General features: G+C 44.0%; 1 protein-coding gene across 1 annotated transcript; it reads left to right on the top strand.

Annotated features, from left to right (window-relative positions):
- Positions 1–10811: 10811 nt before the first annotated feature.
- On the top strand, positions 10812–100586 carry LOC133084985 (protein FAM169B-like). The gene is given in 9 exon segments (XM_061181807.1): positions 10812–10848; positions 30870–30974; positions 30976–31000; positions 60449–60534; positions 65428–65605; positions 90390–90572; positions 94358–94489; positions 98670–98764; positions 100006–100586. Coding segments are annotated over 8 exon segments (957 nt in total). The 5' UTR covers positions 10812–10848; positions 30870–30896; the 3' UTR covers positions 100186–100586.
- Positions 100587–132453: the final 31867 nt, after the last annotated feature.

Genomic DNA, 132453 nt, shown 5'->3' with positions numbered 1-132453 from the left:
TTTAAGCTTTGTGGGCCATGTGGATTTTCCAGCAGCCATAGATAATATGCAAGTAAGCAGGTGTGGCAGTGTACCAATAATTATCTATGGATGCTGAAATTTGAATGTCCATGTGTCATAAACTATTATTCTTCTTCTAATTTTTTTTCAACTATCTACAAATGTGAAAATTATTCTAGTCCACAGGCTGCACAAAAATAGGCAGTGGGCTGGGTTGGGGCTGTGGGTTGTAGTTTGCCAAACCCTGCCCTAGAATATAATTTTTCTCTGGTATGGAACATGATAGAGCTGGTGATAAAGTGACCTTGTGGTATACATGAACATATTTTCAATTAAATGAGTAGATTTTAATTAAAATAAAAACAAGGATTAAGTAATTCAGAATGTTCCATCAAAAACCTCATTGCTTTCCTTTTTTTCGTTAGGTTCACCCGGTGTTAAATTAGAAGAGCATTCTGAATAAATGTGGTAGACAGTTTTGTGTTCAAAATGATAGTATTTATGTTTTTTACCACTGTGGAATTAGCTCACTGAAGCAGTTATCAATTAATATTTTTTCTCACCCATCTATGTGTAATTGCTAGTTATCCTAGGCGAGATTAGGCTTCAACACCCAGGTAAGGAAGGATCCTGAAGCTGTACTTCATTTTTTTTGTAGGTTTCAGGTGCCATATATTCATGCCTTACTCATGCCATATATTCATCTTCCTACTAAAGCCTCGCTCTCAAATGCTTATGACATTTACTTATTTAAATATAAAAAATTTGAGACTTTTATAACATTCTGAAACAACCATTTAAAACTGGTTTAAAACAATGAGGGAATTGGTATGTGAGAGACCATATAATAATGCTGGGATTATCTTTAGCATTCCATGGGAAACCAGTATAGAAGATACAAGTGTTTATAACTTCACTTACACAGTATCAATTAATAGCTTGAAAAATTAGTGTTTTAAAATTTCTGGCAGTCTGCTGTGATACATCATAGGTAATAGTTTCCTTACATTTTATAGGAGAAAGTTTTGCCTATATTTTTCTTCTGTCTTGTATTTTTCCCTTTGACTTTTGCTGTCTTGATTTTTTTTTTTTTTTTTTTTTTTTGAGGACTACATTTCCCCCCTGACTGAAAAGTAACAACTGCAGCTACAGGAATTGGTTTATTTATTAAAATCCAGTAGCTTGCTAGCCCTATTGTTTAAATACTGGATTCTTCTTTCGAATTTCACAAATATCTTGGGAATGGCTAGAACAGTTGTGTTCTCAACACTGAGGAAATTCCTGTGTAGATAAATGAGGCCAGATGGAGGATGCATCAGAGCGCTTAACAACCTCCTGGAATGAAGGGAGGACCATACTGAAAACATGCTCCAAGCCCCTATTTTCCGGTTTATATATATAAACAATATTTTTCATTTTTTCTTTGTTAGAGTTCAGGGCAATTTTGGTGTCAAAAATGAGTGCCATGTGCCTGAGTAAGTTTGAGCAAGATTTAGAAATCCAACAACTGATTTACAGACCATCAGATAGTCTACCTAGAAATTCTGTGATAATTGACTTTAGAAATCACTGGACCTCATAAAAGTGGCTGAATGTAAGACTGGCATTGACCCAAGCTAACAGTTTTCTTATATACCAGCAATAACTGATTGGTAAATGTAATTGAAGAAAAGAAAGAGCCATTCAAAATAGCCAACAAATATCAGAAATATATAGTAATAAACCTAGCAAGGAATATATGAGATCCATTTGTAAGAACTGTAGAACTTTGGCAAAAAAAAAAAAAAAAAGAAAAAAGAAAAAAAGATAACAGTAACTCACATATCTGCTGACCTGAGGTGCCAGGTGCAGCCATTTCGCACTAGGAACTCTGGTCTGAAGCGCCAGGTAAGAGGCCTCTATGTTACACCCTATGAAACTAGACAAAGCAGGAAGGAAAAGTGAAAAAAAAGCTGCACTGATGAGACCGTAAGGGAAGACTACCTACTATCAAAGAAAGACTCCAATTCATCTCTACTTAAAAGGGGTTCTTGGTGCTCTGGCTGGCTGTCAGGCCTGAGCCTCCAAGGTGGGAGAGCTGAGTCCAGGACATTGGACACCAGAGACCTCCCATCCCCACATAATATCAATCAGCGAGAGCACTCCCAGAGATCTCTGTCTCAACACTAAGACCCAGCTCCACCCAACAGCCAGCAAGCACCAGTGCTGGACACCCCCTACCAAACAACTAGCAAGACAAGAACACAACCACACCCATTAGCAGAGAGGCTGCCTAAAGTCATATTAAGTTCACAGACACCACAAAACACACCACCGGACGTGGCCCTGCCCACCAGAAGGACAAGATCCAGCCCCACCCACCAGAACACAGGCACCAATCCCCACTACCAGGAAGCCTACACAAGCCACTGAACAAACCTCACCCACTGGGGGCAGACACCAAAAACAACAAGAACTACGAACTTGAAGCCTGCGAAAAGGAGACCCCAAACACAGTAAGTAAGTTAAAATGAGAAGATAGAGAAAGATGCAGCAGATGAAGGAGCAAGGTAAAAACCCACCAGACCAAACAAATGAAGAGGAAATAGGCAGTCTACCTGAAAAAGAATTCAGAGTAATTATAGTAAAGATGATCCAAAATCTTGGAAATAAAATGGAAAAAATACAAGAAACATTTAACAAGGACCTAGAGGAACTAAAGAGCAAACAAACAATGATGAACAACACAATAAATGAATTTAAAAATTCTCTAGAAGGAATCAATAGCAGAATAACAGAGGCAGAAGAACAGATAAGTGACCTGGAAGATAAAATACTGGAAATAACTACTGCAGAACAGAATAAAGAAAAAAGAATGAAAAGAATTGAGGACAGTCTCAGAGACCTCTAGGACAACATTAAACACACCAACATTCGAATTATAGGGGTCCCAGAAGAAGAAGAGAAAAAGAAAGGGTCTGAGAAAATATTTGAAGAGATTATAGTCAAAAACTTCCCTAACATGGGAAAGGAAATAGTCAATCGAGTCCAGGAAGCACAGAGAGTCCCATACAGGATAAATCCAAGGAGAAACACGCCACGACACACATTAATCAAACTATAAAAAATTAAATACGAAGAAAAAAGTATTAAAAGCAGCAAGGGAAAAGAAACAAATAACAAAGAATGAAATCCCCATAAGGTTAACAGCTGATCTTTCAGCAGAAACTCTACAAGCCAGAGGGAGTGGCAGGACATATTTAAAGTGATGAAAGGATAGCTGATTCACTTTGTTATAAAGCAGAAACTAACACACCATTGTAAAGCAATTATACTCCAATAAAGATGTTAAATAAATAAATAAATAAAGTGATGAAAGGGAAAAACCTAAAACCAAGATTACTCTACCCAGCAAGGATCTCATTCAGATTTGATGGAGAAATTAAAAGCTTTACAGACAAGCAAAAGCTGAGAGAGTTCAGCACCACCAAACCAGCTTTACAACAAATGCTAAAGGAACTTCTCTAGGCAGGAAACACAAGAGAAGGAAAAGACCTACAATAACAAACCCAAAACAATTAAGAAAATGGTCATAGGAACATATCGATAATCACCTTGAATGTAAATGGATTAAATGCTCTAACAAAAAGACACAGACTGGCTGAATGGATACAAAAACAAGACCCATATATATGCTGTCTACAAGAGACCCACTTCAGACCTAGGGACACATACAGACTGAAAGTGAGGGGATGGAAAAAGATATTCCATGCAAATGGAAATCAAGAGAAAGCTGGAGTAGCAATTCTCATATCAGACAAAATAGACTTTAAAATAAAGACTATTACAAGAGACAAAGAAGGACACTACATAATGATCAAGGGATCGATCCAAGAAGAAGATATAACAATTGTAAATATTTATGCACCCAACATAGGAGCACCTCAATACATAAGGCAAATACCAACAGCCATAAAAGGGGAAATCGACAGTAACACAATCATAGTAGGGGACTTTAACACCCCACTTTCACCAATGGACAGATGATCCAAAATGAAAATAAATAAGGAAACAAAACCTTTAAATGATACATTAAGCAAGATGGACTTAATTGATATTTATAGGACATTCCATCCAAAAACAACAGAATACACATTCTTCTCAAGTGCTCATGGAACATTCTCCAGGATAGATCATATCTTGGGTCACAAATCAAGCCTTGGTAAATTTAAGAAAATTGAAATCATATCAAGTATCTTTTCTGACCACAATGCTATGAGACTAGATATCAATTACAGGAAAAGATCTGTAAAAAATAAAAACACATGGAGGCTAAACAATACACTACTTAATAACCAAGTGATCACTGAAAAAATCAAAGGGGAAATCAAAAAATACCTAGAAACAAATGACAATGGAGACACGACGACCCAAAACCTATGGGATGCAGCAAAAGCAGTTCTAAGAGGGAAGTTTATAGCAATACAATCCTACCTTAAGAAACAGGAAACATCTCAAATAAACAACCTAACCTTGCACCTAAAGCAATTAGAGAAAGAAGAACAAAAAAACCCCAAAGTTAGCAGAAGGAAAGAAATCATAAAGATCAGATCAGCAGTAAATGAAAAAGAAATGAAGGAAACCATAGCAAAGATCAATAGAACTAAAAGCTTGTTCTTTGAGAAGATAAACAAAATTGATAAACCATTAGCCAGACTCATCAAGAAAAAAAGGGAGAAGACTCAAATCAATAGAATTAGAAATGAAAAAGGAGAAGTAACCACTGACACTGCAGAAATACAAACGATCATGAGAGATTACTACAAGCAACTCTTTGCCCATAAAATGGACAACCTGGAAGAAATGGACAAATTCTTAGAAATGCACAACCTGCCGAGACTGAACCAGGAAGAAATAGAAAATATGAACAGACCAATCACAAGCACTGAAATTGAAACTGTGATTAAAAATCTTCCAACAAACAAAAGACCAGGACCAGATGGCTTCACAGGCGAATTCTATCAAACATTTAGAGAAGAGCTAACACCTATCCTTCTCAAACTCTTCCAAAATATAGCAGAGGGAGGAACACTCCCCAACTCATTCTACGAGGCCACCATCACCCTGATACCAAAACCAGACAAAGATGTCACAAAGAAAGAAAACTACAGGCCAATATCACTGATGAACATAGATGCAAAAATCCTCAACAAAATACTAGCAAACAGAATCCAACAGCACAGTAAAAGGATCATACACCATGATCAAGTGGGGTTTATTCCAGGAATGCAAGGATTCTTCAATATATGCAAATCAATCAATGTGATACACCATATTAACAAATTGAAGGATAAAAACCATATGATCATCTCAATAGATGCAGAGAAAGCTTTCAACAAAATTCAACACCTATTTATGACAAAAACCCTCCAGAAAGTAGGCATAGAGGGAACTTACCTCAACAGAATAAAGGCCATACATGACAAACCCACAGCCAACATCGTCCTCAATGATGAAAAACTGAAACCATTTCCACTAAGATCAGGAAGAAGACAAGGTTGCCCACTCTCACCACTATTATTCAACATAGTTTTGGAAGTTTTAGCCACAGCAATCAGAGAAGAAAAAGAAATAAAAGGAATCCAAATCGGAAAAGAAGAAGTAAAGCTGTCACTGTTTGCAGATGACATGTCACTATACTATAGGGAATCCTAAAGATGCTACCAGAAAACTACTAGAGCTAATCAATGAATTTGGAAAGTAGCAGGATACAAAGTTAATGCACAGAAATCTCTTGCATTCCTATACACTAATGATGAAGAATCTGAAAGTGAAATTAAGAAAACACTCTCATTTACCATTGCAACAAAAAGAATAAAATATCTAGGAATAAACCTACCTAAGGAGACAAAAGACATGTATGCAGAAAATTATAAGACACTGATGAAAGGAATTAAAGATGATACAGATAGATGGAGAGATATACCATGTTCTTGGATTGGAAGAATCAACATTGTGAAAATGACTATACTACCCAAAGCAATCTACAGATTCAGTGCAATCCCTATCAAACTACCATTGGCATTTTTCACAGAACTAGAACAAAAAATTTCACAATTTGTATGGAAACACAAAAGACTCTGAATAGCCAAAGCAATCTTGAGAAAGAAAAACGGAGCTGGAGGAATCAGGCTCCCTGACTTCAGACTATATTACAAAGCTACAGTAATGAAGACAGTATGGTACTGGCACAAAAACAGAAATATAGATCAATGGAACAGGATAGAAAGCCCAGAGATAAACCCACACACATATGGTCACCTTATCTTTGATAAAGGAGGCAAGAATATACAGTGGAGAAAAGACAGCCTCTTCAATAAGTGGTGCTGGGAAAACTGGACAGCTACATGTAAAAGAATGAAATTAGAACACTCCCTAACAGCATACACAAAAATAAACTCAAAATGGAGTAAAGACCTAAATGTAAGGCCAGACACTATAAAACTCTTAGAGGAAACCATAGGCAGAACACTCTATGACATAAATCACAGCAAGATCCTTTTTGACCCACCTCCTAGAGAAATGGAAATAAAAACAAAAATAAAGAAATGGGACCTAATGAAACTTAAAAGCTTTTGCACAGCAAAGGAAACCATAAAGCAGATGAAAAGACAACCCTCAGAGTGGGAGAAAATATTTGCAAATGAAGCAACTGACAAAGGATTAATCTCCAAAATTTACAAGCAGCTCATGCAGCTCAACATCAAAAAAACAAACAACCCAATCCAAAAATGGACAGAAGACCTAAACAGACATTTCTCCAAAGAAGATATACAGATTGCCAACAAACACATGAAAGAATGTTCAACATCATTAATCATTAGAGAAATGCAAATCAAAACTACAATGAGGTATCACCTCACACCAGTCAGAATGGCCATCATCAAAAAATCTACAAACAATAAATGCTGGAGAGGGTGTGGAGAAAAGGGAACCCTCTTACACTGTGGTGGGAATGTAAACTGATACAGCCACTATGGAGAACAGTATGGAGGTTCCTTATAAAACTAAAAATAGAACTACCATATGACCCAGCAATCCCACTACTGTGCATATACCCTGAAAAAACCATAATTCAAAAAGAGACATGTACCACAATGTTCACTGCAGCTCTATTTACAATAGCCAGGACGTGGACACAACCTAAGTGTCCATCGACAGATGAATGGATAAAGAAGAGATGGCACATATATGCAATGGAATATTACTCAGCCATAAAAAGAAATGAAATTGAGTTCTTTGTAGTGAGGTGAATGGACCTAGAGTCTGTCATACAGAGTGAAGTAATTCAGAAAGAGAAAAACAAATACTGTATGCTAACACATATATATGGAATCTGAAAAAAATGGTTCTGATGAACCTAGGGTTAGGACAGGAATAAAGATGCAGATGTAGAAAATGGAATTGAGGACATGGTGGCAGGGGGAAGGGTAAGCTGGGACGAAGTGAGAGAGTAGCATTGACAAATATACACTACCAAATGTAAAATAGATAGCTAGTGGGAGGCAGCTGAATAGCACAAGGAGATCAGCTCGGTGCTTTGTGACCACCTAGAAGGGTGGGATAGGGAGGGTGGGAGGGTGGTGCAAGAGGGAGGGGATATGGGGATATATGTATACATATAGCTGATTCACTTTGTTATACAGCAGAAACTAACACAACATTGTAAAGCAATTATACTCCAATAAAGATGTTTAAAAAAAAAGAAAAAAGAAAAAAAGAAAAAAGAAAAGACCTGACTAAACCAAGGTGTGCTATGTTCTTTGATGGCAGGACTCAAAACTTTAAAGATGTTAATATTCTGCAAATTAATGTTTAAAACTAGACAGAATCTCAGTGAAACCTCAATATCCTTAATTAGTTGGTTCCAATATTTGATGAGGGTGGTTTGTCCTCCTATATTTCCATATATATGATAAAGCTGTGGTAACTCAAATAGTGTGGTATTGTAGGAATAGGGCAATAAAACAAGAGTCATAATGTATATAAGGATTTAAACTATGGTTAAGGAAGTAACTCAGATTAGTGGAGGAAAGAATGGACCATTTGATGGTGTGGGGATAATTGGCTATAGTGAGATCTATTCCCTATGCAGTATACATAAATAAATTCTATTTGGATTTATTTTTATTTGTTGGCCACGCCATGTGGCATGTGGGATTTTTGTTCCCCGGCCAGGGATCAAGCCCGCACCCCATGCAATGGAAGCGCAGAGTCTTAACCACTGGACCCCCAGGGAAGCCCATCTAGTTGGATTTCAATTCAAATCTAAATACCAAAACAGTACAAACACTGAAAGCAAAAGTAGAGGGGTTTAGTTCTAATTTGGGGGTGGTTTCAGACTACCCAAGCAAGACAGAAAACCCAGAAACTATAAAGGAAAAGAGGAAGTATTTGACTAAGTTCTGACTTTGGGACAGGAGTTGAATAAGCAGCTGAGAAGCAAGGAACTTTTCAATCTATTGCTGTTTCTTTCTTTTTTTTAAAAGGAACATGTATTCAGGTACCATGTGAGTAATTAAAAAAAAATGTATCAAGGTCTTTGAACAATTATGTTTTGCAGCAGAGATTAATAGATCTTTAGCCCTATGTGCCAACAGCTTAAGTAGCACCCTCGATTATCAGGGGCTCCACAAAGGCACAGGGGCCAAAAAAGAGATTTCCTCCCACCTCAGGACCTTTGTACTTGCTGTAGCCTTGGCCATTTTCCCTTCCCACATGTTTAGCTCCTTCATTTTCTTCATGTTTTTCCTCAAATGTCATCCTTTCAACAAGGCTTACAATTAGCACTTTATTTAAAATTATAAAAGCCTCCTCCCATCCCGTTTCTCTGTTTTATTTTTTTCCTTAGCTGTTATTTAACATACTATTATGTTCTCTTTATCTCCTGCCCACTCCTGCCCAGAAAGTAACCTCCATGAAGGCAAGGTTTTGTCCATTTTGTTCACTGCTGAATCCCTAGAATCTAGAACATATAGGGCACATAGTAGGAAGCTAACAAATATGTGTTGAATGAAAATAAGGTGTTTGGAGGAGTTAAGTGTCTGGAATGCTATCACCCAAGGAGCTCTGTGTTTTTATCACTGTAGAAAATGAAATCTCACACTTCCCAGAGATGACTCAGGGTGGCTCTGAAAACGTGCACCTCAGATTGGAACTTGAACCCACGTGGCCGGGACTCAAACCCGGCCGAAACCTATGGTCTTCCAACTGATTTCACACCCCTGGTTTCAGGACTTAATGAAGCTCAGGTTCTTAACGTCTCATCGTGGAAAGAATTCAGTGAGAGACAAAGTGATAGGTAAGGAGTGGACTTATTTAGAGAGAAACACACTCCACAGGCAGAGTGTGGGCCATCTCAGAAGGTGAGAAAGGCACCAGGGTATGGGGTTGTCAGTTTTTATAGGAGTGGTAATTTCATAGACTGAGTGGGAGGAGTATTCCAGCTATCTCAGGAAGGGGTGGGGATTTCCAGGAATTGAGCCACAGCCCACATTTTGATCCTTATGGTAGGCCTTGGAACTGTCATGGCACCTGTGGGTGTGTCATTTAGCTTGCAGATGTGTTACAGTGAGCGTATACTGAGCCTCAAGTTCTAGTGGAAGTGGACCTGTCTGCCATCTTGGGCCCATTTGGTTCTAATCAGTTTATGACATGTCCTCGGGCTATGTCATTCTTTCAAATGCTTTGCCCTGCCCCCTTCCCTCCTGGTTCAGCTCTAAGGGGAGCCTCCAGCTCCGGACACAGTAAATACTGCAGCAATGCGCCATGGAAGTGAAACTGGGACCATTCTTCTTCCTCTGCTTGGGGGTGCCCTGGTCTTCCTCAGGTGGGTTGCTTCAAAGGTGAGGTTGCATGATGGGGAGTAGCTGAGAGGCTCCCCTGAGCCACTGTTTGCTGGGGTGCAGGGAGAAAGCAGGCAAATGAATTCTACACCCATCCTGGGGGCAGAGGATCAGAAGGGCTGAGGATGCAGCTCTGAGGGAGCCGGTCCAGAAGGGCAAACTTCAGAGCTGCCAACCAAAGAGGGTAGGTGCCAGCTGACAGGCCTTTGGGTTCCAAGGCCACTGGCATTTTAAAACTACCCCTGCTCCCTCTCTCCCCTGTAAAAAACACCTTGAAACAGGCCAAAAAGAAATAGTAGAGAAACAATTGCTTCTCATTGAATTTTGCTACTTCAAGTGAGTAAAAGCTTGAACATTTAATAAAAAAAAGGTATTAGTTATGAGAAAAAGCACTTTACAGTTGTTAGGAAAAAACTGAGAAGACTGAAAAAATGGGCAGAAAAGATTACTGGGGGCCCTGCGTTATGGGGGCCATTCGTTGTCTTTGAGCTAGTTTTCAACTGTATACGTTTTCGAAAAGGGATAATACAAGCGATTCTTGCCCATAGAAACAGAAATAATAGAAGGAAGTGGGAAGGGGTGTAGAGAGTGGGGCGCCAGGCCGAGGGGCGCTGGCGAGGGCGTGGGGCTGCGAATAGCTTCTCTTCCAACAGGAGTAGTAAGAGAAATACTAACTACTCACTAACTACTCATCGGAAGTGGTAAGCTCGCTTTCGAAACTGTCTACAGGGAGCAGGGGTCGCTAGCGACGACCGCAGGGCGGTGGCCCCGGCGCTCAGGGCAGGGGAGGCGGGGCAGGGAAAACACCGGGGCGCGGGGTGGGCAGCCGCGGTGCTGGTGCGGGGCCATTCCTGGAGGAGGGGGCCGGGGCGGGGCGGGGCAAAGGGCGGGGCAGAGGGGCGGGGCGGGGCTGGGCGCCCAGAAAGCGGGAGCATGGAGGCTGAGGCCGCGGGCAGGACTGCAGGTAAGGGGAGCTGGGGCCAGGCCGGCCCGGAGCCTGCCCGCTTCCCTCGCGGTCTGCCGCGCGGGCCCCACCCCACGTGTCGGGTTTCAATGGCTGGGCTGGCCTGAACGGTCCGGGCCCCCGCGCTGCAAAACGAGACTGTAAACAGCGCGCCGCGGCCAGGGAAACTCTCCCCGGAATCGGCGCCAGGGCGCCGCGAGCCGCGCACCTGTTGCCGCCAGGGAACGAGATAGTGGGCGGCCCGGGATGTCAGGGGCGAGACCACCCCCGGGAGGGGCAACCCCCGAGGGGTCTCGGTCACCGCCCTCCCGGCCGTCCCTAGGGCCCCCGGCAGCCGGGACTCGCTGGCCTGGCCTGGCGAACTCCCTGCCTTCCCTTAGCCTTGGTGGTCTTGTCTGTGAAATGGGAAGCGCACGGTGGGGAGGGTTCAGTAAGGCAGCTCGGGGGACGGCGGGTGCCCCTGTTGCCCCTGTTCGGGGACTGTCAGTTCTGGCCCCCGGCCCGGTGCGCGGCGGGCGTGCCGCCCCGGGTCCTGCAGGCCAGCAGGGGAGCCTGGGTTTGCGGGCGCGCCCGGGAGCCCGCCACCTCCCTCGCGTCCCTTGCCTGCCCCCTCTCCGGAGAACCGGGCGAAACCGTGAGACTTCTGAATTTGAAAGCACGTGGGACAAATCCCCGAAAGAGTTTCCAGCAGTCCTGCAAAGGAAGGAGTATTTGGATGGGAGCAGGCATAGGGGCGTTTGATGCCGAGAAAGTGCCTCTTTCCCTCCTGCATCTTTCCTTTGTTCCCCCGGAGACCCGCGGCACGTAGGGCCCCTTGGCTGGGTGCTCACGTCCAGTACGGCCCTCGCTAGAGCCCTGCGCCCACGTGCGGTCAAACCGCAGATTGGCCACTTTCTCCCACCACTCATCTCTAAGGAAAAACTCAATCTTACAGAGGCTCCTCTGCCTTTTATTAGAAGCCAGCGATGGCGGATTACTTGTTATTGTGACCTGCATTCAAAAACTGTGACTTTGAGTTGTTTTTCCCGATTTCAAGTGAGGGAGTTAAGGAGAGAAGGTGGCCACTGCCACTTGTATGAATTAGTTACATTCCTCGTCAAAGTTTTCATTGGTCTAGAGATTGAGAAAGGGTTTTGTCTCTAGTTTTAGAGGGAGAAGTACTATTTCGTTTTTTATTTTTCTGTGGTCGTTTCTGGAAAGTTGGTTAATAGTGAGTGCTGTTGCCAGTTTATTGTTTGAGAACTGGGGCAAGAAGAAAAAGTGACTTGCTCTTTTGCTATCACCTTTCTCACCTGCAAAACGGAGAAGACTTTGCCCACTTCGGGACTTACTGTACAGAAATATCTCATATATTTTAAACACTTAGCTGGTCTGCACACAAAGCTGCTCAGTTTAGCTTTCTCCCTTCCCCTCCCCCTCAGAGTGGTACCATGAGTCAGAAACTTCCTCCCAACTACTGCCTTAGAGCTGTGCTTATTCTACCCAGCTTTACTCTGTTTTAATGGGAAAAGTAATGGTATTTTCATCTTCTGGAAAAGTGTAGTTGGCCTAAACGGTTTCAGGATTTTCCTGTATTTATGTCGGCGTTTGCTGTGGCTTTCATGGTTGCTGATGGCCCAGATGACACACAGCAGTTGCACATTAATCATTTCCACATGTGCTAGATCCTAATGGATGGGAGTTTTACATAGCTGAATCGATGCCTGAGCTTTGATAGCCCATTTCCAAAAAGGGCTTCAGCCAACCATGCCTACGTGGGAATCCTTTTTCTTTTAGCAAGGAAGCATGAAACTGAGAATTGTGCTTTCAGGTAAGGCTGTGTCCCGGTCCCCACTTAGTTCTAGCACTAAAAGGTAGGGAAAGGGCACATGACATTCCCGTGGGAGTTGCCTCTGTATCTAGATGAGGTTCCTCAATATTGGTGTGTCTGGGTGGGGGTACCCTCAATAATTCAAAACATACCCCAGGGCCACACACACATTCTCTCTCTCTCTCTCTCTCTGGGTCTGTATGTATTTTTAATTTTCCTGATACTGAAGACCGTCTTAGGTTCCACCAGACCATCAGTTGCTGACATTTCAGCTTGGAGTATAGTAGAAAGGAAGAAGAAAGTCAGACATGACCCAGTTCTGTTACTCCTCTCATCCTTTACCTTGAAGTTCCCTCATCTATAAAATAAGGTCTTGACCTGCCTCATAAGGATTAGATGAGACCTTGTGTTCATCAGAGTGGACTACTGGGCCCCTTGTGAAATTTTGAGTAGACTCAGAGAAGGCCCTTTATTTTGCCCCCCCCTTCTGTTTACACAGCAAATGGAAGCATCTGTGAGAATTACCTGTTTTATGATCTCCATTTAGGAAGTCAGTTTAGTGTTCCAATTTTGAAAAGTTAGGTGCCAGACAGTTTGCAGTGGTAATACAAGCAGAGCTTTATAGACAGGAAAGCTAGCAAGCAAGGAGGAAAATCCAGATGACTCCAAAGCTTGGGTTGGGACAGTGGTGATGCCACTAAAGAAACTGACTCTGGGAGGGGGAAAACATGATGCAGTCTAAACACAGTGACTTCAAAATGTTTCAGTAGCTTCCCGTTGGAGACACTGAAGAGTTAGTCAGAAACACTGATGCTGGAGCAGAGGAGGAATCTAGAAAGGCCAGTGCTGGCCCTTTTGGGGCTCTATTGGGGACCCTTTTTACTGAGTGGAAGGAGCAGAGCAGATGGAGGCATGGTGAGGGCATCTCCTGGGAGATGGGAGGTGGGGAGGAGCTGAGGGCACAGCCCAAAGGCTCAGGGAGGGAGAAGCTCTGAGAACCTGATGTTGAGACCCAAGGAGGAGAGACTGAAAAGAAAAGAAGCCCATGGGGGCAGGGCCTGGGGCTGAGGGAGGCCTAGGCAGGTGCTGACTGCATGGGCTCAGAAAGAGGGTCAGGGAGAGGGAGAGGCCAGAAGGGAAGGGGGTCGGCATGTCACATGACCCTGAAGGGGGTCAAGCATAGCTGATGTTTCAGGGACAAGAAGAGGGAGAAGGCTGAGCTTAAGGTGGTGGCATGAGTGTGGGGAGGTGGATTTTCCCTTGCGTTTTTGGTGGTGGAGACTTGAAGACACTTTTAGTAAACTAACCCTTAGGAGCACTTTTCTGCCTGCCAAGTATTGCTCTAAACCCTTTCTAAGTGTTACCTTAATTGATCCTCATAGTAAATAGTAAAGGTAGATACTATTATTATCCCATTTTACTGGTGAGGCACAGAGATATAGTCACTTGCCTAAGGTCACCTGGCTAGTAAGTGGTAGTGCTGGGATTTCAATTGGGGGGTGATTGGCGGTGGTGGTCTGACTCCCCAGAGAAAGGGACTTATAATGAGGGTGATGTCCGCCCCCCTTCCCCCTGCCCCAAACCGAAGTGGAGGCTCAGGAAGGTGATAATCCATGAGCTAGCTCCTCAGAGATGACCTCATGTTAACATAACACTTCAAAAAAAAAAAAAATCAAATATTCATCAGCGATTTTGGATCTTCTCTAGTTCAAAGTGTAGAAGTGTCCTCTTAGAGGAACAGGGACCTGGCAACTTGGGGGAGTCTCAGTTCCTGAGGGGCAGGGCCTCACTGGGGTTATGACAGAGGGCTGGGCTGGGCACTGGGACTCCTGTCACTAAGTGCTTTTGTGCCCCACGTGAGTCTCCATTCCTTCATCAGGTGGGAGGGGAAAGGATAAGATGGTCTCTAAAACTCCACTTGGCCATGAAGTTTGTCAGCTACTTCCTGTCACTGTAACCAGACTGTAATCCTACTGAGGGCAGGACCCTTACTGATCTTTCTGTCCTAGTGCCCTGCTTGCTGCTGGCACATGGTCGGAGCCCTGTGAGCTTTGGATGGAGGAATCATTTCCTTTCAGGTGCCGGTGAAGACCTTTGTTGGTTCCCTGGCTACAGGAAGGGTTGCTGGGAAGATTTTGCAGATTGTGTGTTTTAGGATGTGGGGTGATTCAAGCTGGCCTGCCACCCTTGGGATGAGTGCCACTGGTCAGCCCATCCCCTGGGGAATGTCTTTCTAGGGGTCCCACTCTTCTTGGGAAGGCCTGGTCCTCAGTGGGTCCTCCTAATGGCCTGGGCATTTTGTATGTCCCCTGTCTGTTGGTTGTGATTCTTTGCCATATAATGGAATCCATCCTATAGATGGTCGTCGTTCACCCCCATCTCTAGACATCAAGGGGTGTATTATGTCTGTATTAAACAGGGATCTCTGCTATTCTAGGCCAGGCCAGAGATGGCTGGTGTCCTGACCTCCGGCTCCTGCTGTGGCCTGGCAGGATGGAGTGAATGACCAGGCGTCCAGGACTCGGGCTGGGCAGTGGGAAGGGAGTGGGCACTGAGGTGTTGTCTTTCTGACCTTTGAAACCCTAGTCTGGTGACCGGCTGACTGGCCTTAGCTGGGTTCCTGACAGCAGCTGGCTCCTGGCTCCTCTGATGACATTCTTATTTGTAGCTCAGCTCTGGGAAATTCCAAACAGAGGATTATAGAAAAGGGCTGTGTTTTCTGCTGTGTTGTGTGGTATAGAAAGCAATTTTAGGGCAAAATTCAAGCACACTTGTTGGTCAGATGCCCCTGGTGTCACGTGACTTTTAAAGTCAGGGTTATTGTGGGGGTTAAGTGACTGTCAGTAGCAACTGAAGGTCCAGGGCCTTTGAATAACGTTTGTTAGGATGTAACAGCTGTGGTTTACAAATTCCATGCCTTTTAGTGCACCCATCCTCTGTTGTGGGTGTTTCCTTTTCCAAGGCCGATGATCAGCAAGCTTCAGTGGGGGTGGGACGCACAGCATGTGTATCCAAAGGCCACTGTCTGTCGAAATCCAGGCATGTCTCTCTCCTTGCTTCTTTGGACCACTGGGAACCCTTTCGCAGCAGACCCTTTGCATTCCCTGTGCCCAGGCAGTGGCTTCGCTTCCTGCTTAAACCAGTGCCTATTATCTGTCGAGGCACAGAATCATTTCGATGCTTCTTTGCTCCTCCGAATCTGGGCAGCCATGGGGGCCACTGGGAATGGCCTGAGGCTGAGGGCTGGGGGCTCCTGGGGAGGGCAGGACACATTCTGTCCATGTGTGTGTTGGGGGCTCCCAAGGCCCAAACCCTCCTAGACTGCTTGGTTTCCTTGTCTTGCAGAAATTAAGACAAATGTGTTTTTCTTGGAAACCGAGTCTCTAACCACTACTCGCAAGTTCCACTGACAGAGAGAAAGCTGTATTCATTTACTCAGTGCATTTTGCTGAAATAACCCCTAATTGGAGTCCCTGAGTGTTTCATTCAGTGGTAAGTGCTTGAGAAGTCAAAGTTGTGGGGATGCCATCATTGCAGAGACTTCTGCTCACGGTGCTGTCTCCCCGCCCACTGTGCTCTGTGAAATGCTGCTTAGTGGACCAGGGTTGGTGAGTGTATGTATGTGGGGAGAGGCATATAGGCTCAAACAGTGAATTATACTTGGTTGTTCATTTTGACCTTTATGTTTTCCAGCAAGTGATTTCTTTAATGCATGTGTGTTGCCCATGTTTGGGCTATTAGAACGTCCTGGAAAAACATTTTTGTAAGCTATGCAGAAGGAAAAGAATTGCTCTGTGTTTCTTCAGAATACATGATAATTGAGTAAAAATATTATTAAGATATTCAAAAATGCTTGGTCAAAACACTAATAAAAATCTGTCCTTGTGCAAAAGCATAGTCTAGTTACTTGTTGGCAAATATATATATATATTTTTAACATCTTTACTGGAGTATAATTGCTTTACAATGGTGTGTTAGTTTCTGCGTATAATAAAGTGAATCAGCTATATATATACATATATCTCCATATCTCCTCCCTCTTGCATCTCCCTCCCTCCCACCCTCCCTATCCCACCCCTCTAGGTGGACACAAAGCACTGAGCTGATCTCCCTGTGCTATGCGGCTGCTTCCCACTAGCTAGCTATTTTACATTTGGTAGTGTATGTATGTCCATGCCTCTCTCTCACTTCGTCCCAGTTTACCCTTCCGCCTCCCCCTGTCCTCAAGCCCATTCTCTATGTCTGCATTTTTATTCCTGTCCTGCCCTTAGGTTCTTCAGAGCCATGTTTTTTTTTTTTTTTTTTAGATTCCATATATATGTGTTAGCATACGGTATTTGTTTTTCTTTTTCTGACTTACTTCACTCTGTATGACAGACTCTAGGTCCATCCACCTCACTACAAATAACTCAATTTCGTTTCTTTTTATGGCTGAGTAATATTCTATTGTGTATATGTGCCACATCTTCTTTATCCATTCATCTGTTGATGGACACTTAGGTTGCTTCCATGTCCTGGCTATTGTAAGTAGAGCTGCAATGAACATTGTGATACATGACTCTTTTTGAATTATGGTTTTCTCAGGGTATATGCCCAGTAGTGGGATTGCTAAGTCATACGGTAGTTCTATTTTTATGTTTTTAAAGAATTTCCATACTGTTCTCCATAGTGGCTGTATCAATTTGCATTCCCACCAACAGTGCAAGAGTGTTCCCTTTTCTCCACACCTTCTCCAGCATTTATTGTTTGTAGATTTTTTGATGATGGCCATTCTGACTGGTGTGAGGTGATACCTCATTGTACTTTTGATTTGCATTTCTCTAATGATTAGTGATGTTGAGCATCCTTTCATGTGTTTGTTGGCAATCTGTATATCTTCTTTGGAGAAATGTCTATTTAGGTCTTCCACCCATTTTTGGATTGGGTTGTTTATTTTTTTGATATTGAGCTGCATGAGCTGCTTGTATATTTTGGAGATTAATCCTTTGTCCGTTGCTTCTTTGGCAAATATTTTCTCACATTCTGAGGTTTCTCCCATTCTTTTCATCTTGTTTATGGTTTCCTTTGCTGTGCAAAAGCTTTTAAGTTTCATTAGGTCCCATTTGTTTATTTTTGTTTTTATTTCCATTTCTCTAGGAGGTGGGTCAAAAAGGATTTTACTGTGATTTATGTCATGGAGTGTTCTGCCTATGTTTTCCTCTAAGAGTTTTATAGTGTCTGGACTTACATTTAGGTCTTTAATCCATTTTGAGTTTATTTTTGTGTATGGTGTTAGCAGGTGTTCTAATTTCATTCTTTTACATGTAGCTGTCCAGTTTTCCCAGCAGCACTTATTGAAGAGGCTGTCTTTTGTCCATTTTATATTCTTGTCTCCTTCATCAAAGATAAGGTGACCATATGTGCGTGGGTTTATCTCTGGGCTTTCTATCCTGTTCCATTGATCTATATTTCTGTTTTTGTGCCAGTACCATACTGTCTTGATTACTGTAGCTTTGTAGTATAGTCTGAAGTCAGGGAGCCTGATTCCTCCTGCTCTGTTTTTGTGTCTCAAGATTGGTTTGGCTATTCGAGGTCTTTTGTGGTTCCATACAAATTGTGAAATTTGACGAATATGTTTTTAATCATAAGAATTAAATATGAATACTGACAGATCATCTTGTTTTCATTTCTTGCCTTTTTTTAAATTGAGATTTCCCACACCCTGGCCCTAATTCCATTTTTTTCTCTCTCCTATTTTGAAATTTAATATCTATATTTCTATTCTTTTAGGGGCTAACTTAGACATTTTAATGTGCATGTTAATTCTAATTAATTCTGAAATTAATCAGTTTAAAACTTTCTCTGGAATCATATAAGGGCCTTGAAATGCCGTCACTCAAATTACTTCCTTCCCAATTTCTGTGCTATGTGTTATGTAGCACCTTAGTTCTATTATGATTTTTTTTTTTTAAATCTCCTTAAATTAGAAGTTTTTGTTTTGTATGGTCAGCATTGGCTTGGGTTTTATCCACATGTTTCTCATTTTCTTTGCTCCCATTCCTTCTTCTCCTTTTTTTTTTAAATAAATTTATTTATTTAATTTTTGGCTATGTTGGGTCTTCATTGCTGTGCATGGGCTTTCTTTAGTTGCGGCGAGCGGGGGCTACTCTTTGTTGCGGTGTGTGGGCCTCTCATTTACGGTGGCTTCTCTTTGTTGTGGAGCACAGGCTCTAAGTACGTGGGCTGCAGTAGTTGTGGCACGCGGGCTCAGTAGTTGTGGCTCATGGGCTCTAGAGCACAGGCTCAGTAGTTGTGGCTCACGGTCCTAGTTGATCCGCGGCATGTGGGATCTTCCCGGACCAGGGCTCGAACCCATGTCCCCTGCATTTGCAGGCAGATTCTTAACCACTGAGCCATGAGGGAAGTCCCTCCCATTCCTTCTTGACTGATTTCCTTTTGAGGTCAATTTCCTTTCCCTTGATAATAGGCATCCTTTAGAAATAACATTAGGGAGGATCTGCTGGTAGTAAACTCAGGTTTTGTTTTTCTAAAATGTTTTTTATTTCACTCACATTGTTGGAAGTTACTTCTGCTGATGGAGGGTGAAAGTTATTTTCCTTTCCCACTTTAAAAATGTTCTTCCATTGTCTCCTGGCTTCCATAGTTGCTGTTGAGAAGGCAGCTGTCAATGAAGCTGTCCTTCTATTGGGAGGATGTGTCTTTCCCTTCTGGCTGCTTTCATGGTCATCTTTTTGTATTGGATTGGTGAAAAGGTTCATTCAGTTTTTTCCATAAGATGGCTCTAGTAGCACTTAGTTGGCTTTAACTTCATTTGAAACAACTTTGTTAGATTGTATTGTGACAGCTGTGGTACCAGCATGCATTTAAAAAAACTTATCAAAATTGGTGAATTTTTGTGTAGACATTTTCATATTGAAGATGGAAGAAAAAAAGCAACGTTTTCAGCATATTATGCTTTATTATTTCAAGAAAGGTAAAAAAGCAACTGAAACACAAAAAAAGATTTGTGCAGTGTATGGAGAAGGTGCTGTGACTGATTGAACGTGTCAAAAGTGGTTGGTGAAGTTTCGTGCTGGAAATTTCTCACTGGACAATGCTCCACAGTCGGGTAAATCAATTGAAGTCGATAGTGATCAAACCGAGACATTAATTGAGAACAATCAACATTATACCATGCGGGAGATAGCTGACATACTCAAAATATCCAAATCAAGCATTGAAAATCATTTGCACCAGCCTGGTTATGTTAATGGCTTTGATGTTTGGGTTCCACATAAGTTAAGCGGAAAAAAACCTTCTTGACAGTACTTCCACATGTGATTCTCTACTTAAATGTAACGAAAGCATTCCGGTTTTTAAAACAAATTGTGACGGGCGATGAAAAGTGGATACTGTACAATAACCGTGGAATGGAAGAGACTGTGGGGCAAGCGAAATGAACCACCATCAACCACACCAAAGGTCGGTCTTCATCCAAAGAAGATGATGTTGTGTATATGGTGGGATTGGAAGGGAGTCCTCTATTATGAGCTCCTTCTGGAAAACCAAATGATTGATTCCAACAAGTACTGCTCCCAAGTAGACCAACTGAAATCAGCACTCGATGAAAAGCATCTGGAATTAGTCAAAAGAAAATGCATAATCTTCCATCAGGATAACGCAAGACCACATGTTTCTTTGATGACCAGGCAAAAACTGTTACAGCTTGGCTGGGAAGTTCTGATTCATCCGCTGTATTCACCAGACACTGCACCTTTAGATTTCCATTTATTTCGGTTTTTACAAAATTCTCTTAATGGAAAAAGTTTCAATTCCCTGGAAGACTGTAAAAGGCACCTGGAACAGTTCTTTGCTCAAAAAGATAAAAAATTTTGGGAAGATGGAATTATGAAGTTGCCTGAAAAATGGCAGAAGGTAGTGGAACAAAATGGTGTATAGGTTGTTCAATACATTTCTTGGTGAAAATGAAAAATGTGTCTTTTATTTTTACTTAAAAACTGAAGGAACTTTTTGGCCAACCCAATATTTGTTGTTTTGCAGCTTGACCACAGTGTGTTTAGGAGGGGAGTTTTCTTTATTTTTCCTCCTTTGGGGTTGGTTGGGATCCCAATGTCAGAGGACAGGTGTCTTTCATTAATTCTGGAAAAATTTCAAACAAATTTCATCAAATCTTGACTCTTCCTTACTATTTTTTCTGCTTCTGGAACTTCAATTGCATTGTTGGTAGACCTTATCATTCTACTCTCCATCTCTCTTAACCTGCCTTTCATGTTTTCCACTTGTTCTGTCTTTCTGTGCTGCATTTCTGGGTAATTTCTTCAGATCTATTTTTCTGTTCATTGGCTATTTCAGACATAAATTTCTAGAAGCTCTACTTTCTTTCTCCCTAGAATGTTATTGGGCAATTTAAAAAATCTTGGCCCTTTATATTCCCTATTTAAAGTTCTTTAAACATATTTCATATCTCTATCTTCTGTATTAGATAATTTCAATATCTGCAGTCTTTATGGGTCTGAGTCTATAGTTTGTGCTCTTTTGTGGCAGTTTATTTCATCATATGTTAGAGATTTTTGAAATCAGGTCTGAATGACCCCAAAGCTCTTGCCCTCGTGCCCAAACCTCACTCTCTATGTGGCCTGATGTTGGGGAGGTCTGATGAGGTGGCATCATTTTGTGGGTGCTTCATCTATGTTTTTATTCTGGTTCAGTTTGTAATACCTCAAGGAAAATAGTATTTTTGAATAATGTGCATCTTATTCTTCTGTTGGCAGGTTCATCAATTTCCCCCTTTGGAAAGAGCTGGGATCTTAACAGAAATTAGACTGTTTCCAATGTTAGTTTATAAATGTCACAATATGAAAGCTACTAGTTGAATTTCATTGACTTATATGAAGTGGAGGGGTTAAAGTAGAAAGTCAGCTTGGCCCCTCACCCCACACATCCATCTAGCAGCAGGTTCTGCCGTGTCCACTGCTAACATCTAGCTGAAGCCTGCCATCTCCTTCTCATCATCTAAACTGCCATCATTAGTCTAAGCCATCATCATCACTTGACTCAACTTGCACTGCCCCTGGTTCGGATTCCTGTTGCAGTGTGATCTGGAGGAGGCAGTAAACACACACTCCAGTTATCATGCCCCACTGGGGACCCTTCAGCATCCTCCTACTGCATTCTTCTTGAAACCTGAAGTCGGAACTTGGCCAGCGTCCTATTACTCCAGCCCCTGTCTGCCTGCTTCCTGTGACCTTGCCCTTCTCCCCTTGGCCAGCCATGCTGCAGGCACACTGGCCACCCTTGAGCGCTTGGACTCCCTCCGCTCCTTTCTTCCTCCAGCAGGGGCTGTTCCTTCAGTCTGGGTGGCTCTTGATCTTGCTCTGCATGAGGCGAACATTTTATTCTTCAGTCCTTCTGCTTAAAGGTTACCTCCTTAGAGAGACCTTCGCTGGTCATCCTGTCCTGTCTCCCACCTCCCTTGTCACTCGCCTCCCTCCATGCCATGGGGGTATTAACTGTTTTTATGTCTCCCGCCCAGGCGGTAAGTTCTATAAGAGCAGAGGCCACTTCTGCTTTTTCACCACTGTATCGACTAGCACTTAGCACAGTGTCTGGCAATAGTAGGAAAATTCCTAAATGATGACCATGATTGTTTTATATTATACATTTATAAAATAGCTTTATAGCAGAAAGTTTTTTCAAACCTTTGCTGTGGTGTTGGTATTGAATGTGATCAGGGTCTGATTAGACCTCTTTCCAGGACCATAGGGTATCAGGAAGACCTTGGTCTAAGCTGAGGTCACCCTTGGGCAGGGACCCTGGGAGCAGGTATCATAGAAGCCTCAGGGTATTATTATTACTACTACTACTACTACTACTACTACTACTACTACTACCACCACCACCACTACTACAGTACTATTACTACTATTATTATATTTTACTATTACTACTATTATTATATTTTAAAAAATATATATATATTATATTTTTAAAAAAGTAGTTTTTTTCCTCCAAGCCTTAAAGTACAAATGACAATGCACACTCAGTCTGTCCTCTTTTCACTGCTGCCACCTCCCAGCTTCTGCCTCTTTCTTGGGAGTGTGGCTCAGATGGACAGTGGGCAGAGGTGGCATCATTGCCCTGTGATGCAGGTGCTGTGATGAATCCTGTGTAGGTAGCCCATTTAGACCACATCAGCCTTGCCACTTATCTCTGTGTGAATTCATGTCATTCTAATTCTTACAAGCTTTTAAAGTAGTTGTTAAAAGTTATGAATATGTGGGCAAAAGAGTTAATAGACATTTCTCCAAAGACACACAAATGGCCAGTAAGCACGTGAAAAGATGCTCAACATCACTAACCATTAGGGAAATACAAATCAAAACCACAGTGAGATACCACTTCACATCCATTTGGATGGCTGTTATCAGAAAAAGCAGAAAATGACAAGTGTTGGGTGAGAATGTGGAGAAATTGGAACCTTTGTGCATTGCTGGTGTAAAATGGTGCAGCCACTGTAAGGTATGGCAATTCTTCAAAAAATTAAACATAGAACTACCGTATGACCCAGCAATTCCACTTCTGGGTATATCCCCAAAAGACGTGAAAGCAGGGACTAGAAGAGATATTTCTAGATCTATATTCATGGCAGCATTATTCACAATAGCCAAAAGGTGGAAGCAATCCAAGTGAACATCAACAGATGAATGGATAAGCAAAATGGCGTGTATGTATATATATAACGGAGTATTATTCAGCCTTAAAAAGGCAGGTATTTTAAACAGTACTATACTGAGCACTAGCTGCCTTTTGGTGCTGGTACACAATGTGTGGTCCTTGACACAATATAAATTAGTAAGTACACAAATTGGTGAAAGTACTTCTGGAAATCTCAAGATCTGGGTTTGAATCTCAGCCCCATTACTAACTTTCCATTTTTGAGAATGTTTCCACTTCTGAAAAATGGGGTCAGTTCTTTGTTCTTTCTTGACTTCAAAGGGTTGATGTAAGCTTCAAACAAACGAAGTGTGACAGCCCTTTTGTTATCTGGAAAATACTGTACAAATGTAAGGTATAAAAGGGTACATTTTAATGTGAGAACATATCACTATTTTTCTAATGCTTTCTCTCCCAACTAGTACTTGAGAAACTTTGTTTATCCACAGAAGGCAGAATGTTAACTTTCTTTTATATGTCTTCAATTTAAAACTGGGCTGGTACTAACGTGGATGCAAATATTTCTATTCGGCAGGTACTTCTTCATCTACTTTTCAGTTTTACCCAGAAGAGACCAGTGCCCTTATAAAATGTAGCTTTCTCAACACATTTCCAGATATTGGGAAGTGACTACACTTTCCCTAAGCGACTCATTGTCTAGGTTTAAGGTAATCCCATTCTTCTCCATTCATTCTCCATGTGGGGTAGTCCGGGTGATGAGGCTGAGTGCTTAAACAGGGGGCACCAGCTTAATCTAGAATTGGGTCATGGAGACTGAGGACTAGTCTACTTTCAGCTCTCCTTGTTGCTTTGCACAGGGCTGAGCATGCCAGATAGAGACCTAATTTTTGTCCTCTTTAGAAATATTATTGTTAGCAGTGTAATAGATGGACATATAGGGATGTGATTTCTGGATGAAAGTTTATAAAGTCTATTAACAACCACAGTTTTTGGGTAAGTTCTGAGAAATGTTATTCTGTGACTAATGGGTAAAACATTATGGTGATGAGTTATTTTTCTTCCTCTCGTGTGCTGTGTGGTTTAGGGCTCTGCTTCCTTGCTGGCCAACTGCCCCGCCCAGCCTTTTCCCACCAGCTTAAGGACCACCACATCTTGTGGTGGTGTTACTGACACTGGGATTTGATAGTTTTACAAGTTCCTGGTCAGTTAAATTCGGGATACAAAGAGTCAGGCTCTCCATGTTCTTCTGAGTATGTGCCAAAGCTCTCTTCCTTCTGGTAAAGGTTAGACAAATAGGGCACCATAATGATGACCACATGGGGTGGAGGAGCTCAAGTTCAGGGGCAAGGCAGGCCAGAGCTTCCTGCAGCTGTATCAGATGAGGACCCCTCTTCTGTTACCATTCATGAGGAAGCAGACATTTGAGATGCTGTTTCCTCCTCTCTGCCCCAAATAGGGCTCCACATTTGTCCCCAAATGTGACACCTCTTTGAATGCAAAAGGAACAGTATGTTTCAGACCCACTTCACATCTTTTTGAATGATTCAGGGGGAAAAATAATTTAATCTTTGTATCATTTGCCTAAGGGTAAGATGCACCAATGCTCAGATTATGAGACCTTCATATTAAAAGCAATTAGGATTACATAAATCTTTGTGTGGGTGGCACACAAAGTCATCTGCATATTTTACCATCTTAGATTTGGGACAAGTGATTTATTCTCAGCCAAGGCAATGACAAGTTGCAAGTTGGCCAGTACTAAATCTGTGATAACAGAGCAACAGGCTCCCTGTCAGTTACCAGTAATGAAACCTACCCTGCCACCACCTGCAGACCTCTCCCAGCGCTTCCTCCGTTCCCTGACAACTTTGCTCATCTGCTCAGAAATTCTAACATTTTCTACATTCTGTCTTCCAACATTTTTTTTCAATTCTTTGCTAAGAATATTTTGGCAATCAGATGCTCTTCAAAAACCAACAAAAATATCCAAGTGTGTATTTGCTTCACCTTCTGTTCTCTCCTCCTCTATGTGGAGGATTGTTCTGCTGACACCACGGCCCCCTTGCCTGTGGTCCTTGAGCTCCAGGTATTTGCATATTTGCTATCTGTCTGATAATGATGGGTCCTCTTGCCCTGACATTATGTCAAAGCACTCTTCTCTAAGATATTGTTTGTCATCTGTCCATCAGTGTTCTGGGATGGGGGTCCCTAGTTAAATAAGTTTGGGAAATAAATGCTGGATTAATCAAATCTCATTGCTGCAGGGTTTCTAAATGTCCAGATTGCTGATAGGCACATAGAACCCCCAGCAGTGAGCTCTGAGCGTCACAGCAGGTCCCCTTTTCCAAACTTGCTGACCTCAGAAACCTCCTTCTACAGCATATCTTGTGAAGCTAGTGTTCCACAGAATATGTGTGTGAAAATGCATGATACAAGGGAAGTCAGGAACCTTGGATTCTTTGGCGCTCTTAAAAAAAAAAAAATTAAATGTAATCATACTTTAAGATAGTTCTCAGTTTTAAGGCATCCTGTGGTGAATGCTTTGGAGGGTCAGGATGAAGTTTGCATTTGTGAATACTGAATTTTCTTAAAGCAGGCAGCTTTGAAGTGCATGCCTCACTGGAAATCAGGGACCCTGATGAATTCCTGGTGCTGAATTCTGAGCCATTGAGGTGGCATTTGGAAATCTCCCTTTAGGCACTACCCTACCACCGTGGGTGTGCAAAACACCTGGGTTCAGACACTTCTTATCTGATGCCCTCTCTCCGGTTAGAAACTAGGCTCCAAGCTCTCTGCTAAGCTCAGAATTAGGCGCTTAACCCTCCTCAGCATATTTCTTCTATGATAAGGATTCCTTCTTCTAATAATTTCCTTTTAGAAGCAAATTACTTTGTGAAGAAAACAACCAGATAGCTTATGTGAAAAAGAAAAGCAAAAATAAAAAAATTCTGTACCCTGGAAACTCAAGATTTGGTACAAAGGTCCTGAATGATTTCAGCATTTTCCCTGGAAGAATGCTTTAAGATAGACCTCTGCTTTTGTTTTTCGGGTGACCACAACCAACTTATCCTTAAAGTGAATTCTTAAAATCGGGGTTCGTTGGGGGATTTCAATTTCTTTACTGTCTGCAATGAATTATTTCAACTGTGTGCCGTTTTTCATAAAAGCATTTTGCATTGTACTGAAAAGATTACATTCTTTTGGCTTTGGAAAAATATTTCCTGTTGGGTTCAAACCATTAAAGCCTGTTAGCATTTCACATCTGGAAGCTCCTGCCCGAGTCTGCCTTCCATCAGCAGCTCGGCGGCCAGGCTGGCCTCTGGCGCGTGCAGAAGACGCCCCAGACTTGTTTACTTCCCGAGGGCCCCTCTGCAAGGCCCAAATGTGCCCTTGTGGTTGGCGGGGGGGCGGGGCTTCCTTCCTCCCTGCAATGGAGGCGGGGTCTCGTTCGTGTGTGTGTGTGTGTGTGTGTGTGTGTGTGTGTGTGTGTCCGTGTCCCCGTCCTGGGTTGGGGGGGGTCTCCCTTGCCAGCCAGCATTGGATGCCCCCTCCCCTCTCCTGCCTTAAGCAGCTCCCTTTTTTTTTTTTCACTCCCACCCAGTTTTCCAGAACGCTAACGCAAACATTTTCCGTGTAAGGAGTTGGCCCGAACTTTTCTGATGGGGCAGTTTCCCCAGAGAGAAGAGAAGGAATTAAAACCCCAAAGGCTGGAGCATACTCCTCCTGTCCCCGGCCAGCTTGGGGGGCCCTTTCCCTGGGGTGCAGGGGTCTGGCCCAGCTTAAAGGTTTTAAAAGGGAACCTTTAAGAGATCTTTGGAAATTCCTTTTCGTGGAGGGTTAATTTATCCCCAGAGGCAGGCCCAATGCAGCCCCCATGCTCACGCTATCGGGCTGATGGATTCTGCTGGGCTTCTGTTGAGAAGACCCCCAGGGACCCGCCCCTGGGCTGCAAGGCAGGAGAGCCCTGAGGGGCCAGGGTGCCCTGGGGATACTGTCCGTCAGGTTCTTTGAGGGGCTCTCACAGCTCCAGCAGCATACCCGGCCAGGGAAATGATTTCATGGTGTACAAGGAGCAAAATACATTCACTGCATTTCTTCTGACCACACTCGGCCAGAGCCAATGCCAGGCAAGCTGTGGCAGCCTCTGGGGGAACCAGGCAGAGACCCCTAGGCCCAGTGGTCTTGGGTGAGGTACCCCGCCCTGTGCCCCTCCGCAAAACGTGGACGATTACACTGTCCTCCCAGCCCCCTGTCACCAGAGGTCTCAGCTTGTGTGTGTGTGTGTGTGTGTGTGTGTGTGTGTGTGTGTGTGTGTGGTGGGGGGTGATTGACAAGGCTTGTCAGTCAGCCCTCAACCTCACTGGAGAGGACTGAAGGCTTGCCTCTGACAAACATCTCTCCCAAGACACAGGGCCAGCGCCAGAGAGTAAAAGTCCAGGTGGGATTTTTACTTGCTCCTTAAGACGGCATTCCTGGGGGCGTCTGGAGAAAGATAGCTATTGAAGTTGCTTTCATGGGAGAATCATGCAGCATGAGTCAGGTGCCTTAGGGCCGAAGCAGCCCACTTCCCAGTATGTTTTTCTTAATTTATTTGAACGTGCACTGAATCTTTTTTCATACCTGTGGGAAGCCACTAGACCAACTGGATGAATAGCAGTTTGAACAGAGAGCTCAGCTAAACAACCACCCACATTTCCGAAGTGCTCAGGATGAGAAAGGCATAGGGAGAGGCCTTTGTTGGCGAGGGGTGTTGGGGACAGGAGAGGAGAGAACAAGCACTCAGTGTGCCTGGAAGGAGTCTTCACGTTCCTGGTGGGGTGAGGCTGCCTCACCTGCTGACCAGTGTGAAAGGCCGAGTTCGGGTGTGTAAGGCCCTGCAGCACAAGGGAAGTGGCCAAGGTGTATCAATTCCCATCCTAAGCCAAGCTGGATTCGAACACATGACTCAATAACCCACAGAGCCCTTGCCTTTTGGGGCTCCAGGAAGGCCCCTGGGTGTGCTAGAGTTTGAGATGGGCCTTGAAGATGGCAAGGCAGAAGGAGCTGGGGAGTAGGGGTGCTGCAGAGGAAGGGGGCATGGGATTGTAAAGGGCCTTCGAGGCTTGGTAGAGGAGACTGTCTGGATGGGGTCACTAACATCATCTGAGTGTTTTACACATTCTGAAATCAGACGGACCTTCATGCCCTGGTGTTGCCACTGACTAGCCAAATGGTCTCCTCTTCAGGCCTCAGTTTTCTCATCTGTAAATTGGAGTTAGGCTGGACTCAGTGAAATAAGAGGTGTGGAGCACTCAGCAACCTGCTGGCACCTGGGGCCAGGGAATAGCTACAATATTTTTATTGGTGGCAGATGGAGGAAGGATGGGTGGAAAGGGGTGAGGCCAGAGGTTATTGTGAGATGCTGAGGCCTTGAACTGAGAGCATCAGGACAATTGGAGAGAGGTGATGCAGGCTGAGGGTTTGGTGGCAGGTTTGAAGTGGTTCCTGAGCAAGGAACCATCTGGCTTGGCTTGGATCCATCGGCTTTGAGCTGTATGCCTGGAGGGCCCAGTAAGGAGTAGGGAGGGCGTAGAGGTTCAGCTTGAGGGCTGTGTCTGATCAGTTGCTGGGGGCTTCCTGGCCCATCACAGTGAGAAGGAGCCTGGGCTTCCTTGAATGTGTGTGTATAGAGAGAAAACACACATGCACACACACACCATAAGTGTGTGCCTTGAACAGCAGAATATCCCTGCTACCTAGAGGCACAACCTTGTTTAGAAAGAGACCCCCGAGTTCATCATTGACTGTTCATTGTCACCGAATGGACTGTTAATTTTTCATGTCTTTATTTGAAACATTTTAATCAGTGCATTTATAGTTGTAATTTTTTGGTATGCATTTCACACTCAAATAAATACTTAGAAAATTGAATAGCGGGAGAGTGTATTTACTCATCTCTTTGCCACTCTGTGTGCTGACGTTTTCACCATGAAAAGTCAGGGGCAGGGGGAGGGGCTCATGCAGGACTGAGGCCTAGTCCACCCCTGCTCTTGACATCCTCTATTTTCTATGAGCACTGCCCCCGATCAACAGCAGTAAAATTCATCATAGGCAAGCTTGGTGAACTGGAGACATGAAACTTTTTGCTGCTAGAAGCAGTCTCTGTTCCCTGAAAAGTGACTGCAGAAGGAATGGAGATTCTGAGAGAAAGTAGGAAGCTGATATTTCAGTGGGTGTTTATGCGTAGGCTTATCTTCCTTGACGAGGCAGAGGAGGAGGGGGGGGGACGAGGAGGAGGAGGAGGAGAGGGAGGGAGGGGGGAGGGGGAGGGGAAGAGGGGGAGGGGGAGAAGACAGCTGCTTTGGCACCCTTCCCACCATAGGAGGCCCAGAAATGCATCAGAGGAGAGGACCACGGAAGGGCAGAAGCTACAGAGCCCCCTCCCACTTAGGGATGTGCCAGCCAGAGATGAGCCAGCATCTCAAGGGAAAACCAACTGCCATTTCCAAGCTGAATTGGATGCTCTCAATTTGTATGATTATTCGAGGATATAATTTTCCTCTAAAAGTGCGGTGTTAAGAAAGAGATGCTGAGTAGAGCTGGGAGATAACTTGCAAATTAATCTGTGCAATAGTCTATCTGTGGGGCTTCCCTGGTGGCGCAGTGGTTGAGAGTCTGCCTGCCAATGCAGGGGACATGGGTTCGAGCGCTGGTCGGGGAAGATCCCACATGCCGCCGAGCAGCTGGGCCCGTGAGCCACAATTACTGAGCCTGCGCGTCTGGAGCCTGTGCTCCGCAACAAGAGAGGCCGCGATAGTGAGAGGCCCACGCACCGCGATGAAGAGTGGCCCCCTGCTTGCCACAACTAGAGAAAGCCCTCGCACAGAAACGAAGACCCAACACAGCCATAAATAAAATAAATAAATAAAAGAAAAAAGAAAATGCTCCCTATTTCACTTACAAAATTAATTAAAAAAAAAAAAAGTCTATCTGTGAATGGCCATGTCGGTTTACACATGTAGTTTTATAGTTCATACTAACTAGTACGTTTAAACTCTCTTACAATAAAGCAGTCCAATTAAAGGAGAAGAATTGACAAATCTTAACTTCGTGGCAAATGTAAGCTGGCAAACTAAAAACTCAGGCTGGATTTTGTCAAAGTTAGCAAGGTTCTAAGCAGCTGGGGTCAGCTCTCAGGGTACCTGTTTGTACATGTGGCCGCTGTGGCGGACACTACTAGAAAATACTTGGGAAACCATTTGATAGTTAGGGGGTATGAAAAGAAGTTTCTGCAGTGGTCTAAGAGGGTTCACATTGAACCTCATGTCTCCTTAGGGTTGGTGCCAACCCCGCCATCAGGAATGTCTTCTGTTTTCTTTTGGTTCCTGCTGCTACACTGCTCTTTTCTTTTTCACTTAAAAAAAAATAGGTGAACATAATTTTTAAAGCAAGTTTCAATTGGCTGCTTTTTTCTTTCCATATTCAAGAAATAAGTGACGTTTATTTCAATGAGAGAGTAAAGCTCATGTCATTTCTTGCCTTCTTTTTCCCCTAGCAGGCATTTACCCAGTGGATATTTTGGAAGATGACCCTGCTGGGCATCGGGAAGCGGCTCTGGCTTACTGTGCTACTCTTGGGGAAGGAGCATGGCCCTCACCAGAGGTTATCTCTCTTCCCACTGGGGAGCAGGTATGTGTGATCTTCCTCATTGGTGGATAGTTCTGTAAAATCTAAATTATTAAAAAGGAGAATGTTAGTGAAAGAGCATTACAGATTAAAAAAAAATCCTTCTGGAGTGAATACTAGAATAATTCCACTTTGAGAAGCAAAAGGAATCCTGGATTGGGATTCTGAGGTCTTGAGGATAAGTCCAGTTCTATAAAGCAGTCAGCCAAATAGCCTGCTGTGAATCCCATGCCTACCACTTAATAGCTGTGTGACCTTGAGCAAGCGTCTTTACCTCTCTGCTCTTGCTATTCTCATCTCAGAAGTTGGGACAATAACAGTGCTTACTTCATATTGTTGTTATGAGGATTAAATGAGATGCTGTGTGTATTGCCTGACTGACCTCAGTTTTCCCATTTGTAAGTGAGGGGATTGACTGACCTTTAGTCTCTAAGGTTTGATTTAGTCCTAAAAGTTTCTGACTGGGAATGAAGTTATATCAATTACTATTTTTAGCAATGATAAGATTGAATTTTGAATATGGACTGGAAGAAAACAGAAATGAAAACTATTTGTTAGGACAGTGGGATTGTGGGTGAAATTTAATAATTGTGTTATTTTTAAGGCCTTCCTCCCTCCCCTGAAGTAAATACAAAGAATATGTGAATCTTGGGCTGTACCTAAATTGGTTACCTTTTTTTTCAGATTTGAGGCTGATCTGTTGAAAGAGGCAAGATTTTCTTCTTTTATACGAACAAGATTTCACTCATAACAGAAATCATTGCTCTCTGGCAGGCAAAGTTGGTTGAGGAAGACAGGGTTTTATTTTGCTGTATTGAAGTTGTTCCAGAGCTAATTAAAACAATGGCTTGTACAGTTTATATAGTGTGGCTTCCTTGAGATTTTGGAGATGCTAGTTTGTAATCAACTCCTGGAAGAATCCAGCTCCCATGGGTGATTACTTATTGTTGATCTGCCGAGGGAGGTGGCTGTACTCACACGCTTTCAGCGCCCCCTAGTGGCAGCTAAACCAGAAAGCAAGCAAGCTCTCAGTCAAGGCTAGGGGCTTACTCTTGGGGGACTGCGGGGCTGGTGGGCTGCATGGTTGTTGGACGGAGTCGGGGGGAATGCTAGGTAATCTGAGAAGTGTGGCGAAATACAAGAGTTAGCGCTGAAGTACTTTAGGGTGCAGTTTCAGTCATCTATCTGATTTTATTTCACATTTATTTATGGATTACGTCACTTAACAACAACAAAACCCCCCAATATATAGTATGCTCACAGAGTGAATAATTTTAGTGTTATTAGCAAAAACATAATAAAATAAGACAGTTACTAAAATTAAGTTGTTTTAATGTGATAGAAATGCTGAAATGTCTTTCTATCTATTTGCTTCTCCCCCTTCTAAAAAAAGAGTCCTGAAAATAATCATTTGGTTTCCTACCATTTTAGCAATTAATTAAGAAATGGTAGCAGTTTCCTACCATTTAGCAGGTTTTGAAATAGTCTGATTTGCGGTGATGATGGACCTCCTCATTGCTTTTAGCAAATTTAACTTTTCTTTTTGAAACCAGAGAAATTTTTTTAAACAAACAAAAAAGACAAGGATGTGCCACACCACATCACTCTGGTCCTCCTCAAAGTCTTGTCTTTTCATAATTAACTCTGTTTTCAGTCTTGAAATTGTCTTATCATATTTAAAATACAATAATACTTACTGATTTTTCTTGGTTATAGAACAGTATATGCTCAGTGTATACTATTTGGGAACTGTAGACAAGGACAGAGAAAATAAAATCACCCATGTTAATTGCTATGGACATTTTGATGTGTTTCCATTGGAATTTATTTCTGGGCATGCTTTTTTAACATTCAGATCACACTTGGAGTACAATATTGTCTATAATAAGCATATTTCTATGTTGATACAATGCTTTTTACATATTGTTTTTAATGGCCTTGTAGTGGCCGTCTGATGGGTGAATTGTGCTTCATATAGCCACCACGGGGAGCCAGCTGGGGACTCTTCGTTAAGGTGACTTGAAGACTGGGAGCCACCAAGATGTTTATGGGTCTCAGGATTTGTTAAGAAACAATTCTCTGAAACCACGGAGGCCTGCTGTAAACTTTTACAAGCAGCCTGCCTGCCTCACTCAGCCGACAGGTCCTTTTCTCATTTTCTTACGCTCTCCTCGGTTTTCAAAACAGACTTCGGAGTGGAGCATGTTGTCCTTTTGCTTTGGGAGCTGAGACCAGTGGGTTCGATGGCCAGGAACAGAACTTGGCAAGTGGGTGCTTGAGAGAAGGCTCTGGGGCAGCCCAGCATCAGAGACCCCACATGTGCTGCTTGGTATTCCTTGTGGTCATGAGCAAACAGGTGCTGGGCACTGAGGATCTTCACCCCGGGGCAGCCTCAGAGCCAGAGCTGAGACTACAGGGCCCAGAGAGGGTGTGGGTTTCTTGAGGCTACTTGCAGGGATCCGAGCCAGGGCAGCAGGCAGCCTGAGTGGCATTGCGGGTGGACGCAGGCTTGTCTAGGCTGTTTGCGTAGAGTGGCTGCAGGGGGACAGTTGAGGTTGGCTTGGCAGGTGCAGCCTGAGGTTGGGATGTGGCCTTCTGCTTTGGCAGGCGGAGGCCCGACGGGGATTCGGGTGGGGAAGGCTGCTGGGGCAGGAAGTGAATGGAAGGAGAGACCGCAAGGGGGTCAGCTGAGGAAATGTTCAGTCATTACTTGGATAGACAGACAGGTGAGCAAGGGGAAGAGCAGGTTTGCTGGGTGGGAGATAGAGGAAGGGCCGTTGTCAGATTGCCCTTGTGTTTAGCTCAGAGTGGGTAAGGTTTCCATTTTCATGTTGCCTCCATCCTGTCAATTTTTAAAAAAAAAATATTTATTTTTATTTATTTTTGGCTGTGTTGGGTCTCCATTGTGGTGCTTGGGCTTCTCATCGCGGTGGCTTCTCTTGTTGCGGAGCACGGGCTCTAGGCACGCGAGCTTTTGTAGTTGTGGCTCGTGGGCTCTAGAGCGCAGGCTCAGTAGTTGTGGTGCATGGGCTTAGTTGCTCTGCGGCACGTGGGATCTTCCTGGACCAGGGCTTGAACCCGTGTTCCCTGCATTGGCAGGCAGATTCTTAACCACTGTGCCACCAGGGAGGCCCCGTCCTGTCAAATTAACTTCTGTGCAACAGTGTTCTTTCAGTGAATATTGTGCTAATTTAATTGTTAAGCAATTTCTTGTGCCCTTACTGTGGTAACAGAACAAAATGGTGATTTTACTATTTTTTCAGGTTAAACTTGAAGCTTCGTCTGTTTGCTTTTGCACTGTGCACTGTGATGAACCTCAACATAAAATCTTGGTCTTGGTTAATCCCCAGGACACAAAGACAGGTTGGTAGTTATTAATCAATTTAATAAACAAGGATTCTGATTTGTTTACAACAAATGGAATCAAACACCTCAGAAATGATGGTTGTACTCTTCGGCTGGACTTAGAAGGACATCAAGGCAGAACTGATTTATTTTCAGCTTTTAGAGATCTGGTAAGGCATTATGATTTCTGTTTATTGACACATATATTGATTTTTGTATTGAAGACACCAGACACCTTCTTGCCCATAGTGACAGTATTCAGAGCTGCTTTTAAGGGTAACACTTACTGTTCTTATTAATGACATTGTGTGCACAGGGTGGAGCCCTTTTGTTGCAGTGTCACCGCAGCCCTGCGAAGCACAGGGACCATTCTTATCCCTGCCGGACAGGTGAGGAAATGAGGCCTCTGATGGTCAGCTGGTGTAGGGTAGGGGATTTTTGCAAGGTGATTATCCGGTGGGGTTTTGTTTCTGGTGGTGAAATTTATGTAATCTGTAACTCATTTATTCTCCCTCTGCATTTTGAAGAGCCTGCTTTTGACCAATTTCAGCTTCTGGGAGTGAGTGCTCTGAGCGCACGTGGATGGCCGTGCTCAGTTGCATATAGGGCAGGGGTCTGGGGCTGTTGGCAGTGAGCAGTGTGAGGTTGGAGAGGGTTCCAGCCTATCAGTCCACCTGGAGCCCAGGCCACCAGTGAGCTGGAAGCAAACTCCTCATCTCTGACCTCAAGGGAGTCCCAATTCAAATTCAACCCTATTTAGAAATTTAGTCCTTTATTATACTTTAATGTGTTTTACAGATTTCCTACAATTCCCATATATTGCTTTCCTAATAAGAAATTAAAGAAACAAACCCTTAGTGGGTTAGCCCTCTTTCAATGTTGTGGTGTCTGGTGAAAGTTTGGGGTTATGGGTCTTTAACTACAATTTGCAAAGGGGCCTCCTTCAGCTCTCCAGCTCCCCTGGAGATGGACTTTTGCCTTAAACACCGCATGTCCATCTGGGGTTTGTAGTCAGAGGATGCCCTGTTCGATGGGTGTCACAAAGCCCAAGGTGACCTCCTTGACTGGGGAACGTTATTCACCATGTAGACTGTTGTTAACGCTTCTCTTGTTACTAATCCTGAGACACGAATGTGCTTAGCTAGCTGTCTGGGAGTTTTGGGCATGTTGGCGAAGCCGCCTCCTTGCTCCAGGGCTGGGGGTGGCTGAGCTGCGTGTGAGAGCTTTCTGATCAAGGTTCAGGACATCTCCTATTCCTGTCAGGTCAAGCCCTGGTTGAACAAAGAGACTATGATAACCCCAGGCCTTTGACATTGCCTTGAATTTGCGACTCCAGCTGGCACCAGGTTAGTGAAAGTAACAGGATGTGCACTCCTTGGGAAACAGATTGTCAAAAAACTCTGAAAATATCATTTGCCAGTTTTAAGAAAATGTCCAAATATCAGCAGCCCTCTCCTCTGCCTTTTTTTGGCATTTAACAATATTCTGGTTATAGGTCTTTAACTGCAATTTGCATAATGTAAATATATGACTGACTCTTATAAATCTGTTTCCTATTTCTATTGTACTTAATTTTTTGATTGTTTTCAAGGATGTATTATAATAAATTTCATAAGCTCCAAGAAATCTCACTCTGGACCTTTCTTTATATTTCATAGAGCTTTAAATAAAGTTTCCAAATGTTTTCCTGCTGCTGGGGCTCTATGATGGTTGCTGCAATTTTGCGTGATTTCCAAAAAGCGCTCAGGTGTTATCCACACCTCATGCTCTTTAGTCTGGTATTTTGAAGCAGGCACGATACGTAAATGCACCTCTTGTGGCTTGAAACATGTGGACTCCAAAGCAGCTGGTGGTACCATAGAGCCTCTTCACAGCTTTGACACATGTGCCACTTCAGTCATGTGCTTAGCTGTGACCATTGAGAAGGCTGTCCCTGGTTCCTTTATAATTTTCCAATTATATTTGTGAAGGCCTTGTGTTTGTGTGTATGTGTGGTTAGATGGAAGCTAAAGGGATCAGAGCTGTTTGATAAGCCCGTGTATGAGTTAATTATTGGTAAGCTGATTGAATCCATCATAGTAACTTCCAATAACCCTGCGAGCAAATGAAAAACATCCTGGAGTTGTGAATTCCCCGGCGGCAAGTAGTTAATATTCCCGGCGGGCTACCGTGAGGATGTGAGTTCAGGCAGACCTCAGAGACATTGCGCAGGTTCCAGACCACTGCAGTAAAACGAATATCGCGATAAAGAGAGTCACACGAATTCTGTGGTTTCTCAGTGCATAGAAAAGTTATATTTACCCTATACTGTAGTCTGTTAAATGTGCAGTAGCATTATGTCTAAAAAAACAATGTACACACCTTAATTAAAAATACTTTATTGCTAAAAAAGCTGAGCATCATCTGAGCCTTCAGCAAGTCATAGTAATCTTTTTGTAATAGTGACATCAAAAATCACTGATCACAGATCATCATAACAAATGTAATAATAACAAAAGAGTTTGAAATATTGCGAGAATGACCAAAATGTGACACAAAGACGTAAAGTGAGCAATTGCTGTTGGGAAAATGACGCCGACATAGGGTTGCCACAAACCTTCGATTTGTAAAAAAATGCAATAAAGTGAAGCACAGTAAAGTGAAGCACAGTAAAATGAGGTCTGCCTGCAATGCAGCTGTCCAGCTTTCCCCTGTAAGAAACTGGGGATGTGCGTTCCGTGAAGGTGGTTTGTGAAGTACGTGCCCTCGTTCTGTCTGGCTGTTCCCTGCGGGGCTCATGCTTGACTGTTTCTCTAATCAGTGGCTGGTTTCTGTCACCGAGGGGACACAGCCGAAGGCACACAGCCGAAGCCTGCCAAGAACCTCCTTTCCTAAGTTGTTTTGTACCTCCCCATGGCCCTATCTTTCATTTATTTCCCCTTGTTTTACTATTCCTCTTATTTTTAAATTATTAACTGAACTCAAGTGTTTACAAAGATTAAAAAAATAACTCCCCTCATCAAAAAAGTAGTCTTTTCTTACCTCCTGTATTAAATCAAAACTGCTTATCCTGGCATTCCAGATTCCCATCAACTGATGGCCTTTTGCTTCTCTCATTTCTTCCTGGGACCTGCAGAATAGAATAGATGAACCTGGACTTTGGCATCAGATTCAACAGACTTGGCATCCTGGCTCTGACAACTGACTGAGTGACCAGGATAAGTGATTTGGCCTCTCCGAGTCTCAGTTTGGTCATTTGCAAAATGGGGGCATCTTAGCTGCTTCACAAGGTAGTTGTGAGGATGAAATGATTTGTGGCAGAAAATCTGATGCTTTAGACCATCTAGGGCAGAGAGTAGGCATGAAATTAGAAGTATTCTTCCATCATGGTGCACATTTGCATGTTCTCTGTCTCTGAGTGCTGTGTTATAGAAGCACAGGGTTTTAGAATGGGAGGCCTTCTTGTCAACTGCTGGCCAAACTTTGGCAGCTGAATTACCTCCCTGATAGATTCTGCTTGCAAACCTCTTGGAGAGGAAGGTAACACCACACTAGGGCAATCTAGTCTGTTTTTGAACCACTCTAATGGTAAGACCATTGTTCTTTCTACTAATCCAAAACTGCCTTGTTGGATAATGTCATGCAGTCCATCCAAAAGCAGCCAGAGATCATGGATGGGCCGGGGAGGATGTACCTCTACACCACCTGGATAAAAAGAAACAGGTGGCAGTTCTCATCCTTGGAAGCACAGTGAGCCTGGACATTGCAGTGGGCTGCTGGAAAGCACATGGAACCTGGGGCTGCCTTAATGGAAGGATAATGTTCCAGCTCAATTACGGCCCCATTCGCTTTGGTTGCTGCTCAGGATGCAGCTGAAACAAACTGGTGCTTATCCGTGGAGAGCAACCATGGGGGTTGAGAGGGCTTGAAACCATTTGAACAAGGCTCGAGGAAACTAGGGCTATTTAGCTTTAGAGAAGGGAGACAAGGGTCCAGAAGCTCACAGTTGAAAGGGTGTTTAGATCATTAGGTCCAGTGCTTTCCAAGATGATTTTAGGTGGTACAGCTGAATTTCAGAAGGAGAAAAAGGATGATCTTTTGAATTTTATTTCAATTTTAAATATATCAAGGAAAGAGATTCTGTTTCCTACTAATATGGCTTTAACACTTAGCTAACACTTGTTAATCTCCTTTAAAAAAAAAAAAAGAAAGAAAATAGGTCTCCCAGCTGAGCACCCTTAGCTAGACTTTAAAGATTTATCATAGTAAGATTTATTTTTATAATCATAGCAAATGATGCCTCTTTTATGGTAGGGCTAAGAAGGTAGTATAGAGATATATCAGAATCACGAAGGTGTTGTCTGGGGCACCGGCTTCTAGACTGGGAGAGCCTGGTCTGTTCCGGGACAGCTCTATTAGAACGTTCTTCTTAAGGAGCCCAAACTGATATGCTCGTGTGTCTCCTCATTGGCCTAGTGCCCCCACAGGGGCCATCCAGGTAGGTGGGCATGGCTGCCCCACAGGGCAGATCTTCCTAGGCTTGAGGCCAGCTGCCATGTTTCCTGAGTCTTCTTTTAAGATCACTCACACGTTTCTCATTCTCTAGCTGTTCCTCCTTTGTTGTGGGCTCCAGAGCCCATCACATCCCGGATCCTTCTTTCAGATCTGGCTTCTCTTGGAACATGGCGTGCAGACACCACGTCATGGATGGTCTGGTGAAAAGAAGCTGGGTTTTGGAGTCAAGTAGACCTGAGTTCAGATCTTCTGCCCTTTATGAGTGGGTGGCCTGGGTTAAGTTATTTAGCACCTCTGAGCTTCAGTTTCCTGTCTTCCTACTCAGGGGTGTGGCCCGTGGGCCAGCAGCGAGACGGCACCAGCACCGGGAAGCTTGTTAGAAATGCAGGCGCTTGCGCCCCACCCAGACCCACTAAGTCAGAATCTGTCCTTTAACAAGATCTCCAGAAGCCATCTGAGAAATGCGCTCTAGAGAACCGTGAGAGGACAGTGGTGGCTAGTGAGAGCATTCCTCACTTTTCTTGGACATTCTGTTTCCACAAAGTTAGCCTCAGTTTACCTTGGCATTTCCTTAGAACCAGCCCAAGGCTGACTCACCTCTAGCTGACAGCTCATTACCATGCATGCCCGGCCCCTGGGCTTTTATCACAAACTTGTTATCAAGACATGGCTCTGTCCTCCAATGTTTTGAACCCATAGGAAGGACAACTATTATTCCCATTATATATATATAAACAAACAGTTTTATGGAGCTGTAATTCACATATCATACAATTACCCATTTAAAGCATACAATTCAGTGATTTTTAGTATATTCACAGAGTTGTGCGTTTGTCACCACACCTAATTTTCATTACCCCTAGAGGAAACTAACCCCACTTCCCTATCCTCCTCAGCCTTAGGCAGTCTCTTCCATTTCTATAGATTTGCCTGTTCTGGACATTTCCTATGAATGGAATCATGGAGTATGTGGACTTGTGTGTCTGGCTTCCTTCATTGCATAATGCCTTCAGGAATCATCCATTCTGAAGCATGTTTCAGTACTTCATTTATTTTTATGGCTGAATACTATTCCATTGTATGGATTTGCCACATTTTGTTTATCGATTTACCGATTGATGGACATTTGGGTTGTTTCCACCTTTTGGCTATTATGAGTAATGCTGCTGTGAAAATTCTTGTACAGGTTTTTGTGTAGATATATATGCACATATCTTTTTAAGTCAGTGTTTTCGTTTCTTCAGATAAATACCCAGAAGTGGGATTGCTGAATCATGGGGTAGGGGTAGTTCTGTTTAAAAAAATTTAAGGGACCTCCATACTGTTTTTCATAATGGTTGCACCAACTTACATTTCCACCAATAGTGCATAAAGGTTCCCTTTTCTCTACATCCTCACCAACACTTGCTATCTCTTGTCTTTTTGATAATAACCATTCTAACAGATGTGAAATGATATTTCATTGTGGTTTTGGTTTCCATTTCCCTGATGATTAGTGATGTTGAACACTTTTTTATGTAGCTGTTGGCCATCTGTATGTCTTTGGAAAATGTCTATTCAGAGTAAATGTATTCTGAGATTCAATTTCCAATGTGTGGAAGTGGGTGGTTTCCCATAGCACCAAGTAGTTCTCTAGATACCAGCTGGATGTCCTTCCATTCACCTCAATTCTGACACTACCTGGAGATACCATCAGATTCTACAGGTTAGGGGTTCAGTCCTACCAGACTCCCTTGCCCCCCACTTCAGACGCCAGTCTCAAGCCCACGCTTTACCTGTACGTCTGACCAACTGGCTATAAATCAGAGGTTCCCATGACTCTGTGCCCCCTTCAGGCTCACCACTCTCCCAGTACCTCCACATGTTCACTAGCCCAGAAGTTCTCTGAACCCAGTCCTTTTGGATTTTTATGGAGGCTTCATTACAAAGGCATGATTGATTAAATCACTGACCATTGGCAGCTGATGCAACCTCCAGGCTCTTGCCCCTCCCCAGAGGTCAGGGGGATGGGACTGAAAATTCCAACCCTCTAATCACGTGGTTGGTTCTCCTGGCAGCCAGCCCCCATCCTTAGGTGGGTCTAAAAATCACCTCAGTAACATAACAAGAGACACCTTCCCTGCTCTCATCACTTAAGAAATTCCAAGGGTTTTAGGAGTACTATGCCAGAAATGGGAAGAAGACCAAATATATATATTTCTTAATGTAAATCACAGTATCACACAGATCCTCTGCCCATTTTTTAACCACATTGTTTGTTTTTTTTGCTGTTGAGTTGTATGAGTTTTTATATGTTTTGGACCTTTTATCAAATATATGATTTGCAAACATTTTCTCCTATTCAGTAGGTTACCTTTTCATTTTGTTGACAGTTTCCTTTGCTGTATAGAAGTTTTTTAGTTTGATGTAGTCCCACTTGTTTATATTTGCTTTTGTTGCCTTTGCTTTTGGTGTCAAGTCCAATAAAATCATCGCCAAGACCAATGTCAAGGGGTCCTTGTGGTTTTGATTTGCATATCCCTGGTGACTAATGATGTTGAACATCCTTTCAAGTGTCTATTGGTCATTTTAATATCTTCTTTGGAGAACTATCTATTGAGATCCTTTACCCATTTTTGCATTGGGTTATTTGTCTTCTTGAGTTGTAAGAATTCTTTATATATTCTAGATACTATCCCTTATCAGATTTATAAAAATTTTCTCCTGTGGGTTATCTTTTTACTTTCTTGATGGTGTCCTTAGAAACACAAAAGTTTAAAATTTTTATCATGTCCTGTTTATCTGTTTTTTGTTGTTGTTTTGTTGCTTGTGCTTTTGGTGTTAAATCTAAGAAAACTTTGCCTGTTTGAAGAGTAAGTCCTTTCATCCAGTTATATTAACTCTTCCTTCTGGCTGTGTAGTTAATATCATTTGAAGTTCTGAAGGTGTGCATTCTTTATTTTTAATACAAGTATTTAAAAATGCTTATTAAAAAAATTCATGCAATTATTATACCACAAAACACACACCTAACCCATTATTTAGCATACATTTCTGGAGATTTCAAGAGACTTTCATAAAATGCAAGTCAAGAGACTTTCATAAAATGCAAGTCAAGAGACTTTATGAAATGCATGCCTACAGTTAAGAATGGAGGGAAATCTGGCTGCTGAAATTAAGATGACTTATGTTTAATTATTCTCCTAACACTAGCTAGAACACTCGTCAGAAAAGGGAGTGAGGCCAATTTGTCTCTTCTGGTCTTGGTGAATTCATGCTGATTTTAAGTCCAGTCTTTCTTTTCTAGGGTACTTACAGATCATCTTTCATAATTCACTCTAGACCACCATTAGGAAGGGATGTTCAGGGAACCAGGCATTAGTTCCAAGACCTGCACCTTCCCCACACACACCAGGATGGCACTGGCTCATGTGTCTTTTTGGCCCCTTCCGGCATCTCATGCTCTCAGTGACTAAAGGTTACAACTTCAGGATCACATTTGCAGGTCTTCTGGCCTCTGGGATGTACATTCACTGAGGCTTATGCCTCTCTAAAAGTAGCTAATGCACTCCTTTGCTTTTCCGCTGTTTCCAGCTGCTTGCTCCTAATTTGGAGGCCCTTTGCCTTCTCTGTGGCCAGTAGAGCCTCTGGCTAAGTTGTATTTCTTCCTCGGGCTCTCCCCTCCGAGTCCCACCAGCCTACCCAGGCAGCTGTCCTGTTTCCTTGAACGTCTTCCCAGCCTGCCTGAACTTCCTCAGTGCCCGGCTTTTCCTACTTTGGTCTTACGGGATGGTGCTGGGCCTGGGGACCTTGGCTGTGGGGAGGCCTCTTCCACCCTTTGCACTCGTCCTTTTAACATCTGACCCTTTCTGATGGAAGCCCTCTCGGCAAGCTCCTAGGCCACGTGGATACTTTTCCTAGATGATCTCTTCCTGCTTTCCTTGTCAGGAAACTTGTCAGGGTTTTTTCAGCTCTCCTTATGACAATATCTGTTTGATCTTTTTTTTTTTTCTTCCATAAAACCTAGTGGTTGATGATCAGAGGGCAGAGCAATGAGTGTCCAGAGGCTGATTAAAAATGTCTATTTATAATTGAATCAAATGTAAGAGACCTAATGCCACAGTGCTGTGGAAGTTTCCAGAATAAGGGGACTCTTGGGTATTGCTGGGTGTAGGAGGAGCACGAGTTCTTGGCAGGGAAGTGCCCGTCTGGCTAGCATATGGGGTAGGAGGCCTGAGAAGTTCTCCACTGCCCACTCACCTGGACCTCTAGTCTCCTCTCCCACTGTCCAGGCTGACTGGTGGTCACACAGTGGTCACACAGCTGCTCCTCTGCCCTGCAGGGCTGGGTGCTCTGGACATGAAGCAGTACCCGTGGAGGCACAGGGAACCTGGCAAGTAGGCCCCCTCATCCCAGGCAGTGCCCCACCTTACAGACTCTGGCCCTGAGTCTTACTGACCCCTTCTCTGAACGTTTTGAAGTTTCCTTTCATAAAGCCTTCTCTACGCTCCTGGCCCCTGCCTGGTGGGGAGGCCATGCTGAGGGGAGCTGGCCAGATGCCTGGTGACGTTATGGAGGATGGGTGGGGACTGGGGCTGGAGAGGGGTCCGCCTTTGGATCTCAGCCCTTCGAAGAATGCCTTAGTCGTGATCGGAAAGAAGGATGGAGAGAAGGGAGGACAAGTGTTGAGTGTCCAGGAGCCTGGGAGCGCCCACAGGAGAGATGCTGAGGCCTCGCCCGGTGGGGAGAACTTGGGTTGGTGAAATAGTGGAAACAATAGGATTTGGGATGAATTGGAGGGGCCAGGGAGGGAGGCCTGGGAATGACTGGGGTTCTGGCTGGACCAACAGTGCTGGGTGATCTGGAAGGAAAAGCTTGGGGCGAGGGCAACCTGAGCTCCTCTGCAGGGTCTGTGGGCTGTCAAATTGCAGGAGGGGTCCGGGCAGGGACCTGGACCCCAGGTGTACATCACTTTGCAGCCATTCCTGGCTCTTTCTTCCTGGAGGGTGTGTTGTGAATTCCCTGTGCAGGGGAGGTGGCGAGGCTGAGAAACAGAAAGCAGCGTCCTTGCGGAGAGAGAGGACAGGGGGACGGCTGCTTGTGTTTGTTACCACACGCTGGCTTCCCTGATTGGAACATCTATCCCCCCAGCTTGCTTCCAGGACGTTTTGTGACCAAGCATAACACTCATCCTTCAAATTGCTGCTAATTTATTTATGGCTTTTGGTGATTGCGTGTCATGTGCACCCTGAGAAAAACAAGCAGGGAATCAAAAAATGATGATTTTTTCCTGGAAAAGCGTGCCCATTCTAGGCCTGCAGTGACAGCAAGAGCCAAGGCAAACATTCAGTTGAAACCAGAGCCGCTGTGTAGCCGCCTTCCTGGTGGCTGTCGTGGGCTGAGGGGTGATTGTGACACAGCGGGCCCGGGGCCAGGCCTTCTCTGGGCTGCGTTTGGGGCAGGTGGGTGGTGGTTCAGGAGGGGTGGGTGGGTGGAAAGTGAGATGCCCTGAGAGGCCCAGAGAACTTCTGCAGAACTGAAAGGCCCTTTCTGGGACGTTCCTCACCCCTGAGAAGGCTGCCCAGATTTGGGGGAGGGGTTGGGGGAAAGGCCAGAAGATGGGGTAGGGGGAGGCGCTGTGAATTTTTGACCTTCAGGAAGGGGGCACCCAGCTAGAGCAGCTCCTGGTCCCCTGTTTGCCTTGAAGGGAGAGGTCAGGCCTCCCGGTGCGTGGGATGGATGGGGCTAAACCCAGCTCTGTTTAGCAGGATGAACCTGTGGACCTGAGTCAGTGAAGTGGTTTTTGTATCTCTGGTAAAAACCAAGCTAATATGGCAGGAGTGGAGGAGAGGCTTGTTGCCCTGGTGAAGTCTGAGTTTCAGCATGTGGAGAAGTAATTACAGTTTTCCTGGCTTTGAAGTGTGATGACCCCCGTGGACTCATGAACCCCAAGGGCTCAGGGACCACCTGATTAGCAGCCTCGTTGGTGCAGCCTCCCGTGATCCCATGGACGTTGAATCTTTACGTTTAAGTCTGTGCTTGTGTTTTGAATAAAAGAGAGGTAGACATTAGCCTGAAATGGGTCCCATCCTCCCACCTTCTACATGGGGGAGTCCCGCTTAAGTGGGTTTGACAGTTTAGGGGAAAAGAGTTCTGGCCAGAAATTCAGCCTCGATTTAAATACCTGCTTCTCCTGGTGGCTAAGGTGCCCGTGTGGCTGTACAAGCTCAGCTGGTGTCAGGTGGCCCCCAGGTTGAGTAGGACCCGACTTCACAGCTAAGAGAGCTCCATGCTAGAAACCAAGAGAGTTCTGTTTTCCGTGGGCCGTGACGGATGCAGATTGAAGAGCTATTTGCAGTGACAGCACTGTGTGTTTGGGAGCACATGTTGGCTATTGTTTGTGATTTCCTTCTTTATTCCCTATTAATTTATGACACTTACTGTGAGTTGGATGTCAATGTAGGGGAAAACAGCATCCCACAAACAAAGACATGTCATTCTTACCAAGGGACTAATGGTATTGGGAAAACAGAGAAGCTCCAAGGAAAATATTCCGAGTGTCATGGATGTGTGGGGATGGGGGTGCTTCTTTGAGGCATCCTAGGGTTTTACCACTGCAGCTTGGGCTGTCTGCACCTCTCTCTGCTTCCCCCAACCCTGAGAAACTTGCTGTACTTGCCTTGGTGCGGCCTGTGATTTTAAGATGCCTTTCCTAGATAGACTAGCTCTGGTGTGGGTTTCTTTCTGCCTCCAACACCTTGCCGTCCAGCTGTGCCTCAGGATCCAGGCACCTCATCTCACCTGATCTTCCTGGAGTTAAAATCTCCACTCACGGAAACAAAGTTGCCGAAGGCAAGAAGGTCCTAAGAACCACAGGGAAGTTGATGCAGATATACTACAAACCAGATGTTTCCTTCTCCCCGGCAAAGAGGTGCCCAAGTTCACAGGGCATCTGGGGAAGCATTTTCCTCTAAGGAAGACATCTGTATGGAAATGGTAGCCCGAGTAATGCGATATGACAGTTGCTATGTCAACTTGCGTATTTTTCCCCTCCCCTTAAATTATTGACCGGCTCAGTCAATGTTGCATAAAAGTCATGCAATGCCTTGGAATGTGTTTATGTGCTGTCCTCTGCCAGAACTTTTCAGCATTTTTTTCCTACGTGTATTTTGCTTTTGGGAAGATGGCCTGTCACTTTGGTTTAACTGTGCTCTTTTTTGGGGGAAGTACATATTTCTTAGATTTGTAACAGGGCAGTGGTGGCTTAGACTCCAGGGGAGCAATTGGGGGAGGCTGGTGGGGGGTAACAGGCAGACCTGAAGCTCCTTCGGTTGTGATTGAAGAAGTGTGTAAACCATGGGCCAGTATGTGAACAGCTTGCAGTTATTGTGGGGAGGTAGGGGGTGTGTGTGTGTGGGGGGGGTGGTGTGCACGCACGCGCGTGCGCATGAGAGCTCCTCCCTCCTTGGTTGCTGTGATGGTGTGGGGAATGGGCCTTCTCTGTCTCTGCTCACCTCGGGCTGTGTATCCAGCCACCTGCTGGCCACCCTGACCTTGCTATCTCTAACAGGCATTTCAAAACTGAAACCCTCACACCTCTTCCTCGTCCTCACTTCTTCCTGGTGAAGACACCTGCGTCCTTCTTCTCAAGCTTGGGAGCTGGCTGCTCTCCTGCCTTCCCTCTCTCTTCTGCCTTAGGACCAGTTTGATACCCAGGTGGTCTTTTCTGCCCCCCGAGTATCTCCCTCCCTGCCAGCATGACTGCTTCACTCAGCCCCTCCTCACTTCTTGGCTGGATGACCCTGTCTCCAGCCTCACCCGCACCCGAATCCAGTGTGATCCTTCTCAAATAACCTTTTTCTTTTTTTTCTTGTTAATTTCAAAAGGACTAATTCTTCCCACCTGGGCATAACCCAACTGTTCTCTTTCTAAACCACCACTCTGATCATGTCTCGCATTGATTGGACTCCTCCAGAGACTGACAAAGCCAGTACCTCAACCTGGTCCCCAGAGACCCCAGCACCGGAGCCCAGTCTGGCTCAGGCCCATTCTTGGAACTCTGCCTAGCCCTTCCAGACAGCTTGCTATCGTCTGAATGTTTGTGTCACCCACCAAATTTATATGTTGAAATCCTAAGCCCATGTAATGGGGTTGGGATGTGGGGCCTTTGGGAGGTGCTTAGGTCATGAGGGTGGAGTCCCCTCGAATAAGGACACCGTGAGAAGTCAGCTGTCTGCAACCCAGAAGGGCTCTCATCAGAACCTGACCATTGCTGGCACCCTGATCTTAGACTTCCAGCGTCCAGAAATGTGAGAAGTAAATTTGTGTTGTTATAAGCCACCCAGACTATGGTATTTTGTCACAGCATCATGAATGGATGAAGACACAGCCCTTGAGTAGGTGCCTGATGCTGCTCACGTCTTGGGCGCTGGTCATGGTCTGTGTGGTCCTGGCCTGGTGGCCTGTCTCACTTCTGCTGGGCAGTGTCTTCTGCCCTAGATCCCTGGTGCCAAGTACAGTGCCTGAATTTGTCAGTGTTTGCTGAATAAATGGCAGCCCTCCTCCCTGTCTTGATGCACAAAACGAGGTCCACTCTGTTCAGGTCTTTCCGTGCCGGCCTCTTCTTTCTCATCGGTGTCTTGGCTTGTCGCCTCCTCGTCTCTCCTCTCATCTTTGTCTTCCCTACTCTGTCGGCCTTCATGGAGTCTGGGCCCAGCTCTGTCCCCTTGTCTCTTTGTCCATTCTTCACCTGGAGTATAGAGGTTAGAGCAGGGGCTCTGGAGTCAGTGAGAGCCGGTTCACATCCAGTCCCAACACTGCTGTTTACAGGCACTTGATCTTGAGTTTCTTAACCCTTCTGAGCCTCACCTGAAAAAAGTCAGCCAGACGCTTGGTGGATGCTTGGACATGTGGTTCTGGTGAATATTATTACTTTAAAACAGTAATCGGGTCATGTCCCTCTCCTCTGAAGCATGGTGGCCGCTGGTGGTCTGCAGGGTACGGCCCCCAACCCCTCCCTGGCCAGAGGTGCTTCGCATCCCAGGCACTGTCTCCTCCTCCAAGCTGTAAGTGTCTTAAGCCAGAGTCTAAATTTAATTCCTCCAGTGGATTTATTTTGTGCTCTGTACATAGTAGCTGCTCAGCATGTGGGTTGGATGAGCACCATGTGCTTCAGAATTGTGACCTCTGCAGGGTCCTGAGCCACTTTGCTGCCTCCTGCATCCTTGGTGCTGGGCAGATGAGGAGGGACGGCAAGCACGGCCACACGAGCCACTGTCCCCGCTGGGCGTGGGTCCTTGCAGTGCTCCTCCTTGCTGAGCTGGACGGTGGCCTCCAAGTCCTTCTCAGGACAGCTCCCCGCTGCCACAGCCCACCCATCCAAGGTGACGGGTGACAATCAGCTCTCCCTGACCTGTACTCTGGAAAAATCACACTAACTTTTTTTTTTTTTTTTTCACACACACACACTGTATTTTATTTTTACAAGAGATAAATAGGCTGACACCAAGCATTGTACATGGATGACCACAACAAAAGCAACAATGATTGCAATTACCAAACATGAAACACACTCATACTATGTCATAATATTGACATTCAGTCCAGTAATCCTCCACTGTAACAGCTCCTTTACTTTGCAGTGAAAATTGATTTGTATATTCTTTGCCTCTGAGTCCTTGTGGGATTTTTTTTTTTTAAATTCAAACAGAAAGTCACAAAAATTATACTCATCCTCATCAGTTCACTCAGTCCCATGTAATTAATTTTTTTTTTCATCTTGATCTTTTGTTAGCACTTTTATGAGTTCATCAGTTTTTCATTAGAGTTCTGAAAATGCTTATTCATTCAGTTCAGCAGTACAGTCAGTTACCAGAAACCTGTACTTGTCAGAGTCTTTTCCATGAATTTCTTGAAGATGAAACCCTTTTATAGGAACATATTTGCAAAAGCATCAGAGTACACCCAGAACTGTCTGTAAATGACAAAAGACTTAAAAATGACCACGGTTAAAGATTTGATGAAAGTTCATAATAATGCAGTTGACAAGAAAATTAGTTATTTCTGAGATATACATTTTAAAGTAATAACTAGGATTATAACTTATAACATTATACCAGAACATATAAGATTTTTAGAAATTTCATGTAATGTCTGAAACATTTATATTAACATATTTCCATACAAATAACCCAATGAAAGTTTAATATTAGTTGTTTTATTTGTTTGTTTTTTTATACTGCAGGTTCTTATTAGTCATCAATTTTATACACATCAGTGTATACATGTCAATCCCAATCGCCCAATTCAGCACACCACCATCCCCACCCCACCGCAGTTTTCCCCCCTTGGTGTCCATATGTCTGTTCTCTACATTTGTGTCTCAACTTCTGCCCTGCAAACCAGCTCATCTGTACCATTTTTCTAGGTTCCACATACATGCATTAATATACGACATTTGTTTTTCTCTTTCTGACTTACTTCACTCTGTATGACAGTCTCTAGATCCATCCACGTCTCAACAAATGACTCAATTTCGTTCCTTCTTATGGCTGAGTAATATTCCATTGTATATATGTACCACAACTTCTTTATCCATTCGTCTGTTGATGGGCATTTAGGTTGCTTCCATGACCTGGCTATTGTAAATAGTGCTGCAATGTACATTCAGGTGCATGTGTCTTTTTGAATTACGGTTTTCTCTGGGTATATGCCCAGTAGTGGGATTGCTGGGTCATATGGTAATTCTATTTTTAGTTTTTTAAGGAACCTCCATATTGTTCTCCATAGTGGCTGTATCAATTTACATTCCCACCAAAAGTGCAAGAGGGTTCCCTTTTCTCCACACCCTCTCCAGCATTTGTTGTTTGTAGATTTTCTGATGATGCCCATTCTAACTGGTGTGAGGTGATAACCTCATTGTAGTTTTGATTTGCATTTCTCTAATAATTAGTGATGTTGAGCATCTTTTCATGTGCTTCGTGGCCGTCTGTATGTCTTCTTTGGAGAAATGTCTATTTAGGTCTTCTGCCCATTTTTGGATTGGGGTGTTTGTTTCTTTAATATTGAGCTGAATGAGCTGTTTATATATTTTGGAGATTAATCCTTTGTCCGTTGATTCATTTGCAAATATTTTCTCCCATTCTGAGGGTTGTCTTTTCATCTTGTTTATGGTTTCTTTTGCTGTGCAAAAGCTTTGAAGTTTCATTAGGTCCCATTTGTTTATTTTTGTTTTTATTTCCATTACTCTAGGAGGTGGATCAATAAAGATCTTGCTGTGATTTATGTCAAAGAGTGTTCTTCCTATGTTTTCCTCTAAGAGTTTTATAGTGTCCAGTCTTACATTTAGGTCTCTAATCCATTTTGAGTTTATTTTTGTGTATGGTGTTAGGGAGTATTCTAATTTCATTCTTTTACATGTAGCTGTCCAGTTTTCCCAGCACAATTTATTGAAGAGACTGTCTTTTCTCCATTGTATATCTTTGCCTCCTTTGTCATAGATTAGTCGACCGTAGGTGCGTGGGTTTATCTCTGGGCTTTCTATCTTGTTCCATTGATCTATGTTTCTGTTTTTGTGCCAGTACCATATTGTCTTGATTACTGTAGCTTTGTAGTATAGTCTGAAGTCAGGGAGTCTGATTCCTCCAGCTCCGTTTTTTTCCCTCAAGACTGCTTTGGCTATTCGGGGTCTTTTGTGTCTCCATACAAATTTTAAGATGATTTGTTCTAGCTCCGTAAAAAATGCCATTGGTAATTTGATAGGGATTGCATTGAATCTGTAGATTGCTTTGGGTAGTATAGTCATTTTCACAATGTTGATTCTTCCAATCCAAGAACATGGTATATCTCTCCATCTGTTGGTATCATCTTTAATTTCTTTCATCAGTGTCTTATAGTTTTCTGCATACAGGTCTTTTGTCTCCCTAGGCAGGTTTATTCCTAGGTATTTTATTCTTTTTGTTGCAATGGTAAATGGGAGTGTTTCCATAATTTCTCTTTCAGATTTTTCATCATTAGTGTATAGGAATGCAAGAGATTTCTGTGCATTAATTTTGTATCCTGCAACTTTACCATATTCATTAATTAGCTGTAGCAGTTTTCTGGTGGCAGTTTTAGGATTCTCTATGTATAGTATCATGTCATCTGCAAACAGTGACAGTTTTACTTCTTCTTTTCCAATTTGTATTCCTTTTATTTCTTTTTCTTCTCTGATTGCCGTGGCTAGGACTTCCAGAACTATGTTGAATAATAGTGGTGAGAGTGGACATCCTTGTCTCGCTCCTGATCTTAGAGGAAATGCTTTCAGTTTTTCACCATTGAGAATGATGTTTGCTGTGGGTTTGTCATATATGGCCTTTATTATGTTGAGGTAGGTTCCCTCTATGCCCACTTTCTGGAGAGTTTTTATCATAAATGGGTGTTGAATTTTGTCAAAAGCTTTTTCTGCATCTATGGAGAAGATCATATGGTTTTTATTCTTCAATTTGTTAATATGGTGTATCACATTGATTGATTTGCGTATATTGAAGAATCCTTGCATCCCTGGGATAAATCCCACTTGATCGTGGTGTATGATCCTTTTAATGTGTTGTTGGATTCTGTTTGCTAGTATTTTGTTGAGGATTTTTGCATCTATATTCATCAGTGATATTGGTCTGTAATTTTCTTTTTTTGTAGTGTCTTTGTCTGGTTTTGGTATCAGGGTGATGGTGGCCTCATAGAATGAGTTTGGGAGTGTTCCTTCCTCTGCAATTTTTTGGAAGAGTTTGAGAAGGATGGGTGTTAGCTCTTCTCTAAATGTTTGATAGAATTCACCTGTGAAGCCATCTGGTCCTGGACTTTTGTTTGTTGGAAGATTTTTAATCACAGTTTCAATTTCATTACTTGTGATTGGTCTGTTCGTATTTTCTGCTTCTTCCTGGTTCAGTCTTGGAAGGTTATACCTTTCTAAGAATTTGTCCATTTCTTCCAGGTTGTCCATTTTATTGGCGTAAAGTTGCTTGTAGTAGTCTCTTAGGATGCTTTGTATTTCTGTGGTGTCTGTTGTAACTTCTCCTTTTTCATTTCTGATTTTATTGATTTGAGTCCTCTCCCTCTTTTTCTTGATGAGTCTGGCTAATGGCTTATCAATTTTGTTTATCTTCTCAAAGAACCAGCTTTTAGTTTTATTGATCTTTGCTATTGTTTTCTTTGTTTCTATTTCATTTATTTCCGCTCTGATCTTTATGATTTCTTTCCTTCTGCTAACTTTGGGTTTTGTTTGTTCTTCTTTCTCTAGTTTCTTTAGGTGTAAGGTTAGATTGTTTACTTGAGATTTTTCTTGTTTCTTTAGGTAGGCTTGTATAGCTATAAACTTCCCTCTTAGAACTGCTTTTGCTGCGTCCCATAGGTTTTGGGTCGTTGTGTTTTCATTGTCATTTGTCTCTAGGTATTTTTTGATTTCCTCTTTGATTTCTTCAGTGATCTCTTGGTTATTTAGTAACGTATTGTTTAGCCTCCATGTGTTTGTGTTTTTTACGTTTTTTTCCCCTGTAATTCATTTCTAATCTCATAGCGTTGTGGTCAGAAAAGATGCTTGATATGATTTCAATTTTCTTAAATTTACTGAGGCTTGATTTGTGACCCAAGATGTGCTCTATCCTGGAGAATGTTCCGTGTGCACTTGAGAAGAACGTGTAATCTGCTGTTTTTGGATGGAATGTCCTATACGTATCAATTAAATCTATCTGGTCTATTGTGTCATTTAAAGCTTCTGTTTCCTTATTTATTTTCATTTTGGATGATCTGTCCATTGGTGTAAGTGAGGTGTTAAAGTCCCCCACTATTATTGTGTTACTGTCAATTTCCTCTTTTATAGCTGTTAGCAGTTGCCTTATGTATTGAGGTGCTCCTATGTTGGGTGCATATATATTTATAATTGTTATATCTTCTTCTTGGATTGATCCCTTGATCATTATGTAGTGTCCTTCCTTGTCTCTTGTAACATTCTTTATTTTAAAGTCTATTTTATCTGATATGAGTATAGCTACTCCAGCTTTCTTTTGATTTCCATTTGCATGGAATATCTTTTTCCATCCCCTCACTTTCAGTCTGTATGTGTCCCTAGGTCTAAAGTGGGTCTCTTGGAGACAGCATATATATGGGTCTTGTTTTTGTATCCATTCAGCAAGCCTGTGTCTTTTGGTTGGAGCATTTAATCCATTCACGTTTAAGGTAATTATCGATATGTATGTTCCTATGACCATTTTCTTAATTGTTTTGGGTTTGTTTTTGTAGGTCCTTTTCTTCTCTTGTGTTTCCCACTTAGAGAAGTTCCTTTAGCATTTGTTGTAGAGCTGGTTTGGTGGTGCTGAATTCTCTTAGCTTTTGCTTGTCTGTAAAGCTTTTGATTTCTCCATCAAATCTAAATGAGATCCTTGCCAGGTAGAGTAATCTTGGTTGTAGGTTCTTCCCTTTCATCACTTTAAGTATATCATGCCACTGCCTTCTGGCTTGTAGAGTTTCTGCTGAGAAATCAGCTGTTAACCTTATGGGAGTTCCCTTGTATGTTATTTGTCATTTTTCCCTTGCTGCTTTCAATACTTTTTCTTTGTCTTTAATTTTTGCCACTTTGATTACTATGTGTCTCGGCGTGTTTCTCCTTGGGTTTATCCTCTATGGGACTCTCTTTGCTTCCTGGACTTGGGTGGCTATTTCCTTTCCCATGTTAGGGAAGTTTTCGACTATAATCTCTTCAAATATTTTCTCTGGTCCTTTCTCTCTCTCTTCTCCTTCTGGGACCCCTATAATGCGAATGTTGTTGCGTTTAATGTTGTCCCAGAGGTCTCTTAGGCTGTCTTCATTTCTTTTCATTCTTTTTTCTTTAGTCTGTTCTGCAGCAGTGAATTCCACCATTCTGTCTTCCAGGTCACTTATCCGTTCTTCTGCCTCAGTTATTCTGCTATTGATTCCTTCTAGTGTAGTTTTCATTTCAGTTATTGTATTGGTCATCTCTGTTTGTTTGTTCTTTAATTCTTCTAGGTCTTTTTTAATCATTTCTTGCATCTTCTCCACCTTTGCCTCCATTCTTATTCTGAGGTCCTGGATCATCTTCACTATCATTATTCTGAATTCTTTTTCTGGAAGGTTGCCTATCTCCACTTCATTTAGTTGTTTTTCTGGGGTTTTTTCTTGTTCCTTCATCTGGTATATAGCCCTCTGCCTTTTCATCTTGTTTATCTTTCTGTAAATGTGGTTTTTGTTCCACAGGCTGCAAGATTGTAGTTTTTCTTGCTTCTGCTGTCTGCCCTCTGGTGGTTGAGGCTATCTAAGAGGCTTGATGGGAGGCTCTGGTGGTGGGTAGAGCTGACTGTTGCTGTGGCGGTCAGAGCTCCGTAAAACTTTAATCCACTTGACTGTTGATGGTTGGGGCTGGGTTCCCTCCCTGTTGGTTGTTTTGCCTGAGGCAACCCAACACTGGAGCCTACCTGGGCTCTTTGGTGGGGCTAATGGCAGACTCTGGGAGGGCTCACGCCAAGGAGTACTTCCCAGAACTTCTGCTGCCAGTGTCCTTGTCCCCACGGTGAAACAGAGTCAGCCCCCGCCTCTGCAGGAAACCCTCCAACACCAGCAGGTAGGTCTGGTTCAGTCTCCCCCAGGGTCACTGCTCCTTCCCCCGGGTCCCGATGTGCACACTATTCCGTGTGCACCCTCCAAGAGTGGGGTCTCTGTTTCCCCCAGTCCTGTCGAAGTCCTGCAATCAATTCCCACTAGGCTGCAAAGTCTGATTCTCTATGAATTCCTCCTCCCGTTGCCGGACCCCCAGGTTGGGAAGCCTGACGTGGGGCTCAGAACCTTCACTCCAGTGGGTGGACTTCTGTGGTATAAGTGTTCGCCAGTCTGTGAGTCACCCACCCAGCAGTTAAGGGATTTGATTTTACTCTGATTGCGCCCCTCCTACTGTCTCACTGTGGCTTCTCCTCTGTCCTTGGACGTGGGGTATCCTCCTTGGTGAAGTCCAGTGTCTTCCTGTCGATGATTGTCCAGCAGCCAGTTGTGATTCTGGTGATCTCGCAAGAGGGAGTGAGAGCACGTCCTTCTACTCCGCCATCTTGGTTAATCCTCCCCACACTAACTTTTAAAAAATGTTTGTTGTATTGATTGATTTAAAAATATTTAAATAAAAAAGGACTTAGCTCCATTAAGAAATCTTAGGCAAGATGAAAGCTTTAAAAATCTTGTTGGGAGGTTCTGGGCAGGTGAAAGTGTGTGCCTTGATCAGGCGTGATGCGTCCCCACAGCCCTGGAAGGAGGAAGTGAGGAACATGATGGTTGGCTTAATGCACCCTGATGGAAAAGGACCAGTCGTGAGCAAACGTGGTGAGTAGGAATGTGTCCCCACTCACGTTGGGAGGCAGCAGATAGGATGGCAGCAATCAAGCTGGGGAAGAAAGACGGACATTTCCTTGCGAACTGGAGCAGAAAGTTTGGAGAGGGAGCTCCCAGGAAGAAACCCAGTGTTAGCAAGCAGCTTCCATTGTGTCACTGACAAAAGCCAGCAAATAACAAAGGGCTTTTCATACTATTTTAGAATCCCAGAGCAACACTTGAAGCAGGTGAAGGAAGCTTTTGGACACCACTGAAAAGCTCCCCTTTGGGCAAAGCAGTTTGGTGAAATGAGCTCTTTCACCAAATCTGCATAACGGCCAGGTGAGAGGATGTCGTGGGCTCCATGTGACAGGTGGGGGACTCGAGGTGGGGGAAGGGTGAAGGTCACGCTTTGAAGAAGCTGGAATCTGAACCTCACCTGGCTCTGAAGTCTGTGTTCTCCCTATACCAGGTCCATAGGGACGTATCCAAAATGCCTTATGTTGTCTTGCTCTCCGTCAGCACTGGTTTATGTTTGTTGAGATGGCTGTGAAGAGTGAAAGGTCTGTGTTGAGATTTATTTTTATGTGTGTGGATGTCCGGTTGTTCCAGCACCATTTGTTGGAAAGACTATCTTTGTTCCATTGTGTTGCCTTTGCTTCTCTGTCAAAGTTGACCAAATAGAAGTTGACTACATTTACATGGGTCTATTTCTGGGCTCTACATTCTGTTCCATTGATCTGTCTGTTCTTCCACTGATACCACACTGTCTGGGTTACTATAGCTTTATAGTAAGTCTTGAAGTTGGGTAGCGTCAGTCCTCCAAGTTTGTTCTCCTTCAGTGTTGTCTTTTGCCTCTCTATGTAAACTTTAGAATCATTTTGGTGAAATCCACAAAAGAACTTCTTGGGATTTTGATTGGGATTGCATTGAACCTATAGGTCAAGTTGGGAAGAACTGGCATCTTGATAATATCGAGGCTTCCTATTCGAGAACATAGAATATCTCTTTAGTTTTTATTTGATTTTGTTAATCAGAGTTTTGTAATTTTCCTTGTATAGCTCTTACACATATTTTTGTTAGATTGTATAAATCTAAGTATTTCATTTTGTATAAGCCTAAGTATCTCATTTTTGAGGGGTGCTGATGTAAATGGTATTGTTTTTAATTTCAAATTCTACTTGTTCGTTGCTGGCGTACAGGGAAGTGGTGGGCTCTTGCATATTAGCTGTGTATCCTGCAACCTTGCTATAAGCGATGTTTGCAGCTCTGCCTCTCCCTTGTTTAAGCCTTGCCCAGCTACCCCCTATGCTTGGGGTGCCCTGAGTGTGGCCTTGGACTTGTAGGGCTCTGTGCCTCTGCTCATGGGTTACTCTGTACTCGCATGTCATCTCTGCCTGTTTTGAAGCCTTACACAGTGATCCAGAGCCCAAGCTGGCAAATTCCCCAGGGATGCTTTCCCAAACCCCTCAGCAGAACTGACCCCCTCCTCTGGGTCCTCTGGACTCTGGCTCCCAGCTCGATTCTAGCACCTATCATGTCCTGCCCTATATCACATCAGCTTGTTTAGCTCTCTCTTCTCTACAGGCTACCAACTCCCAGGGGCAAGGATGGAGACTTACTCATCAGCCTCTGGGGATCTGGGACAGGGCCATTCGTGCATTCAGGAACTCAGCCCCAGGTAGTTGAATTCAGTTCATCCTGCTGAGCCTTGATGAAGCCAGGCCACTGGGAGTCAGCCTTAGGGACCTCACTGTCTTAACTTGTTTGGAAAACCTAGGGGTGTCATAGAATAAAATCCATTACTGGCATCTTCTTTGTGGTTACATGTCACTCAGGGGGAGAGGGGAATTAAATCAGTGAAGCAAGCCTGGCCTGTGACCCACAATGCCCCATCAACTGCTGTCACCACTGCTCAGCCTTTTGCAGGGGTCCAGTCTCCCAGGTCCTAGATGGTGGAGAGCCAGAGGGTACTCATCAGGATTGTATTTTTCTTTTAAAAGTATGGATGTGTGGTTTCCACTTTCATTTTATTTTATTTTATTTTTTTATTTATTTAGGCTGTCTTAGTTGCAGCACATGGGATCTTCATTGTGGCATGTGGGATCTTTCGTTGTGGAGCGCGGGCTTCTCTCTAGTTGTGGCGTGCGGGATTTTCTCTCTCTCGTTGTGGCACGTGGGCTCCAGGGCGCGTGGGCTCTGTAGTTTGTGGCACGCAGCCTCTCTAGTTGAGGCATGCGAGCACCGTAGTTGTGGTGCGTGGGCTTAGTTGCCCTGCTGCATGTGGGAATCTTAGTTCCCCGACCAGGGATCGAAGCTGCGTCCCCTGCATTGGAAGGCGGATTCTTTACCACTGGACCACCAGGGAAGGCCCCAGTTTCCACTTTCTAACTCTTGGAACCTGCTGGCTCTAGGGTCTCAGAAGCGATGCCCCAAGGCTGGCTCTGCAGTGCCTGCCTGTCCCCCAGGTCCATCTTTTGTCCTTGCTGAGCTGGAAACAGCCTCTCTCCGAGGACTCTGGCCCCATTCCTCTTGCCTGTTTCCTCTTGACTAGGAGCAGGCTTTTCTGATCAAAAGCTGCTATTCTTTGGAAGGCTGACTCTTTTTCAAGAGTTGTTTTTGAGGACAATTCATTTTAAGCCTATTACATTTGATCAGACTTCACCTTCATTGTTATGTACACTTAACAGCTTAAGATTAGTTTTGAAAAAAATTCAGTCTATTTTGTGACAACTTGTGTGGCTAATTAATGCTCTGCAGTGCACCGTGAAACTGGCAAGGCACCACACAAACACCAAATCATAACACATTTCCTGTTTGAAACTGTCTTAGTAAATTGAACATCTGTATTGCAGTAATACACTGTATTAGTAAATTGAACATCTTTTATTGATTCACCTTGTTAAGCAGGGAAATAATCCTTATGGTTTTATAAGCCTCTTGCAAGTTCTAGTAGATGCCATTTGGAACATGAATTTAGTTGAATAAGTGAAGGCAGATGTCAGGCATTTAATTGGCACTTCTCTCTCAGTCGGCTGTATCAATTTTGGAACTATTGTTGGAGAAGACAAAATTCACCAATGGTATGAAACTGACAGTGAATTAGATGCTGTTGGTCTTTGGAGAGGAGGGAGGGACTGTGCAGAGTTAGTGCTTGACAATAGCTAATGTCATCACCTGGTCTTCACAGGGTCTTCTACGAAAGTTCCTCAAAGAGCAGAGAGGAATAGGGAAGACGGTGGTGGCAGCTTAACTTGATTGCCCCACAAAATTTGTTTTAAAGTCTTGAGCCTTATATTAAATGTTCAAGGGACTTTTGTCTTCTACTCTGTGTTATTTTCCTTCAACTCGTCAGCCAAAAAGATTTGACTGGGAAGATGTATCTTTTTATCTGTGGCTTTTGGACCCCTTGGGCTCAGATACCTGGCTTGAGAAACAGGTATAAAAATGGCAATTAAAGGGGTATAAAAAGATAGTGGAGGAGAACTAAACTATGGTACCTTCAGACAATGGAATATTTTAGCACCAAATACAGTGCTGAAAAGAATTTTGAGCTATCAAGCCATGAAAAGGCATAGAGTAACCTTAAATGCATTTCACTAAGGGAAAGAAACTAATCTGATGACTCCAATTATATGACATTCTGGAAAAGGCAAAACTATGGAGACAGAAAAAAGATCAGTGGTTGCCAGGGGTAAGGGGTGGTGAGGAGGGATGAACAGGCGGAGCACAGAGAGTTTTTAGGGCAGTGAAGATACTCTGTATGATATCATAGTGATGGATACATGTGATGATACATTTGTTCAAACCCATAGAGTGAACCCTAATGTAAACTAGAACTTTGGGTGATATGATGTATCAGTGTAGGTCCATCAGTTGTAAAAAATGTACCACTCTGATGGGAGATGATGATAGTGGGGGATGTGTGTGGGGGAGGGGGAATACGGGAAATCTCTGTACCTTCCTCTCAATTTTGCCATGAACCTAAAACTTCTCTTGAAAACAGCCTTAAAAAAAAAAAAAAAAAGACACCAGAAAATAACCAAAGTGACTTTAGTGTTTTATAATGTAATTTTTAAGCAAGGAAAGGAGAGACAAGAGGCAGAGGCCATGATTGCATTTGCCTTTAGAGTGGCCCCTCAGGAGGGATAGATTGGCAGGGGAGACTAGGGGGACAGGGGACCAGGTGGAGTGCTCACAGTCACCTGTGGAGATGGACCAGTGGCATTCAGGGTTGGGGAGGGAGTGGATCCTGTCCTGGGGCAGCAGGTGGAATGATGGGACCTGGCAACTGCAGCATTAGCAGGGAAGAACTGACGCATTAATTAACAGGTGCTGAGGGCATCCTACCAGCCTGGCCCTGTGTTGGGTGTTTCACACCTGATCCTCATTGGAATTTGTTAGCCACCTTGGGTGATCAGTTTGGGCAGCTCCGATGAGGAATCTGGGGCTTGGTGAGGTTGAGAGTGTTCCAGGATCACCTCTACTAAGCAGCAGGACCCATGTCTAAACTCAGAGAGGGTGGAATCAACAGGCCTCAGTGACTGTCTAGACAAGGGCGGGGCATGAGTGGGGTAGGAGAGATGTCTCTACCCTTCCTCTCTTGCAGGTCCCAGCCCCAGAGTCTTCTTATCCAAAGACCCCCCACCACCCCTGCATGATTTGCCCCTTCAACAGCTGACCCATCTCTGGCCTCTTGGAAAGAGCACTGAACTTGGAGTCCAGTGGCTGAGGGCTGGACCCAACCTCAGCCCTCCTAGCTGTTTGCCTTCCCCTCTCAGAATGTTAGTGTCCTCGGAAAAATGCAGATGACAATTTCATCGTGAGAATGAAAGAAAAGCATGTAAAAGAAGTCAGTGCCAAACCCAGCACCGAGGGTGATAAGAAGATGGTTTGTTCCATGCCCTTAGATAATGTTGGGTTTGAGTAAATTTGCAGAGTTCCAAGTTGTGTCACATAGTTGGACTTTGAAAAAACATATAATTCTCACCCATTGAATTTGTCAATATTGGTGTGTAGCCTCTTGCACTCAATAGCATTAGGGTACATCCTGTGTTGGGGCCAACAACAGGCCATCTCTGCAGACACCTGTGAAGTCCTTTCAGGTGACAGTGGTCACTCTGTCCTGGTCAGTGCTCTCAGACAACTCAGCTCTAGAAACGTCGCCTGCTTTTGCCGCACATAAACTTTCCTTTGCACCTTCACAGTGGCTGTATGTTGCTAAAACTACCCCTTTGGTGGCCAGTTGGCCATGTGTACATCATTGTTTTCTCTTGGCTTCCTCTTTAGTTGTGGCTGTTTATGTGAAGGAGTCCTGGTGGACCACTGAAGATGTACTAAGAACCTCTGATCCTGCAAGAGAAGGTCTGATGAAGGTGAGGTATTGCAAATTTAAGTGGACATTGCAAAACAGGTTTTAAAGGTCAGTGTACTTATTATCATGTTAATAATTTAAAGCAGTCTACCCCTGTGGATACATTTTCTAGGACTGCTGTAACAAAGTGCCAACAAACTGGGTGGTTTAAACAACAGAAGTGTATCATTTCCCAGTCCCAGAGGCTAGAAGTCCAAAATCAAGGTGTTGGCAGGGTTGGTTTCTTCCGAGGGCCGTGAGGGAGAATCTGTTCCAGGCCTCTCTCCTAACTTATGGTGGCCTCAGCTTTCCTTGGCTTATCAATGGCGTTCTCCCTGTGTCTTCCCATCCTCTTCCCTCTGTGTCTGTCTGTCTTTGTCCAAATTCCCCTTTTCCATGTGGACAGCAGTCATGTTGGATTAGGGCCCACCCGAATGACCTCATCTTGACGTGATCATCTGCAAAGACTCTATTTCCAAATAAATCACATTCATAGGTACTGGGGGTTAGGACTTTAACATCTTTTTGGGGGACACAGTTCAATCTATAACACCCCGCCAGCAAGGAAAATAGTAGTAAATGGCTATATGCAACAGATACCTGGCTATTGGTAAATCTCTCTTACCTTCCTGAGTGGCCTCTCACATCTTAATTTTGAAACTTTAATCCACATCATCTCTCTAGGGTGTAGGGAAGTTCTGTTTATTGCATTCCAGTAATGTTTATTGGTACTTACTATGAGGTAGATATTATGTTAGATGCTAGCCTGTGTATTTACCTGGACTTTTTACAGGGATTATCTGACTTCAGAATCTTTAAGGTATTTGTTTTGCTGACAAAGAAATTGAAGCTGAGCCACACAGCTTGTAAGTGATTTAACTGGACACAAATGCTAGTCTCTCTGACAGCAGGCCTGGTGGTCTTTGAAGCACTGTGGCTTTATAGAGACCTAGGATGGCAAGGGTGAGGGTTCCTTGTGGCTAAGGATGTTCAATATCTTTTCATGTACTTATTGGCCATTTGTATGTCCTTTGGGGGAAAATATCTATTAAAATCCTTGGCCCACTTTTAAAAAAAATTTATTTATTTAATTTATTTTTGGCTGTTTTGGGTCTTTGTTGCTGCACGTGGGCTTTCTCTAGTTGTGGTGAGCTTACTCTTTGTTGCAGTGTGCGGGCTTCTCATTGCAGGGCACGGGCTCTAGGCACATGGGCTTCAGTAGTTGTGGCACATGGGCTCTAGAGTGCAGGCTCAGTAGTTGTGGCGCACAGGCTTAGTTGCTCCATGACATGTGGGATCTTCCCGGACAGGGGCTTGAACCCGTGTCCCCTGCATTGGCAGGTGGATTCTTAACCACTGTGCCACCAGGGAAGCCCCCTTGGCCCACTTTTTAATTGGATTGACTTTTTTCTGTTGAGTTGTAAGAGTTTTTCTATATTCTAGATGCAAGTTCTTATTGCATATATGATTAACAAATATTTCTCCCAGATCTATGGGTTGTCTTTTTCAAGTCTGTTTTTCCCCCAGCTTTATTGAGATATAATTGACATATAACACTTGGTAAGTTCAAGGTGCACAATGCATTGATTTGATACACTGCAAAATGATTACCACCAGTGTTAGTTAACACCTGCATCACATCACATAATTGCCATTTCTTTTTTGTGGTGAGAACATTTAAGACCTACTCTCTTAGCAACTTTCAAGTATGTAATACAGTATCATTAGCTACAATCACTATGCTGTATATTAGATCCCCAGAACTTGTTCATCTTATAACTGGAAGTTTGAACCTTCTGAACATCTTTCCCTCTCCCCCACCACCAGCTCCTGGCAACCGCCACTGTAGTCTCTGTTGCTATGAGTTTGGCTCTTTTATGTTACACGTATGAGATCATGCAGTGTTTGTCTTTCCCCTTATTTCACTCAGCATAATACCCTCAACTTCCATCCATGTTGTCACAAATTGCAGGATGTTTTCAGGTCTGGTTTTAATTGACTTGATAGACATTATTATTATTATTTATTTTATGCTGCGTTGGGTCTTCGTTGCTGCGTGTGGGCTTTCTCTAGTTGCGGCGAGCAGGGGCTACTCTTCATTGCAGTGCGAGGGCTTCTCATTGTGGTGGCTTCTCCTGTTGCGGAGCATGGGCTCCAGGCACGCAGGCTGCAGTAGTTGTGGCTCGTAGGCTCTAGAGCACAGTCTCAGTAGTTGTGGCGCATAAGCTTAGTTGCTCCGTGGCATGTGGGATCTTCCCGGACCAGGGCTCGAACCTGTGTCCCCTGCATTGGCAGGCGGATTCTTAACCACTGCACTACCAGGGAAGCCCAATAGATATCATTTTGAAAAGGGTTTTCTTCCAGTAAGTTAACGATGGCTGGAGATTCAGCAAATGGGTGCTGCCTGGCATAAACACACACACACATCTGCCTGTGTGTGTCATTGTCTGTGGATGAAGCAGGTGGTATGAGCGGTTGGGTGTTCTGAATCCCGGGAAGAGTTTGATTGGCTTTTTAAATATATATATATTTTTTAGAACAAGAGTGGTCACTTCCCTCGTGTATCAATTCTTCTAAATTTAGATGAGGAAAACCCTCACGCTTTCTGAAAATGTGGCTTATGTTGTGAACAGAGAGATACTTGGATGTTAATTCCACTTAATGAACCAGGATGTAAAGATCTATCTGCCTCAGCTGTATGTAGGGATAGTTTCCCTCTCCATTTACAGAACTTGGTGTCTTGACTTTTTTTTCTTTTAATTACATTCTGTTTCTTAGCCAGCTCTTCTTTGCAAATTACCAAACCAAACCAAACCAAACAAAAAACCAACTTTCTTAGTGTTCTTTCTGTTAACATAATTAGTGGTCCTAATTGAGGGATTAGAACTGGTTCTTAGTTTTGTGTTTTCAGAAACGTTTCTAAGTCAGAATCACATGTCACACATTTTTTTCCCCCTGTAATGAAATTGGACAAATTAAGTGCATTTTCTTTTTCTCCTTTTTTCTCCTGCCAGTTTTTGATTGGATATTTCCCTTCTGCCAGATGCAATCTGTTTTTCTCTTCTGGCTTTCCTCTGAACTTTTTGGTTTTATAAGTTGAAAAATATAGCCTCCCACATTACATCCCTTGGGTTTTGTGATGAACTAGTTATTCTTAAAGTCTGAACTTGATTTGGCTGCTACTGTCTGAGATACAAAATTGAGGTGGCTTCTCAGAGTTAAGCTGGTGTGGCTTTTGCAAATCTTTTTCTCATCTAAGATTTGGCTCCAGATGAAGGTGAAATATTTTGCATTCTGGGCCAATTAATAAGCTTATTGGCACTAAACACTTTGTGCCATTTGCTAGAGGGCTGCAAGCTGACTTATTTTTATTATTGGAGCATTTGAAAAACATACAAGTGTCTGAGAGACCACTTAGGCAGTCTTCTCCCTTGATTAGTGGAGGAAACTGAAACTGAAAGGCGTTGTGAGTTGCTGAAGGTCTCCCAGCAAATCTAGGCCAAGAAGCCATGACCACAATGATGATGGTGATGATAATAAACATTTAAGGGTCCAGTATTAAATACAAAACCAAACATTCATATTTATATCAAACTTCCCTTTCCCAAACCTCTAATGGATGAAAATGCAGAAGGGAGCCACTGGCTGGGCTGCAGCAGGTGCCCTGGCCTGGGACTCAGAAGTCCTGGTCTGGTGTTGCAAACCTGCCTGCCTTTGATAGAGCCCTTGTCCAGCTGTCTTAAGGCCTCTTTGGAACAAGGCAGGGAAATCAGTACATGTAATTGCTTAGCCTCTTTGAGCTTCAATTTCCTCACCTATAAACCAGGACCTCTCTGGCGGGTGCTGAGAATAGAATGGTAGCAGGTGGGTGGCAGTCTCAGCCCAGGTAATACTCTTGCTGATTTCATGGTGCTGCATAGGAAGGGGCGACAAACACCCACACCCTTAGGCTGTCATACAGCAATGTTGTTGAAGTAAAAGCTAATAAAACAATACCGTCACTTTGTCACTAGCTGATAGGTTTCATCTCAAGTGCCACATTTTAGCGGTTGCTTGTAGTTGTCCGGGAGACTGCATTTAGGAGGATCCTGAGACCATATCCAGGCTCAGCCACATAGAGTGGGGATTGATTAGTTATGTCTGCTGTGGGTGCAGGAGTGGGAGGCCTTCATTTATGCCACACCTGTGCCATCTGTGGGCTATACAAATGCAGAGAATATGAACAGGCAGGAGCAGGAAATCATGTTGACTTGTTAATGGTCAAGCTCTTTTGGGGGCCTGACCTTGACCACAATACAGTTTCCTCAATTGTCATGACATTGCAATGGGTGAGAGACAGTTCCATTTTGTAGCCTTAGGATGGGCTACGCCTTGAGTCCCAGTAACTCTCTGGGGTTGGGACTCTAGTATGTGCTCAAAATCTGTCACAAGCCATTGAAAATCAGTTGCTCTTGGTGTAGCAACTGGACACCGATAATAATACCCAATTATTTACCCTCCTTCTGAGGGTCAGAATTCTGGGGCTGTTGTTAAAAATGGCAGACTGGGTTTATCTCTGGACACATCCAGGGTTTCTGCTGAAATGGCTTGCCTCTATGTAACCTCCTGTTTCACTGGCATGTGACTGATTGTTCTCTGTCTCTTCACATTCCATGTCTGTGGTCCTGGAGACCCAGGAGGCCCCTCTGGCCATGCTCCTCGCTCCTGGAGGCCAGTGCATGTGAAAGGTCAGGGGTGGGAAAACCTCCGTGAGAAACTATGATCCGCATTTTGGATCTTGAGCATGAGAAGAACTGTATGGTGGGGGAGCCCACACCTGGCCCCGGCGTGTGGGTTGATTCCAAGCATAGAATTTATTGTGTCTGATTTTCCCCTCTTGTCTCACTTAGATGTTCTTTTTGTTTTTCCTTCAAAGGTTCAGTCATTTGGGGAAAGGATTGTGCTTTTCATTCTAAACGTCGTTATTTTTGGAAGACTGGAGAGGAATTTGGATGATGATGACATGTTTTTTTTACCTCACTCTGTGAAGGAGGAGGCTAAAATTCTGTGGAGAAACGGAGCAGCTGTTGGATTTTACACAACCAAAAGGAAAGGTAAGGGCCATGCGGCCGTGTGGGGTCACTGCCACTTCAGGCTCCGGGGGGAGGCTTCTGGGTGTCTGCCTGCCTTGGAGGACTCCCTGAGCCCAAATGTTACTTGGAGAGAATCTTCTGGCACTAGAAGTATCACTAATTCAGCTGTCATGTAAATAAGCCGAAGGTATGGATTTCATTTTCACCACATTGCTCGTTTTACTGGCAAACAGAATGAAAATTCATCATGGTCCTTGGATTCCCAGGCAGTGCCATGTCCCCTGTAAAATACTTGTTGCTGTTAATGGTTGTAAAATGACTTTGCAAGCACAATGCTTTTCGTTTCTTTTCTTTAATGTTACCAATTAGCTGTTAGGAAAAATGCCATTGCTAATAGCTGACATGTGGTGCAAAGGCACACTGGATGCCAAGATTTATAGACATTACCTCAGAAGAGAGGGAGGTCGGCTGCGATAACGAGGTTAGGGTAAAATCCTGGGACTTATTTTTAGGGGCTGTGATGAGCAGGGCGTGTGGAACTTGTACTATTTTGTCTAAGAGATCAGTCTCTTCTTTAACGTTGCTTTCTTTAATAGCTTCTTTGATTTTGAAAGGCTGTCAACATCTCTGACCCAACTGGTCCAAGCCCCATCATTTAATTCTTACAAAGTTCTGAATTTTAGCAAAAATAAAATTTCCAGGTACACCACCATAGATATGCTGTTGTCTGAGTTGAGTGTTTTTCTCTGGGAATAAAAAGGCTATGATTATGGTTTTGAGCTGTGTTCACATCGTGTATGTGTTCCACCTGTCCAGGATGGAGTAAACCTGCGTTTCAGTTTTTCCCTCGGTGTGGTGTGAGATGACCAGTTTCCCACGCAAGCAAGTCATGTAATTAATTATTCGTCAAGGTCAGTCATAGAGGCTGAAGCGCCTGTGTCTTTCACCTCCTTGGGTCATGAAAGCCCTTTGTCCTTTGTTTTGATGTACTGTTTCACTTTTTGGGGTGGCTGTATTCTTTAGTCATTATTTAGATAGACCAAGGATCTGGAGAATACTTGAAATGGAAGTATTTTTGTAATTCCTCTTTCTTGGGAGACTCATTTGTTGTCATTTTCTACCAAATGGCTTGTCTTAAATCTGTAGCTAAATCATTTGTGCTGTAGATGTCCTACTAATAGAAACAAAAACTGTTAACAGATTCCAACCTGATGTGTGAGAACCACAGCTAAGGGGCAGAAAGAGCTTGACCTTGGTCTCGCCCACTGCTGCTGCCGCTCCTGGTTGCAGTGATACCCCAGACTTTGTTCTGTGAGAATTAAGCAGAGGCTGGATGTGGCTGCCTCATTCTTCCTAAGGCAGACCCAGAACCTTGGAGTGGAAGGAGGATATTATGGTGTTGAGTTGAGGCAGTTCAGTCTAGGTGCTTGGATTTCCGCCTCCTCTTCATTTCTGACGAATTCCACGAATTTGATGGAAAGTCCTCTGAAGCTGCTTACTAGGTATTGTTGTTTTCATCCATGAACTGATTTTTTTAAGTGGCAATTGACTGTTAGTTACTCAACAATTGAGTTAGTTTAAAAAGTATCAAATGAGGGACTTCCCTGGTGGCGCAATGGTTAAGAATCCTCCTGCCAACGAAGGGACATGGGTTTGATCCCTGGTCTGGGAAGATCCCACATGCTGTGGAGGAACTAAGCCTGTATGCCACAACTACTGAGCCTGCGTGCCACAACTGCTGAAGCCCTCGTGCCTAGAGCCCATGCTCCACAACAAAGAGAAGCCACTGCAATGGGAAGCCCTTGCACCACAACGAAGAGTAGCCCCCGCTCGCCGCAACTAGAGAAAGCCCGCACGCAGCAATGAGGACCCAACACAGCCAAAAATAAATAAATAAATAAATAAATAAATAAATAAATAAATAAATAAATAAATAAATAAATAAATAAATAAATAAATAAATAAAGTATCAAATGAGTAGAAAGTTAAATAAATAAAATATATTTTTCAAGTATACACTGCCAATTAAAAACATTTTTTTACTGCCTGTTTCTGGATTAGCTTATTTTTGGAGAGACAGAATAAAAGCATTTCCATGGAATAATTATATAGACCTTGCCACCAGCAATGTGTGAGAGTTCCAATCACTCTACATCCTTGCCGGTACTTGGTGTTGTATTTTTAATTTTAGTCGTTCTGCAAGATGGGAAGTGGTATCTAATTTTGGTTTTAATTTGCATTTTACTAATGATATTGATCATGTTTTCATGTGCTTTTGTTATGGTCCTATATCTTCTTTGGTAAGTGTCTGTTCAAATATTTTTGCCTATTTTTATTGGGTTATTTGTTTTCTTATTATTGAGCTTTGAGCATTCTTTATGTGTTTTAGATATTGGTTCTTAATCAGATATATTTTGAAAACATTTTCATTTTGGTTTAATAATTTTTTCAAAGAGCAGAAGTGTTAAATTTTAGTGAAGTCTAATTTATCATTTACCAATTTTCATTATAATTCAGTTCAAAATATTTTCCAATTTACTTTGTGATTTCTATGGTTCCTTTAAAAGTGAGTTTTAAATTTCCAGGTATTTGTGAGCTGTTCCAGATGTTTTATTTTTTGTTGATTTCTAATGCAATTCTGTTGCAATAAGATAATATAGTCTGTAACATTTTAATATTTTGAAAACTATTGAGAGTTGTTTTACGGCCCTGTATATGGTTTGTCTTGGTAGACACTCCATATGGACTTGAAAGAGTGTGTGTATTTTGTAGGTATTGGGTTTCATGTTTTGGAAATGTTGGTTAGGTTAAAGTGATTGATGGTGTCATTCAGATCTTCTATATTCTTAACTAATATTTTTGTCTAAGTCTATGAATTTCTGAGGGAAGTATGTTAAAGTCCTTATGATTGTGGATTCATCTCTTCTTTTAATTGTCAGTTTTTACTTTGTGTATTTTGGAGCTTTGTTATTAGTCACATCTAATTTATGATTGCTATATTTGCCTGATGTATTGACCATTTTGTTATTATGAAGTGTCCCTCCACTTGTCTCCAGTAATATCTCTTGTTAAGAAGTCTATTTTGTCTGTTATTAATACAGCCACTTCATCTTCTTATGCTTACTATTTGCACAGAATATATTCTTTCTAGCTTTTTACTTTTAGTCTATGTCTTTATATTTAAAGCATGTATATTGTTGACAGCATACAACTGGGTCTTGGATTTTAAATCTGGTTTTGATAATCTCTGCCTTTTGATTGGAACATTAGTCTATTTACATTTAAGTTTTAAAAATTTATTTTTGGTAGCGTTGGGTCTATGTTGCTCCTCACGGGCTTCTCTAGTTGTGGCGAGCGGGGACGACTCTTCATTGCGGTGCGCGGGCTTCTCATTGTGGTGGCTTCTCTTGTTGTGGAGTACGGGCTCTAGGCATGCGGGCTTCAGTAGTTGTGACACGTGGGCTCAGTAGTTGTGGCTCATGGGCTCTAGAGTGCAGGCTCAGTAGTTGTGGTGTGTGGGCTTAGTTGCTCCACAGCATGTGGCATCTTCCCAGACCAGGGATCGAACCCATGTCCCCTGCATTGGCAGGTGGATTCTTAATGACTGCGCCACCAGGGAAGTCCCCTACATTTAATTATTGATATGATTGTACTTAGATCTTCTCTGCTGCAGTTTGTTTTGTGTCTTCTGTTTCTTTTTGTTTTTCTCTGTTCCTCCTTTCCTGTCTTCTTTTGTTTTAATCAGATATTTTTTACTATTCCATTTTAATTTCTCTCTTGGCTTTCTAGCTTTATATTTTTATACTTTTTAAAGTTGTTGCTCTAGAGATTACATATGCATCTTAAACTTAAACTTATATTAACTTAGAGTGAATATTGAATTACTTAAGGTAAAATATAGAAACTTTGCAATAGTGTATTTTTATGTACCCATCATTTTATTTACATAGTGCTATTGTTATATATTAGATCTGTTTGTTATAAATCTGTCGCTACTGACTTATAAGTTTTAATTTAAGTAGTTATATCTTTTAAAGATGTTAAGGAAAAATATATAGTTTAAAAATATTTACCCACATATTTACCATTACAATATTTTTGTATAGGTCCTAGTTGCCCTTCAGGCTAAAGTACTTCCTTTAGCATTTCTTGTAGTGGCGTTGCTGTTAGTAAATTCTCTCAGGTTTTGTTTACTGAAAATGCCTTTATTTCACTTTCATATTTGAAAGGTTGTTTAGCTGGATGTAGAATAATTAGTGTTAGTTTTTTTCCCTCAGAATTTTGAATACGTTGTTCCAGTATCCTCCGGCTTTCATAGTCTTGGGTGAGAAGTCAGCAATTAATCTATTGTTGTTCGTCATACATGACATGGCATTTTTCTCTGAATGCTTTTAAGACTTTCTCTTTAGCTTTTTTTGCAGTTTAACTGTGACTTGTCTAGGAGTTATTTTATTTTTGTTTATCTTTTTAGGAGTTTGTTGAGCTTTCTGAATCTTTAAAGTTTTCTACCAAATTCGGGAAGTTCTTGGCCATTATTTCTTCAAATTTTTGTGCTATTTTCTCTTTTCTTTTTCTGGGATTCCAGTTATATGTATCTTGGGGTGCTTCACATTGTCTTGCAGGTCTCTGAAATTTTGTTCATTTTTCTTCAAACATTTTTCTCTTTTTTGGCTGGATAATTTCTGTTGAACCATATTCAACTTTATCTGCCATCTCCAAACTGTTGTTGAACGTATTTAAAATTTTCAGTTACTGTACTTTTGAGCTGTATAATTTCTGTTATGTATAGTTTCTGTTTCTCTGTTGAGATTCTCTATTTATTCATTGAGCATATATTTCCCTTTAATTTGAAAAATTAATTCTTTGAACATATTTGTAAAGCTATTTTGAGTTTTTTGTTTACCAAATCCAACATCTGGGCCTATTTAAAATCAGTTATATTACAGTGACATCAGCAACATGACAGTGAAAAGCTCCCCTTCAGTCTACAACCAGTAAAGCATCCACAGCTCAACAAAGGTGCCTCTGCTCAACCCACTGGGACGCCAGAGATTTCCACATATCTGCACATTTAAAGGTGGGTGGACTGGAACACATAGGGGAGGCAGAACTGAGGGAACAGCAGCCCAGCTCTCTGGCCATGGAAGCTGAGCCCATAGCCCCAGAGAACACATAATAGCAGGGGAGGCAGTGAGCACCACTCTGGCCTCCCAGCCACAGTGGTGCCTGCAGCCACAGGTAACTGGACAGCAGCAGCAGTGGGGCCTGAGACCCCATTCCTCCAGCCACTGACGTGCTCACAACTCAGGCCCCCTACTCCTCCACACACAGTGATGGAGTCTGTGAACCTTACAACATTGAGCATAGCACAGGTGCCTGTGCAACCCCTGCTCCACCCACCCTCATCCGCCCCCTGTGGCAGCAGAGTCTACAACTCAGGGGATCCTGGATGCCAGGGAAGAGCTGATCATCCCAGTGACATTAGCAGCAGGAAGGCATCATTGACCCCTGGAGACACAAGAAGCAATAATGAGGACACGGGCCACACCTCTCACAGAGGTGGTGGAGGGTAGAATGTGCCAACTCTCAAACATAACTGGAGGCAGCTCAGGTAAGGAAAACCATAAACTTGTGCTATAGCGCCACCTACTAGAAAGCAGAAGAAAGACCTCTAATTTCTAACCTGTTGAATCATTAGAATCAAGCAGAAAGATATTTGCTACTTCAAATGCACGGGCAGAGGAACAACTCATCAAGTGCCATGAAGAGCCAAAGTAACACCATGCCACGAAAAGAAAATGACAGTTCTCCAGAAGCCAAATTTAAAGTCACAGAATATTGCAATTTAACTGACAAAGAATTCAAAATAGGTGTCCTGAAGAAATTCATTGAGCTATGAGAAAACTCAGAAAGACAGTTCAGTGAGCTCAGGAATAAAATTAATGATCAGAAGGAATACTTTACAGAAGATATTGAAACTCTAAGAAAGAACCAAGAAGAAATTCTGGAGCTGAAGAACTCAATAAACAACATAAAGAATGCATTAGAAAGCACTGGAAATACATCAGACCACATGGAAGAGAGAATTAGTGAGCTTGAGGACAGAAATCTAGAAATGATGCAAGTAGAAGAGGGAAGAGAATTAAGATATAAAAAATGAGGAAATTCTATGAGAGCTATCCAGCTCTTTAAGAAGGATGCATATTAGGGTTATGGGTATCCCAGAAGGAGAAGAGTGGGAAAAGGGGGCAGAGAGATTATTTAAAGAAATCATAGCTGAGAAATTCTCAAACCTGCAGAAGAAACTTGATATACACGTCCATGAAGCTAAGAGAACACCTACTTGCCTCAATGCAAAAAGACCTTCTTTAAGACACATCATATTAAAATTGTCAAAAGTCAATGACAAAGAAAGAATTTTTAAAGGCAGCCAGGGAAAAAAAAGGATGGTAACCTACAAGGGAACCCACAGAGGCTATCAGAAGATTTCTCAGCAGAAAGTCGACAGGCCAGGAGGGAGTAGAATGACATCCTTAAGGTACTGAAAGATAAAAACCGTCACCCAAGAATACTTTATCCAACAATATTATCACTCAGATATAAAGGAGGAATAAAGACTTCCCCAGATAACTAAAAACTGAGGGAGATCATCAACACTAGATGTGCCTTACAAGAAATGTTGAAAGGAGATCTTTTACCAGAAACAAGAAGGTAAAAGGACACAAAACTGTGAGTAAGGTGATACATAGAATCAGAAAATTGTAACTCTTTATCAGAATAGGTATTAAACATTTTATTATAGCATAAAGGTTAAAGGGGGAAAATCAGAAAAAATAATTATAGCTACTTCAATTTGGCAACAAACTCACAACATGAAAAGGGATAATTTGAGACAACAAAAATGCAGGAGGGGAAGGGGAAAAGGTCAGAAACCCTATAGGTAAATGAAGATAAGATGTGATCAGCGGAAAAAGGACTATTTTATCTACGAGACATTTTATACAAACCTCATGGTAACCATAAAACATAAATCTAGAGCAGAGACAATAAACATAAAAAAGGAGGAAACTGAAAAAAAATCATAGAAAACCACCAAACCAAGATGGCAGGCTGAAACACAAGGAAAAAGCAACAACAGTGATATAGAGAAACCAGAAAACAAAAGGTAAAATGGCAGTAGTAAGTCCTCATTTACCAATAATTACCCTAAATGTAAATGGAGTGAATTCACCAATCAAAAGACGCAGAGTGGCTGGATGGATTAAAAAACAAGAAACAACCATACATTACAGGAGACTCACCTCAGCTCTAAAGACAAACATAGGCTAAAAGTGAAGGGATGGAAGATAACACTCCAAGCAAATGCCAGTCAAAAGAAAGTGGGTGTAGCCACACTCAGCAGACAAAATGGACTTAAAGCCCAAAAAGGTAACAAGAGACAAAAATGGACAGTATATAATAATAAAGGGGACAATTTATCAAGAAAACTCAGTGATATATGTATATATAATGCATATATATATATATATATGCATTTAACATAGGAGCACCAAAATATATAAAATAATTATTAACAGACCTAAAGGGAGAAATTGACAGCAACATAGTAATAGTAGGGGACTTTAACACCCTACTTACATTAATGGATAGATCGTCCAGACAAAAAAATCAACAAGGAAACTGAGGTCTTAAATGAAACATTAGACCAGATGTATTGGATAGATTTGTACAGAACATTCCATCCAAATGCAGCGGAATACACAGTCTTCTCAAGTGCACATGGAACTTTCTCAAGAGTAGGCCATATGTTGGGACACAAAACAAGTCTCAGTAAATTTAAGAAGATTGAAATCACATCAAGCATCTTTTCTGATCACAATGCTATGAAACTAGAAACCAACTACAAGAAGAAATCTGGAAAAAATCACAGATATATGGAGACTGAACAAAGTGCTACTGAACGACTATTGGGTTGATGAAGAAATCAAAGGAGAAATAAAAAATTACCTGAAGATAAATTAAGATGAAAAGATGACATACCAAAATTTATAGGATGCAGCAAAAGTGGTACTAAGAGGGAAGTTTATAGCAAAACAGGCCTACCTCAAGATACAAGAAAAATCTCAAACAATTTAAACTTACACTGAAAGGAACTAGAAAAAGAAGAACAAACAAAGCCCAAAGTCAGTAGGAGGAAAGAAATAATAAAATCAGAAGAGGAGAAATAACAACAGATACCACAGAAATACCAAGGATTACAAGAGAATATTATGAACAGCTATATGCAACAAATTGGACAGCTTAGAAGAAATGGACACATTCTTAGAATCATACAACTGTCCAAGACTGAATCATGAAGAAACAGAAAATCTGAATAGACTGATCACTAGTACAGAGGTTGAAACAGTAGTCAAGAAGCTTCCCCCAAAACAGAGGTTCAGAACCAGACAGCTTCACAGGTGAATTCTACCAAATATTCAAAGCTTTAATGCCTGTCCTTCCCAAACTCTTCCAAAAAACGTAATAGAAGGGAATGCTTCCTAACTTATTTTGCGAGGACAGCATCATCCTGATACAAAAATCAGACAAAGACAGCACACACAGACACACACACACACACACACACACACAGTGATGAAAATAGTTATATGTCTATGATGAACATAGTTCAATATCTCTGATAAACATAGTTGTAAAAATCCTCAACAAAATATTAGCAGACAAAATCCAACAATACATTAAAAGGTTCATACCCCACGATGAAGTGGGATTTATTCCAGAGATGCAAGGGTGGTTCAACATATACAAGTCAGTCAGCATGATACAGCACATAAACAAAATGAAGGATAAAAAACATATGATTATCTCAGTAGATCTAGAAAAAGCAGTTGACAAAATTAAATGCCCACTTATGATAAAAATTCTTAATAAAATGATGTAGAAGGGACATACTTCAACATAATAAAGGCCATATATAATAAACCCACAGCTAACATCATACTCAGTCATTTAAAACTGAAAGCTCTCCCTCTAAAATCAGGAACAAGATAAGGGTACTGACTCTTGCCACTCTAATATAATATTGGAAGTCCTAGCCAGGGCAATTAGGCAAGAAATAAAAGGCATCCAAATTAGAAAGGAAGAAGTAAAACTATTTGCAGATGATATGATTTTATATGTAGGAAAGCTTAAAGACTCTACGAAAGAACTATTAGCAATAACAATCAAATACAGTGAAGTTGCAAGGTATAAAATCAACATACAAAAATGTGTTATGTTTCTATATGCTAACGATGAGCTAGCAGAAAGAGAAATTAGGAAAATAATACCATTTACAATTGCAACAAAAGGAATCAAATACCTAGGAATAAATTTAACAAGGAGGTGAAAGACCTGAAATGGAAGAAGACAAAAATAAATGGAAAGATATTCTGTGCTCATGGATTGGAAGAATTAAAATTGTTAAAACATCCATATTACCTAAAGCAATTTACAGATTTAATGCAATCCCTATCAAAATACCAAGGATATTTTTCATAGAAATTAAAGAAATTCTAGAATTTATGTGGAACCATAAAAGACTTCAAATCTTCAAATAACCAAAGCAATCCTGAGAAAAAGGGCAAAGCTGGAGGTATCACACTCCCTAATTTTACACTCTTTTACAAAGCTATAGCAATTAAAACAGCATGGTATTTGCAGAAAAGCATACATAGATCAATGGAATGGAATTGAGAACCCAGGCATAAACTCACACATATGTGAACTATTAACTTATAACAAAGGAGCAAAGAACATACAATGGGGAAAGGATAGTCTCTCCAATAAATGGTGTTGACGAATCTGGACAGCCACATGCAAACAAATGAAACTAGACACTATCTCACAACATACACAAAAATCAAGTCAAAATGGATTAAAGACTTGAATGAAAGATCTGAAACCATAAAACTCCTAGAAGGAAACATAGGCAGTATACTCTTTGACATTGGTCTTAGCAATATCTTTCTAGATCTGTCTCCTCAGGCAAAGGAAACAAAAGCAAAAATAAACTACATCAAACTTAAAAGCTTCCATGCAACAAAGGAGACCATCAACAAAATGAAAAGGTAAACTACCAAATGGGAGAAGATATTTGTAAATGTACATCTTATAAAATGTTAATATACAAAATATTTAAAGAACTCATACAACTCAACAACAGAAAAATAAACAGCTTGATTAAAAAAAATGAGCAGAGGATCTGAATAGACATTTCCCCAAAGAAGACATACAGATGGCCAACAGGCATATGAAAAGATGTTTGACATCACTAATTATTGGGGAAATGCAAATCAGAACTGCAGTGAGATATCACCTCATGCCTGTTGGAATAGCTGTTTTCAAAAAGGCAAGAAATAACAAGTGTTGGCGAAGATGTGGAGAAAAGGGAACCTTTATATGGTCCCATACACTGTTGGTAGGAATGTAAAGTGGTACAGCCACTATGGAAAACAGTATGGAGATTCCTCAAAAAATTAAGAATAGAACTATTATATGATCCAGCTATCCTACATCTGAGTTTCTAAAGAATATGAAAACACTAATTCAAAAAGATATATGTTCATCACAGCATTATTTACAACAGCCAAGACATGGAAACAACTTAAATACCCATCAGCAGATGAATGGATGAAGAAGATGTGGCATACATACACCATGGAATACTATGCAGCCATAAAAAAGACGAAAACTTGCTGTTTCTGACAACATGGATAGAACTTGAGGGCATTATGCTAAATGAAATAAGTCAGATGGAGAAAGAAAAATACTGCATGATTTCTCATATGTGAAATATAAAAACAAACGAAACCCCAAAATAAATGAACAAACCAAACCAAATAAAACAAGCACCTAGATATGGAGAACAGAGTAGTGGTTACCACGGGAGGGAGTGGAAGGAGGAGGGTGAAATGGGTAAAGGGGATCAACTGTATGGTGACAAATGAAAACTAAATTTTTGGTGATGAGCACAGTGTAGGGTATTCAAAAGTATAAATATATTGTTGTACATGTGAAATGTATATAATGTTATAAACCAATGTTACCTCAATAAAAAATAAATCTAAAGAAAAAAGAAAAAGATAAAATCAGTTATATTGACTATATCTGGTTTTTTTTTTTTTTTCCTGAGTGTGGGTCACAGTTTCCTGTTTCTTTGCATGTGTTGGTTGAAGACTAGATGTTGCAGATACATTGCAGCAACTCTGACTTTTTATGTGTGTGTTTTTGAGGATTTTTGATCTGGGAGGTATTTAGCTTGCCTGGATTCAAATCACAAACTCTGTCTCCTTTGATATGTAGCTGCTGACACGTGTTAGTACGATGTCTCATGGCTGCTTCTGTAGCCTGGCTCTGTAGAGGTCTTCTCTGTGCCTGCAAAGTTGATGGCCCGACAAAGATTTGGGTATGGACGTTGCTGATCCCTTGTGGGATCCCTTGTGGTTTCCTTGTGTCTGCTGGTTTTGGGCTCTGTACCCTTACCCGTCAAACCCCTTTGGTTTCAGCTTTCTGCCAGTTGAGCTGCCCAAGTTGAGGAATGTACTTGGTTAAGAAAAGCACCAGAGTCACAGATCTGATCATGTGTAGTTCCATCTTTCAAGGGTGGATATCGCTCTGGTTTCTGACTTCTTTTGGTTGAGTCCTCTGGGTTCTCCTTCACTCATGTGTAGATTATTTATGAGCCAGGGATTTGGGCAGTTGCTCTGAATTAAGGTTTCATTCATTCTGTGGTTTCCATGTTTCCACTGAGCCTTTAAATTTCCAGCTACTTTCCTAGTCCTAAAATTTGATCTTTGACGCCTTTAGCTGGTAAGGCTGCAGCGTTTCCCACCAATTTTTTCTGTAGCCTTGGGGGTTGAGTTTTACCCTGTGGCCAGTAAGCTGCAAACTCACAGGTTTTAACCTATTTCATTTGCAGTTTTCTGAAATTAAAATTTCTTCTGGTTTCTATGTGCTTTTGAATGCCTTATGGTATCTGTGAGTGATTTTTAAAAATTTGTTTTTAAAATAGTTATTATATCTAAGACTCTGCATGACCACTTAATTTACCATCATCATCTGATGGGGACTCTGTCCAGGGATGAATCATAGAATTTTATTCCTTGCTTTCCCAACCCTTTCTATAAGTTGAGAGAGGGATTTACTTTGATGAATTAAAAAACGGTTGATATTAGCAACATGCCGGTAAATTAAGCAAAAAATAATTTAGATAGTGAATAGATATTATTTACAATGTTTTATTATTTTACACATATGATTTGTGAAAAAAATCACTGGCGAGTACTTGTGGTTAAATTGACTATAGGAGGAGTTTATAATTCAAAAGTTCAGAACAGTTAATGGTGTTTCTTCAGTCGTGGCCCTGTCCTTGGTGCTTGTCACAGCTTCATGTAATGTTGTGTTGATACCTAGGTTATGGGCGTAGCACATGGCATGCTTCCCAACTTTGCAGCAGTACAATTTCTCTTCATTAGCTTAGATCCACATTATTCAGAATATCTGTTAATTTAGTTTCAGCTAGGCTGCAGCTTATAATTTCATTCTGTGAGGAAAAGAAAATATGCAGATTCATTGCATAAACTGGATCACGGGGGGCAGGTTGCACCTTTTTAAGAGTATACATTGTTTCTAAGCACATTCATTTTTGTATGTGTGTGACTTTAAGTATTATTAAAAAAAATTATTGGACAGTAAAATTGATCTTTTTCTTGGCTTTTCAGTTCTGTGAATTTTATAATCACAACCATAATTAAAATACAGGATACTTCTCCACCCCCCTCCAAAACTCTTTCTTGTTCTAATCTTTTCCACCCCTTCGCCCGCCCCCTCCCCCCCATAACCCCTGGCAACCACTGATCTGTTCTCTATCACTGTAGTTTTATCTTTTCTGGAATGTCACGTAGTGGAATCATACCGTATGTAGTCTTGTGAGACTGACTTGTTTCACTTTTTCATGATGCTTTTGCGACTCACCCACATCATTGTGTCTGTCAGTAGTTTGTGCCTCTTTATTGTGAGGAGAGCAGTCAGTTTTGAAACAAGTGGGTGCCTTGGTATAGAATGAATGAGATCTTTTCAGGCAGACCTCTCTTTGGGAACATTTGTTAATGGGCCAGTTTGTGTTTCTCCCTTCGTTTGATAGTTCCATAATTGCCTTTCTTACAAAATATTGACACTTTAGTCATTTCATTATTTTATGCTGAAATTCTCCCTAGATAATCAAAATTAGTGGGGTTTTACTTTTGCCCTCAAACCATTAGTCCACAAGACAGCATTCAAGGGAAGAAAACACTGGACTGGTAAGTGGAGAGTCGGCCGATTTAAGGCAGAGCTAATAAGTATTTTGCTTTTGTATAAAAATATATAAAGAACAGCTTTGTGTTTCAGATTCCTGAAAGCCCAACACTAATGCAAATCATAAAAACAGGAATGGCACTTAAAAGTGTTCAATTAAGTGATTTGCCATCTAGACAAGCGTGTGGCCTGTGAGACGGCTGTGATGCCTTGAAGTGGCCTCAGCTGCCCTGCTGGTCACCAGGGCCTTCTGCTCTCCCCTCCCCCTGATACTCCATGTCACAGGCCACTCCTACCCTGTTGTCCCCTCAAGCAGGGGGCCTTCATGCCATCTTCTGGACTTTAGTGGAGACATAAGCAGCAAAAGTGGAGTAGTGGGAGTGTGGTGTAGGTTCAGGTACCAGCTCTGCTGTCCGATGAGAAAGGGGTTGCTGTCGCGAGGAAGAGAAGGGCTTGCAAGATGGCGTATTGGAAGGGTGCAGGGGAAGTTCATGGGGCACAGACCGGCTTCCTGTGCTGGGATGGGTACCCAGCTGCTGCTCCATTCTCATCTTTGCAAGCCAGCTTCCTTTGCTCGCTTATGTTTCTTGCTTCTTCATAACCTTGACTGTAGTTTGCCGTGATGCCCACCCGGCTCTACCTGTACCGCCTTAAAGGGCTGAGACCTATTATAGTCCCAGTTTCACTTCATTCAAAACCTCTTGAAAGAATCAAGTTGGTCCAGCTGGCCTGCGGATTGAGTTCTTGTGGATCATGGGTCCACCTTGGTGGGCAGGCTTTCGTGCTTCCGATATGGCCACCTAGCCTCAGCTCTTTAATTGGGGCTGTGGTAGGGGCAGTTTTAAAGAAAAACCGTGGCTGAGTAGACACCCCATAATCATCCATGGGAGGATCCAGTTGATAAAGTCTCAGCCTGGGCTGGAATACCTCCGGTCAGGACCACCAGGCAGCCCTTCATTGCTGCACAATGGATAATGCCTAGTGGATAGAATGTTCCAGCAGCACACTCTGTGCTGCTTCTGTGTCCTGGGCCACAGGAGTTCTTGGGCTCTGCCCCAGACCCCCGGCACCAGACACCCGGCACTGGAATGTGGCCCAAAAATCTCTGTTTTAACAAGCCCTCCAGGTGATTCTCATGTTTCATTCTAGAGTTTGAGATCCACTCACCTAAGGCATGCATTTTCAGTGGTAGTTTCTTTTGCTTTAAAAATTTTTTTCTATGTTCTGTGTCATATGAACTGGATAATGTGCAGAGTCCAGTGTTATATGAAACCGAAGCAGTTCTTTCTCCTATAATTGACAAATGAGATGAATTACTGATACAAATTTTCTTACGTTAAACCACCTGGATAAATCCAACTTGGCCAAGGTAATTTCCTTTAAGCAAATAAGTTTTTCTTCAATATTTTAAAAAGGAATCTAATTTTACGTCACCTTATAAATAAATTCCTGTTATAATAGTCAAACATATAGAAAGAAATGATACTTTTCAAAGAGGAAACAATATAACTAAAGCTTATCTCCAAGTATATCTTGTTTTGGGGTGGTTCATGTTAATGCATTATTTTCAGTTGTTTTTGAGAAAAGACGATTATTATACAAATAGGATTCTGAACACTTAGTCTTGCTTGTTAAAAGTGATGTTTTTCTGGAGCAGGTGTTGGCAGCTATGGCCCGTAGACCAAATTCTGCCTGTTGTCTGTTTTTGTAAATAAAATTGTATTGAAACACAGCTTCGCGCATTCGTATTGTGCATGGCTGATTTTGCTCTACAACTGCAGGGGTGAGTGGTTGTCCCCAAAGCCTGAAGTATTTTCTACCTGACCCTTACAGAAAAAGTTTGCCAGCCCCTGTTCTAGAGAATACGGTTTAAATGTCTCATATTAAAAAAAAATGATTTTATCCAAATTGATGTTAGTAATGTTCCTCGGTGGGGAGAATTCAGGAACATCCAGACCATTTACTGGTATCGTCAATAGATGCTCAGCTGCCCCAAGTACCCAGGGAGTATGGCTCTAACCTTGTGAAGCGGGCTCATGACAGACATGCAGTATGATTGTCACGAAAAGATAGTGTCAACGGTTAGCAAAAGTTAACACTTTTAGCTACTACTGTTTTGAGTTTCCCAGGTTTAAGAGTATCCCAAATAGCTTTATAGTTTGCACTTAATCTCTTGGACTAGCAACTGCGACTATTTGGCCTGCATTTGGATTTTTAGAGCAATTATTCTTAAAATGCTCCACAGAGCCAAGTGTCTGCAGCAGCTACTGTCAGCATATTGCCTTTGGGGATTAGCAGTACAAACCGGACGGGTGCTCACAGCTGCACAAATGCAGCTTTGCAAAAGGAAGTGTGAAGAGAGCTTTGGCTGGGCACTTGGCTCGTTTGCGTTCTGTGGACCCACACGTTAACTTTCCTGGTGCCCAGGTCTTGAAATACAGTGGAAATACACTATGGTGTTTGTCTTGCCACTTGTCTTTTATGTCGTCTTCCTTCCTGACAAATCTTTTTGAAGCGGATACAGTTTTCTCCACTACTTCCTGTCTGCTGCTATCACTTCCCTATGGTGCACCGTCTGTCTTAGGTATCCTAAGAATATATTCCTCTCTTCCTAGAGTAACTGTCTTCCTCTTTGTCTTTGATCTGTTGGGGTACGTATTGTTAGGGGGATAGCCTGCTGGTGCCCCCTCCTTTACTCTTTGGTGGGCTTCGTCTTATCCTCACAGAGGTTCCTTCTTCAGGTCCTCCCAGGCTGTGAATGGAAAAGCCCACTGTGTGGTGTTAGTTCATGCCTGGGGGTGGTAGTTTCACCCTGGATACCTTATTGATCATTTGTATCGCCCCCAGAACAGCCTGGGGCATGAGCAGAGAAACCAGTTACCAGTGGAGTAACTTTGTTGAGTTCGGTTTGCTACTATTGGTTTAAGTTTTTTGTCGTATGTTCAGGAACTACTGTTATTTGCTTAATTATCTGATCTTCATCTGCTTTTTATCTTTTTCTCTGAAAAGGTTACACTGTGCTCATAGGCTGAGTCAGGGACTAATGTCTCTTTTTCTGTGCTCTGGAAGGCTTTCCTGGGAAAGTTGGCAGAACTTATCTCTAAAGTCACCTGACCTGGTGTGCTCAGTGTGGGAGGGATTTAAACTACTGCGTTCAGATTTCCATGGTCATAGGATAGTTTAGTTTTCCTGTTTTTCAGTTTTGGTGGGTTGTATTATCTTAGGAATTTGTCCTTTTCATCTGTTCAAATCTGTTGGCCTACAGTTATTTACAGTATTCTCTTACCTTTTAAATTTCTGCCACATCTATAGTCATATGTCTATTTTAATTCCTAATGTGCTTTATGAATTGTCTTCTTTCTGGCTTTAGCAACTCTTGAATTTTTTAAAAAATACTTTATGTTGTATCTTTGTTTTCATTTTAATTCATTTCTATCCTTTTTGTCTCCTTTCCTTTAATTTCTTTGCTGTGGTATCAACACTCCCCATGAGCTGATGAGAGCCAGTTGGGCAGCTGTTACTGACAAAAAGGAGCCAAGTCCTATGTTTTTAACCTTTCTTGCCCCTGTCAGCTGCCATGTCTATAAAATGGGTAGAGTGGATGAGATCATGGCTAGGGTTCCTACCAACTGTTCTGTGCTATTGTATGTGGGAAGGTTTCCTAGGATTTTATGTTCTGATTATGAATGGAGAGTCCATTTGTATGCAACCAGCTTACTGTCTCAGCCCCGTTCACAATCAGGCTGTAATATTCTTATTACAGTTCATTAATATTCTTATTAAGAGGCCAATTTGTTGGCTTTGTGAATTGAGATGGGTTTTATTTGACCAACTTGAAGGTATGATGAGCCTTTAGGAAGGGCTGGTGCAGTGTTCCTCTGCCCCACCCCAGATTTTTATTTTGAAATAATTTTAGTTTTACAGAAGAGTTGCAAAGATAGGATAGAGAGTTCCTGTTATACCCTTCACTCACCTTGCCCTAATGTTAGCATCTTACATAACCATGGCACAATGGTCAAAACTGAGAAACTAACATTGGCTGATCTTCCAGCAATGTCCTTCTCTTGTAGGATCTGATCAGGAGTCTTTGTTGTCTTTAATCTTCAGGTCTTCTTAGCCTCCCCTACCAATTTGGGACCATTTCTTGGTTTTCCTTGTCTTTCATGACCTGGACACTTTTGAGGAGTACTGGTCAGGAGATTTATGGAATGTCCATTAATTTAGGTTTGTATGATATTGTCTCATGATTCGACCAGGGTTATGGGTTTGGGGCACAGTGAAGCATGCTTCTCCTTACGTGCTCACATCAGGTGTGGGGTACAAGATGCCAACGTTACTACTGGTGATATTCACCCTGATTACTCAAGGGGGTGTCTACCCCCTTTCTATACTGTAAAGTTATTATTTTTCCCTTTCCTTACTTAATTGTATCTTTCTAATACAATTTAATACAATTCATTGTATCTTTTCAAATCAGTTTTTTTGAAGTATAATTTTACATCCCATAAAAGTTGCCAATTTTAAGTGTACCATTCAGTGACTTTTTTAAAGCAAATTTAGAGAGTTGTATAACCAGCACCACAATCCAGATTTTAGATATTTCCATCACCCCCAAAAGTTGCCTTTTTGGTGTCAGTCTCTTTCCATCTCAGCTCTAGGGAACGACTGCTCTGCTCTCTGTCTCCATCAATTTGCCTTTCCTGGATGTTTCATATAAATGGAAAGATACAGTATGTGGTCTTCTGTGTCTGGCTTCTTTCACTCAGCTTGGTGTTTTTGAGGTTCATCCAAATTACAGCATATATTAGTATTTTATTCCTTTTTATTGCTGAGTAATGTTCCATGGTATGACTGTACCACATTTTGTTTATGCATTTACCAGTATGGTTTCCAGTTTTTGGCTATTATGAATAATGCTGGTATAAATACTTGCATACATGTCTTTGTATGGACATGTTTTTGTTTCTCTTAAGTGGGTTCCTAGGAGCAGAATTGGTGGGTCTTTGGTTAGCATATGTTTTAACTTTTTAAGAAACTGCCAAATTATTTGACAAAGTTTCTGTACCATTATGTATTCCCAGCAGCAATATATGAGGGTTCCAATTTCTCCACATCTTGTCAACACTTGCTTGTCTTTTTGGTTATAGCCATTTAGTAGGTCAAAAGTGGCATTTCATTGTGGTTTTAATTTGCATTTTTAAATGACTAATGATGTTGCGTATCTTTTCACTGATTATTAACCATTTGTATGTCTTCTTTGAAGAAATGTCTGTTCAGATCATCTGTCCATTTTTAATTGGTTGTTGATTTTCTTTTTGTTGAATTATAAGAGTTCTTTATATAGTCTGGATATGTCTTTTATCAGGAATGTGATTTGCAACATTTTCTTACAGTCTGTGGCTTGTCTTTTTATTTTCTTTGTGGTGTCTTTTGAAGTACCAAGTTAATTTTGATGAAGTCAGATTTACCAGTTGGTTGTGTCCATTGATGTCAAAGCTAAGAACTCTTTGCCTAACCCCAGGTTGTGAAGATTTCCTTCTGTTTTTTCTTCTAAAAGCTTTACAGTTTTAACTCTTATATTTATGTCTAGATACATCTTGAATTAATTTTTTATATGATGTGAAGTAAGGGTCCAGCTTCATTTTAAAAAATACCTTATACATTAAAAAATAAGCAGATTTGGGCTTCCCTGGTGGCGCAGTGGTTGAGAATCTGCCTGCCAATGCAGGGGACACGGGTTCAAGCCCTGGTCTGGGAAGATCCCACATGCCGTGGAGCAACTAGGCCCGTGAGCCACAACTACTGAGCCTGCGCATCTGGAGCCTGTGCTCCGCAACAAGAGAGGCCGCGACAGTGAGAGGCCCGCGCACCGCGATGAAGAGTGGCGCCCGCTTGCTGCAACTGGAGAAAGCCCTCACACAGAAACGAAGACCCAACACAGCCATAAATAAATTAATTAATTAAAATAAATTTTTTAAAAAATTAGCAGATTTTACTTTTTAAAACAGTTTTAGGTTTATAGAAAAATTGAGCAGAAAGTGCAGAGAGTTCTCATCCCCCTCCACACACACAGAGTTTCCTCTATTATTAACATATTGCATTAGTGTGGTACATTTATTATAATTCATAAACCAATATTGATGCATGTATTAGTCGACTAGGGCTGCTGTAACAGAGCACCACACATTGGGTGGCTTAAACAACAGAAATTAATTTTCACACGGTTCTGGAGGCTGGAAGTCCAAGGTCAAGGAGTAGGCAAATTTGGTTTCTTCCGAGGCCTATGTCTTCGCTTGTGATGGCCATCTTCTCGGTGTGTCCTCTCACGGTTTTCCTGTGTGTGTGTGCATTCTTGGTGTCCCTCTGTGTGTCCAAATTTCCTCTTCTTATAAGGACACCAACTGGATTGGATTAGAGCCCATCTAGAGCCCTCGTTTTGAGTTCATCACCTCTTAAAGGCCCTGTCTCCAAATCAGACACATTCTGAGGTACTGGGGGTTTGGGGAGACACAATTCAATCCATAAGAATACATTATTATTAACTAAAGTCCATAGTTTACATTAGGGTTCATTCTTTGTGTTGTACGTTCTGTGGGTTTCGACAAATGTATAAAGACATGCTCTATCATTGTACCATCATACAGAGTAGCTTCACTGCCCTAAAAATCCTGTGTTCCACCTATTCATCCCTTGCTCTCCCCTACCCCTTGGCAACCACTAATATTTTTACTGCCTTCGTAGTTTTGCCTTTTCCAGAAGATATAATTGTAATTGTATGCTATGTAGCCTTTGTGGATTGGCTTCTTTTACTTAGTAATATGCTGTAAGGTTTCTCTATATCTTTTTATGGCACGATAGCTCATTTCCTTTTAGCACTGACTAGTATTCCATTATCTGGATGTACCATAATTTATTTATCCACTCTCCCATTGAAGCATATATTGGTTGCTTCCAAGTTTTGGTAATTATGAATATAGGCATTATAAACATTTGTGTGCTGGTTTTTGAGTAGACATAAGTTTTCAACTCCTTCAGGTAAATATAAATGAGCACAATTGCTGGATCCTATGGTAAGAGTAGGTTTAGTTTTGTAAGAAACCACCAAGCTGGGACTTCCCTGGTGGCGCAGTGGTTAAGAATCCGCCTGCCAATTCAGGGGACACGAGTTCGATCCCTGGTCCGGGAAGATCCCACATGCTGGGGAGCAGCTAAGCCCATGCGCCACAACTACTGAGCCTGCTGTCTAGAGCCCGTGAGCCACAACTTCTTAGCCTGTGTGCCACAACTACTGAAGCCCATGCGCCTAGAGCCCGTGCTCCACAACAAGAAAAGCCACCGCAATGAGAAGCCCCGTGCACCACAACAAAGAGTAGCCCCCGCTCGCCACAACTAGAGAAAGCCTGCACGCAGCAACGAAGACTCAATGCAGCCAAAAATTAAAAAAAAAAAGAAAAGAAAAGAGACCACCAAGCTGTCATCCAGAGTGGCTGTACCATTTTGCATTCCCACCAACAATGAAAGAGAGTTCCTTTTGCTCCACATCTTCAACAGCATTTTGGTGTTTTCAGTGTTCTGGATTTTGGCCGTTCTAATAGGTGTATGGTAGTATCTCACTGTTTTTAAATTTTTATTTACCTGATAATATATGATGTGGCACATCTTCTCATATGTTACTTGCCATCTGTACAGCTTCTTTGGTGAGGTGTCTATTAAGGTCTTTGGCCCACTTTTTTTTTTTTTAAAGTTTAATTTTTATTTATTTATTTATTTATTTATTTATGGCTGTGTTGGGTCTTCGTTTCTGTGCGAGGGCTTTCTCTAGTTGTGGCAAGTGGGGGCCACTCTTCATCGCGGTACGCAGGCCTCTCATTATTGCGGCTCCTCTTGTTGCGGAGCACAGGCTCCAGACGCACAGGCTCAGTAATTGTGGCTCACGGGCCTAGTTGTTCTGCGGCATGTGGGATCCTCCCAGACCAGGGCTCGAACCCGTGTCCCCCACATTGGCAGGCAGACCCTCAACCACTGTGCCACCAGGGAAGCCCTGGCCCACTTTTCAATCAAGTTGTTTGTTTTTTTATTGTTGAGTTTTATGAGCTCTTTGTATATTTTGGATAATAGTTCTTTATCAGATATGTCTTTTGAAGATATTTTTCCCCCCAGTTTGTGGCTTCTCATTCTCTTGACAGTGTCCTTCACAGAGCAGAAAAATTTGATTGTAATGAAATTCAACTCTCAATTTTTTCTTTCATGGATCATGCCTTTGATGTTGTATGTACAAGTTTATTGCCAAACCCAAGGTCATCTAGATTTTCTCCTATGTTATCTTCTAGTTCTGTAGTTTTGCATTGTACGTTTGTGTCTATGATCCATTTTGAGCTACATTTTGTGAAGGGTTTAAGGTCTGTGTCTAGATTCGTGGTTTTGCATGTGGACGTCCAGCTGTCCCAGCATTGCTTGTTGAAAAGACTGTCCTTCCTCTATTCACTTTGCTTTGCTCCTTTGTCAGAGATCAGTTGACTGTGTTTGTGTGGGTCTCATTCTGGGCTCTGTTCTGTTGCAGCTTCATTCATTAATTTGTTCATTTTTAATTAATTAATTAATTTTTGGCTTATGGATGTCCAATCATTCCACCACAGTTTGTTGAAAAGTCTGTCTTTTCCCCCACTGAGTTACCATGGCATTTTGTAGAAATTCGGAGTGTAAGAGTTTACTTCTGGACTCTCACTTCTCCTCCATTGATCTATATGCCCACTGTTGCACCATTATCACACTGTCTGATTACCTTGATTTTATAAGAAGCTTTGAAATTGGTTAATATAAAACCTCCAGCTTTGTTCTTCTTCCTTTTTTTTTTTTTTCTGTTTTGTTTATCCTAGAGACTTTGCATTTCACGTGAATTTTACTCTCAGCTTGTCAATTTCCACAAAAGAGCCTGCTGGGATTTTGATAGGACTGGTGTTAAACTTACAGGTCAGTTTGGGAAGAATTGGCAACTTAACAGTATTGAGTCATCCAGTCCAGCAGTCCCCAACCTTTTTGGCACCAGGGACTGGTTTCGTGGAAGACAGTTTTTCCATGGACCGGGGGGTGGGGTATGGTTTTGGGATGATTCAAGCACATTACATTTATTGTGCACTTTATTTCTATTATTATTACATTTTAATATATAATGAAATAATTATACAACTCACCATAATGCAGAATCAGTGGGAGCCCTGAGCTTGTTTTCCTGCAACTAGATGGTCCCATCTGGGGGTGATGGGAGACAGTGACACCTGAAGTGTGTTGCTTATGTCCAGTCTATTCTGTAAGATGCAGCTTAATTGTCACTTGCCACTCACTGATAGGGTTTTGATATGATTCTGCAAGCAACTGATTTATTATGGTCTCTGTGCAGGCAGACCTCTCTGCTAATGATAATCTGTATTTGCAGCCACTCCCCAGTGCTAGCATCACTGCCTCAGCTCCACCTCAGATCATCAGGCATTAGATTCTCATAAGGAGTGCACAACCTAGATCCCTCGCATGCACAGTTCACAGGAGGGTTCGTGCTCCTATGAGAATCTAATTGCCGCCACTGATCTGACAGGAGGTGGAGCTCCAGCGGTAATACGAGTGATGGGGAGCGGCTGTAAATACAGATGAAGCTTCGCTCGCTCGCCCACTGCTCACCTCCTGCTGTGTGGCCTGGTTCCTAACAGGCCACGTACCGGTACTGGTCTGTGGCTTGGAGGTTGGGGACCCTGATCCAATCCATGAGCATGGAATTTCTCTTCATTTATTTAGATCTTCTTTAATTTCCCTCAACAATGTTTTGTGCTTTTCAGTATTTAAGGCTTATGCTTCTTTTGTTAAATATATTCCTGAGTATTTACTTTTTAATGCTGTTGTGAGTGGAATTGTATCTTTATTTAATTTTAAACATTCTTAGCTTTGAAGGACTTCACTGTTTGGGGACCATTGTTCTTGTTGTCTATAAAATTGGAAGTTATATAATTCCAACCCAGTTGGTGCTGTTATTTCAGGCACATTGAGGGTAAAGTCCAAATTCTTTACAATTACCATCTCAAGTGAATTGGGGTTGCTCGTTGGTCACAGATTATTTATTTATTCATTCATATTGGGCACAAAACCAACTATTTATTTAGCTCACCATTCTTTTGGTTGGCGATTTTGGTGAGGCTCAGCTGGGTGGTTTTCTGCCCTAGGCTGGGCTGGCCTATGTGTCTGTGGTCACCTGCCCACCTGTTTCTTAAGACCAGCTAGATGTTGGCTGGGACCACGAGGGTGCCTGGGCCATGTTTCTCTCCTGGTGGCAGGCTAGCCTGGGTTTGTTCTTGTGGTGAGTGATAGGGATCTGTGAAAGAATGGAGGGGCCCTGGACCCCGAGAGGCCTAGGCTCGGAATGGGTGTGCTCTTGCCAGCTTCATTCTGTTGCTCAAAGTGAGTCACCAGGCCAGCAAGATTGAAGGGGAGAGGAAATAGACCCCATATCTTGATGGGAGGACCTTCAAAATCACATGCAAAGGTGTGTGGATATAGGAAGGGGAATAATTGTGGCCATTTTTCAAACAGTTCACTACAGTAGCATATAGCTCTGCAATTCAGACTGGCTAATTAGACTCAGAATCGTTTTTTTGTTTGGGAAATTACTCACCTTTGAATCTTTGCAGGCACAAATACCACCTCTTCCAATAGGAACTGACTACGCAACATATTTCTCTTCCTGGATTCCAGTGCATCTAGAGCACAGGCAACTGTGCAGCTGGGAAGTGAGGAAGGTGATATAGTTGGGTGTGTGTGGCATTTCTAGCTAGGGTGACAACAGAGGTGACTGACTGCAAGGGTAGGTTCCTGTTGCAGAAACAGCAACTTTGCTGGTGTTAGTGCTGGTTGCAGTAAAGTTAAATTCAGGGTAGAAAAGTGGGAGAGGTGCCAGCTGTAGCCTCTCTTGCTCTGCAATAGCAGGGTCATTGATGTTCTATGGGAAACAGGACTTAGTCTGTTTGGGTCAAGTGTACTTTGCCATAATTGGCCATGGTGAACTCTGAACAAGTCCATGCCGTGGAGATGCGTTGGCTGGGTCTCCCAGCCCACATCAGGGAGAACTTTGACGTTGCCCAGATGCTCCTCCTTGGCTTTGGGGGTCTCTGAACTGTGTACGGTGAGGGAGGGGTGTGAGGAGTCTGGGTGCGTGACGGCCTCGCTCTGCTCAGTCACCTGGGTTTGCATTTCATTTCAGGGCAATAGCCTAGTGGCCTTGCTCACAGCAATTGACAATGTGTGGGCTGCCCAGTAAGCTGGAGAGCTGGTGGTTTAGGGTTATCTGCTGTTTGGTCTTCAGTGGTTTAGTTTGTGAGGCTGCACTGCTTCCAGGTGGTACCAGTGACCTGGCAAGTGGGAGTCCCGCCGGGTCCTGGCAGGCTAGACCAGCCCAGGGGAGAGCACGTGTCTCTTGCTTTCCCCTCAGGCAGCCTGTGTGGTGATGGCACGGGTGTGTGCTACCTGCTGCCTGTCTTAGACACCGTGTTTGTCCGGAGGAACCATCGCCGCCAGGGCCTGGGCCTGGCCATGCTGAGGGACTTCTGCCAGACGTTCCGAGAGGACGAGGCCCTGGGCATCAGCTGGCCCATCTCCCCTGCCATGTACCAAGGTAATCACTGCATCGGGAGGAGCGCTTGGGTAACGGGGATGGGTAACTCAGGTGGGTTCCAGATGATTCTGGGGCGGGAGGTCCCTCAGAGCCGCCGGCACCATGACACACCTGTGGGTTTTCTCTTTCCTCTGAGAAATCTCCTGTTGCTTCAGCACTGAGACTTTAAGCTTGATCACAAGGGGCGAACCTTTCCCAGTCCCTGAGAAAAACTGGATTTAGAAATAATAAGAACCAAATCAACACAGCGTCAGAGAGAAGCAGAATCCAGGGAACCCACTGTGCTGCTGGTTGTTGCTGGGCCTCAGAGGGCCTTTGCTCTTGCACGGGAAGATGGTAGTCATCACTTTGCCTTTTCAACTTGGAGGCCCAGGGGGACCAGGAGCTGAGGGAAGGCAAGCTCCAAATGCACTGAGCCCTGGGCACCTGTGTAGCTCTTACTGCAGAAGATGGCTCCCCCCATCTGCTCTTGTCCTACCGAGTCCGTGTATTAGTCAGGGTTCTCCAGAGAAACAGAACCGGTAGGATATATATATATATAAAGAGAGAGAGAGAGGGAGGGAGGGAGAGAGGGAGGGAGGGAGGGAAGGAGGGAGAGAGAGGGAGGGAGGGAGAGAGAGGGAGGGAGGGGGAGGGAGGGAGGGAGGGAGAGAGAGAGAGGGAAAGAGAGAGAAGAGATTTATTATAAGGAATTGGCTCAGACAACGTGGAGATTGAGATATCCTAAGATCTACAGTCAGCAAGCTGGAGGCTCAGGAGGACTGATGGTGTGTTTTCAGTCCAAATGTCAGCAGGCTTGAGACCCAAGAAAAGCCAGTGTTTCAGTTCAAGTCCAAAGATAGGAAAAGACCAATGTCCCAGCTCACTCAGTCAGGCAGGAGGAGTTCCTCTCACTTGTGGGAGGGTCAAATGTTTTGTTTGTAGTCAGGCCCTCAACTGATTGGCTGAGGTCCACCCACGATGGGGAGGGCAATCTGCTTTACTCTGTCTATGGATTCAGATGTGAATCCCAGAACTTCCCTGGTGGCGCAGTGGTTAAGAATCCGCCTGCCAATGCAGGGGACACGGGTTCAACCCCTGGTCTGGGAAGATCCCACATGCTGCAGAGCAATTAAGCCCGTGTGCCACAACTACTGAGCCTACGCTCTAGAGCCCGCGAGCCACAACTACTGAGCCCACATGCCACAACTACTGAAGCCTGCACACCTGGAGACCATGCTCTGCAACAAAGAGAAGCCACCACAATGAGAAGCCCGCACACCGCAACGAAGAGTAGCCCCCACTCACCACAACTAGAGAAAGCCCTCACACAGCAACGAAGACCCAACACAGCCATAAATAAATAAATAAATAAATAAATAAAAATGTGAATCTCATCCAAAAACACCCTCACAGACACACCCAGCATAATGTTTGACGAAATGTCTGGATACCCCTGGCCCACTCAAGTTGACATATAACATGAACTACCACAATCCTTCTCCAGGTTCTGGAAAAGAAATCTTAATATGTATTTGCCAGAGGAAATTCAGAAAGCCCTGATGTTAAATGTTTCACTCCAAATCAGCAAGGGTGGGAGATACTGGGGAGCATCTCCCAGGATCCACTGGTCCCCCATGAAGCACATCCACCCCACACTGGGCCCTGCCTCACTTCTTGTCGTACAGATACTTTTGGACCCTTACTATTGAGTTTCCAGTGTCCTTATGGTGTGAGAACAACAGATAGGAGAGAAAAGCTGTGAAAGGCAAGGAAACTTCTGTTGCTCGGAAGTCATAAGAAAACCAGGTGAAAACATATTTTCCTCAAGTGGGTTTGGTCATTTCTTTGTACTTTCAAACTCTCCATCTCTCACGAAACTCTGAAGATCCTGAATTTGTGCAAAGAATACTGGAGGCTTGCTGCACTGGTTTGCTCACTTGGAGGTGTTGGAAAGTTCTGGAACTCCGGCACTGGTTCTCTGTCCATGCCCACGTGCTGTCTGTCCCTCCCCTCATTCTCATTTCAGCTCTGAGACTTTGTTTGAGTGTGTTGGCCCCCAGGGCAGCCACCTCGGTCTCCCCTGGGCAGGAGCAGGGTCCAAAGGGCGGGGACCACCCCCAGGCCAGCACTGCAGAGACCCTCGCAGGGGCCTGTATCTCCACCTGGTAGAGAAAGGAGATCTGAAGGTACTGATTCTGAATCACACTTGGGGTCTCAGTTGCCCAGCCAAGGGTGCTGGGGCCTTGAGCTTCTACGTCACCCTGATTGTGCCTGGGCTCATGGGTGAGCAGGCAGAGTGTGGACAAAGCAGGACAAAGCAGCAGCTGGAGGCTCAAGGCCGGGCCGGGTATGGCTGCTCCACGCTTCACTGACCGCCTTTTATCCAGTACAGTCCTGCCCTTGGAATGGCCCAGAGGGCCTCCTGCCCAGGGCCCCACGCTTTAGCACCCTCTTGAAGCTGCACCTCTCTCCACGGGATGAGGAATCTGTGGGCCCAAGAGGACGTTCTCGCCTAGGCACAGGCCACTCCTAAACCAGCTCAGGCTACCAGAACCCCAGGATTCCTGTCAGGGGCTGCCAAGGGCCCAAGTGGACTCCATCCTGGATCTGTGCCCCTAAGAGCAGAGGACGCCACCAATTTGCACATCCTTAGGCCCTGGGACAGCTGCTGGTGGGATGTAGGTGGAGCGTGGGCGTGGTGTGCACATTTGTATGCACAGGCCCCTTGCCACGTGCTGGGAGCTGGGGTGGGAGGAAGGGGTGGGCTGCCAGCTGGGGGCCAGCGCTCTTGGCATTGCCACATTCAGGTGCAAAACTCCAAGGAGTCTAAGAATTCTAAATTTGAAACTGGCTTTTCCTGCTGTTAAGAAGTTATATTTGTCAAGACAGGAGAGCAGAACATTCTATCTAGCACTCGGCTAGCTTGGCTTACACCTTTTGAGTACTTAGCGTCATGCTCTGTGGGTTTCCATCTGTGCTCTTGCCCTGGGCCTGATGGAGCCCCCAGCACCTGCAGGACCAGGAGCTTCTTCCCATTCGGCTGGATTCGGGGCCCTGCCACGTGGAAATGCTCACCCTGTGAATGTGGCATAAAAGTCTACAACCTTGAGGGGGTTCTGGAGTCAAGGCGTCTGTGGATAAGCTGGAAGGCTCCCTGGGAGAAGAAGGCTGTGGAGGCTCAGAAAGAGGAAGGACAGTGCCTGTGGAGAGGACCGGGTGGGGTGCCATTATGGGCTGAATTGGGTCCCCCCCAAATTCTAACCCCCAAGGTGACTGTACGTGGAGATGGGGTCTATAAGGAGGTAACTGAGGTTAGATGAGGTCATAAGGGTGGGTCCTGATCCAATAGGACTGGTAAGAGGAGGTCCCAGTAAGAAGAGGAGACTAGGACACAGAAGGGTGCGGAAGGAAGACGGTGTGAAGACGCAGTAAGAAGGAGCCATCTCCAAGCCAAGGAGAGAGGTCTCAGGAGAAGGCAAGCCTGCCAACACCTTGCTCTCAGACTTCCAGCCTCCAGAGCTGCGAGACAATAAATGTCTGTTGTTTAAGGCCCTGGGTGTGTGGTGTTTTGTTGTGGCCGCCTGAGCAGGCTAAATGGGATGGATGAAAGTGGGAGGCGGGTGAGGAGGATGGCGGGCGGGGGGGTTGGCGTGGAGCCGCGGCAGAGCAGAGAGCTGGGGGTGGGCCGGGCCAGGCTGCAGGAAGGACGGAAGTGGCCGTGCCTGGGGACGCAGATGAGGGCCGGCGTGTGTGCACCAGGGCTGCGTGGGCCTCCCTGACTCCTGTGTGCAACTTCCTCTCAGTCTGTAGGAAGTTCCTGGCGGCGCATCCAGAGGAGCGGGGGCGCCTGTGGGAGGCGGAGCCCCCAGGAGCCTGGGGCCAGCGAGTCAACATCTGGCTGAAGGTTCAGCTTCAACAGGCAAGGCATCCAGATTGTGAGTCGGGGTGAAAGCATGCCCTTTGGTCTGGTTATTTCCAGTGTCGGTAACGGAAGCACAGATTCACTGGTGCGGATCGAGTCAGGCGGCGCAGACGTTCTGTTTGTTGCTGTTGCAGGAATAGAGGAGGGAGTGAAACCCGGCGGTGGCATCCTGGCCTTCCTCCACCTCCCATCCTGAACGAACCATACCTTCCAGACCCTCTTGCTCAAATAGATCTCCCCCACTTTAGCCAAATCAGAGACTCCCTGGGACTAAGGGTTCCCCGTTTCCAGTCAGAGAGGATCATTGAAACATGCGAGAGGATTAATTGCCTCTGTCTAGCAGAAGGTCCCTGGAAAGCATTGTTTCCCGTAGGCAATGTGTGCATCTGGTAAAACTTCTAAGACCCACGAAGGTTTGCTGGAAGAGCGAGCTCTGTCCCTTCTGCTCCGGGGAGGGTTCACGTGGGTGTGAGGCAGCGCCCCCTGTTCTGTGTCTGCGAGGGCCTGCCTTGTCCTTCTTGTCCTGTTTGATGTGTTTGACGGCAGTGCAGGATAAGCCCGACAGGTGAGCTTTTGGTTGTGTGGGCAGCCCTGTTACAGACACACAGGCCGTCTTCAGCGCGTTTGTGGCGGGTTTTTGATGGATGGTGTCTGTGCCCAGGTGGTGGGTCTGAGGGCCGGAGGGGCGAGCAGGGTGGCAGGCACACATTGTCTTTAGGTCTCCAGGCTGCTTTCTGTCCACGTTCCTTCCACCTCTCCCAGGTAGGGAAGGACGGCCCACTGAGGCCCGGCCTCAGCTACAGCGGGAGGTGCAGCCGGGGGCAGGGCTGCAGGGGGAATGGGGGCGAGGGAGCATCTCTTTAAATTCACCGGCCACGATGAAAGCATGGCTGAGCTCCCTTCAGGGTCGAGTGCCACTTCCGAGGCTGCAGGTAGCTCATTAGGGGATGGATGGGCAGGCTGAGGTGTCAGGCTTTCTCTTCCCATGGGTGACTGATTCCCGTGAGGTGGCGACAGGGGAGAGTGCCTGAGAGTTTATTGATGATGATGGTGATAGGTTTTGCTCCTCTGGTGCCTTTCAGCTAGGAGGCTTAATGGGTCTTTACAGATATTAATGGGGTGACCGGGCACCTGGGAAGGAGGCTGTGGCAGGGCTGTGACTGTGATCCTAATGAGGCAGTTAAGTTGACTTGCCCTGTGGCGTAGAAAGTCGGAAATGATGGGAAGCCAGCCAGGGTCCCAGGCCCTTGGCCGACCAGCCGTGTGGGTTTGTCTCTGGGCTTCACAAAGGAGCCTGCAGCCCCCATGCCTCCCGGCCTTTGTGGCTTGGACGTTGCACTTCCTTGGCTGGAAATGGAAAGAAAAATGGCTTGCCCATCAGAATGTGGAAATCATGTGGAAATTGCACGGGCTGGAGGGGGTTTGCAGGGAAGGACTTTTTTGCATAATTGGGGAGATGGCTTCCTCTGAGGAGAATTCCACTGGGGGTTATTTCAAGAGCTGAGAGAGTTGGTGTGGTCTGGTCAGAGGAAATGAGCTAGAATTCAGATGCCAGCCCTGTCACTTTAACTCACTCTGAGATGCACCAACTCTCTCCTTAAAACGGCAAATGAGGGGACTTTCACAGAGAAGGTTCCAGAAGCATGCTTGAGTCCCTTGAAGGAAGAAGGGTCATCATTATAATTAGGGATATAATTAGATTACCGAAACTATAATTTTTTGAAAAATTCTAAGTTGTGGTCTTTTCACTCCCTGTGTAAATCATGGCTAGTTCCCAGTTTCACCCACACCTCCTGTCTCCCCCCAGGGCCAGCAGTCAGGATTTTAATTCACTCCTGAAGGTTTTCCGCCAACCAGCTTCATTTTGTAACAATTTTGTCAGTCGGCGCTGACACTCAGGTTTTTTTCCAGGCCAGCGAGTGGGGGCCACAGATGCGATCACAGATTAGCCCAGATGCTCTGCAGTTTCTCTGTTTTCGTGTTTCTCTCCTCACGGACATCAGCAAATGTTAGCCCACTGGGTTTTCCCACCCATCACCAAACAATGCAGATTCTGGAATCTTCTCTTCCCTGGAAATGTCACGAGGCCACTTAGTTTAATTTTAGTTTTAATCAGTCAGTTATTCTTAGAGTTGCTTTCTTGAATTGTTCTGTTTTTCAAATTCTATCTTTTGTCCCGTTATTTCTGACTATTATTTAGGAAGTTTCCTACAATTTCATGGGCCACAGAAATAGAACTATAAGCCAGAAGCCCGGTGGGGCCCGTTGCTTTTCACATTCTAACTAAGGTGTGGACATATTACAACATTCCACAACATTCCAGCGGGAAATTAAGTTCTCCTTTCAAATGTTTTAAAATCTGTTTTGAAGCAGTGTCATTTGTGGACTGGGGATTTTAGTTTGCACGGTCCTGACTGTTGATAACATCTGTGGCTTATAAAGGCCCTGAAAATATTTACAGGGTTATTCAGACTTTTTGAGAGAAGGAGTTTGTGGGAAACTTTTTTCTTCCTATACTCAGTTACATAGGAAGCCTTTGAAACTTGACCAATAGGATCAGAATTCTGTCCTATGTGACTTCCCCATTAGCTTGCACATGCCTAAGTTTCTTTACTGGGCGGGGGGGATGAAATTGAATATGTCAACAGTTGAATTTTTTTTTTTTAACGGAAAAGGTTGCTGGAGGCAGGAAGTAATTGCACACAGATTAAAAAAGATTTTTTTTTTCCATTTTTAGGTTATATTTTTGCTTTCTTTCCAGGTGAATTTTTAATAGATTCAACGGTCATCCACAGGGAAAATACTTTTCTTCTGTTTGTGTTTAATTTTTAAAGCTAGAGGGAATGTACATAAAGAGATGTGAAATATTTGAGCTGAGGAAGTGGGGTCATTTTTCTAAAAGCCTGATGCTTAGCAGACTGCAGCTCTAACTTGTTTCAGCTTGTTCTGGAGAGTCGGGCATTACACAGACAAGTAGCAAGAGCAGGCATATGGGGGTGAGCCAGGCTGGAAAGGGCAGAGAACAGAACCACCGTGCTGGATGGGCATTTTGGTCTAATGCTGCTCTTTGAAAGGTTGTGTTGCTCCCTCTAGTGGCCACTGTTATCTACTGCAGCATCAGATGGTAACGCATAGGCATCTGCCTTTGACCTATCTGTGTGGCTGCTTCTCAAATTCTCATCCTTGTGAGTCCAAATAATCATTAATTTAAAAAAAGTATTGCACCTTCATTGCTTAGGAATAAAGTACAAGGGAAAGTTTGATAGCTATTAACATACTTCCATCCATAACACATAAAAACAAAGTTTCACACATCAGAAAAGGAAGAAAATTGATAATGGATTATCTACTTCATTCTCTCATTCATTCATTCACTCACTCATTCAGTTGATTACTGTTAACAGAGCATTTCTCAGCATTGGGAAGTGTCCAGGTGATTGGGATACAGTAGTCAATAAGGCTGGCTGAGAAGTGTCTGAGCTCATTTATGAGCTTTTTACTGTATTATATAAAATCTTTCATATCAGAGAGGGCTAAAGAGGGCTGGTATTTTTAGATGCTTATGTTTCAATTTTGCCAAACCAAATTTTGCTCACTTATAGAGTCTGGAAATAAACTTTAAACATTTACTTACATAGGTAACAAGTAATACATTTATTCTTTATTCGAAAAATGTGTTTCATTTGTATTTTCAGCTCAAATGGAAAACTGCATATTTTTTTCCTAAGGGATCTGAACCCCTCACCACACCTCCACATATGGATTTTGGGGTGTGGGGAAGTGCACAGTAGGATAAGAAAGTCACCCCCTTCCAAGTTAGTACTGATTTGGTAGGAGGGGGGAGAGAGGCTGAATTAACATGTGTCATTATGGTCTCTCTTGTGAGTAAGAATTCCAGTGAGCAAAGAGGAGGGCCAAGGAATAGAATGGGAAATCTGACTGCATTTAATGCCTGAATAGTTGGGAAAATAGATCAAAATTCCAGCTCAGAAAACCACTCTCCCAATACCTGGAAGGTTTTCCTGTCCTTGGAGGGCATGTAGCAGGTGTCAGGGTGAAGGTCAAAAGGATAGAACTGGCGTGGGGATCCATGCTTTTGGAAGTGTCCCCATTATATTATTAATCTTTTGACTGTCCAGTCCCTTGGGAGTCACCCCATTTGCTCACCCTGCTCTCTTGCTTGGGGAGGGCAGCTCACCCAGGAAATTCCAAGGAGGAACTGACTGCTCATGGGCGCACTTCTCAAGACAGTGGACCCGGAATATCCCATAATGGAGAAGACAACAAGGTACAGTGACAAATGTGTGTCATTCTAGGACTAGTCATTGTGTCATGCTAGTGCAGTTTCCTAAATACCTCTGCTCTGGGATCCTCTGGGGCAGCAGGCCGTTGATTTATGATCAGAATCTCCGAGCTGCAGTGGGAGGAGAGGCCATTGCAATTAGACTTTTCACGGTCCTCTTCTCTAAGCTAGACAAGCTCTGACGAAGCCAAAACTAAACAGAGAACACATGGGAATGAGCCATAATTTTGCATCGTTAAGGAAATACTGAAAAATCTGAATTTCAGATTCTGTGACGGACCAGTATCTTTCAAGCAGAACTAATGTGTGGACAAATTTATCTTTCTTTCCTTCCCCACCCCTCAAGCCCAGATGCTAGAAAATGGAATAGGGCATTAGGTTATGAGATGGTTCAGAGCAATGGTAGATAGAACCGCGGGTAAGGATGGTTCCTGAATATTTCTTGCTGGCCTGTTGTCGTTCAGTAGTTTATAAGATTTTGGAGTGATATGATTCCACGAGTATTTTCCTGAGGCCAAGCCAGACACTTGTCCACCCAAGGTGATTGTGCTGACATCCATTTGCTGGCATGGAAGAGCCTTTGCTCTGGAATCCCTAAAGAATCGATAATGACATTAAAGCCAAAACTTACAAATGCATTTTGTGGGGAATGCTGCTTATCTTGGAAAACAGATGGTTCTGGGATAGAAGACTCAACATCAAAGGCATAAAACATCGCAGAAAGTGCTGGATTATCTTAGAAAAGCTGACTGGTGTCTGACATCAGTTCTAGCCATCTGGCAGAGGAGGGCCTTCCTGTTCCTTGGGTCACAGTGGAAAGATGGGCTGTCAGGCTACTGAACCGAGTGTGTGCTTTGCCTCTGTGCTAATCTCTGACTCTCCTTTTAAACCTTGAAGGCCGTTAGAGGAAGCAGGAGGTGTCCAGTGTGACCTGATGCCTGCGGGCGTGTGTCTGGGGAAGTCTGTGCTTCCCCACTTTTGTAGTAGTGCCTCCTTGCCTTGTTCTCTCTTGGATCTCCCCGGGCCAGGACTTAATGTCCCACCACTAAACATATAGTCCCATCAGTAAATCTGTGCTCAGAGCATCTTATGTACAGAACACGGTGTCCCCGTGGCTGGCCTGGTGTGTGAACCTGGCTCGCCTGCTCTGACTCTGAGCTCGCGGTGCGGGGCGCAGCCAGGCCAGCGTTAATTGGGATGCTATGTTGATTCTTTTCTGGTTTCAGGAGAGGATCAGTGGAGAAGAACTGGAGAAGAATGATCGAGATTGCGCAGTGACAGAAGCAGCTGGGTGGCTTGGGAGAGCATGCTGGGCTGAGCAGGAGGGGAAGGAAACCAAGAGCATGGCGGTGGATGCCGGGCTGCCCCCAGGGTCGTGGCGGAAGCACAAGCGTCCCAGCTCCTAACCCCTAGCTCGCAGAGGCTGAGCTGAGTCCACTGAGAGGCTTGCCTAGGCTCCAGGGGACATGGGTTTGAGAGCTACCTGCCACTCCATGCTCCTGTCGCTGGGAGCTGGCCTCTGTCCTTGCCGTGCTGTCATTTGAGGAGCAAATGACCACACAGACCTTCCTACCTCAGGCTTGATGTGCGGGCTCAGGTGATGGGAAGCCTGAGAAGCCCCTCATTTAATCCGAAAGCGCTGTGCAGGGGCAAGTAATCATTTTCCCACGCTCAGATTTCAGAAGCCCATTCGTTAAACCTAACATGGTTTCTCTTGCTCAGGATGAATTTGTAAAGACTGCACTGGAGCCACATGACTACGCCTCTTTCTTCAGCACAAGAAAGCTCAGGGCTGCCCCGTCCACACTGCAGAAGTCCCTCTGGGGTTTGCCCACGACAACCCTGCTGTAACTGCGAGACCGCAGACACCAGAGGGGTTTCCAAGGAGACACGTTTCTTTCTGGAGAAGCTTCAGCCACGTCGGAAGCTCCCTGAGGGCAGGGCCAGGCTGCCTGGTGCACACCCAGGCCTCTGGCTCACGTCTGGCTGGTGCAGGAGGCGCTCAGAGCGGGCCCCAGGTGGGCGCCAGGATCATAGCAGCACCTACTTCCCAAGGGAACCGCCGGAGGGGACTTCGGGCTGATGGCCCTTCTATAGTATTGGTGCCTTCAGCGGACAGGCTTGTGCTAATAAAGGTGACTATAAAGGTGACAGCATGGCCCGCACGTGACAGCAGCCCCCCTTTCTACATACCTACACAGCCCTGCTCCGGCACGTGCCCAGCCGCCATCAGGGTTCCTGCCCCCCAGACCTCAGTGAGGACAGGCGAGGCTGGCCGTGGCCAGTGCTGCTGCCTGTTCACAGGGTAAGGCACAGTCCAGACAGCTTCACGAGGTCTCAGAGCCTGTCTCCTGAGATCGGGATGGGCTTTCTCCGCAGTCAGCATGGGCTCTCCCAGGGTCAGTAGGATTCTTTCCAGGGAAGGCTAGTCAGGTCGTCTTGGGGCGGGCAACCCAAGTGCCGCCTTGACTTCTGGAGAATGCAGACCTGATTGTATCACCAAGGACACCCCACCCCCTCTGTGGCTCAACACTGTCTTTGCAACACCCAGGGCCTGTCACAGAGGGCCCCGCTGACGCTGCACCCACCTCTGGGCTCGCCTGCCCTGTCTTCTGTTTCCTGGCTGCCTGGGCCTCCCCATCCTCAGACACACCAGGGTCTCACTTAGGGTCTGCTGGGGGTCTGTGCCTTCCCCTCCCTCCCCACTCCCTCCTGCACACACACACACACACACACACACATGCACACACACACGCACACACGTCAGGCTCATTCCTGCTTACACATCTGGTTTCAGCTCAGGTGTCCCCTCCTTCCCACGTGGCCTCTAAGCACTGGTCACTTGCTGGGCCTCCCTGAGCTTCCTCAGGAGTGAGGGGTGACACCTTCCTTCTGTTCCTCTGCTGCTAGGCCCTGGAGAGGTGGGTGGAAGGACAGTTTCAACCTTTTAGGGATATAGTGAAGTCCGTCCTGGAGGCTGGGGGTGGGAAGAAGACGACTGCTGCCGAGCGCTGGCAAGATACTTGCTGCTTCCCTGAGTGGTTAAAGGGTACATGGGGTGGGACCTCTGTTACTTATTTACTCACCCATGTGTCCATCCATCCATCTATCCTCCCACCCATCCATCTCCCTGTCCCTCTCTTGCTCTCTCCCTCCATCTCCGCTCATCTTCCCACCCACGCATTTACCCATCTGTTCACATCTATCCATCCATCCATCCATCCATCCTGCTGTACAACAGACATTCAGTGTGCTTGCTCAGGGCCAAGCCCTGTGCCGGGCACGGGGACGTACAGATAAGTGAAGCATGGTCCCTGGACTCAAGGAAACTCTTTTCTGGAAGGGTCCCTCCTGGAATCATCCAATACGCTTGTCTCTCTTACATTCGTTAGAAAGAGGGACGAGTCCAACTGAATAGAAACAGTTTAGAGCTCCATACAGAGACGTGAAGTCCCGCAGTTCACATAGGCTCTCTGGGAAGGAGGCACAGCCATACAAGTGGTCTCAAGTCTGTAGCTGAGGGGCTGCTGTGTGTGACGTCAGACGTAACCTTTCACATGTGGTGTAGATGTGAGCTATGAACATTTCACTGTTTGAGATAAATCACTGGTGCTTTCTATTTACGAGGAAATGAACTGATCAAAGCGGCTCAGGGGTTTGATGAAGTTACTATCAATAAGAGAATCCTCCCAAGGAAGAAAAACTGATGTGTTGATGTAATTCATTTAAAGATGTACGGACAAATCACATGGTGTTAGAGGGAAACATGGTGGCGCTCAGAGCAGCCGCTCCCTGGCAGCACACAGCCCTGTCGGTGTGGGGCTCTCTGCAGGGTTCCTTCCAAGTGGCAGGCGTGCACGAGGACTGTCAGAGAGGCTGTGCATGGTGTGTTTTATTTTTATTTTTTAAAAATTTATTATTTTTTTATTGGAGTATAATTGCTTTACAATGTTGTTTTAGTTTCTGCTGTACAATGAAGTGAATCAGCTATATGTATACCTATATCCTCTCCTTCTTAGACCTCCCCTCCCTCCCCCATCCCACCCATCTAGATTGTCACAGAGCACCAAGCTGAGCTTCCTGTGCCTTTATAGCATGTTCCCGCTAGCTATCAGTTTTACACATGGTAGTGTATATATGTCAATCCTAATCTCCCAATTTGTCCCACCCTCCCCTTCCCACCCTGTGTCCACATGTCCGTTCTCTACGTCTGTGTCTCTATTTCTGCCCTGCAAATAGGTTCATCTGTACCATTTTTCTAGATTCCACATATATGCGTTAATATACAATATTTGTTTTTCTCTTTCTGTCTTACTTTGCTCTGTATGACAGACTGTAGGTCCATCCACATCTCTACAAATGACCCAATTTCGTTCCTTTTTATGGCTAAGTAATATTCCATTGTATATATGTACCACATCTTCTTTATCCATTCATATGTTGATGGACACTTAGGTTGTTTCCATGTTCTGGCTATTGTAAATAGTGCTACAATGAACATTGGGGTACATATGTCCTTTTGAATTTTGAATTATGGTTTTCTCAGGGTATATGCCCAGTAGTGGGATTGCTGGGTCATATGGTAGTTCTATTTTTAGTTTTTTAAGGAACCTCCATACTGTTCTCCACAGTGGATGTATCAATTTACATTCCCACCAACACTGCAAGAGGGTTCCCTTTTCTCCACACCCTCTCCAGCATTTATTGTTTGTAGATTTTTTGATGATGGCTATTCAGACTGGTGTGAGATGATACCTCATTGTAGTTTTGATTTGCATTTCTCTAATAATTAGTGATGTTGAGCATCTTTTCATGTGCCTCTTGGCCATCTGTATGTCTTCTTTGGTGACATGTCTATTTAGGTCTTCTGCCCATTTTTTAATTGGGTTGTTTGATTTTTTGATATTGAGCTCCATGAACTGTCTGTGTATTTTGGAGATTAATCCTTTGTCTATTGCTACATTTGCAAATATTTTCTCCTATTCTGAGGATTGTCTTTTCATCTTGTTTATGGTTTCCTTTGCTGTGCAAAAGCTTTTAAGTTTAATTAGGTCCCATTTGTTTATTTTTGTCTTAATTTCCATTACTCTAGGAGGTGGGTCAAAAAGATCTTGCTGTGGTTTATGTCAAAGAGTGTTTTTCCTATGTTTTCCTCTAAGAGTTTTATACTGTCCAGTCTTACATTTAGGTCTTTAATCCATTTTGAGTTTATTTTTGTGTACGGTGTTAGGTAGTGCTCTAATTTTATTCTTTTATATGTAACTGTCCAGTTTTCCCAGCACCACTTATTGAAGAGGCTGTCTTTTCTCCATTGTATGTTCTTGCCTCCTTTGTCATAAATTAGGTGACCATATGTGCGTGGGTTTATCTCTGGGCTTTCTATCCTGTACCATTGATCTATATTTCTGTTTTTGTGCCAGTACCATACAGTCTTGATTACTGTAGCTTTGCAGTATAGTTTGAAGTTGGGGAGTCTGATTCCTCCAGCTCTGTGTTTCTTTCTCAAGATTGCTTTGGCTATTCGGGGTCTTTTGTGTTTCCATACAAATTGTAAAATTTTTTGTTCTAATTCTGTGAAGAATTCCATTGTTAATTTGATAGGGATTGCATTGAATCTGTAGATTGCTTTGGGTAGTATATTCATTTTCACAATATTGATTCTTTCAATCCAAGAACATGGTATATTTCTCCATCTGTTTATGTCATCTTTGATTTCTTTCATCAGTGTTTTATAGTTTTCTGAGTACAGATCTTTTGCCTCCTTAGGTAGGTTTATTCCTAAGTATTTTATTCTTTTTGTTGTGATGGTAAATGGGATTATTTCCTTAATTTCTCTTTCTGATTTTTCGTTGTTAATGTATAGGAATGCAAGAGATTTCTGTGCATTAATTTTGTATCCTGCAACCTTACCAAATTCATTGATTAGTTCTAGTAGTTTTCTGGTGGCATCTTTACGATTTTCTATGTATGGTATCATGTCATCTGCAAACAGTGACAGTTTTACTATTTCTTTTCCAATTTGGATTCCTTTTATTTCTTTTTCTTCTCTGATTTCCATGGCTAGGACTTCCAAAACTATGTTTAATAAGAGTGGTAAGGGTGGACATCCTTGTCTTCTTCCTGATCTTAGTGGAAATGGTTTCAGTTTTTCAGCATTGAGAATGATGTTTGCTGTGGGTTTGTCATATATGAACTTTATTATGTTGAGGTAGGTTCCCTCTATGCCCATTTTCTGGAGTTTTTATCATGAATCGGTGTTGAATTTTGTCAAAAGCTTTTTCTGCATCTGTTGAGATGATCATATGGTTTTTATTCCTTAATTTGTTAATATGGTGTATCACATTGATTGATTTGCATATATGGAAGAATCCTTGCATTCCTGTGACAAATCCCACTTGATCATGGTGTATGATCCTTTTAATGTGTTGTTGGATTCTGTTTGCTAGTATTTTGCTTTTGCGTATATGTTCATCAGTGATATTGGTCTGGAATTTTCTTTTATTGTGACATCTTTGTCTGGTTTTGGTATCAGGGTGATGGTGGCCTCGTAGAACGAATTTGGGAGTGTTCCTCCCTCTGCAATTTTTTGGAAAAGTTTGAGAAGGACAGGTGTTAGCTCTCCTCTAAATGTTGGATAGAATTCGCCTGTGAAGCCATCTGGTCCTGGACTTTTGTTTGTTGGAAGATTTTTTAATTACAGTTTCAATTTCATTACTTGTGATAGGTCTGTTTATATTTTCTAATTCTTCCTGGTTCAGTCTTGGGAGATTGTACCTTTTCAAGAATTTGTCCATTTCTTCCAGGTTGTCCATTTTATTGGCATACAGTTGTTTGTAGTAGTCACTTTTAATCCTTTGTATTTCTGTGGTGTCAGTTGTGATTTCTCCTTTTTCATTTCTACTTTTATTGATTTATGTCCTCTCCCTTTTTTTCTTGATGAGTCAGGCTAAATGTTTATCAATTTTGTTCATCTTCTCAAGGAACCAGCTTTTAGTTTTGTTGATCTTTGCTATTGTTTTCTTCTTTTCTATTTCATTTATTTCTGCTCTGATCTTTATGATTTCTTTCCTTCTACTGACTTTGGGTTTTCTTTGTTCTTCTTTCTCTAGTTGCTTTAGGTGTAAGATTTGATTGTTTATTTGAGATTTTTCTTGTTCTTGAGGTGAGATTGAATTGCTATAAAATTCCCTCTTAGAACTGCTTTTGCTGCATCCCATAGGTTTTGGGTTGTCATGTTTTCGTTGTCATTTGTTTCTATGTATTTTTTACTTTCCTCTTTGATTTCTTCAGTGATCTCTTGATTATTTAGTAGTGTACTGTTTAGCTTCCATGTATTTTTGTTTTTTACAGTTTTTTTCCTGTAATTGATTTCTAATCCTATAGTGTTGTGGTCAGAAAAGATGCTTGATACGATTTCAATTTTCTTAAATTTTCTGAGGCTTGATTTGTGAACCAAGATGTGATCTGTCCTGGAGAATGTTCCGTGTGCACTTGAGAAGAAAGTGTATTCTGCCACTTTTGGGTGGAATGTCCTATAAATATCAATTAAATCTGTTTGGTCTGTTGTGTCATTTAAAGCTTGTGTTTCCTTATTTATTTTCTGTTTGGATGATCTGTCCATTGGTGTAATTGGGGTGTTAAAGTCCCTTACTGTTGTGTTACTGTTGATTTCCCCTTTTATGGTTGTTAGCATTTGCCTTATGTATTAAGCTGCTCCTATGTTGGGCATATAAATATTTATAATTGTTATATTTTCTTCTTGGATTGATCCCTGATTATTATGTAGTGTCCTTCCTTGTCTCTTGTAACATTCTTTATTTTAAAGTCCATTTTATCTGATACGAGTATTGCTACTCCAGCTTTCTTTTGATTTCCATTTGCATGGAATATCTTTTTCCATCCCCTCACTTTCAGTCTGTATGTGTCCCTAGATCTGAAGTGCATCTCTTGTAGACAGCAGATAACTGGGTCTTGTTTTTGTATCCATTCAGCCAGTCCGTGTCTTTTTGTTGGAGCATTTAATCCATTTACAGTCAAGGTGATTATCGATATGTTCCTATTACCATTTTCTCAATTGTTTTGGGTTTGTTTTTGTGGGTCTTTTCCTTCTCTTGTGTCTCCTGCTTAGAGAAGTTCCTTTAGCATTTGTTGTAAAGCTGGTTTGATGGTGCTGAATTCTCTTAGCTTTTGCTTGTCTGTAAAGCTTTTGATTTTTATGTCAAATCTGATTGAGATCCTTGCTGGGTGGAGTAATCTTGGTTGTAGGTTTTTCTTTTTCATCACTTTAAGTATATCCTGCTGCTCCCTTCTGGCCTGCAGAGTTTCTGCTGAAAAATCAGCTGATAACCTTATGGGGATTCCCTTGTATGTTATTTTTTGCTTTTCCTTTGCTGCTTTTAATATTTTTTCTTTGAATATAATGTTAGTTTGATTAATATGTGTCTTGGTTTTTTTCTCCTAGGGCTTATCCTGCCTGGGACTCTCTGCGTTTCCTGGACTTGGGTGGCTGTTTCCTTTCCCATGTTAGGGAAGTTTTCTACTATAATCTCTTTGAATATTTTCTCAGACACTTTTTTTTTTTCCTATTCTTCTTCTGGGACCCCTATAATTCGAATGTTGGTGCGTTTAGTGTTGTCCCAGTGGTTTCTGAGATTGTCTTTAATTCTTTTCATTCTTTTTTCTTTATTCTGCTCCTTGGCAGTTATTTCCACCATTCTGTCTTCCAGCTCACTTATTCGTTCTTTTGACTCAGTTATTCTGTTATTGATTCCTTCTAGTGTATTTTTCATTTCAGTTATTGTGTTGTTCATCTCTGTTTGTGCTTTAGTTCTTCTAGATCTTTGTTAAACATTTCTTGTATTTTCTCAATCTGTGCCTCCATTCTATTTCTGAGATTCTGGATCATCTTTACTATCATTACTCTGTATTGTTTTTCAGGTAGGTTGCCTATTTCCTCTTCTTTGGTCTTGTAGGTTTTTACCTTGCTTTTTCATCTGTAACATACTTTTTTGTCATCTCATTTTTTTTTTTTTTTTTGATGGGTGGGATTGTGTTCCTATCTTACTGGTTGTTTGGCCTGAGGCTTCCAGCACTGGAGTTTGTAGACTGTTGGGTAGAGCTGGGTCTTGGTGCCGAGATGAGGACCTCCAGGAGACCTCACTGTGATGAATATTGCCTGGGGTCTGTGGTTCTCTTTTAGTCCAGTGGTTCAGACTCAGAGCTCCCACTGCCGGAGCTCAGGCCCGACCTCCGTCTTGTGAACCAAGATCCTGCAAGCCGCATAGGGTGGCCAAAAAAAAAAAAGCAGAACAATAACAAACAGTAAAAAATAAGATTAGAAGACTAACAGATATGTTAGAAAAAATAAATATAGATGAAACAACAACCAGAAGGTAAAACAGAACCACAATAGCAAAAAAGAGGAAAAAAAAAAAAAGCTGCAAAAGGCCTTGGCTGTGGGGGGCAGGGCTTTGGCAGTGGGAGGGGTCTAAGCTTAGGACCCACATGCAGGAAAAGGCCCTGGGGGTGGGGGTGAGGGGCGGGGCTTAGGCTCAGCACAGCTGGTGGGGCCCACGAGTGCCTCTGGCCTCAGAGGGCTGAGGATCAGGTCCCGGACCCCAGCAAGCTCCCTAGGTCTGAGTGGCCAGGGGAAATGCTAGGCGCGTTCCCCCCGATCCTCCGATCCCAGAGGGCTCCTCCCTATCTGCCTCTCCTCTTCTTCCTCCCCACCCCCCACGCCCCTAGGACCAATGGGGCTGGAGGGGGCCCTGGAAGGCGGAGGACCCGGCCTGGGACCCCAGCAAGCTTCCTGGGGCTTGAGTGGGCAGGGGAAACTAGTTGCATCTCCCTTGATCCTCCGATCCTGGAGGGTCCCTCCCCAGTCGCCTCTTCTCCCCGCACACCTCCACAACCCTAGGACCCACACGGCCGGAGGGTGCCTTGGCAGGCAGAGGACCTTGCCTGGGAGCCCAGCAGGCTTCCCAGGGCCTGAGTGGGTGAGGGAAACACCAGCTGCTTTTTCCCTGATCCTCTGGTCCTGGTGGCTACCCCCACCCCAAGTGCCTCTCCTCCTCTTCCCCCTCCTCTGTCCCTCCTATGCCCCTAGGACCCATGCTGCCAGAGGGGGTCTCGGAGGGTGGAGGACCAGGCCCGGGACCCCTGCAGGCTTCTCGGGGCCCGAGTGGGCAGGAGAAACGCTAGCCACACTCCCCTCTGATCCTCTGAGCCTCCGAGTGTCCCTCCAGGTGTGGGAACCCCTCCCTTCTCCCAGCCACCCCTCAGGGGTGCCAGTCCTGTCTGATCTCCACTTCTCCTCCCTCTTCACACTCCCCCACATCCTACCTGGTCACTCAAGGGTTCCTCCCTCTTCCTTGGGCATCGGAGTCCCCACCCGTGTCTGGTAGATGCCCTAGTTGTGGGGAGATGTGAACTCTGCGTCCTCCCACTCCGCCATCTTGACTCTGCTTCTCTGGTGTGTTGTTTTATTAAATCACTGTTTTAAAATTTATTATTCCGTTCCTCCATGTTCTTGCCTGTTATTATATAACAGCTCTGTTGAGATATAATTTACAATCCATCAAGTTTATTTCTTTTAAAGTATATACTGTCGTGGTTTCTAGTATGTTTACAGAGTTGTGCAACCACCACCACAGTCAGTACCTCAAAAAGAAACCCTGTACCCGTTAGCAGTCTCTCCCTTTCCACCTACCACCCAGCCCTAGGCAACTACAAATTCTACTTTCTCTCTCTAGAATTGCCTATTGTGGACATGTTGTACAAGTGGGATCATACAACGTGTGGTCATTTGCATCTTTCTTTTCTTTTTTTCATTTAACATAACGTTTTTAAGGTTCATCCATGTCATAGCATGTATCAGAATAACTGAAGAATATTCCACCGTATGGATATACCACTTTTTACAAATCCATTTCTTGATTGATGGACTTTTGGGTTGATGTCAGTTTTTGGCAACCATCAATAATGCTGCTATGAACATTGTGTTTTTATGTGGACATATGCCTTCAATTCTCTTGGGTCTATACCCAAGTGTGGAATTTCAGGTCATATGGTAACTCTATTTTTAACATTTTGAGGAACTGCCAAATTATTTTTCGAAGTGATACACCATGTTACATTTCCTCCAGCAATAGGAGAGTGTTCCAGTTTCTCCCCATCCCAGCCAGCACTCTTTGCTTTTTATCTTTGTGATTATGGCCCCATCCTAATGCTTGAGAACTAGTATCTCATAATGGTTTTCACGTGCATTTCCTTGATGACTAGTGACGTGGAGCAACTTTCCATGTGCTTGTCAGCCCTTTTTATGTCTTCTTTGGAGAAACGTTTATTCAGTTCTTTGTGCATTTCTTAATTGGATTGCCTTTTTATTTTTGAGTTGTAATAGTTCTTTATATATTCTGGATACAAGTCTCTTATCACATACATCATTTGCAAATATTGATATTTTCTCCCATTCCATGGGTTGTCTTTTCACTTTCTTGGTGATGTGATTTGAAGTGCGACATTTAGAATTTTGATGAAGTCCAGTTTATCTGCTTTTCCTCTGGTTGCTTTCAGTGTTGCAGTAGTAATAGTTGTGTTATATAAATGCATGTCCTTTTATTCCCATCTAAAGGGAGTTAACGGGGAGGAAGTTATTTGACTCTACAATGAATATATATAGAAAAATTCACAGGGAAGTCATTACTTGGCAGAACGCTATCCCCAGATCCTGGGCCCATGCCCTGTGGGCTGCTCCACCCCAAACTTACCGTAAGATCCAGAAATCCCACTCTTGGGTATATATGCAAGAGAACTGAAGGCATATGTCCACATAAAAACTTGTACACATATGTTCATAGCAGCATTGTTGATAATAACCAAAAACTGAAATCAACTAAAAAATCCATCAATTGGCAGGGGGGATAGACAAAATGTGGTATATCCATACAATGGAATATTCTTCAGCTATAAAAAGGAATGAAGTGCTAATACATGCTACAACATGGATGAACCTTAAAATCCTGCTCAGTAAAGAAAACCAGATGCAAGTTGGGCAGAGGACGTTGGGGACCCAGGGTCATGCAGAAGCTTGCCTTAGGGGTTCAATGTCTGGCAGCGGTGGTGACACTCATTGCTATGCACTGCACCTCAGACAGATTTTCCCTCAGAGTTTTAGGCTGCCTCAGCATCTGGTATTTTTGAGAAGATTCAGACCTGGATGGGAACCTTAGAACTTGACTTTCCTCGTAATCGATATCTTGAGCCCTCCTTCTGGCTGGTGGCAGAAAACGGTGATCTTAGATTTGCAGAGAGCGTGGGCAGTTTTCCCAGGGAGATACCCACGGCGGCCACACGATGGCAGCCTTGCACAAACCAAAGCCAGCTCAGCCCAGGCGGCAGGCAGCCCTTGGTGTGTGTCTCCAGGCAGTGGACCCAGCCTGCCTCCTGCAGAATCCGTGGAGGCCCAGCCTGGGTGGGCATTTTTAATCGCAGCTGGAAACTCGGCGCTTTACAAGGGAAAGAAGCAGCCGTGCAGACTGCTCATGCCTGCCTCTGTTGATCTGTTTCAATATGGAACTAGTTTTCCCCCTCCCACCCCCCTCCTCCTCTCTGGCATTTCAGTGTGCAACGAGACGGATAATAAGTTAGACTTATTCTTGAGAGAGTTCAAATCTCTATTTGTTTCTTTCTTTTAAGGAAAAAATGTTTATCTTTCATTGTGAGTCCAGGAGTGCAGACAGATTTCAAAGTTTCCTAATTTCTTCACTCTAAAATTCACCCTACCTCCCTCCACCACAAGTTGAAAGAAGAGGCCTTGAGGCTTGTCTGCTCCCTGGGTCGCTCACAGGATGAGCGCTTGGGCAATGCTGCGGTGAAAGGGAGAGAATGAAAAATGTTGGGTGAACACTGAACCATCTGTGGAGGTCCCCTCCACACGTAGAGATCCCCTTCCTCCCCACAAATACCTCAGAAATACATTGATATGTGGAACAACTCCTACAGAACACCTACTGAACGCTGGCAGAAGACCTCAGACCTCCCAAAAGGCAAGAAACTCCCTACATACGTGGGTAGGGCAAAAGAAAAAAGAAAAGACAGAGATAAAAGGATAGGGACAGGACCTGCACCTCTGGGAGGGAGCTGTGAAGGAGGAAAAGTTTCCACACACTAGGAAGGCCCTTCACTGGTGGAGATGGGGGTGACGGGGGGGGAAGCTTCAGAGCCATGGAGGAGAGCACAGCAACAGGGGTGCAGAGGGCAAAGCAGAGATTCCCCCACAGAGGATCGCTGCCGACCAGCACTCACCAGCCCGAGAGGCTTGTCTGCTCACCCGCCGGGACGGATGGGGGCTGGGAGCTGAGGCTCGGGCTTCGGAGGTCAGATCCCAGGGAGAGGACTGGGGATGGCTGCGTGAACACAGCCTGAAGGGGGCTAGTGCACCACAGCTAACCAGGAGGGAGTCCGGGAAAAAGTCTGGAGCTGCCTAAGAGGCAAGAGACCATTGTTGTGGGGTGCGCAAGGAGAGGGGATTCACAGCACCGCCTAAATGAGCTCCAGAGACGGGTGCGAGCTGCGGCTATCAGCGTGGGCAACAGACATGGGAATGAAACGCTAAGGCTGCTGCTGCAGCCACCAAGAAGCCTGTGTGCAAGCACAGGTCACTATCCACACCTCCCCTCCTGGGAGCCTGTGCAGCCCACCACTGCCAGGGTCCCGTGATCCAGGGACACGTTCCCCAGGAGAACACATGTCGCATCTCAGGCTGTTGCAACGTTAGGCCAGCCTTTGCCACCGCAGGCTCACCCTGCACTCCGTACCCCTCCCTCCCCCAAGCCTGAGTGAGCCAGAACCCCCTAATCAGCTGCTCCTTTAACCCCATCCTGTCTGGGCGGGAACAGATGCCCTCAGGCAACCTACACGCAGAGGCGGGGCCAATCCAAAGCTGAACCCCAGGAGCTGTGCAAACAAAGAAGAGAAAGGGAAATTTCTCCCAGCAGCCTCAGGAGCAGTGGATTAAATCTCCACAATCAACTTGATGTACCTGCATCTGTGGAATACTTGAATAGACAACGAATCATACCAAATTGAGGAAGTGGACTTTGGGAGCAATGAGATATATATATTTTTCCTTTTCCTCTTTTTGTGAGTATGTATATGTATGCTTCTTTGTCTCTATAGCTTTGCTTTTACCATTTGTCCTAGGGTTCTGTCTGTCCTTTTTTTTTTTAGTATAGTTTTTAGCGCTTGTTATCATTGGTGGATTTGTTTTTTGGTTTCGTTGCTCTCTTCTTCCTGTCTTTTTTTTTCTTTTTTATTACTTTTTAATTTTTTTATTTTTAATAATAATTTTTTATTTTTTATTTTAATAACTTTATTTCCTTTTTTTCTTTCTTTCTTTTTTTCTCCCTTTTCTTCTGAGCCGTGTGGCTGACAGGGTCTTGGTGCTCCGGCCAGGTGTCAGGCCTGTGCTTCTGAGGTGGGAGAGCCGAGTTCAGGACATGGGCCCACCAGAGACCTCCCGGCTCCACGTAATATCAAACGGCGAAAGCTCTCCCATAGATCTCCATCTCAACGCTAAGACCTAGCTCCACTCAATGACCAGCAAGCTACAGCGCTGGACACCCTATGCCAAACAATTACCAAGACAGGAACACAACCCCACCCATTAGCAGAGAGGCTGCCTAAAATCATAATAAGGTCACAGACACCCCAAAACACACCACCGGATGCAGTCCTGCCCACCAGAGAGACAAGATCTAGCCTCATCCACCAGAATACAGGCACCAGTCCCCTCCACCAGGAAGCCTACACAACCCACTGAACCAACGTTAGCCACTGGGAGCAGACACCAAAAACAATGGGAACTAAGAACTTGCAGCCTGCGAAAAGGAGACCCCAAACACAGCAAGTTAAGCAAAATGAGAAGACAGAGAAACAGCAGATGAAGGAGCAAGGTAAAAACCCACCAGACCAAACAAATGAACAGGAAATAGGCAGTCTACCTGAAAAAGAATTCAGAGTAATGATAGTAAATATCATCCCAAATCTTGGAACTAGAATGGAGAAAATACAAGAAACATTTAACAAGGACCTAGAGGAACTAAAGAGCGAACAAACAATAATGAACAACACAATAAATGAAATTAAAAATTCTCTAGAAGGAATCAATAGCATAATAACTGAGGCAGAAGAACAGATAAGTGACCTGGAAGATAAAATAGTGGAAATAACTACCACAGAGCAGATTAAGAAAAAACAATGAAAAGACTTGAGGACAGTCTCATAGACCTCTGGGACAACATTAAATGCACCAACATTCGAATGATAGGGGTCCCAGAAGAAGAAAAAAAAAAGGGGGGACTGAGAAAATATTTGAGGACATTATAATTGAAAACGTCCCTAATATGAGAAAGGAAATAGTCAAGTCCAGGAAGCACAGAGAGTCCCATACAGGATAAATCCAAAGAGAAACATGCCAAGACACATATTAATCAAACTATCAAAAATTAAATACAAAGAAAAAATATTAAAAGCAGCAAGGGAAAAACAACAAATGACATACAAGGGAATCCCCATAAGCTTAACAGCTGATCTTTCAGCAGAAACTCTGCAAGCCAGAAGGGACTGACAAGACATATTTAAAGTGATGAAAGGGAAAAACCTACAACCAAGATTACTCCATCCAGGAAGGATCTCATTCAGATTTGACAGAGAAATTAAAGTCTTTACAGACAAGCAAAAGCTAAGAGAATTCAGCACCACCAAACCAGCCTTACAACAAATGCTAAAGGAACTTCCCTAGGCAGGAAACACAAGAGAAGGAAAAGACCTACAATAACAAACCCAAAACAATTGAGAAAATAGTAATAGGAACATACATATCAATAATTACCTTAAATGTAAATGGATTAAATGCTCCAACCAAAAGACATAGACTGGCTAAATGGATACAAAAACAAGACCCATATATATGCTGTCTACAAGAGACCCACTTCAGACCTAGGGACACATACAGACTGAAAGTGAGGGGATGGAAAAAGATATTCCATGCAAATGGAAATCAAAAGAAAGCTGGAGTAGCAATTCTCATATCAGACAAAATAGACTTTAAAATAAAGACTATTACAAGAGACAAAGAAGGACACTACATAATGATCAAGGGATCAATCCAAGAAGAAGATATAACAATTGTAAATATTTATGCACCCAACATAGGAGCACCTCAATACATAATGCGAATGCTAACAGCCATAAAAGGGGAAATCGACAGTAACACAATAATAGTAGGGGACTTTAACACCCCACTTTCACCAATGGACAGATCATCCAAAATGAAAATAAATAAGGAAACACAAGCTTTAAATGATACATTAAACAAGATGGACTTAATTGATATTTATAGGACATTCCATCCAAAAACAACAGAATACACTTTCTTCTCAAGTGTTCATGGAACATTCTCCAGGATAGATCATATCTTGGGTCACAAATCAAGTCTTGGTAAATTTAAGAAAACTGAAGTCGTATCAAGTATCTTTTCCGACTACAATGCTATGAGACTAGATATCAATTACAGGAAAAAATCTGTCAAAAATACAAACACATGGAGACTAAACAATACACTACTTAATAACCAAGAGATCACTGAAGAAATCAAAGAGGAAATCAAAAAATACCTGGGAACAAATGACAATGAAAACACGATGACCCAAAACCTATGGGATGCAGCAAAAGCAGTTCTAAGAGGGAAGTTTATAGCAATATAATCCTATCTCAAGAAACAAAAAACATCTCAAATAAACAACCTAACCTTACACTTAAAGCAATTAGAGAAAGAAGACCAAAAAACCCCCAAAGTTAGCAGAAGGAAAGAAATCATAAAGATCAGATCAGAAATAAATGAAAAAGAAATGAAGAAAACAATAGCAAAGATCCATAAAACCAAAAGCTGGTTCTTTGAGAAGATAAACAAAATTGATAAACCATTAGCCAGACTCATCAAGAAAAAAGAGAAAAGACTCAAATCAATAGAATTAGAAATGAAAAAGGAAAAGTAACAACTGACACTGCAGAAATACAGAGGATCATGAGAGATTACTACAAGCAACTACATGCCAATAAAATGGACAACCTGGAAGTAATGGACAAATTCTTAGAAAAGCACAACCTTCTGACACTGAACCAGGAAGAAATAGAAAATATAAACAGACCAATCACAAATGCTGAAATTGAGACTGTGATTAAAAATCTTGCAACAAACAAAAGCCCAGGACCAGATGGCTTCACAGGCGAATTCTATCAAACATTTAGAGAAGAGCTAACACATATCCTTCTCAAACTCTTCCAAAATATAGCAGAGGGAGGAACACTCCCAAACTCATTCTACGAGACGACCATCACCCTGATACCAAAAGCAGACAAGGATGTCACAAAGAGAGAAAACTACAGGCAATATCACTGATAAACATAGATGCAAGAATCCTCAACAAAATACTAGCAAACAGACTCCAACAGCACATTGAAAGGATCATACACCATGATCACGTGGGGTTTATCCCAGGAATGCAAGGATTGTTCAATATACACAAATCAATCAATGTGATACACCATATTAACAAATTGAAGTATAAAAACCATATGATCATCTCAATAGATGCAGAAAAGGCTTTTGACAAAATTCAACACCCATTTATGATAAAAACCCTCCAGAAAGTAGGCATAGAGGGAACTTACCTCAACATAATAAAGGCCATATATGACAAACCCACAGCCAACATCGTTCTCAGTGGTGAAAAACTGAAACCATTTCCACTAAGATCAGGAAGAAGACAAGGTTGCCCACTCTCACCACTATTATTCAACATAGTTTTGGAAGTTTTAGCCACAGCAATCAGAGAAGAAAAAGAAATAAAAGGAATCCAAATCAGAAAAGAAGAAGTAGAGCTGTCACTGATTGCAGATGACATGATACTATACACAGAGAATCCTAAAGATGCTACCAGAAAACTACTAGAACTAATCAATGAATTTGGTAAAGTAGCAGGATACAAAATTAATGCACAGAGATCTCTCGCATTCCTATACACCAATGATGAAAAATGTGAAAGAGAAATTAAGGAAACACTCCCATTTACCACTGCAACAAAAAGAATACAATTCCTAGGAATAAACCTACCTAAGGAGACAAAAGACCTGTACTCAGAAAACTATACGACACTGATGAAAGAAATTAAAGATGATACAAACAGATGGAGAAATATACCATGTTCTTGGATTGGAAGCATCAACATTGTGAACATGACTATACTACCCAAAGCAATCTACAGATTCCATGCAATCCCTATCAAACTACCAATGGCACTTTCCACAGAGCTAGAACAAAAAATTTCACAATTTGTATGGAAACACAAAAGACCCCGAATAGCCAAAACAATCTTGAGAAAGAAAAATGGAGCTGGAGGAGTCATGCTCCCTGACTTCAGACTATATTACAAAGCTACAGTAATCAAGACAGTATGGTACTGGCACAAAAACAGAAATATAGATCAATGGAACAGGATAGAAAGCCCAGAGATAAACCCATGCACATATGGTCACCTTATTTTTGATAAAGGAGGCAAGAATATACAATGGAGAAAAGACAGCCTCTTCAATAAGGGGTGCTGGGAAAACTGGACAGCTACATGTAGAAGAATGAAATTAGAACACCTGCTAACACCATACACAAAAATAAACTCAAAATGGATTAAAGACCTAAATGTAAGGCCAGACACTATAAAACTCTTAGAGGAAAACAAAGGCATGACACTCTATGACATAAATCACAGCAAGATCCTTTTTGACCCAGCTCCTAGAGAAATGGAAATAAAAGCACAAATAAACAAATGGGACCTAATGAAACTTAAAAGCTTTTGCACAGCAAGGGAAACCATAAACAAGATGAAAAGACAACCCTCAGAATGGGAGAAAATATTTGCAAATGAAACAACTGACAAAGGATTAATCTCCAAAATTTACAAGCAGCTCATGCAGCTCAATATCAAAAAATCAAACAACCCAGTCCAAAAATGGGCAGAAGACCTAAATAGACACTTCTCCAAAGAAGATATACAGATTATCAGCAAACACATGAAAGGATGCTCAACACCAGTAATCATTAGAGAACTGCAAATCAAAACTACAATGAGCTATCACCTGACACCAGTCAGAATGGCCATCATCATCAAAAAATCTACAAACAATAAATGCTGGAGAGGATGTGGAGGAAAGGGAACCGTCTTGCAGTGTTGGTAGGAATGTAAATTGATACAGCCACTATGGAGAACAGTATGGAGGTTCCTTAAAAAACTAAAAATAGAACTACCATATGATCCAGCAATCCCACTACTGGGCATATACTGTGAGAAAACCATAATTCAAAAAAATTCATGTGCCACAATGTTCATTGCAGCTCTATTTACAATTGCCAGGATATGGAAGCAACTTAAATGTCCATCGACAGATGAATGGATAAAGAAGATGTGGCACATATATACAACGGAATATTACTCAGCCATAAAAAGAAATGAAACTGAATTATTTGTAGTGAGGTGGATGGACCTAGAGTCTGTCATACAGAGTGAAGTAAGTCAGAATGAGAAAAACAAATACTGTATGCTAACACATATATATGCAATCTAAAAAAAAAAAAAAGGTTATGAAGAACCTAGGTGCAGGTCAAGAATAAAGACGCAGACGTAGAGAATGGCCTTGAGGACATGGTGGGGGGGAAGGTTAAGCTGGGATGAAGTGAGAAAGTGGCATGGACTTATATATACTACCAAATGTAAAATAGATATCTAGTGGGAAGCAGCCGCATAGCACAGGAGAATCAGCTCAGTTGTTTGTGACCACCTAGAGGGGTGGGATAGGGAGGGGGGAGGGAGACACAAGAGGGAGGAGATATGGTGATATATGTATATGTGTACCTGATTCACTTTGTTATAAAGCAGAAACTAACAAACCATTGTAAAGCAATTATACTCCAATAAAGATGTTAAAAAAAATTCCATTGTCTGTATATATCACTTTTTAAAAATCTATTCATCTGTCATCGGACATTTAGGTTGTTTCCATGTCTTGGCTATTGTGAGAAATGCTGTAGTGAACATGGGGTGCAGAGATCCACAACATTGTAAATCAACTATACTTCAATAAAATAAATTAAAAAAAAAATCCTGATTTCGATTCTTTCTCTTTAATGGTACCTCCCAGAGCAGGACTCCTTCAGTCAGACTCATTTTTGGCATTTTATTTTTCTTTTCTTTCTTATTTAAAAAAAAAAAGACTATTTATTTATTTATTTTGAATTTTATTTATTTTTGGCTGCGTTGGGTGTTCGTTGCTGCGCTCAGGCTTTCTGTAGTTGCTCCGAGCGGGGGCTACTCTTCATTGTGGTGCGCGGGCTTCTCATTGCAGTGGCTTCTCTTGTTGCAGAGCACGGGATCCAGAGGGGAGGCTCAGTAGTTGTGGCGCTTGTACTCAGTTGCTCTGCGGCATGTGGGATCTTCCTGGACCAGGGCTCGAACCTGTGTCCCCTGCATTGGCAGGCGGACTCCTAATTACTGCACCACCATGGAAGTCCCCATTTTGTTTTTCTTATGAAACCTGTTCCCTTCCTTTTGTGCACCACTGCGTTGCAGGGAGGTGGGGGAGGGGGTGGTGCGACCTCCACCTCTGGGGAAATGTGCATTGACCACACCCCCTAGAGCAGCCACACCCCCTAGAGCAGCGTTCTGGGTAGGAACACATGTGGGGCCCTTGGTGCTCCTGTGCAGCCCCTGCCCCTCCCTCCTCTCAGCTCCCTGGCCCTTCAGCATCCTCCCTGGAGGAGGGGTTCAGGAAGCCCTGGGGCCCGTGCTCCTAGAGGCAGGTCACCATCCAGCTGTGATCTGGACTCCCTCCTCTTCTGTGTCGTTAGTGTGGCCCCATTTTCACCTTTAGTTTTTCTGATATGCTACTCGGCCTTTTCTCAGCAGCAGCATCTAAAACATTTTGGGGCCAGTTTTGCTCATTTATAAAATGGGAATAATGTCCCCCTTGCAGGATTCACTGAGAGGCTTAAGGTTAAATGCCCTATATACAGGGATGCCCAGGTCCTGGTGGCCGTGGCTGTAATGCTGAGAAAAATGGACTTGGGGGTGAGAAGAGGGGAGGGCAGAATAGCAAACAGAGCTGCTGCCTGGCCGCCTGCCCCATGGAGGGCGAGCTGTGTGAGGGTGAGATGGGGAGCAAGTCTGGCCCTCAGGTCGGGTGCGACGGGTGGGGACACCCTTCTGACTGACACACACCCCAAAGTTAAGCCAAGCTGGGCCAGCTCACAGAGGCGCCGAGCCCGCCCAGCGCCAGCGTTCCACACGGGGACAGCATGCTTTCAGCCTCTTGGGGTCCTTGTTCCTGGGATGAAACAGTGCGTGTGTGTTCATCCCCTCCGTGGGCCAGGCGCTGGGCTGAGGCCGGGACAGCCTCATGCACGTGGAGCCGTGGCCCCTCCCCTCCTGGAACATTCTGGCCAGTGTGAGTAGCAGCTGCTACTATTGCAAAAAAGCAATGATGGTAATGGGGACAGAGGTTCTGGTTTCCTCCCGGCCTTAACAATCAGCATGTGACACATGACATTAAAAAGTGCTGGTAAAAGAACTCCTTTGGGAGAATAAGCACAGAGCCTGTCGCAGATGAAGATAGAAGGGGGAGGGGGGAATCGTCCTCCCACTGCTCTGGGCTTCAAGGGCCAGATACAAGTACAGCCAGTGAGGTGAACGCGGAGAGGTGGGGGGGATTTCTGAAGAGGGTGCTGCTGGTGGGGTGGGGTTGGGGAGAAGGGAAGGAGGAAGAGAGAGGAAGAGAGAGAGGGAGGGAGAGGGGGAGGAGGAGGAGGGAGGGGCAGGGAGAGAGAAAGGGAAGGGGGAGAGGGAGGGGAGAAGGGGAGGGGAAGGGGGAGGAGGGGAGGGACAGAGAAAGGGAGGGAAGGAGGGAGGGGGAGGCGGCAGAGGAGGAGGAGGATTTTGGGCGTGGTGGATAAGATCTGTGGCAGTGGCTGGTGGCATTGTTTGGCCACCCTGGACTTTCTGTTATGATGCTAAAGGAGCAGCCTGGAAGCGATAGTCCACTTGGATGTTCACCTTGATTGCCAGCTCCCTGAATTCAGGGTGGAGGCTCCTGACCCTACAGCATTGAGGCAGTTGGCTCTGGTCTGTGACTATCAACTGACAGCCTGAATAGATGGAAAGAAAGCCCAGAGAACTTGGATGCTGTCAAATCTGGTGGGTGTCCCCTGTGGAGAAGCCCTGGGGCTGGGTGGGTGGGCACACACCCAGGTTAGGAGGCCTGTGCTCCAGGTGACAGCTCTGTGGGGCCTGCAGGGCAGGGCTGGGTGACCCAGCAGCCCTGAGGCTCTGCATGGGAACAGGTGCCCTTGCCTTTAAGGGAGTCATATCCTGCTACGTTTCTATCTGGCCCAGAGGTACACTGCAATTTCTTGGTGTTTATACTTCTAGATCTTTTTCTTTAAAAGGGCATAGTAGTGATCATATTGTACATGCAATTTGCTTCTTGCTTTTTAAATTACCTGAGTTGTTTTACCCCAGTGTTTTAACCATCATACTTAAGACTGCCCAAGATCTCCTGGAATACCGCAATTTACACGGCCACATTCCTCCTTTTGGATACTTAGGCTGCTTCCTGGTTTTAGCTATTATAAAGAACTATCTGCCAAATGTAGAGATCTTATCCAAAGGAATAAAAGCAAAGCGTGGAGACAGGGGAAATATATTTGGTTGGGGAGGATTTCTGATATCTCTGAGACCCTTCCCTCACAAGGCCACCCTTCCTGGGGATTCTGTTTCCTTGGCACGAGCTTTGGCTTTAAGAGTCTACCTCCTTCCCCCATCAGCCTCTCTCTGCCTGGGGCTCTCCTCCGGGGTGGATGGGAAGCACAGGGAGAGGAGGGGCACGGACTGGACTGACGCTCAGCTGTGAGGCAGCGCTCAGAACCGTGGAGCAGAGACGTCCAGTTGCAAGAGGAGAGGGCACAGACCATGCCTGCTTCCTGGCAGACATGCCGTTTCTGTACTGCTGCCCAAGAAAGATGAAATTTAGCCCATAAACATGGTTCTAACCATGCAGCCCCACAAGGGCATCCCCATGCACAGGATGGGGAATCTTGGAGCTTTGGGGTGAGGGTGGCGTGGGGACTGTTCGGGCTGCATTGATGGCCCAGCCCCTGGTTTCTCTTCCTACAAGGTGACCAGCGTGTGGTCCACGGTACCCTCCTAGGTGAGAAAATGTCCTCGTGGCTACATGGCCGTGTCACGGAGACTTTAGATTCTTCCGCTGAGGCACACTGAGGTTCCTTGGAGGTAGGAACCTTAATTGACCCAGTTTAATTTGGGGTGGGAATATTCTTGGTCAAGTAAGAGGGAAAATTGTACGAAGAGCTGGGGGGACTGTGACCTAGCCCATCTCTGCCCTGAGCTGGCGAGTGAGGTGGGAAGACACGGCCCCTTGGACTGGCTTTCTTGTCCCAGCAGTGAGGGACTCCCTCTGGGTGCTCTTAAGGCTCTTCCAGTTCTTGGAGTTAGTGGCTCCCGTCTCCCCATGGAGACTGGCCACCAGCATACACCTGAGAAACAGCTGGCCAGAGTGACAGTGGGCAAAGATGCAGGTGGGACTGTGGCTCACCCCAGGGCTGCCTGGCTGCCCGGGCCCATGTGCAAGCTTTCCTTCCTCTGCCCAGAGCACCAAACCAGCGATAGTCATGGAAGAAGTTAGGGATCTAATGACTAAATGGCCAGGAAAGAAAATGCTGGAAGCCACCTAGGGCCTGGTGGCTCCTGAATAAGATCTTGTATCAGTGAGGGCAGGAGGCTAAGGGTGCTGTATGAGTCAGGGTTCTCCAGAGAAACAGACCAATGGGATATTTATCTACCTACCCTATCTATTGATACTTGCTTACTTACCTTTCTATCTCTAGAAAGAGATTTACTGTAAGGAATTGGCTCCTGCAGTTATGGAGGCTGAGAAATCCCGAGATCTGCCATCTGCAAGCTGGAGACCCAGGGAAGTTGATGGTGTATATGAGTCTGAAGCCCTGAGAACCAGGAGTGAAGATGGTGTAAGTCCCAGTGCAAGGGCGGAAGAGTGAGGACCCAGCTCATGCAGTTAGGCCGGGGGCTGAGGTGGGGGTGAGGAGAGAAAGAATATCCTCCCTTCCCTCTCAGTGGATTGGATGATGCCCTACCACTGGGGAGGGCAATCTGCTCTACTCAGACCACTGATTCCGATGCTAATCTCACCTGGAAACACCCCCACAAACACACCCCAAAATAATGTTTAGCCAAATATCTGGGCACCCCGTGATCCAGTCAAGTTGACACATAAAATTAGCTCTCACAGATGCTGTGGCAGAACCAGCTGCCTTGTGATGAGGGAAGTGGACCAAGCTGTAAGCTGGCAGCACAATTTGGGGTAGGTTGTCCATGCCTCCTGCTCCAGAGGACGCTGACTTCCCTCACCTGGATCCCAGGGTCTTTGGGAGATTGCAGGCACACTGGAAAGAGCTGTAGCAGAATATAGCACAGTGGTTGTCTGCGTGCTGGTGTCACCAGCCAGCTCTGATTCCCCCAAGAGAGCCTGTGGACCCGGCTTGGGATGTGAGATAAGTTTTGATTGGTATGCTGATGACCATTTTTAAGTTTAATAGTTCCGGGTTGATTTTTATTTGAGGCAAGTGATACTGTTTTGATTTACAATTGTGATATGAAGGTGATGTTTAAAATCTATGTATAATAGGTGAGTTGACTTAAGAAAAATAAGTAAGCAATAATACAAGTGGCAAAACTGCAAGGGTGATATGGATATGAATACAGTTGGAAAACATCAGAAAGACTTACCCTGGAAGGAAGTTTCTTAAACTCCTAGCAGTGAACTGACCAGCAAGGGCCATGGTACAACTTTGGTAGGGATTTTCCATCCTTCCTGTTTCTCTCCCTTACATCTCTCTTGGGTTTGTAATCATTTTCTCTCCTCAATTCTTATACTGCAAGGAGATAGCAGTAAAATGGCAGGACGCGCACCTGGACTCTGGAGATTGGGCTTTGTATTCTGACTGTGCCATTCTGCATGCAGGTGGTCTTGGGTGAGTTTAGCCTCTCTGGGCCTCAGTCTCCTCATCTGGGGAATGGGGATAATGAGATCCTGGTTCCCAGGGTTTGTTGGGCAGTCAGATAAGCTGATGTATGTGGAGGCTTCTCAGCTGTAAGGCGTGTGCAGCTGGGTTGCCACACTCGCTGTTCTGAGTGCATGACACCCCATGCAGTTTGAGTGTGGCGGGTGACCCAGACCTAAGCCAGTCAGAGCAGGAGCTTGTTGAGACAGAATCAGTCTAAGCAGACTGAAAAGAGGCTGGTGGGAAATGTGTGGGAAGACTGCTGCCGTACTGTGGCTACAGAGGAGGGCCAGAAGATGGAATTGGAGCTAAGAGTGGGAGAGACACCAGATCCCAGTGATTGAGTCCCTGAATCCAGCCAGCTGTATCCCTAGAGTGTTCAGTTGCAAGAGTTAAAAATCCCCCTTTTGCCTAATCCAGTTTGAGTTTTCTCCCCCTTCCTTCCTTCCACCTTCCATCCTTCCCTCCCTCCCTTCTTTCTTTCCTTTCTTTGCTTCCTTTCCTCCCTTCCTTCTTTCTTTCCTTTCTTTGCTTTCCTTCCTTCCAAGAGTCCAGACTGATACATTCTTTTTCTCCAATTTTCTGTCTTTTGTAATAATGGAAGGAAAAGAAAGGTTACATGGAACTACAGATGGTTAGTGCTGTACAGGCCTTCAGGACCATCTAATTCTGCCCATTTGCCTGACACATGACTTTCATGGGACCTGTCACTTTTGCCTCCGTGGGCCCCTTCTTCCATAAAAAACAAACCCAAAAAACCCATTTTGCTACTGTGTTAGCATAAAGATGAATCGAAACCAGGACAGATTGTATTCATTTTTTTTTCTTAGTTAAAATAAATCAAAACATTTCCTTGGGCCCTAGGCATGGTACCTACTGTGCTGATGGATAAGTCACCTCTAAGGGGGTTAGCTTTTCTCCTGCTTGTATACATTTTTGTTGTGGGCATACGTTTGTAATGAACAGATAGTTTCTAGTTACAAGCAAGTTGCTTTTTCAATTGATGTATGATGCAATTAAGAGCCACATCAACTGAGATCCAGTTCTTGATTTACAGGTATAAGCAATGTTGTGGATTCTGGTGGGTAGGGGCTCAGACCATTGACCACTTCCGATTGGGTCGATTCATTTGTGGTCAGATTTACTGCGATAGGGAGGCGGGGTGTTGTGGTGGCGCACAGATCTGTGGCTCACTTCTGATTGGCTGAATGCATTTGTGGTGTGATTGGCTTGAACGTGATGGGGCGGGGCTCAGGGCAATGCTCACTTCTGATTGGCTGAATACACTTGTGGTCTGATTTACTGGAATGTGATCGGCTGGTACTAAGAGCACTGCTCACTTCTGATTGGCTGAATGCAAATAGTGGCTCAAGACTGCAGGCTGAAAAAAACCACACTGTCATGGCATCATGCTGGTGGTACCAGCACAGAAGCTCCGCATCTGTGTCAATAAATCTCTAGCTTGAAATGTCCCCAGTACAAGTCTTTCTGTAAAGGTTATGGAAAACCCAGGAGCATTCATTATGCAGAGATGACCTAAATTTGTCCCCGAATGTTGGTTGTAGGTATCCTAACTTCATCGACTGTCTGGATGCTATGATTAGAACCAAGGGTCTTCGCGGCGTGGCAAGTCTGGGGCTGGGACCAACTTTGTCTCCCAGTGTATTCCAGCCTGCAAGGGCATGGGGGTGGGAAAGACAATCCTGATGTTCTGCTCTATTTATCTCCTCTCCCATGTCCCCCCAGCTCCTCCTCGGCTTTTCCTAAAAGAGTTCCCATACCGAGGCCCTGGAACTCTGTCAGTATAACTGGAGCGAGATAAGTGCAGACCACGGGAGCTTTCCAAATGTTAGGAGGAAGCGGTCCAGCGTAAATAACTATTAAGCTTAAACAGTGGGTCCCAGAGTGGGGCCCTAGACCAGCAACATCGACGGTCACCAAGAGAACATGATAGAAATGCAGGTTCTCAGAGACTCCGGATGTGGCCCAGGAATCCTTGTTTTAATAAGCCCTCCAGGTGACATCGATGCACGCTCAGGTTGAGAACCTGTGCCTTGCTATGATCTCTTCTTGAAAGAACAGTTTTATTTGGAGGAGGCCTTCCCATGACAGCTTTGCTACCTGCAGACTCAGCATACAGGCCCCAGGCTGGCCGGCTCTAGCCTAGGGAAGCAGGCCCTGAGAACCTGAGAGGTCTCGCACGAGGTTCCAGGTGCTGGGGAGTCCGGGGAATCCCACTCCAGCGACCCCTTTAGGTCCTTCATCAGCACCCAAACCGAATAGGTCCATCCTTGTGTACATTTTGGCCTTTAATTCTCTTAATGATGTGGCATCGGTAGCCACTCGTGTTGTCTAAGAAGCTCCGGAGGAGGTATCACTGCTCTGTGACGACGGATACACGTTTTCCCTGGAAGAGAAGATCCCTGCTCAAAGCGCGCGGATCTCCGCAGCCACCCCACGCGGCCACTAGATGGCGCTGTTGCACTTTCCTGCGGGCTCCGGCGGGCGCGCGGGCTCCCTTCCGGCTTCCTCGGTTCCCACCAGGGCCCCCGAAGTGAAATAACAACGAGCCACTGTGAGCCAAGGCCTGTTTCACTAAGATGTCCAGGATATGATATGCAGCCAGGAGGCTTTGACCAGAGGGAACGCGGACTGTGGGATTGGAGCTGCAAATCCCTTTAGGACTTTACTGGTCTCTTATCCCACGCACGGCACGGCTCCTCCAGGCCCTGCGCTGGCAGAGTTCCGGTCACAGGCCCTTATATCAGTCGGGTGGAGGAGCGCTCATAAAAGTGGCGACAGGCTATTTTCTTCTCTGGGGAGGCCTCTAATCTGAGCGCATTCCTCTTGTTCTTTTGTGTGTCTGTGCATTAATTCAACCATGACAGAGAGTAAAAGCAAAAACACCGTAGGTTGGCAGGGGCCCTAAGGAAGGCCCCACAGAGAAAGAAGGACCTGCCGGATGTGAGGATATGGGGCCCGGGTACGTGCATGAGTGGGCCTGTGGTGGATGCGGGGCCGAGGGAGGGCAGGCAAGGCCAGGCTGGGACCGGGTTTAGGGCCGATTGGGCGCGCGGGGGTGGGGGTGGGGGGCGGTCAGAGCCCGGGACAGCTTCAGCGCCCGAGAACTGCACACGATTGCAGGGTGGCAGAGGGGCCACGTCCAGCGACCACCCCCCCCCACCCCCCCCGCAGGACGTGGCGGCCTCCTTGGAGGATGAGGTTGTAACGGTAATAAACACAACGGCAGCAGTGACAATGAAATGCTTACTACGTGCAGGGCGCTGTTCAGAAAGAACTACCGCCTGTGATTTTCCCACCCCACCCCATGAAGGAGGAAGTGCTGTGTCTCAGTTTACAGGTCGGGAGACAGAGGCACAGAGAGGTGAGTCAGGCCACACCACAAAGAAGAGCAGAGGCAGGATTCACCACTAGGCTCTCCGATTCCAGAGCCTCCTGGACACAAGGCTGGTGGCCCTTGGCCTCTAGGAGTGGTCCCTGGAAGCTGCCTCCTGACTGCGGGAGGGGCTGCCCCTATTGGGGCCTCTTGGGATTCACCTCTTCTCACTGGCATCAGGGCCAAAGAGGAGCCTGAGGGCCCCAGCGCTCTGGGGTCACATTGCTCTGCTGGAGGCCCCACCTTCTCCCCCAGATTAGCTCCAAGGTCCTGAGGCTGCCTGAGGAGCCGTATCAGCTCCCGAAAGGCACAGCTTTGGTTCCACCAGGGAGGTTCTTTTAGAGGGCTCAGGCCCTGAAGGGCTGTGCTGAAGAGGCGTTGATGAAGCTGCAGCTTTAGAATGAGGCTTCTTCTCAAGAAGAGAACCTGGTCCCCAGGTGCAAGGGCAAGACCAGGTGAGGGCAAGTGGGAACCCCCAGATCAGGGCAAGCAGTCCGCCAGAGCCAGGCATGTCCACGGGAGCCCGAGGTGCTCTCAGCTTGGTGGGTGGCACCCCTTCACCTAACTGCTCAAGCCCCTGCCCCATCCTGGCTTCTGCCTCAGAGCAAACACAACCATGAGACTGTCAGGACCACCCCCAAATGCCTAGCTCCTCACGCCTCCTGAGGGTTACTGAGCCAAAGTCGGGTCTGTTCGCCCTTGTGCAGTAAAGCCAATCTACTGACACTGGGTTGTAGTGAAGGAAGGTGCAGTGTTTATTGCAGGTGCCAAACAAGGGGTCCAGGCAGCTAGTGCTCAAAGGCCCAAACTCCCCAAAGGCTTTCAGGGAAAGGTTTCTAAAGACAGGCTGAGGGAGGGGGATTATGGGGTGTGTGATCAGCTCGTGGACATTCTTCTGATTGGTTGGTGGTGAGGTAATCGGGAGTCAACCTCATCAACCTTCTGGTTCCAACTGGTCTGGGGTCTACGTGCTTGTGGGCAACATACAGTTAACTTCTTCCACCTGGTGGGGGATTCAGTATCTCCATAACAGCTCAAAGGACCTGGCTCAGAATATTCTCTATAGCCCTTGAGGAGGAATTAAAGTCCTTGACTTTGTTTAATGGCTGAACTATTATTGTTTTGTCTTGCTCGACTGTTTTCCTTTTTTTCTGCATTTTCTCACTTCTCTGATTAAATTTATTCTTTGGAATTTGGGGAAGGCCTAGGAGGCTAAAGTTTTTCTACAGACGAGGCAGGTGGAGGACATGGGGCAGGGGTTCTGTCCCAGGGAAGACTGAGACATGATCAAATTTAGGTTTCCGATTTTACTTCCTCACAGGGTCCCCATTTTACTTTCTTATATCTTTCTGAACTTCTCCCTTAGAGCTTTCAACAGTTCGTGATGATGAATCTACTTGTGTGCTCTCTGGTTTGCCATTCGCCTCCTCTTTACCCCGTAAGCTCCATTGCACTGTCTGTTTCGATCCCCACTGTGCTCGGGCCTAAGGAAGATTCTGGAACCCAGTGGGTACTGGAGAAGATTGGAATTGGTCCTCTCCTGGGTCCTGCACTGGTCCCACCCCTGCCCAATCACACTTTGTTGCCAACTAATACTCTAATGACTTGAGGCTCAAGATCAGATTTAAACATCAACTTTTTATTTGGAATTAATTAGAAAATTTACAAGAGTTGCAAAAATGCAAATAGTACAAGGAGCACCCCTGTGTCCTTTGCCCAGATTTGTTCTGTGTGTAATTTTTTTTCTGAGCCATTTGAGGTTGTTACACATGGCAGGCCTTTTAACCCTGAGTGTTTCCACATTTCTTTTTTTAAATTACATTGACCTGTTTGAAGCATGTAGTACCGTTGCTGTTCCTTCTCAGGTGTAACATCTGGAGGCAAATTTAAAGTCAGAACCTTCCTTGAGCGCCTTCTCTTAGCGCCTTCTTCTGTTTTTCTTTGCTTCCACGGGATCTGTGCAAATGCTGTTGCTTCAGGAGCTGGTTCTTTTCCAATGTGGGCTCTGAAAGGAACATTCTTCTTCTCAGCTGTGGTTGTCAGACCTGAATGAGCCTCCTGGCTTCCGACAGGAAGGCCCGGCTTCAGGCGTGAGCGATGCCGGCGGCTCCCACGCTTCCCAAACGCCGTTTCCTCTGGACTTACTGCCAGGGCCTCGGTATGAAGTCCTCCCCAAGGAGCAGATCCAGGCTGGGAACCATCTACCTTTTCCCTCCTTGATGGTGTCACTGCATAGTTTTGAAAACACTCCAGTGTGTGTTATGCCACAAATGGCAGGGGTTTGGTGGGAACACTTGGAGAGTGGCTAAAATGCTCACACCCCAAGAAGCTATTACTGGCTATGGGCTACCAGGGATGACCCGGTACCTGAGTGTCCCTGGGGGAGGGATCGTGGAGTGCTGGGGCACAGGGGCACAGGGGCTCTGGGCTGCAGCAGTGACATCCTTGTGGGCAGCCTTTTCTGCGTGGTCCTAGCCGGTCCCAGGAAAGAAAAAAGACATCTGTTTTGATGCTTTAAAGTGTCCACTGGGAAGGTGGCCTGGGGAGGTGGAAGGAGAGCCCACGTTTGAGTCTTGAGTTCAAATCTTGGTTCTGCATCTGACTAATGTGGGACTTTAAGTACTCCTGAGCCTCTTCCCTGTTCAAAGTTTGTAGCAATGACAGAGAATGTGTGTAATGGGCATCGTGTCTGCCCACAGTTGGTGCCTCCAAAGCGCGGTGCCCTTTACCCCCTCCTGCCTCCTGGCTGCCTTTTCTGCTCACTCCCCTGGCAGGGGGACAGGGAGAGACCTAACAGAAGGCCCAGGTACTGGGTGTGTGGCTCGGACCCAGGCCTGAGTGGGCACAGGTGTCTATAAACTCCCACTGCCCTGGCATTTTTGACTTTTGCTGGCATTGTTTACGGGGTACCCAGGACTTGTTATGGATGTGGTATAGTAAGACGTACAGAAATGGATGTGATGGCTGTCCTGAAGAAGAATTTGATCATACTCACAGTTTTCTAGGAACAGAAGGCATAGGACTCCACCCTGGGCCAAAGAGGAAGCACCAAGTGGGTCAGGAGGCAGAGGGAGCGGGGGAAATGTGGGTACGAGCCTTTACTGTGGTTTCCAAGGAAGGAATGATTGAGGCAGGGTACGCAGCCTTGTGATGGGCTGGTTTGAGTAATTTCAGAGCTCTGGGGCACATGGGGCTGTCCCTGGTTGTCTGATGCCTGGCCCTGGGGTGAGTAAGGCAGGCAGAGAGTGGGTCTGAGTGTAGAGCCTGATAGAGGAGGTGGTTGGGAGTGTGGGCTCTGGATTGGCCGGTCTGCATGCGAAAGGCATTCTCCGTGTCATGGAATTGCTTAACTATCTGTAGGAAATGGTTAACCCTGGAAGGGGCAGTCCTTCCAGGGTCAGCAATGCCCAAGATGTCAGGGCATCAGAAAACAGAAGATAAATGACACAGTCAATACAGGCATCTTCCATCCCCAGGAAGGAGGAAGGTCTGACTTTGGGGATCCCACCCAGCCAGGCTGTGCTCTGGTCCCTCAAGGCCATGGCGTGTGTTTGTGATCTTCTAGAACGCATATTTCACAGCCACAAATAAAAACTTCCTGGGTGACTGCAGAAAGGCTGGACTTTTCATTCGAATAGAGATACTTCCAGCCTTGCACAAATCTCAGCAGGCAGAGCAGTGCTCACAGATGCCTCGTGGAGAGCCTCTCTTTCATCATTTTCTTGCTCACTCATCACCAGGGTGGCCACCAAGGATGCCAGCCTCGGATGGGCTGGTGATGCCCAGGAAACGATGACCCCTCCAGAAGAGGGTGGCATGGTGACTGTGCATTGCATTGTGTCTCACTGGAGTTTCTGTTCTTTCTGATGGCAACTTGGGAGGAGAAGAAAAAATTGTACACACTCTGGAATGTGAGAGTTCAGAACTTAACAGGTTTTGTTTGCAACTGGGAACGAGACCATTCTAGGTCACCAGCTCCAGGGCAGGGCAGTAGAGTCAAGTGGCCCTGTACATTAGTTTCCGTGTGTGCACACATGTGTGTGTGCATGTGTATGTGTGTGCACATAGGCTGTGGGGTGGTCAGACCTGCATGGGTTCTAGGGATGAGGGTGAAGTTCTCTCCTGGGCCCCCGTGAGTGTGCACCCGGTGCGGAGAAGACCAACTCCTCTTGCTCAGCTCTCTGACTGGGGAGAAGGGGCTCCCAGTTAGGAGCAATACTGCCCAATGTACTGGGGCTGGGGCGGGGGAGGCGTCTGGTCTGATGGCATCAATGGGCTTGGATTGGTGAAATTGTGGAAGAGTTCAAACTCTTGGATAGAAGACTACAGCACGTTGGTTGAGCCAAAATTAGTAATGGCCCTTTAACCAACCTTTAAGTTTCTCCAGAGAATGTGCGATGCCTCCTTCTCTCCCCTCTTCCCTTCCTGCCTCTCTTCTTTCCTTGCCTGCTTCCCTTCCCACCTTCTACACCATCTGTGAACCAGTCACTGTGTCTTAGGCACTGGGCACAAAACAGTGAACAAGGAAAGGCCCAGTGCTTGTCTGGATGGAGTGATAACCTGGACCAGGGTTTCTCAGCCTCGGCATTACTCAAGCTTGGGGCTGGATGAGTCTTTGTGATGGGGCCTCCTGTGCCCTGGAAGGTGTTTAATGGCATCCCTGGCCTCTGTCTGGTAGAGGCCAGTAGCAACTCCCTTCTCTCCACAGTTTTGACAATGAAGAAATATCTTCAGACTTTCCCCAGTGTCCCTGGGTGACCCAGTTGCCCTGGTTGAGAACCACTGATCCAGTGGGAAAGACAGATGACTAAATGTGCCCGGGCAGCCCAGCTTATGGAGCATGAAGGGCCTCGCTGGCGTCTGTCCAGGGTCACCTCCTGCTCATAGGCTAGTGGTTGGCAGATGGCACTTAGTATGTGCCTGTTGAGAAAGTGATTGACCACAGGTCCCCAAATAAAACTCCAGTGTAAGAGAGGACCTGTCTTAATAACATGGGGGGATCATCATGGAAGCTCTCAATTGGTACCCCCCAAAAAGGTAGGTGGAGGTATCAGTGAATAAGATAAGGAGCAA

The sequence above is a fragment of the Eubalaena glacialis genome, chromosome 2, assembly GCF_028564815.1.
Source record: "Eubalaena glacialis isolate mEubGla1 chromosome 2, mEubGla1.1.hap2.+ XY, whole genome shotgun sequence".
Lineage (NCBI taxonomy): Eukaryota > Metazoa > Chordata > Mammalia > Artiodactyla > Balaenidae > Eubalaena > Eubalaena glacialis.
This window is presented reverse-complemented; position numbering and strand designations above follow the sequence as displayed.